Here is a 144,179-nt window from a genome sequence, read left to right on the forward strand (position 1 = left end):
GATTCAACGAGTTAATATAAGTAAAGCACTTAGAACATTGCCTGGCTCATAGTTAGCACTCATCGAAATGTTAACTATTACTCTTTACCTATTCTGGGAGGCAAAGAATCCTCTTGTATATCCACAGCACAACTAGATACCTTACCTGCTGCTTTCAAGGCCATTGCTATGTATCATATAGAGCAATGTGTGATGGCCTCAACTTAGAGCTATGCATTGCCCCGCCACACTAATAATAACAGACGTGACTTATTGAGCACTTACTAAGTTTCAGGCCCTGCCCTAAACACTCCACATACCTTATTTCCTTTAATGCTCACTAGAAACCTAAGAAGTGGATGCTGTCGTTTTCCTCACCTACCCCATCAAGGCACAGAGAGATTAAATAACTATGTAATGTAAAATATAAGTGAGCTTTGTGCAAGGGGTAATTGTCATGGGTTGGGACAATAAAGGAATGCTCTATGGAGGAGACAGAACGCTGATTTTGGATCACATAGATCCATAGCTCATTCAGCTAAGCAAAGGGGAAGAGGAGGGAGAAATCCAAGTAGAGGAAATCAAGGAAATGGAAGGTGGAAATGAGCCTGGCACGTGTAAAGGGAAAAGACTGTCCTGATTGGTCCAGAGGCCAATGATGGAGAAAGATAGGAACTCAGGCTGATAGCATTATCCTTCCCACCTCACAGATTGAGCAATTGAGCCTTGGTCCTGGAACAGCCACCAAAATCCAAAAGTAGCAATCTTTTGTTTTTCTGCCCTAGTCTATCCACTTTAGATGATCATGCTTTCTAAATCATCCCTCCGGGCTCCCCCCACCATGGGCTCCATGGCCACATGATAGACCCTCAGTTTCCAAGGACAAAATCGCACCCCCACTGAGATTTAGCAAGGTGTGTAGGCCAGGTCAGGAGAGTAAGCCTTGTGAAGTCTGAGCCAAAGTGGATCTATTCCCTACCTTAAAGTAGGGCTATCCGCTACCTTAGGATCCAAAAGCAATTCAAATCCATGCCAGAACCTTACCCCACCCCCATTCCTGCCCTCATTTAAATTCCTTGCTTTGCTGCTGACCATGACTCTTGGGTTTTGCCCCAGGTGGGGAGAGCCCTTAAGGAAACTAGTATTTATTTTTGCCACAAAAGCTTGTGAGTCTCTCAGCCATGTCAGACTGTTGGTGGAATCAGGAGAAAGGAGTAAGGAGAGTTGGATTTCTAAGGAAGCAGCTACAGCCAGAACAAATTTTTCCAGGCCAGGAAGGGTTAATGCAGCACAGTATTTTATATTGCAAGCAAAATACCAATGAAAAGAAAAGCTTCTCCTCTCCCTCCCTCCCTGCCTCCCTCCCTGCCTCCCTCCCTCCCTTTCTTCCTTTTCTTCCTTCCTTCCTTCCTTCCCTTCCTTCACCTTCAAAAATGAGGACATTGCAAACAGGAAGAAAAGAGAGTGTCCACCTTCTTATCACCCCACCCTGCCCTCCCCCACCCCTAACACTTGACAGTTGGAGGCCCATTCTCTTGGAGTGTCGAATCCCATCTTGACAAGAATGAGAGGCCAGGCAGTATGTGAGAATTCTATCTTCTCCCTTGAGCCTGAAATGCATGCCCAGATGTTGCTATGGTAACTCGCTAGTACTCAGACTCCCATCTACACAAGCATGATGCTTCTCTAGTGACCACCGGTTCCCTAGCTTTTATGTTTGTTTCACCTTTTCTGGACGTAAATAACATGCTGGAGCCTTAGTAGATCACAGGCTAGTCTGGGAAACAAATGTACCACCAGTAAACACAAAGGGAAAAAGAGTAGGCTAAAACTGGTCTGTAAGGTGGAAGACTGGGTTTTATGTGAAACTGCATTAGTGGGCTACGTAACTTAGCAAGATGCTTCACCTCTCATGACCTCATAGTCTCTTCCTAGTATGGGGGGGGGGACGTGGACTAGCTGATTTCCAAAGGCTTTTCTCTTCCCAAAATGATTCCGTGCATATCTTTAATATGCACAGAAATGTCAGTGGTAACTGTTTATAGAGCATCAGCTGGCATCCTGAGAATTTTTAAAAGAGGCTATTTAATGAGAGGCCTGTGAAAGGAGTGGGAGAAAGGAAGTAAATGGTGGGTTGGGGATGGCTGAGAGTAGGAGACAGATTGTAACTTTCTACCTCCCAGTTTGGTGGGAGAACACTCAGAGTCAAATACAAGTGGGAAATGGAGCCACCCTTTCACTCCTCTGTCCTTTGTACCTTCTGGGTAGGTGGTGTCCCTCACTTTACTCAATCTCCCAAATTTCTAGATTACAGGAACTCAGTCTCACTTTCTTGCCTTTATGTGGTCCGCTTTCCCCATCTGAACTCCATATAATCTCTACCAACCAAATCCTACATATATGCAAAGTTTAACTTAAGCTCCATCACCTCCATGAAGGCTCTCCATAGCTCTCTTAGGCTATAGAGATCACTCACGCTTCGGAATGTGTATGGCTCTTGGGATGTCACCTCCTAAATCTTATCATAGACTGCTCTCTCATTTTAGCTACCCTTATTTTTATAGTTTTAAATACGCTTCTGTTTTAAAATTTCATTACTTTCATATTGATTTTAAGTATGGAGAGATGCAAAGAAGAAAACAAGAATGAACCATAATCTTCCCCTTTCTAACACTGTTGACTTTTTTTTGTAAAAGTAATACCCATATAAAGGTTAGAAAATTCAAACTATGGAAAGGTACCAAATGAAAAGCAAAATTCTTTCCCAACCATCCCTAGTCTCTTTCCCCAAGTTAACTATAAAATATTACATATGGTATTGTCCATAAAAAAAAGAAAGCAACATATACCAGCATACATATGTATATCTATATTACAGAGCATAATCCTTTATCCTAAACCCTTGAGGCCAGAAGTATGTTGGAATTCAAAATTTTTAAGATTGTAACATGGTGAGATAGTGCTTGTGACATTTCACATGTCACTCCCACAGTGGGGTTTGGGAGAGCAAAGACAGATTAGACATGTTCAATATTAATCAAACACATTAAAATTTGTCACACTATTTTGAGATAAATGAAGATTACAAATAGCCACATGTCAGTTAATATCAGGTTTTTCCCCAAACGAATTTGTGCCAAGTTTTGGGGAAAAAAAAGTGTTCTGTTTTCAGAGGTTTTAGGATTAAGGAAGAGCAGATAAGGGATTGTCTTTGTATTCATAGTCTCTCTCTCTCTCCCTCTCTCTCTCTCCCTCTCTCTCTCTCCCTCTCTCTCTCTCCCTCTCTCTCTCTCCCTCTCTCTCTCTCCCTCTCTCTCTCTCTCTCTCTCTCTCTCTCTCTCTCTCTCTCTCTCTCTCTCTCACACACACACACACACACACACACACACAGAGGGTACTATATACATACTGTTCTGCCCTTGCTTCCCTTTCTCCTGAATAACTTATATTAGGGAATTTTTAACGTCAGCCGATACAGATCTAACTTTTTCTTTTCGCTATCCCCCAATATTCCAATGTATGGTTGCACCAATATTTACTTATCAAGTCCCCTACTGGTTGACATTTTGGTAATATCCAGGTTCTGGGTTTTGGTTTTGATTAGTTTTGTGTGGGTATTTCGGGTTTATCTATTTTATTTTTTTTTGCAATTACAAAGTTGCAGGGAATATCCTTCTTTATACTTTTTGGCGAACTTTTGCATTCTATCTGCTGTAGGCGATATCCTTACCAATAGAATTTGGTAAACTTTTATGTGTTTGGATCTTGTCTTTTTGGATAAGTTGCAAGCTCCAAAGAACAGAGTTTGTCTCTTTAAGTTCTTTGTTATCCACCTCAGAGCTTTGACATATAGTGCTAGTAAATGTTTGTTAAATGAGTAAAAATAATAAAGATAATGAAAAAAATAAGATTATGAAAACCCTTATGAAGGTCCTCATATAGATCTTAAAAATCAGACAAAAATATGTAGCAAGAGCTTAAAAATAGCATAACCATTCGACCCTGTAGTGCACCTCCTAGTTATATTTTTCCTAAGGAAAGAATTTTAAACGTATATATTTATGAATAAAAATATCAGTTGGAACAGTATTCATAATAGCAAAACCTTTGAGAATGTCTAAATGCTCAACCCTGCTGGTTTGCAAAATGCTTGTTTGCAAAATGATATAGAGAAAATTTTAATATCAAGTGGGGAAAAAAAGCAAGGTAGAAATTATATATACAATTCTCAATTATCTAGAGGTGTTTTAAAGGCACTGTAATAAAACTGAACTAAAGCATGAACAGTGGCTGCATCTAGACAGAGGAATAATCAGGAATGTTTTTCATCTGCTTTATAACACTTTTCTGTACCATGCTTGTTATATTTCTACAGTGAGCTTGTATTGTTTTGATAATTAGAACCAAGATTTTTTTTAAGTTAGCTAGAAGGAAAGTATCTTAGTCTATTTGGGCTGCTATAACAAAATACCATAGACTGGGTAGCTTTTAAACAACAGAAATGTATTTCTCACAGTTCTGGGCGCTGGGTAGTACAAGATTAAGGGGCTGGCAGATTCAGTGTCTGGTGAGGGTCTACTTTCAAGTTCAATAGACAGTGCCTTCTCTCTGTGTCTTTCTCCACATGGTGGAAGGGATGAGGGCTCTCTCTGAGGCCACTTTTATAAGGCACTAATCCTATTCATGAGTGCTCCACCCTCATGACCTTATCACTTCCCAAGGGCTTCACTTCCTAATACCATCACATTGGGGAGTTAGGATTTCAACATATGAATTTTGGGGGGACACACACATTCACTCTAAATCAGGAAGTATTCTCATTTTCATCTCCACATGGAAGTGAGGGGACATCTTTTGGTACTTGCTCATATGTTCCTCCACCTGGTACCCTAGTGAATTCTCACAGGGTCCCTAGGATGCATTGCTAGCCATAAGGTATGTTCTGTCATGTACCCATTTTATAAACTCCAGCCCAGGTTGAATCATGCCTTCCTCAGAAAGTCTTCTTCTCCCCATCCCTGGCTCCACACATACCTACCCTTTGGACTCATTCTAGTTCAAATTAGTTAGGTTGACTACTTAATCATTTTAACAGCTTTTCATTCTTGGTATATTTTTCATAAGGGTTGGCTGGTCTCTCTCTCTCTCACTCTCGCTCTCGCTCTCTCGGATGTTTGCCCACTTGAAGTCCCCTAAGATCTGGGGAAGAGTCATGCCATTTATCAGAAGGAGGAAAGCCAAAGAAGTTAACAAGAGAGGCTGCTTGATTCGGGTCGTTGTCTGGCTCCACCTTTCTTCTGCCTGATTGGTTTCAGATGGATATCTTTTTCTGGGTTCTTTATTCTTGCCTTACCTTTGGGACTTCACAGAGAGTGGAGTCTGTTTATAAAGCCAGGTCTGAGTAGTATCCCACCTCTATCCATCCAAAATTATGTTCCCAAGCCAGTCTTGCCTTTCTTATAGCCATGACCATATTTTCCCAGCTGATATGCATGATTACATGTTCTAACTGGGGAAAGGAGGCCTCTCATCTACATGCCACCTACCATGTGAAACACATTGATTCTTGGGACTTCCCTGTGGTCCAGTGGTTGACTCCGCGCTTCCACTTCAGGGGGCGCCGGTTCGATCCCTGGTCGGGAAACTAATATCCCACATGCCACCCCGTGGCCAAAGAAAAAAAAAAAAAAGATATCTGGCTCCACCACAGATGCTGCAGGGTTTGGGGGTGAGGACTGGACATGAAAATGAGGAGAGAAGTCTAGAATGCCCCTCTGCTGCCTTATCTATGTGACTTCTCTTGTGACCTTACACACCGGTGACCACTCTATTCTTGGAGCTCTCCACACTTTCTCCTCCATCTCTGGCCTGTTTTACTATTTCTTTCTGTGGCTCCTCTTGTGCTCTCGTCCATTATCTCTCTCCCATTAACCTGGGGTTCTCTCTCCTGTTGCCACTCTTTCAGGCATCTGGGTAGATAAAGGGGTCATTGAATTTACCCTTGGCTCTGTTGTTCTCGCAGCATCCTTCAGATTCTACCCAGAGAGGGATAGGTTCTAGAAGGAGTTGGAAGCCCTACTTAAGCCTCTGACCTAAGTTATGTACTCCAACCCAACTTTCCTAGAGAACCATGTATTGAATTTTCAGCTTTTCTATTAAAGTGATGTTTTGTCCTCCATTTGGCTACTGTTCTTTGAAAATCTTTCCCTTGGGAATCTCATAAGGGGAAAGGGATGATTGGCAGCGAAGAATTTCAACATTTCCATGTACTATAGACAAATACCACCTAAATGCAAGCAAAATTTCAGCCCAATTCCCAAGAGAAACCTTTTCTCTTGGTTCTCTTTTTTCCTCTCAGTCTGTTCTATCCCAGGCTCCATTACTAACCCTTCTTCTTGTGTCAACCCTTTACATGCTGCTGTGACCCCAGATTCTTTCTTTGTTCCTTTTCTCTTCACACTGTATACACTCTTCTTGATGAATCAAAAAATCTTTATCTCTAGTCTAGATTTCTCTCCTGAGCTTCAGACCCATATATTCATCTGCCTGCTGGTCATCTTAGCTTGGCTACCCCAAAGGCACCTCAAATCAACAGGTCCCAAAATAAATCAATTATCTCTACTCCCTCCCTTCAAACCTTCTTCTCTCCCTATGTACACTTACTGCATGGCACCTCTGTTCTCCAAGACACCCAGGTCAGGAACCTGGGAGTCATCTTAGATTCCTCCCACTATACCTCCCTCACCACATTCAATCACTCACTCTGTCCTATGAATGTCACCTCCTAATTATCTCTGAAATCCACCCCTCCTCTCCATTCTTATTTCTACTATTTGCCCTGGTTTAGGCACTCATTATTACTCATCAAAAAAGCAAAAAAAGCAACTATGGGAACAATCTGCTTCAAGTCTACCCCTTTCAATCCATCCACCAGACTGCCAGAGTGATTTTTCTAAATTGAAGAGCAGGTTGTGTCCCTTTCCTGCTTTAAAACCTATAACTCTGCAGAAAGTCAAGTCTAAATCCCTGTGTGGCATGTAAGACTCCGTATGATGTGACTTCTGCTTTGCACACTCTTCTTCAAATACATCCTGCCCTAGTTGTCTTGAGCACCTTTCATTCCTCAACTCCAAACACATCAAGCTATTTCTGACCTTCGTGCCTTTGCCTAGAATGCCCTTCCCCATACTACCCTCCCCCCAACAAATCCTGTAGCACAGCTTGTCAGAGCTTTGCTAGGTGACAAGCTAGCTAACATCTGATAGACATTCGCACTGAGATGGCTGGTGGCTACTTCTTGTCAAAAAATAATACTAGTAATAGACAATACTTATATAGTGCTTACCATGTGACAGGCATTCTTCTAAGTGTTTTCTTATATTAACACAGGTAATCTTCATGACGGCTCTATGAGATAGGTACTACAATAATCCTCATGTTCTAGATGAAAATACTATGGGTCTAAATCACAGTCACAACAGCTCGTGGGTGGTAGAGATTCAAACTCAGGCATTCTGGCTCCAGAGTGTGTGCTCTTGACCACAGCTCTCTTGGTGTCACATTTCCATAATTCTGTCACCACTTTGGGGAAGGCAGTATGGGCTCTTCAGCCAGAACTTGTTTCAAATCGAAGCTCTGCCACTTACTCGCCATTTGACCTTGAACAAGTGAATTAACCTCTCTGATTCTCAGCTTCCTCTCTGTAAAATAAGGATAGTTATTGTAAACGTTAAATGAGATAAGCAATATTTGCGAATGCGTAGAACAGAACTTGATACATATTAAGTCTTTAATAAATACTACCATTGTTGATTGTTATAGTGAATAAAAACAATGACTCTAATGGTGATTTCAGATATCAAAGAGAACGGAATATAGAAAAGTGGTTACGAAAAGGACTTTGACTTCTAGCTCTGCCTCTTGATAACTGAGTGATCTTAGGCAAAGTATGTAATCTTTCTGTGTCTCAGTTTCTTCATCTATTAAATGGGATAATAATAGTATCTATTTCTTAAAATTATTTTGAAGATGAAATGAGTTAATAGATGTAAAACTTTTAGAACAGTGCCTACATAACTGTTGGGTTATGATTCCCTTGAGGCCCTTGCCTCTTCTGACCATGTGTATGGACCACCCTATATGCATCTTTGTTTTGGTAACATCTGTGCCAGATGGCTACTGTTTTTTTAAAAATCATTAGTGTCCTTCGTAGAGAATGGACTTGAGGACACGGGGAGGGGGAAGGGTAAGATGGAACAAAGTGAGAGAGTGGCATGGACATATATACACTACCAAATGTAAAATAGATAGCTAGTGGGAAGCAGCCACATAGCACAGGGAGATCAGCTCTGTGCTTTGTGACCACCTAGAGGGGTGGGGGGAGAGTGGGAGGGAGATGCAAGAGGGAGGGGATATGGGGATATATGTATATGTATAGCTGATTCACTTTGTTATACAGCAGCAACTAACACAGCAATGTAAAGCAATTATACTCCAATAAAGATGTTAAAAAATCATTAGTGTCCTTAAAGGCAGAGAATTGACTTTTTCAATATATCCCCAAAGCCTGTATAGTCTCTGGAGCATGGTCTGATGAGTCAATGAATAAATGAATGAATGGGTCTGAAGAAAAATATGAATAAATAAACAAACAGAAAAATGAAAAATTGGGTTGACGTTCTGGGGCTGATATAATATCAGCAGGTTGGACCAATTTTTCTGACCAAACAGTAGAATGGAAAATTCCTTCTTGCCCACTCTGGGGACTTAATAAATATTTAATAAATGGCACTTAAATAGCAACATGCAAATGGCATATTCCATTTCATTTGGCTCAATGTGCTGCCTCATAGTCCTTCATTTGAAAGAAAACATGACAGATCATTCATTTTGCCTTACATATAAAGCATCAGAACGAAAAAGCTTCCTTTTTTCAAATCATGGCAGCCTGAGGGTCTGCAACTGATCTAGCTAAGGAAAGCTGAGGTTGGCTTTTGTGGATATGTCCACCTGTTAATTTTGGAGGCCCTCGAAGGCAAGGGTTTTCAATCCTGACTGTGCATCAGAGTAACTTGGGAGTTTATTAAATATGCAGATACCCAGGTCCTTTAACAGAACTACTCAATCATATCCTCCGGGAACAGAGGTCCAGGGCCTTGCACTTTTAAAAATCTGCCCTTACTCTAAAGCAGTGCCTTAAGGGTAGTCAAGATTGACCAGTAGATGTCACTGAATCCTTCCTAGGCTCTATCACCTACCTGTCCTGTTGTCTTAACTTTTACATACTTACTTGGAAAACTGTCTACAGCAAGTAGCTCTGACCATATCCCAGAGGCATCCATAGCTCAGGTCACATGGACCTTGAGAGAGAACAAGGGCCCTGTCATACATAGCATCTGGAAACCAAATGTTTTCCTGGGCAGCTTGGTAGAGCAAGCTTGGTGAAGCCTGTGCAGGAAGCAGTCCCCAAGCCTGTGGTTTTTCATTCCATCTTGATGCATTGACTGCTAAAGTGATATAGTCTGAAGGAGCCACTGTTCCTTTGGGTGCCTGGAAATAAATAGATCTGTTAAATGGAGCACAGAATCAGAAGCAGCAATTTTGTTTTCTTTAAAAATGAAAGAAAAAGAAAAAGAGTTTAATTTGTAAATCGACTTCAATTTTTAATATTTCTAGTTCTAAAGAAACAAGGGGGGGTGGAAAGCACAGCAAAAGAAGGTGCAGAAATAATCCCATCTGCTACAGAAGGCCTCTACAGAACTTGACCACTAAAAAAAGAAACAGACTGTTCCTTGCTTCAACAACTCAGCCTCTCAGGGTTCAGTTGAGACAATGGTACCACGAAAGGATTCAGGGATTTGCTCAGAAATGTGGCTTTAGTTTAAAACACAAACGACCCCCTGCTGGAAAACAGTTGTGGTGCTCCTTGTCTGGGAAGGCGGGCACCACTCATTCACACACCGCACACCACTGCTTCCCACGTTTAGGGGCCTCAGATCAGGGTGGAGTTTCCTCTTGATTTGTAGCCCTTCCCTCCATGGCCGCTGTGTGCACATCTGCATGTGCCTGAAGTGTGTTGGCAAGTATCTTCGTCAGCACGGACTACCAAATACCATAACAAATACCATAGACTGGGTGGCTTCAACAGCAGACATTTATTTTCTCACAGTTCTGGAGGCTGGGAAGTCCAAGAGCAAGGTTCAGCCGGGTTTAGTTTCTGGTGAGAGCTCTCTTCCTAGCTTGTGGACAGCCCCCTTGTCACTGTGTGCTCACATGGCCTCTCCTCAGTGTTCGCCCATGGGAAGAGACATTTCTCTCTCTTCCTCTTTTTGTAAAGCCACAAATTTGATCAGATTAGGATCCCATTCTTATGACCTCATTCAACTTGAATTGCTTCCGAAAAGTCCTATCGCCAGATATTGGGGGTTAGGGTTTTAACATATGAATTTGGGGATGGCGCGGGACACAATTCAGTCCATAGCAAGAAGGCAGTGTAGGAAAACTGCAAAGAGACACCTAGACCGGCCTGCAAGCACCTTCTGGAAAGGCTCAACCGGGAAAGAAAAGCACATATCAGATGAGGGAAGGAGCCCAAACTCAACTGACACCAAGCTGCTGGTCAGTCTGCACTCCCCAAATCCCACCCCCCCACGCACCACCCTGTGGCCATCCCTGACGGCCAGATGTGTACACTCTGCCAAGACGTATCGGCTTTAACCCCCATTTCAACAGGGACCCCAGAGCATTTATACTCTCTAAGGCTCAATTATTCTCCCTCTAAGGAGAAGGGGAAGTTGGATATATTGGGTACCAATTATCAGCATGATAAGTAAGAAAAATGAATACTAACTAGGTTTCACAAGAGCAGAGACATGAAAGGCTTGCATAATGATGATCATAATTGCATTTGTAGAGTGTGGTTTACTTTGACTAAGTACATTCTGGTACGTTACCTATTTGATCAAAGTAAGTCAGGAGTTATTAGTCCCATTTGACAGATGAGGAAACAAGTACAAATGACCTATGACAGTGTCCAAGGTCACAGACCAAGTTGAAACCGATACTGCACTCTTAAAGAATGTAAGCAGTCGTTGATAAGTTAACAGGGCCACACTGGCCCCCTGGGCACCAAAGTGCTGTTATGAGGACAGCACCACACAATTTAACACTGAATTTCTTTCCTATTCTTTCATATACATTTATCTGGTCTCCTTGAATTGTGAGTTTCTCAAAATCAGAGACCTAGGTTTGTATATTATCAAATTGCCCACAAGGCTTAGCATAGGGCTGGGCCAAGAGAATGAAATCATTGAAAATACTTAACTGTTGGTATAGCACTTTACAGTTTGCAAAGTGCTCTCACATATACTATTTTATTTCATCTTTATGACAACCACCAGAATATCACTTTAGGAAAAGTCATTTTGTCTTCTCATTCTCATGATGCTCATTTTAATGCATTCATTTTATGAAATATTCACTGAGAACTTACCATTATTTTTATCATGAATAACTAACACTGATTGAGCACCTACTGTGTAACAGGCGTTGAACCAGGCACTGGGCCTAATGCTGAGAATACAAAAATAAATCATGTGTCCCCACCCTGAAGGAGTCTCCTGAATAAATAAATAATGCCGTTTGATGAATGCCTGTTAGTGATCATTTGGCTTCTGAACTGTACTGCTCTAGTGATGAGGATCTAATTATCTTCTAAGTAGCTTATCTCATTTTATTTTCCAGATAGTTCTGGTACAAAGCTCTTCCTTACCTTGTATCTCCTTTGCTTGCACCCCTTTGCTCTTAGACCTAGCCCTGGGGCCACACAATATAAATTTTCCTTTTCACTTGACAAACTTCCAAATATTTGAAGGCACCTGGTATCATCAGCCACCCCATCCTAAGCTTCCCTGGCTCTGGCTCTGCCTGCCCTGGCTCTCCGACAGCTGGGCCCACTGATTTACCCCCCAAGGACTCAGCCCTTTCCCAGTTTCCAGAGCAACAGACGCTTGAGGCCAGAAGCACTCAAGTGGCCAGCCTCCTCCATTCCAAATTCCAATCACTGAGGCTCTGCATTAGGGCACTCTCCTCATTCTGTTAGTTTCTGAATCCCAGCTTCTTCCCCACCTGTGCCCTAGTTTGTAAAGCAAGAGATGAACCTGCAGCTTGAGCACTTTAATTAAAGGGGAGGAGGAACTGATAAGGGAAAAGAGGGGATTTCGTGGGTGGACCAAAGTGCTTGAGGAGATAAGGATGAAGTCCAGAGCAAAGGTGGAGATGATGGGATTGATCTTGATCTGGAAGAAGGATGCCTTATCCACAGAGACTAAAGGAAAATGGTGAGCTGAGCGGAGCTGTCGATAAGTCTGCTGTTGGAGAGGGCTGGGAGTTGAAATTGATCCTGAGGCTGATTTTGACCTGGTTAACACCAACATGGTGACATCACCTGTTAAAGCTGAAGTGCTTTCTGAGTGGGCAGGGGTAGTCCTTTACCTATTGTTATATATTTTCTTCCAGATTCAGTGAGATATAATTGACATACAGCACTGTGTAAGTTTAAGGTGTACAACATAATGATTTCACTTACATACATCATGAAACGATTACCACAATAGGTTTAGTGAACATCCATCTTTTCATACAGATACAACATTAAAGAAATAGAAAAAATAGTTTTCCTTGTGATGAGAACTCTTTGGATTTCCTCTCTTAACAACTTTCATATATAACACACAGCAGTGTTCATTATCTTTATCAGGTTGCACAATACATCCCTATACCTATTGTTATATATTTTTAATAATAACCTTGGGTTCCCAAATGAAAACTCTGCTTTCACACTGAAGTGGGAGTTGAGGCTATCTGTGAGGGAGGGAGGCAGGCGTGTAATTGCAGGCTTCGGGAGAAGAGTGCTATGTGTGGAATACTTCCTGAGGGGAACAGGAAACTGGCCGAGGGCAAAAACAAGTTCTCAGCTGGAATTCGAGCCTCTGGCTGTGTAGTGGCACCAATTTTTCTTTATCTTTTCATTATCTTTCTTCAGCAACCACAACAGCTCAGTTACAGGAATGGAGAATGCAGTTTCATTCATTCATTCATTTATCCAAAAAAAAAATTTAGTGAGCACCTACTTTATATCAGGCAGTATTCTAGGCTCTGAGGATATAATAATGAACAAAAATAGGGTCATTTACAGTATCAATATGTCTGCATAGGTCAGCATTTTCCCTTTCACTTCCTGGAAATTATGCAAGAACAACAAGGAGAATGGAAAAAAACTCTCCAAGCTCCACTTATCTACCAAGACAGATATAATCTCCAGACTCCAAACTGCAGCTGCCGAAAGTATTTGAGATAGGGGAGGAATGGGAAGAAGGCATGGGAAGTGAAGAAGCACTGAGAGTGTAGAAAGAACACAGAAGATCTTAGGAAGCTTCAACAAAAGTATACTTCCTGAAGGTGACCGGTACATCCTGAGGTATGAAAGCTAATTCCCTAGTTGGCAACAACAGGTCCAAGGACTAGGATGAGTACAGCAGGGGCAGATATCCTCCTAGACTACGTTTGACTCAGAGAAGCTGACAAAATGAGACTAGAGAAAGAACCTCACAGAGGAGCCATATTTGCTGTAAGATATCCATCTCTTTGCCTGCAGGGGATAGAGCTTTGGGGTAGTGAAACATGGAAGGCTACTCTGGCCCATTTTCCATCCCTGGAATCTCCTGCAAATAGCTGAGACAGGATAATCCAAATCATTCAAGGATGGATAATAAAAAGGGAACTGACATAGTATTGATAAAAGTATATTATCTGGGCTTCCCTGGTGGCACAGTGGTTAAGAATCCGCCTGCCAATGCAGGGGACATGGGTTCGAGCCCTGGTCTGGGAAGATCCCACATGCCGTGGAGCAACTAAGCCTGTGCGCCACAACTACTGAGCCTGTGTTCTAGAGCCCGCGTGCCACAACTACTGAGCCCGTGTGCCACAACTACTGAAACCCACGTGCCTAGAGCCCATGCTTCACAACAAGAGAAGCCACCGCAATGAGAAGGCCACACACCGCAATGAAGAGTATCCCCCACTTGACTCAACTAAAGCCTGCATGCAGCAATTAAGACCCAATGCAGCCAAAAATAAATAAATTTAGTTTTAAAAAAGTATATTGTCAATATTATGACATAGTATGAGTGTGTTTCATGTTTGGTAATTGCAATCATTGTTGCTTTTGTTGTGGTCATCCATGGACAATGCTTGGTGTCAGTCTATTTATCTCTTGTAAAAATAAAATACAGTGTGTGTGTGTGAAAAAAAATAAAAAATAAAAAAAAAATAAAATAAAATCTAACTGGTGGCTACACTAAAAAAAAAAAAAAGTATATTATCTTTTAAAAGGTGGAAATGTGCAACAAAAACAAAACACCATAAACAATTTTGCCACTGAGTAGATGAAAATTGTTTCCAAAAATTCCTCCATATATTTAAAAAACAATGAGGTAACCAACTCTCTGAATGAAGAACACAAAACAGAGATGAACAAATTCTGGAAGAGATAGTGATATAACAGAAGGTGAAACTAGCAGAACTCAAGGGAAGTGATCAGATTCTGGGTATATTTTGAAGATGGAACTGATGGGATTTACTGATGGCTTGGATGTGGGATATGAATTCCAATGCCCTAGGAGAGTTCCTAGCAATGGGTTCACATGGTAGTGTGTTTCTATAATATTTACAAACATAGGAGAGCTTAACCTTTTGGTTAAAATTGGTTAAGACTGCTATGATTGTCAATTTTATGTGCCAACTTGCCTATGGTGGCCAGTTGTTTGGTCAAACACCAGTCTAGATGTTTCTATGAAGATATTTTTTTAGATGTGATTAACACTGAAATCAGTAGACTGTGTAAAGCAGGTTGCCCTTCATTATACGGGGAGTTCCCACCAATCAGTTGAAGGCCTTAAGAGCAAAGACTGAAGTTTCCCAGAGTAAAAGCAGCTCTGCCTCAATATTTCAAACTTGTTAACTTCTCAGTCTTTCTCTTTCTCTTTCTCTTTCTCTTTCTCTCTCTCTCTCTCTCCCCCTCCCTCCCTCTCTCCCCTCCCTTGTATTTTACTTTTTTGGAGAACCCTGACTTGTATAACTGCTATCTCATTCCACTCTCATTTCCCTCCCTTACACTTTCTCTCATGTTTGAGATCCAGCAAAGGGGAAGTTCAGCGGGAGATATATTTAGTTTGTGTTCAGTGACATATTTATGTGGTTTGCAGTCAGTCCTGTGTATAGATAAATCATTGCTAAACCACCCTGGTAAAGGAATGACTTCCAGAAATACCTCCAGCGCTCACTCTGCTGACTTATCCAGCATGGTAATGCAAAGGTGCAAAGCCAGAGGTCTTATCACTTACGGTCCTTGGCACTGAAAGTGTGTGGGTACTGAAATAAGGTTTGAAATGTATGGATTCAGAAGCTAATCTGAGGAAAATTTCTTCAATCCCCTGGTGTGCAAAATGGTATGCAGAGTATTCGGTTCTCACTAATGCCTGAAAACAGAGGAAGTTTTCTTCTGTCAGAAATGTACTCAATAATACAATGTATACAACTATGCACAGTACTTTTATTTATTCTGCAATGGGAGTTGCATAAAATATAATTTATCAGAATTCTTCTGTGTATAGAGCACAAACCTGAATCAGTTCTACAAGTATCAGTTCTACTTCAAGTGTGTGAAGTTGCATGCTTCAGCTTTCCAACTATCAATAATAATACATTTTGATCAACTATGCTAGTGGAAAGAGTAAATTATCTTCCTATTCTCTAGATAGGAAACGATATTACAAAACCACTGTTATATGAAGAAGCCAACAAAAATATAAAGCCAAGAGTGTCGGAAAAAAGTATTATAGAGGTGTGTTGGGCAGTTAATGCATAAAAAAAATATTGCGTTGGTTTTCTTTTTTATTGTTATGTATGTGGTATTTGTCAGCTTTTAAAATTTTGTAGTTAGTTGTGATTTCTCATTCTAAATAAGTACTTTAATATCTGGTTGTGTATTTATAATTAAAAAAAAAATTCTCTTTCGTAAAGAGGGCCTCCAAGCTGTCTAAGTTTCACAATTCACAAGATGTGGATTAGCCCCTGGGTGTGAGAGAAAGAAAAGAGTTTTAAAAGATACATTTGTTTTTGCTTTTTGGATCTTTTAACTTTGCTTGTTGGGAAGAATACATATGTTACATTTTTGTCACAGAACTAGTTTTTAACACCTAGCAGGTTACAAAAATTTTATTTCCCTTTCCCCTTTTCCTAGCTCTAGTTAGTTCCATGGGTATCACGGTGGCTCAGCAAATGCCATCCTTCTCTTGGCCATCTACAGCAACATGACACACGCCTTGATTACTTCCCCTTTTACCCTCTCTTGTTTGTGTGACTCAGCCCCCTACAACTGGATAAATGTGAATTACCATAGACTCATGGCTTGAAAGAAATGTAAACTATCCTTCCTTCCCTCTGTTTTGCTCTTCTCAGATTTTTCTGGGAAATTTATTTTTGTGGATGTGTCTTCTTTGGAAAATGACATGTATAGTAGGAGAACGAAGTAGGTATAGCCAAGATGGGGGAATAAAATGTCAAGTGTGGGCAGAACCAGTGGGAAAAAAAAATTGAAGTTTGATTAACAGATTTTAGGCCTGTAGAATATTTTCAATATATTTAGAATTTAAAGTCTTTTATCTGTGCCACATAGCCAATTTTGGATCCATGTGAGAGAATTTATAACCTGGGAGGTAGTATTTAGTCTTACGGAATCAAGGAATAGAAGAATCAAAAGGGACACTAGAGATCGTAATCCAGTGACTTTATATTATAGAATAGTCATTGGAGCTAAATGTGCTAACCAAGATCATAAATATGTTGGTGGTTGTCTCAAGGACTAGAAACCATGTAAACCAATAACAAAAGCAACCAACATGTCTTGTTTGATCAGAGCAGTGAATCCAACCACTTAAGAGTTATATCTGGGGAGAATAGGCAGCTATTTCACCATAGGTACTAAGGGTGAATGAAGAAAATAAAATGGCTGCCTACTGAAGTAAGGATGTGTGTGATAGCTAATGTTCAAACTGGACTTTGAGGAACTGAAGAGGGGAAGGGAAGTAAGATAAATGCCAGGAAATCTTCAGCCAATGTTTCTCAAAGTTCTGTAGTCTCAGGACAGACTACATCAAAGTCTCCTGGGAAGCTTGTTAAATTGCAAATTCCTGCGTCTTATGCTAGAACTACAGGGTCAGTTCTCTGGGGGCAAAGCCAGGGAGTGTGCATTGAATAAACGCCTGCCTGAGGTGATTCTGATACAGATTGTTTGGAGAGGACTTCAGGAAGTACTCTTCTAGATTAGTATCAGAGAAAATAATGATGCCATAGCAGTAGTGTCCTATAAGCATAAGAAAAAGAAGGTACTCAGAATAAAGCATGATAATCATTCTACTGGAATAAGAGTCCAAGATAGCTGCGTTTTAGTTTCACAACCATCAACTGTAAAATTTGGGGTTAGTTGTTTAACTCTCACGGTCTCATTTTATTCACTTTGCAATGGAAGCTTTTGAAAGATTTTAAGCAGGGGAGTGACATGAATTATATTTGTTGCTGAAAAAATATAAATATTTGTGCTAAACAGATAAGAGAGTAGAACAAGAGCAGGCATGGCAGATCAGTTAATATGCTATTGAAATAGTCTAGGGAAAGATAATGATAGCTTAAAATAGGTTGCTGACAGTAGAGTTGGAGAGCAGTGAATGGGTTTTGTTATTTATTTTGTTAGGATCAGTGATGGATCGTATGTCAGCTATGAAGGAGAGGGAGGTGTCAAGGATGACTCATGAGTTCCTGGCTTGTGATGAATGATTGACATTTTAAGGGGTATGAATGATTTGAGGGTTCAGGTGATCGAGCGTGAGGTTCAGATCAGGTAGGTCAAGGCTAAAAGCCTACGAGGAAATGGGGACGTCAGAGGCCTTTGAAGTCTCTCAGAAGTCAAAGGGCAGATAGAGTAGGAGTAGGAGAACTGGGAGGGTGGGAGACTGTGGCCAGAGAGTGGGGTACTGGTGTCTGTGATTTCTACGGTGGAGCGGTTCTGCGTGATGCCAAGGTCTGTGTTAGCCATGGGCACAGAGGACTCAGGTGGAATGGATGTGGGGGGTCTGTGGAGCTGGAGAGGGCAACGAGCTAACGGGCCAGGGCACTAACTGGGCCTTTGAGCCTGGAGAGGACAACTGTGATTGGGGGCCAAAATCATCATCGCACTTAGGATAGTGACCAAATTGTTAGATGAGAGTAAACAAGGACCAGCTGGATGACAGGGACTTTAAAGGAGCCGGAGCTTTTTATACGAGTGGCAGAGAAATAACAGCTTAGAACCTGCACTGGGGAGCCTTTAAAGAAAATACCTTCCCCTTTGATATGTGAATTGTGGGAAAATGAACTCCTCCATTTTTGAGACTTTAAGTTGCAGTTTAAGGCAGGAGTTGTGGTATCAAACAAACAAGTTTTGCAAGCAACGAAGCACAAATGTGATATCATTTTGTTTGGTTGGTGAGTTCTACGTTTTGGTTCCAGGAGTAGCACTTTAAATTTTTCACTATTAAAAATTTCATCTTTACGCATACAAAAATATTTTTGGAAGAAATGCTATGATGTCTGGGATGTGCTTCAAAATAACATAGGATGGATGGGTGGGAGCTAAAAATGAAGCAAGATTTGGCCTGTGTTGAGAATTGCTGAAGCCCAGTAATGGTGACATGGAAGTGCCTTGCACTGTTCTGTTTTGTGCAAGTTTGAATTTTTCTTTGATAAAAGTTAAATAAACCACTTCATCTTTATAGATCCAGCCTATCGTTTTGACTTGCATTTTTTTATATTCTCACTTTGTGAAGCTCTCTTATCCCCTCTCCATGAGGTTCACAGGGATAACTATTTATCCCCATTTTACTGATAAACTTCTCTGATCCTGTTAAGGGATTTGTCCAAAGGTAAACATCTGTTAAGCGGCAGATTTAGGACTAGAACTCCATGTTCTTTTGACGTCTGGACCAGTATGTTCTACCACCTACTTGAGTGAGTTTTTAAGTTCCCATTAAGAGGTTGTTAAAATTTAGAGTAGTTATCTAGGGACTTTGATCTTGTAAACAGTCTTCATTTGGTTGCAGGTCTGACAAAGTGAGATTGCCTTTGCACATGCTATTTCTTTTGCATGGAATGTTTGTTCCCATCCCCTAGTTCACCAGCTTAACACCTGTGCATCCTTCAAAGCTCAATTTAGTTTTTCCCACACACATACACTCTCTGTTCCATTCCAACACTCATTCCCTCCTTTGCCTCGTACATAATGGCAACATCTAATATGGAGTTATTCAACAACTCCCACCAACTAAAACCATTGATAGAGGCAATAGGCTAATGAAAAAACATGAGAGCCAAAATAAATACCCTGGACTTGGCCAGATTGTGTATCTGAGGAGTGAGTACTTGGATGTGGTATGAAATTTTGGTGCTCTGGAGAACATTTCTCTTTTTGGAAACTAAGTCCTGTCATTCAGGTGTCTTCACTCATATACCACAGTGATTGCCAGTCAATGTGGAAGCTATTCTAAGACCAAATGACTTACACTTTTTTCCTCCAATAAAACCTTCCTTCAGGATCAGATGGAGGTGGAGAAGGTGAGAAGCAAGAGGTGTTTTTTCCTGCAATGTGTAACTCATACAGACTGAGCAGATGGCTTATCATGGCAGGGGAGGCCCACAGGATGGGAGGTGCAGTACCACAGAGATAAGAAGATTGGTTATAACACTGGATAATATATAGAAATGCTCCTACGATGTGATCTTTGTCACTTTTGAAGGAATGCTTGCTTTTTCTCTCCACAAGTGACTGCTCATTAAGAACTAGGTACAATATATTTCTGAAAGAAATGCTTCACAAAGCTTTGTAAGAAGGTGTGGTTAACTTAATGCTGTCTTCTTTGTCCTGAAAAACAGGAGTGGGCTTTCACACGTACAGTTTTCAAAGCACTCATCATAAATATGGAGGGAATTTAGCCCAATTTAATAAAAAAAATCAAATTTAGAATGGAATGAATTCTATACCCTCTCCCTATCCATTCTGCAACACCCATCAAGCCCAATTTCACTGTGAAAAGTGTCATTTCAAAGCCTGTGGGGATCTTATCCTCCCGGGTCAGGCTGGGACTCAGTGGTAAACAGGAGGCACAGAGAGGGCAGTGTAAAGGCAGCTTTAACATTTTCAGTGAAAAGAGCCAACTTGTTTGTGGTTTTGATTTGCTTTTAATAACAAGCTCCCTCAACCAAAACTGATGAATTGGCATAAGAACAAGGGTACAAAAGGAACATCAAGGGGCCTTCCAAAATGCTAACCAAAGGATGAATTCTCTGCTTTGGGTGGCCATCATTTTATCCCTTGGAACCAGGAGATAAAAAGATGCAAAGCTTTTAATATATGCTGCCCGAGTATATAAAGGAACTGATTAGACCATGTGGCCCGTGGTGGTGTTGTCTTAATACTTTATAATCACATTCCATACTTTAAGCAAATGCAAATTCTGCCACATGCTGCCCTTGAAAGGCCATTTCACTGCATACTGAATTGAAAGTAATCACTGACACAGCGTAAATAAAGCCTCTGTTGGGTAAACACCAAAGCATTTTCCACACAGTATTGCATTTTAAAATAGCTAAGTTTATTGTCAGTGAAAAGATAGGCACAAAGTGGATTCAAACCTGCTTAACTTTATTGGAACTAGCTCAGTCAATTACAGAATGGGGTCTCAATCATTATGGGGCCACATACATTTTAAACCAAAGGTGATCCCTGTCTAGCCATCTGCCAACCCCAGCTATCCATTTTACAAACACATGCCATCAATCACAAGGGAGGCCAGAAGGAGGTTTGATGGCTCCATCGTTGCTACCGGAAAAAAATAAACAAACTCCCAACACTTGTCCAACTGATGATGGATGGTACTTGGAAGCTATATTTCCAAGGATCATGGCGGGCTAAAATTGGTGGCAATTAGCCCATAGCTGATGCCTTCCTTTGAAAACATGTTCAGTAAGAATGCACACATTTTAAGTAACACATTCCATATGTGAATGAGCAATTGAGATAACAGGAGATGGTATGGCTAACAGACGTGAGAATATCATTTATAAAAGTTAGTGCATATGTATACACTTGAAGCTGCCGCATTATGAGTGTTTAGGCTCTTCATAAAAAGTAGTCTGCACAATCAGTTTGTTCCATTTTCCAATTGGTGTCCCCAACCCAACTGTGTAACAAGAAAAAGAATGCACGACGGGGCTCTCGGTGTGTTTCCTATGGCAGATGACGGCAGATATTTCAGGTTCCTGCTATCCTGTCATCCTGAAGCTCAAAAGCAGCATTGAGAATAAATCCTTCATTAAAACAGCAATCAAGATACATGATCTTAAAAGACAGCTCAAGCTAGTTTTATTTAATAAAAAAAAAATTAATAGGAATTTTATATCAAGTAAAGTTTGTTCTAATGAAGTTTTTCTGTACATGGGACATTGGTGTACAACTGACTTAGAAGGTCCCCAGAGACCACCAGGCAGTACAAGTTAAGACAACAAGGTCACCCTCCTGTCCTGAGGTGCCAGTAAAATGCATAGATAGATGGGAGTCCAGAAAGATCCCCCAAATGTTATTACATCCACACAATCATGATAAGGTGGCTAACTTGAGATTTCTCCCAGAAACCTGAATTTTTTAAATGACACCTATTAGAGATTTTCTGAAAAGGCTGGATCTATCCTCCTCGTAAACATAATACACTGACATGGACTTCTTCCACCTCTTAGATGTTCCATATTATTTTAGCAAATTACCTGCGATAAAAAATTGAGCCAAAAGGAACTGCCTCTGGTGTGAGGGGGCAGAGAAGTTGTGGAAAGTTCAAAATAGTAGTTGGCCGAGAACTTCCTCCTTTCCCCAAAATATATGAGTCTAAAGAGATGGCTGCCCCACAGTGTGGAATGTATGACATTTGTCACCTTACAGAATGTGATTAAAACGATGGCTCCCAGAGCTAGCAGAAATTCTGGCAATGTGTCATAACCATGAAAGGAGTAGATGAAAGGTTTCTTTTTATTTATGTTTTATTTATTTGAATAGAAAGTAGCAGTCCTGAAGTTTGCTACTTGTTGCTCCTACTATCTGAAGGATTTTTTTTCCCCTGTGACTATAGGGTAGTATGAGTATTAGCACAACTGCACTTTTAATTTCTATTTGGGATTCACTTGATGACTGAGGACTCGTGTAGGATGATCACTTCATTCTTTGAAAATGTCAAGACTGGCTGAAAAATCACATCACCTTCCCTCCTGTCTCTCCCTCACCACATACAAAATAATTCCTTTTAGGAATGACCAAAAAAATATTGGTAAATATACCATTCCTACACTCGCAGAGGAACCCTGTAAGATGATCCGAGATAGCCAATCCCATAGCAAGAAAAGTGAGGTTGATTTCTTAGGGGGATGTTTGCTTCATGTGACTCAGTGTTGAAATAAGGATCAGGAAAGGGAAAACCTTGCAAAAGGCACTGCAGGAGAGGCAAGATAGGAATTCAAAACCTTGGACAAATTACTCAAGCCAGGGACATTTTCCAAAATGCATGTGCCCTGGGCCGTGTCAGTGTCTTTTCTTAAAATGGGGCTTTTTGTATATAAGCGTTTCCCAAATTAAGCACGGTAATCGGCAGAGTGGAAAGCTGTGTTGTGTGATCTTGAAAAAGTCACTTAACCTCTCCAGGTCTCAGATTCCTCATTACTAAAATGAGGGGGTATGGCTATATTGCTAAAGTTCCTTCCAGCCACTATGCCTCACAATGTAATATATCAGGCCTACTCTTCTATGAATTTGGTTTCTAACTAACACATCCCCAAACCTCTACCCCCCCACCCTTACCTAATACCCCCCACTCCCCTCACCCCCCCAATACCCCTGAAAACTGATCTTAATGACATTGTCTATGGATTTGTCACCTTAATGAAGGGCAGAGAGGCGACACAGGGCAGAGACCTGTGGCAATAGGCAGCCCTTCTGTGTCCCTGGAGGCAGACCTAAGTCAAAGCTTGGAGCCATGGCCTCCTTGGTCCCTGCCCACATGTGCGTTTCCTGCTGCTCTCCAAAGGTATTCCAAGATGGAGTCACTGGCAGTGAGAAGAGGTAGCTGAGGGTACTGCTGCAGCCCCCCTCTCCCCTGACTGCAGCATAGTACTTTGGGCTTCTGATGCTATTCCCTTGGAGGTGATAGTTATATATGCCTTTTAAGACGTATGCTAAGAATTTGGGAAAACAACATGAGTTATTTCAAAGTAGTCACCAGAAATTCAAAGCATTCAACCTGTCAACAAAAACGCTTCCTCATTTTGCAAATGATTGGCAATTTGAGACTGGTGACACAGCCAGTGAGTTTGTGCTGGAGAAGAAATAAACACCAAGCAGGTTGGTCTCGGGAAAGGCAAGCGAGCTATGTTCCTGGCTACACACAGACCACACAAGTCTGCATACAGCACCTCATGCAACTCTCCATCAAGGCCTCGGATGGTCTAACTCCCTACGAGAGAAGAAGTTGTACATCACTCAGCTAATTTACTCTCCTAGCATCTGAAAGCAATATATTAATTATCCAAATGCATAAATTACTCCACAGTATATATATGAATGTATGAACCTCCACGAGGGAACCAAAAGAATCCACTTCCAAAGCACCACTGAAATAAAGATAAACACAATCTCCTGGCCCAGGGTGGCTGGGAAATTGGGAGGGAAAATTAGCTCCAGCACCCTTCCACACCCCAATACTCCCTACCTTTTCTCCAGTTTACATAGCTCTTAAAACTATTCCCTTTCATGCGCCCGAGGCGAGAGCTCTCTCTGGATGCTGCCTAGATGGAAACTATACAAAACAGCACACACCCAAATCCTCTCTGGCTTCGACTTCTGAACTACATGTTACACACTGTCTTCCAAACATACTGTGCTCTTCGGTAAAAGAATGATCCAGAATATGGAAATGCTAAACAAGTTTCAGCACATTGAAAACATTGATGTATATCCAGCTATTAACAGTCCCAGAATTTGTATAAATCCAAACAATAAACTTTAGAGCACATTCTGATTGATCTGGCTTTAGAGGTACTCTCTAAGTGTACCAGAACAGACTGGAGTTCATATGGGATTACCTAAGTACTATGTTGTTTCAATAAAAAGTCCCTTTAAAAAACATCCCCCCACCCAACCCTTGTCCTCACCCTCAAAATAAGAACAAACAAAAGGGAAAAATGATTAAAAGCATTCTTGCTGATAAACTGCAGCTGTTGGTTAGGCCATTTAGATGAGATATTCCACCATCTCTGCATCAGGCTCTTGTCCCAGGATCTGAATGGGAGCTTTTCTTTCCAGAGTACTGGAGTGGAAAACAGGGCCATCTAAATGGAAATAAGGGGTTAGAAAACACTTAGGGACAAGGCGAGAACTCAAATTTTAGAAGTGGCTTTAGAGCCCCCATTAAGCCCATGGCAAAGTGACATTGGCCCACTACACTCCCCATCTTGTTCACCTGAGCATTTACTTTTACTGGGAAATTGACCTTGACTCATCCCCGTTCTATCCTGGAGAAGTCATTTGCAGACTCTCTGCCCTTATCTCCTCTGATTAATCCGCTTTAGAACTTGAAAAGCCCTGCCCATATGACCAGCTGTGCCTAAACAGCAGGCCAACCACCCAACCTGTCACTGAGGGCAGAACCCAGGGCTACCTGATCCAGAGAATTATTATTACCTGTCTTATCTGGATTGCAGCTCAAACTTGGTATAGACAAACGACGTGGTCCAGACCCGGAAGCTGGACTTGCAGGAGCCTCAGCCTGAGCCAAAGCTGGAGTTGGAGCTGGAGCTGGAGGAGCAGCTGCAGCCGGAGCTGGAGCTGGTGCCTGAGTCTGAGCTGGAGCAGAAGCCTGAGCCGCTGCTGAAGCCGGAACTGGAGTTGGAGCCGGAGCTGGAACCGGAGCCGGGGCAGCTGGAGCAAGCTGAACCGCAGCAGCAGCAGGAGCAACAACAGCAGCAGCAACAGCAGCGGCAGCAGCTGGAGAAACAGCGGCAGCAAGAGCAGCAGCAGCGGTCGCCGGAGACGGGGCGGCGGCGGCGGTGGCGGCGGTGGGCGCGGCAGCAGCGACAGCCACTGGAGCAGCAGCTACCATGGTGGTGGTGTTGGTGGCAGCGGTGGCGGTGTTGGTGGCGGCGGTGGCAGTGATGGCGGCAGCAGTGGCGGCAGCGGCAACTGGAGCAGGAACAGAGATGGGAGCGACGGCTGCGGTTTTGTTGGGTTCCGTTCCCCGTTCTGTTTGTGTGCTGCAGTCCCGGCTGCCTGTCTTGGAGTGAGCTGACAGTAGCGGAGTCGAGGGCGGCACAGGCGAGGGGGTGGAAGGGACAGACTCGGCACGGTAGTCTCCACCCAGGAGGATACCTACAAAGGAGAGAGGGAAGGAGCTTAGAAAACTACAGGCTATTCCAATATAGACATCTGATTACCTCTTCTTCCTTGCAGGAGGTTCAGGAGGAAAAGGGATGGTCCCAAATTCTCTACTTTTGCCTCCAGTGAACCCAGGAATCAGTTTGTCAGGCACCTCCCACCGTGGCTAAAAGCTTCTTTCAGACTTGGCAGATCCCTTCTGGTTCTCATTCTCTAATCCCCCAGCGAAACGTATTAAACCTTTAAGTGTCCTGGGTATCCGTTCTGATTTATTTTTCCAATGGTGATTGATTTCCAACGAGCTGTCAGAATGCTTCTACTTGGTTCCACTTATAACCAACACCAGCCATTACCAAACAGCTGGAAAGGATCAGGAAAAGAAGTCTGTGGTCGCAGAGGAGTGTGATAGTAATTGTGTGATCTAAGGTTCTAACCATGACCAGGGTCCCCCAAATACCTACTCTAACCAAAGGACACTGCAAGTGTCAGAGGACCAAGAAAGGTATTAGAAGCAACAAAGAGAGCTAAAATACAAATATATATAGCTTGTTTCCTCAGGCTCCAAAAATGTGCCTCGTGGTATCCACAATACTTCTGGGGTTTTGATTAGAGGGGAAGGAATGGACAGGAATGGAATGAAAAAGTACATTCTGTTCTCATCTCAGAATATTCTGGTAACAGAAACCTGCCACCCAGCTCCATTTAGCTTAACTAGAACTCTGCGTCCTCCTATTATATGGGAGGAAAGAACACAGAAAAAGCTGGAATTTTGAAATTTTCAATGACACGAAAGCCACATGGGCTTTGGACAAAGACAAAACGTTCCGCAGGGCAAAGGCCAAAGCTGAGAATTTTTAAGAGGAAATTGAAGTTATCTTCTTTCCCACCCAGACAGAACTCAGGATTCTTATCGTCTAGGGCTGTGGCTTCAACCAGTGTTCTCTCAGTGAGACTTCATGGCGTCTCCTAAATATGCAGTCAGCCTCTCAGGAGGACAAAACCCAACCCGGTATATCTTCCTCTCTAGAAGTGGGACCATTACTCCTTCTCATTGCCACGTGGGCACGTATCCAAGTCAGGGCTCTCTTTAAACGTGTCACTTTAATCTTCCTTATTTACTGTCATTACCTAGGCTCCCCTTCCAGCTCTTGTCATCCCGCTTCTCTTCCATGATGGGGGTGCCAGTCAGGGTGGAAGAATGGGAGAGTAAGCCTGACCCAGCATTGGAAATGGACATCAGAGACTTCGCCGGCCGCATGGATGACAGCTGCTCTGTCTTACTTGGCTCCTTCCGGGAACGCTGCTGGAGTACCTTGATCATGGCATCCTTCTCAATAATCTGGGCATGGAGGGTCTTAATCCTAGGAGCCAAAGACAGAGAACATATAAAACATTGTTGCCACCTCCAGGTTCTGGTCTCACTACCTGCATGGACTTGAGCTTCCGTTATCTTTCTGACTAGGGGGCGGTCTGCTTATTTCTGAGTTGTAAGACAAGAGACAGTGTGCAACAGTTTTTAATGCACACCCATATGGGCACAGAGGAACATCCAGGAGTTGTCACTTAAACCTTAGGAAGCCAAAGAAAAGTATCTGTGAAAAGAAGGGCTGTACATGAGAGAGTAAACTGATGTAGTGGGGACCTTAGTGAAGAATCTGAGTCAATGGAAACGATGAGTCAGTCAGTGAGAAGATGAGAACTTCTAAGAATGGGCTACTTCGGCTAATAAGTAAATGATCATGTGCTTGTAAGAGACATCAGATGCCCTGTCTCCGAGTTTGAGTGGATGTTCTTTTACCAAGCACTCTGCTGTACCACAGAGTTGAGGTGCAATGCTAGAAAGAATACCTCAGAGTGCAAATACCAACAATTCAGTTCTGGCAGAGGGCATATGGAAGCAATTTACCAAGGACAATGGGGAAAGCAATGTTACTTGGAATTCCAGAGTTAGTGGGAATGGTCAAGGTAAAGGTCATTGCATCTCAAATCCTAAATAACAGGCTGGCCGGGGTGCAGGGGTCGGGGGAGGCTGCATTATCAGGTTCCCCTGTTGTGAATGAAGATGCTTGCCCTTCCCTACTGACCTATCTGGTCTCCATACCAACTTCTCAGATCCACCAGAGTCCAGATCAACATTTTACCTGCCCTCCATGTCAAGGCAACGCTTGTTGGCCATCAAGATTTCTTCTTCCTCCTTCTGGATGCGAGCTTCTAGAGCTGTGTCATAGCTGGTGTTAGGAGAGTGGCTGATGACTGTTGTGTCCCTGGGAAGGAAAATGGCAGTGATAATGATGGGAGGGCAACAAAATCTCTGTCCTAAGTCAAAAGCCTTAGGCTGAAAGGCCCTACACTGAAATCAAACTTATTAGGAATGGTTGGTTTCTGGGTGACTTACTGATAAGAATCTCCAAGATGGGAAGGTTCAGCTTTCAGAGCTAGAAGAGGTTATTGACAGACATAACTGCAAAAGTCAGTGATGGATTCTATGAGAAGTGCACAGGCTTGCCTTCAGAACTAGAGAGACACCCTCCCAAAACCTCTGGCAGAAAGTCCCTTCAAGTTTGTAGATCATGACCAGGCAATAGGAAGATATTCATATTTCCACTTTATATGATTATTTATATTACATGTGAGATATGCCCACTTTATTCTCATGACAGTCATGAAGGGGAAAAGGCTAGACTTTGAAGGAAGTCAGAGAAAGTACCAAAGAGGTACTGCTACATTCAACAGCAGTAACCCCACCTGAGTGTTTGCTAGAAATGAACTCTAGACATGTCAACAGCCAAGTTCAGGTAGGGCATGGGAGCTGAGTGAGAAGCAGGGCCTTTGAGTCCGTGCCCCTTGATTCCTATCCAAGCTATATCTGAAACATTCAAGTGCCGAATCAATGAGTCTCCCACAACTAAGTGACTAATCTCTTGCCAGAGTCCCAGCTGCATGAGGGACCATCATGTTCCATCTGAAAGTGTCTCAGGCCATTAACTCAAGGGGTAATTAATAAGCAGAAAAGTGTGTGTGTGTGTGTATGTATGTGTGTGAGAGAGAGAGAGAGAGAGAAGAGAAGTGAGGAAAGGAGAGGAGAGGAGAGGAGGGGAAAGGATGTAACCCACGGGCAAGGCTGATGTTTAAACAGCACAAGTCAAAGACATAATGGGAATCCTATACCCTCCTGATAAGTGATGTCATGCATCTTTCTTTAGTTCATTTAGAACTAGTGGTAGAGAAAAGAGGGAAGGGAAGAAAGAAAACTGGATCGTATTTGAGTAACTTGGAGGGAAAGAAAACGAGTTTCGGAAGAATGTTGATGTAATTATATTGGTCTTAAAGAAAACCAGACTATAGGCTGAGGAAACAATGAACTGGCACTGCTGCGTTATACTTCCTCTGAGAATGAGGGTCTGTGGGAGAACTCCAGGCATCTTTTCTGCTGGCAGCTGGTTATGTCCTGTTAGCATAGAGATTGTGACCAGTGCAGATGGCTGTGAAGGAGCAGGGGAATGAAGAGGCAGAAAGCTGGTATTAAAGTTGGGGAATTTTGGTGAGCTTCTGCAAAACTACTGTTCCCCAAAATGCTTGCACCTTATATGCGAGGCGGAAACAATTCATTTGAATGGTGAAATAATTGGAGAACAAGAAGGGAAAGGACCACAGTGGCTTTCATCATTTGCTAAGTTCAAAATATTTTAGTATCTCGGAATTCTACACTTGCTCTAGTGCAGTTCACTTGCTTGTAGTCCTACTGGGAATGGCCCCTGTGTTCCAAAGTACCCAAGAGGAAGCAGCATTGTGTAGTGTTGAGAGCACAGGCCCTGACTATAGGCCACGCCAGGGTCAAGTTCCACTTTCCCTAGTCCTCTGCCACTAACAAACTCTATGAGCTCAGGAATTGGGTTAACTGCTCTAAGCCTCAGGCTCCTTGTTTGCAAAACTGAGATAATAATTATATTTATATCTCATGGGATTTTGGGGGGGATGAAATGAAAGTGTGCATGTAAAACATGCAGTGCCAGGCACAGTAAAAACACTCAACAAGTTATTATTAAGAGAGAAAAGTGTAGGTAGAAAGAGAATAACATGCAAGAGAGTATGAGTTGAATGAATTCCAGCTCTTGGTATGATCCTGGAGGCGATCCCCGAAGTGCAGAGTTCCAATGTGATGGCAGAGGCTTCAGAGCCGGGCCTCTTTTAAAAGTGCATAGTGTCTATGGACACTGGGGACTTGAACGTACGGTTTGTCCCTGGGGGAGCCACTTTCATTGCATAAAAGACCATTCTGGGGACACAGAGCCCTGCCAGCTAATTGATATGGACACTGTGAACTCCTCAGGAATGGAGCCTGAAAATGTGGGGCACTTAGTGAATTCCTACAGAGCTGCCAGGACGGCCTTCGACATCAATCTTCCTTCTAGAAGACTGGGGCTACTGAGCAATGGCTTAAGCAAAAGCAAGCAGGCACAGCATTGGAGGGAGCAACTTGACCTGCTAACTTCCAATACTCTGAGCCTACCCTTAAGCACATCCGTAGAGAGATGCTGGGCTTGAAATGACAACCTACAGACCCCAAACCGCATATCCCTGAATTACTATCCTGCACCTCAAATTCTTAAGGAAATGGTTTCTGGCAACTATTCCTCCAGTCATCTTCTCTCTCCTTCCTCTGATGAAGTTATCCCCGTCACATTACTTACATTGCTTTCTAGAATGTCACCCATGACCTCCTCCTAATTAAAACATCTAGCGGCCTTTTAAACTTCAAGGCCATCTTTTTCCTATCGGTAGCACCCTTTTGTTTATTTAAAATGGGAACTCAACCATGAGTGGAGCACTGCGTTTGAAGTTCCTGGGAGGCTGGAGAGTGGATGGACGTGGGTAAGACTAGTCCCCGACTGTAGGGAACTTGCAAGGGGAGGGGAAAAAAGTAAATAATTAACTATTACGGAAATGAGTTTGGACTTTATTCCAATAGGCACTGAAGCTTATTAGAGCTTTTCAAAGGGAATGAAATGATCCAAGCTGTGGTTCAGGAAGACAGCATTATCTCTGCTGAAATGTAATGGACCAGTCAGAAAGGTTATAATCCCAGCAAGAGATATTGAAAACAGGACCCGGCGAAGTGGCAAGGGAAATGGAAACAGGCTACAGGAAGCAGAATTGCTAGAACTTGGAGACTATTGAAATGTGGGTGTTAGGGAGAGGGAAGAATGAATGAGGACTTTGTTGTTTCTAATTCAAATGACTAGAAAAGATGGCATACTGCTCGTTTTCTGTGATAGGAAACCAAGGAGAACTTTTTTTCTTTTTGGAAAATGCCTATAATGGGTTTTGATTTTAGTTACAGTGGACTTAAAGTGTCTTATGAATAGCCATATAACAATATCCATCCAACAAGTTGCTGAAAATTCTAACTTTAATCTTTAATCTAGAGATGTCAGAGGTACTATTTGAAGCTATAGTAGAGAACAAGATAACTAAGACAGAAGGTAGAATGAGAAGAAAGCAGAGAACGGAACCTGAGAAAGGCCTCCACAACGCAAGACTAGGTAGACGTGTCACATGTGTGACCAGTCTCTACCTTCTGCTTTCCCTTCCTTTACTTCCTCCTTTGCCAGATTTACTTTGTCCCAAGTAAAAGTGAAACATTGCACATTCAGAGAAAGGTAACAACAACCTGATTCAGTAAGTGCAAAGAAATAAATTACTGGTTGATCGGGTGCGTTATCTTTTTATCTTTTTGCTGCTATTCAGAAATAAATCACCATTTGTGAGCTGAAACTAAAAATCTGCACTGCCAAATCAGTTCTTCTGAGGTGAACTCCTACTTGGTAGCAATTTCCCTCATCTACATTAAGCATCTGGAGAGGAATCTCTAGGAACACAATAATATGAAGTTATAATATAGGCCATGTTTTTGTGATTATTTATAATAGTCTAAGAAACTAAATAATAAGCCTCAAATAGTAACTCTTGAACAGGTAATACTCCCTATCTCACCATCTTTGAAATCATCCTATCTGGGAGGCAGCAGAGTATATATAGCACTTAAGGTGTCAAAAATGTAGATTTAAGAAGTCCTGGTTCTTCTGCCTCTTAGTAGCTGTGTGATCTTAGGGGAATTATTTAATCTGTCTGTGCCTCAGTTTCCTCATCTGTAGAATGGATACCAGTACTTCTCTCAAAGAATTATTGTGAAGATAAGCAATAATTGTAAAGCGCTTAGAAGCGTACCTTATATAGTAAACACTACATGTGATTTCTTGCATTGACAGCTTTCCCTTTGACAAGAGATGCTTCACAGAATCAAAATGCCAGAATGGGTATAAAACAGATAACCCAATATGTTTTCTCACCTGAGAAAAGACAGATGTCTATTCTTATATTAAAAATCTATATTTTATTATTCACAGTGGCCAAACACTGGAAAAAATCCGAATATCCATCATCAAGTGAATGCATAAACTGTGGTACATCCATGCTATGGAGCACTACTCAGCAATAAAAAGGAATAAACGATTGATATACGCATTAACTTAGAGCAAGCTCAAAGTAACCATGCTGAGTGAAAGAAATCAAACAAAAAAAGTACATATTATACGGCTCTTTTTATACGACATTCTAGAAAAGGCAAAATTACAATGACAACAGATGTTGTCTGGGGTCAGGCACGGGAGGAAGGGATCAAGTTAAAGGGGCATAAGGGCACTTTAGAATGTGTCCTCTATCTTGATGGTAGTAGTGGCTACATTATTATATACAATTACCAACATTCACCAAACCAGACACTTAAAATAAGTGTTTTTTAAATATGTGAATAATACTTCAATTGAAAAAATTCTACAACTACCATTGTATGACCCCAGCAACATTTCCTAATTGCGCAACTTATTATTTATGTATGAGCTATTATTTTACAAATATATTAAGTTTGAGATACTTAATATCTCATAAGCAGAATACACAGAAACCGAGCAGGCTGGTACAACGTGGCACTAGATTTAAGGATTTAAGTTGTATAGAGTTAGAAAGCATTTCCTTTCTTCTTTTACTTCTTCCTTTCTCCCTCTTTCTTTTTTCTCCTTTTTTTTCCTTCCTTCATTACTCAAACATATGTTGAGCACTTTCCATCTGCAGCCAATATCCTAGGCACTTAAAAATTATTTTGGGGGGCTTCCCTGGTGGCGCAGTGGTTAAGAATCCGCCTGCCAATGCAGGGGACACGGGTTCGAGCCCTGGTCTGGGAAGATCCCACATGCCGCGGAGCAGCTGGGCCCGTGAGCCACAATTACTGAGCCTGCGCGTCTGGAGCCTGTGCTCCGCAACAAGAGAGGCCGCGATAGTGAGAGGCCCGCGCACTGCGATGAAGAGTGGCCCCCGCTTGCCACAACTGGAGAAGGCCCTCGCACAGGAACTAAGACCCAACACAGCCATAAATAAAAATAAATAAATAAAAAAATAAAAATTAAAAAAAAATTATTTTGGAAGAAAATAGAATATAAAGCCTTTACTACAGAAAGGGGTGAAGAGCAGAACCTTGGTCAGTACATTTAGGGTTGGGAGGAGGGAAAGTGAAATCACTGGACAGAAAAGAAATGGCAAGAAGAGATGTTGGAAGGGAAGGCAGAAGAGCCCACAGGTTCTGAAACAAAGTTTTCTGAATGTTACTTTCCAAATTTGAAATCTCATAAAGAAAGAAAGAAAGGAGGAGAAGGAAACTAATCTCCGTGGCAGAGCATAAGAAGCAAATCTTTGGAAAAATAGTATAATCTTAGCAATAGAAGGGTCTGGAGCAATCACCTAGTCCAATTCTCTCATTTTACAGGAATTCAAATACAATCTCTCAGTCTCTTCTGTGGGTTGTATTAATAGGCATGCAAAAGGTACACAGTCCAGATATGGAATGTTTGTCCGGGGAACTATTACAAAGTGTTCCTATTAGGTGGGAACTGGCCGCTTTTTACCATATTAAGTGATAAGCATGCACATTTTACTGAAAACAGTGATTGCATGGAAACTTTCTACCTGGTGATTTAAAGGAATTCAATTTAAATTAAATCTGTTTTATGGGTGCCAACAGATTCTGGAAAGAAATCCATCTGAAAGGGGATTCTCCCAATATTCAAAACTTTCCAGGGAGGAAGGAAAGGGGTAGTTTCTTTATACAAGCCCCCAAATGACAACCTCCTAGCTTTCCTGCATTTTGACCTGGAGTCTATTCTGAAGTCAGTTTCAACAGTGAACTTCCCAGCACCGAGAACCCTGGCTTTCCAACATTTTCTCACACCGCACACCTTCATGAGCTGTATCTTTCTAAGTTTCTGCCCAAAGATGACAGGAATGCCCTGCACCTCTCTGTCAGTGTTAGGGTTTCCTGAATAACCTCTGAACAAGCACTGGGCGCAGGTGTTTTCTTGGGAACCAGCAGCTAAAATTACACTTCATTCTGCTTCTAAGCTGCCTACAAACTTCTCAACCATCTTCCAGCTCAGCTGGGGCTTCTCTGCACTCTATTACTACACTGGCATGGACCGAGCACACCATTCTCAGACAAAAAAAAAAAAAAGACAGGTAAGCTTAAGCCCATGAGGACCTCAAAATCAAGGCACAGGCAATTTCGATCTGTTTAAGGTTTATAGGGGGTATCTGGAGACGGACAGAGCATGTTAGAGAAACGTAAGATGTCTTCCTGAAGAACTGGGAATAGGTTTACAAACCACCAGTCCAGCTTTTAAGCATTGACCTCCCTCTGATTTGGCATGAGAAGGACTCGAGAATAAATGTATCCACTGCCCCCTCCACACACATATTCCAACCCAAAGTCTGGCAAGTGCTGCCAGACTCTGCTGGCTCACCACATTTAGGAGAATGCTAAAAACAACGCCATGATTTTTAATAACTTTCTGGATAGAGACCTATCTGGGTGCAATATGCTATAGCCTGCCTTAGATACCCAACTCCAGACCATGGCTCTGTCTGTATCTCCAACAATCCACATCATCTCCTGATTTGAATTTAGTTTTTGTTTCTTTCCCAACTGATGATTACAAACAGCAGCGAGACAAACTGGATAAGAGCACTGTGTCCTCCAAAGAGCAATAATAAATGTTTATAATGAGAAAAGGGGAACACATAAAGGGCAAAAAATGAAAACGCCTCCTGCCACTTTCTCTCCCTTACCAAATGGAATGTGACTGCTTACACGTGATGAACTTGGAGGCACAGAGAATGTGGGCTTCAAATATAGACCTTCTCAAAGGGCAGGGATGGATTTATGTTCAGCACAGCCTTTGGCATACCTTGGACAAGCCAGAGCTATCAAATGGCAGTTGCCACTCCTGAGTGACATTTAGTTTCTGAGTGGAATTTCTCTGGAGAAGCTTTCATTCCAGTCCTGGGGCTAAACAAAGAAACCTACACATGTGGCTGAAAGAACCTGAGGCTTTTGGGGAAGGAGGTGTGCGGACGTTCAGTTGATCCCATCTGCAACTGTTCTGGCTCCTGAAGAAAGCTGAACTATGATTCCAGTAAGTTCGTCAGTAATTTTAATTTACAAATCCCAGACCCTCTGCCCCACAGTTGTTCAGTCTCTGCATAACGAGATTGAAAAAAACAAAAACCACACACTTAAGCAGAAACTGAGAAAAAAGAAACAGAATGTGATGGGAAAAAAAAACCACTGGAAAATCTATTAATCAGTCACTTTTCTGTTCTCCACACCACCCCTGCCCTTCATTCAGGGCCTCTACCAGCCAGCTACTTACCTCTGAGCAGCTACGGTGGCGGCAGCATCCAGAGCAAAATGTCTCATCACATTCTCTTCTAAATACTTCTGCTCCCACTTAGTCATGTCAGCTTCCAGGGCCAGGATTCTCTCCTCCTTCTCACGAAGGAGCTCCATCAGTGCAGCGGCATTGTATTCTGAAACATTGGTGGGCTGAGAGTTGCCCTGGCGCTGTTGGAAGAGATACCGAGACCCCTGATGTTAATGAGTTAGGACCATAGTGGCTGAGCCAAGTCACTTCAGTTTGGAGTCCGATTCAGAAGCAAGGGGAATTCATAGGCTCTCTACCTCGGGCTTGAGTATGAGACTCTCGATCACGAAAGGAGCCTGCCATGTCAAATGGTCATGCTGCTCAGAAAGTGGATCAATGGTTTAAAAATCACTAGCCCTGCCGGCCAGCATGGTTCTCCGTAGAAATGGAAATGAAAAATCTAGGATTTGGTCTCTGCCTTGCCCCTAAACTTGTTGTGTGACCTTAAGGGAGTCATGCCACCTTTCCTGGGTCTTGATTTTCTCTCATCTAAAAGTGAGGAGATGTATGGCCAAATGATTCTAAAGACCATTTCCAACCCTAGGATGTCCAGGAGTCTATTTGTATAGCGTCTTCACTTCTTATAGGGCCTACTGTTTCTGGGGTTCACATGAAAACAAAAAGTGCAAGATAATAGGCATTAAGGATTTTGCTGCGATAGGAAGCTAAGGAAGCCAACTTCGTCTTTACAATTGGGAGGCGCTCTGCAGTAAGATCAGTTGGGGCAAAAAACCTGAAGATGAGCAAGAGTGTGGTTTTTTGATTCTCATGTCAGACACTGTCTGACAAATAAGCAATCAGGAGCAATCTCATTTTCTTGAAGTTCTCTATACCTGCTGGATTCGGAGGGATTCCAGTTCTCTCTCCAGTCGTGTCCGGAGACGGTGCTCCAGCTGCTCTCGTTTTTCACATGCTGCCTGGAGCTGTACAAGAGCTTGCTGCATCTTTTCCACCTTATCTACGTACACTTGCTTCTTTTTCAGCTGAAAATCCAGGTTGGGAGAATTACAAGATAGAAGGAAAGAGAACAACAGGGTCAGTTATACAGCCCCCAAATCCAGCCCTGTGTTTAGATCTCTTCCTGTCCAGCTCCAGAAAAGCATGAATGGCAAGAAGGTCCTTCATGAGTATCGGGCTGCCTTGTATTTACCATACAGAGAATGTCTCAAGGGATAGGAATTAGGAGCTCCTTTTTCATCTCTCCCTCCTTCCCCCTCTCTATGTTTTCCCCAAGTCTATTTCTATCAGTAGAGTCTGTCTTAGATGGCAAGCTCTTAAGATTCCCATTTATGGATGTCCTCACCTCTGCTCTTCTTCACTCTAAACTGTAACATTCTGGGGGAGGGTGTATCTTACTTTGGTCATTATAGTAGGGGAATGCTAAAACAATAAAAGGGGGGCTCTCCAGGGAGAAGAGTTTAATTCGGAATGGAGAGGAAGCCTACCCACTTTATATAGCTGTCTCCTCTCCAAGTGAGAGAAAAAGGGTGGTCAACTGCTGCACGTAGAGGGAGGCCAGAATTGTCTTTCTGAACTCTACAGTCCTGGTAATTACTCCATGTAATCATCACTGCTCTCGTGGAATGTTTCTGCTCCTCAAAAGTGAAGCTGCTGGGACTCCCCTGGTGGTCCAGTGGTTAAGACTCTGCGCTCCCAATGCGGGGGGCACGGGTTCGATCCCTGGTCAGGGAACTAGATCCCACACGCCGCAACTAATGATCCCGCGTGCCGCAATGAAGATCCCACATGCCGCAACTAAGACCCGGTATAGCCAAAAAAAAAAAAAAAAAAAAGAAAGTGAAGCTGCCATGCAATGGTTCATCTTTAGTCTCTTCATTGACCAGCACTGCCCCCACCTCAGTTCTTTATTAAAAGAACACAGGTCACTTGCGATTTCTGCCTCACTCATGAGCCTGAGTTGATAACATTGGACCGTAATCTCTCAACTATCACTCTGGGACCTTTAAAGATATCTAAAGATGCAAACTAATGAATCAAATCTAAGACTAAATGAGATCAAATATGATTCTTCCTCTTTGCAAGCTTATGAACCATAACCAAAAACAAAGGTAGAAGCAGGTTGGGACTAAGAGTTTGAGTTCTTTGTACCCTTGTAACTTCCAAGGCAAATCCCATCATGGTAAATCCCTGACTCCGTTGAAATGAAGGAATGAAGAGAATTTCAGAGCTTTTTAAAGAAGGCGTACATACCCTCAACACCTAAGAAGATAGGGGAAAGTGCAGCCTTCCCAAATTGTTAGGAATGAGCAGATGGTGCGTCTTCATACCTATAGTACTTGTGCGGGTGCCTCTCTTGCTAATAAAATCAACGCATGGACTCTTTCTAAAGTAGAAGTTCTTCCAAGCTGGTCACATCTGTTATTATTATTTTCGTGAAACCTGTGGTTAGGGATACTCTCATTATTAAGATTTAAATGTGAAAATATTATTGATAACATGGTCCAAAGGAAATTCAAGAATTCAGCTCAACTCTAACTTTCCAACAAATTCCCAAGCCCTTGAGATACCTAGACAGACAGTTGCAATGTAAGAGGTTACCCACTTTACCAGCACTGCCCACAGCCATTTAGCTGGGGCCAGACCAGCAGAACCAACCTGACACCCTCATTGCAGAAACCAGGTAAGACCTTCGTGGTAATGTGTCCAAATCACTGCTCTCTAGAATGTCCAGTCAGACAGCAATGGCATGTGCTAATGGGGAAACTCTCCTTGTCTTATAACTGCTCTCTCTCCAAATTAGAATTGCTGAACTTTCTCTAGGTGGAAGAAAACTTGTATTTTCCTACCAGACTTGCATTATGCCTTGCCTAGGTGACAGGGAAAACTTTAAAAATTCGTGCTACACTTCTTGACATTTCCTTTCATTCCAAGGCCTAGTTCAATCTAGCCTTGTAAACCAGTTGAGATGAGTTATAAGTCTAAATGTTTTTATCCATTAGACCTTTCCCTAGGAAATAAAAGAAACAAAAATTGCCATTCTCATCCTCTCCATAAGCTTAAACCTTTCTTTCCTGGGATATGCGACTATTTGTAATAACACTGACTAGGGCAGTCAAGACCTTTAGGCCATGGATGCCACTGCCTTCCTATTTGCTAAGCTTCTGAATAATTGGAGAGCAGGAAATATCCTCTATCCTTTGCCTTTTGGGTTCTATAATCCTGATGAGCTATTTAAAGTTGAATGCATTTATTTGTGAATCGCTCTGAAAACCCTAGGGGAGCAGTGCAATGTTAATGCAGAGAGTGTTAACTATAATTACTGAGGCTTACAGCAGTTATACTTAAAGGCAATTAAAGTTAGATAGTATGCAGTTCTTGCCTTGATGGTAAAGTACTGCAATGTAAGCTCAGAGAACTGAAAAATGAGCAGTCAGGACTAGGTGTATTTCTCTATGCCCTGCCTTTCTTGAGAAAGGAATCCTCAATGTCTTAGCTAAGGAATCCCCAGCAGTGGAAGTCACTGAGCCAACCGTCTGGAAGGGAAAAGCAATAAAGGCCCAGAGAGTTTTCTGAGTTGGCTGAAGAGAGTCACACAAGTCAGACAACTTCCACAAACCAGGCCAAGGAAAATCCCATTATGCTTTGCCACTGGGATGATTTTCCACAAGGTACCAGGACCTCTATTGTTGGCATAGTTCTTCTACTTCCTTTTTTTTTTGCATATCTTTTTTTGTTTATTGTGCAAAGTGCCAATCTATTATGTCAGCAGATCCAAATAACAATCTAGTAATATGGAAAATCAAGGACATTTGCAGATATTAAAACCAAGAGTCACAGACATTAAAGTCCCCAAAATAACTATTTTAATAAGAGAGAAAGTTTTACAACATAATATCTAAATCCCCAGGAATTTTTCCAGATAATTTCAAAATTCTCCAAACCCTTTGCCTATCATAGTTTTCTCTGAGGAAAACTTTTACATCTTCCCTAACGAATCTCTTAACTTTACGACCAATTATGAAATCACAATACCCATATACAGGACCAAGAAAAAGTACAGCTCAGCCATAAACACCAAGATCACCTAGTAAATGCTTAATACCTAGGTAATTTAGGGTACAAAAGGACAACTGTTGGATGCTACCAGTGCAAGACCCTATAAAGATGCAATCCACAAAGTCAGCTATCTTCTAAGTTACATATTCTATGTTTTCTAGATCTCATCTATATATAGAAAGGAACAAAGGTCTATGCGGCTTATTAACTCCTCTACTATCCTGAACTTTATATGCTTTACTTTTTCCTTCATTATGGTAAATCCCCTTTTCTGCCTCTCTTCTATAAACTTATCTCCTGTGCTAAGCTCCTCAAATGTTACCTCAGTAATTAAGACATCCTAGATCCCCAACTTCACCTTTCAATGCCATCAGAAATGTCAATGGTTCCTTCTAGGTAAAGAGAGAGGCCATACAGTAAAATGGTTAAGGTCATGAGCTCTGGCCTCAGGCTACCCCAGTCCAAATGTTGGCTCTCCCACTTACTAGGTATGCAACCTGAGGAAAGCTACTTAATCTCCCTGAACTTCCCTTCACTCATTCATACATAACATAGAGATGATGATAATTTGATATACCTCTAAAAGGAGCAAATGAGATAACAAATGAAGTGCTTAGTAGAGTGTCCGGCACAAAAAGTACACAGAGTTGTTTTTCTTTTTTAAAGAAAAAGTTAATCCCAATTCACACATATTCTAGTCCTCTCAACTTTGAACATTCATTCCAGATAGCCTTGACGTGGTTCTCATTATCTCAATAACTCTAATTAACACATCAATCAAGACATTAAAAACACAGCCATTTTTCCCCAGGAAGACATATAACACTAGGCCTCAAACCCTTCATGCAACAGAGCTTCAGATATCTTTATAGGGCAAGGCCTTTCACTGGAGATACAATTAGAAGAGAGTACTGAGTAGCTGCAAGGACACCATATTCTCTCAAAATGACACGATTTAGAGGGCACCTCCACTTTGTGAGAGATACTTTACCTATAGTCAAAGGTACTGTTTAACTAAAGACACTTAGGCAGAGCTCATTCCCTGCCACACACACGCACACACATGCATGCACACACCAGGAATTTCTATTTGACAGCAGATTGAAAGGTAAAGGAACAAGGTGGCAATCAGGAGACTTGGGTTCTAGGCCTAGCTCTGTTTTTAATAGTAATTTGCTTCCCTGTTCTCAGCCTCAGAGTCCCCATTTGTAAAAAAAAATGAGGGGGGTTTTGGGGGGTCAGCAAACCAAGATGGTCAGCAGTGGGCCGAATCCAGCCATGCCCATTCATGTACGTATTGGCTAGGGCTGCCTTCCTGCCATAATGGCAGAGTTGAGCAGTTGCAGTTGCAAAAGAAACTCTACGGTCCACAAAACCGAAAATATGTACTATCCGGTCCTTTAATAGATAAGGTGCCAGCCCTTGGAGTGATTTTCAAACTGTGTTCCACAGTCCTAGTGTTCTAAGGAGTGCTTCAGAAGCCACTACAATGGGTGAGTTGTATCAAGTGGCTCCTCTTTTATGTGTTTTACAATGAGGGTTCTACATAAAACTTAATTTCAAAAAAAAGACTGTTACATCTTTGAAGATACATATGAATATCCAGTTGACCCTTGAACAGCATGGGGGTTAGGGGTGCTGACCCTCCCTGAAGTCGAAAATCCATGTATAACTTTATAGTCAGCCCTCCATATATGCGGTTCCTCCATATCCACAGTTCCATATCCAGGGATTCAACCAATGGCAGATCGTGTAGTACTATAGTATTTACTACTGAAAATGTCTGCATATAAGTGGATTCACACAGTTCAAACCAGTGTTGTTCAAGGGTCCACTGTATATATGTTCTTGTGCTTTGTCTGTTTGCCCTAAAGAATGGGCTTCCTATCTTACCTCACTCCATCATCTTTTCACACTTGACACTTCAGCATGGTTAAATAACTTCAGGTTCCCGAGGACCCCCTCGTATTTTAGCCCTCATTGCCTTTGGATATGGCATTCTCTCTCTTAGGAACGCCTTGCCCACTAGGCTTTAAGAAGTTTAAAAAAAAAAAAACAGCAACAGTAGAATAGACAGATGTCCATCTAATAGTCTTTCAATTCACAAATATTTTATGAATCTAAGCTTCCCCTTTTCATCTTCAACACTGACCAGTAACTAAGGGAACTGGACAAAATGGGATCCTAGAAATCTGTATAGGCATATTCTTGGAGGTAAAAAAACCCATAAAAGTCCTGCCTTCGTTTGTGTGTATGTACATGTAAGAGACAGATCATATAAGGTGTGTACTCTCCATAGGCTCCTAGATGATTTATTTTTCTATGTCTTTAGTGTTCAAGGAAGTGAAAGTTCACTTGAAAAGTTTCTAAAGCCAAGGTAGTGGTTCTGGTGTAGAGACAAGTACCCACAGATCTCCAGAAGAAGCCAGAACCAAATTCCCTCTAGATACTCAGTGAATGGGGGAACTCATTCCATCCATTTAAATTTTCTTACCAAATGCCAATTTTCAAAAACCTGTCAAAACCCCCCTTCCCTAGCTTTCCCTAAACCTGTCTTCTCCTAACATCGTTCCTTAAATCATTCTTACTTTCTGTCTTGATCTTTTAGACCCACCTTCCCTTCCAATTTCATCCCCATCTCCTGCTATACCCCCAAGGTCCAATCTATGGTAGTTTACTCTTTTACCTCTATACTGATGGTTCTTAACTGGGGGTGATTTTACCCCCAGAGAACATTTAGCAATGTGTGGAGACATTTTTGGTTGTTACATCTGGGGGTAGGTTGCTATTGGCATCTTGTGACTGGAAGCCAGGGGTACTGCTCAACACCCCACCGTGCACAGGGCAGCCTCCTCCATCACTATCACCAAAGAATTATCTGGCCCCAAATGTCAATAATGCTGAGGTTGAGAAACCTTGCTCTCCACTTCAGCACTACTGGAGATTTCCTTCATGCCACAATTCTCACAACTGCTTATATTCATATTTTAATGTTATTATGCTCTCTTTAGTCACAGACCCCTAGCTGAGGGCAAGATTTCTCACTCTGACACAATGTGCCCCAGACTGCTTTCATCTTTATCCAAAATGATATCCCTTCAATAGTTCAGCCATTATAAACATTTATCCTGTTTTTCCAGTCTCCAAATCTTGGAATTATCGTCCTTTCTTCCCTCTTTCCTTTGACCACCATATCCAATCTGTCACTATATCTTAATTTTAAATAACATCTCTCATATTCTTTCATTTCCTTATATTTTCATAGCCTACATAGTTTAAGTCCTTATTTCACAACTAAATAATTAGAATAGTAACCTAATAGATCTTCTTACTTTGTTGCGCTCTCCCATCTACACACAAGCACATATGCACAGATGAATACACACACACACACACACACGCACAATCAGTCCATCTGACATACAATTGCTATAACAGACTTGCTCAAGTAGAACATTATGGCACTGCCTTATTTAAGAACAAGAGCAATCTACTGCTAGCACATCCATTGAACTACTGTTGATTAGGTACCTACTATATATCGAAGGCAACTTTACACCTCCTCTCACTTCTTTAGACCACAGCTATTCTTTCTCATCCATATTTTAAACCACTTGGTATTTTTCAATTCACCCCCCGATCTACTGTCTCATTGTCCCCTGTCCGTCCTAGATATGCCTCTTAGAAATGCCTTTATCAATGTTCTAAGCTCCTACTGCCTTACAATTCTACCAGGCCTACTATGCAAATGATCAACCTTTGTATTAGTCTGATCATTTCTTCATCCTTCCTCACCATATCAGTAAACTCTCTAGGAGTTCTTCCTGAATAATCTTACCTGACCTTGATCGCTGCTTTTCCCTAGAGCCTCTTATAACGTGCACTCTATTAGCAGTCATTTTATAAGATTTTGTTCAAGTGTGGATTCATTCATTCATTCATTCAACAGATACTTACTGAATGTTTATCACACACCAGGCCCTATTCTACATCTGAGAGCAGTAGTGATGCAATGGGAGGCAAGACAAAGTCTCTGCCCCATTGGAGGGCAGTATCCCATAGCCACTTAAGGGTAGGGCCCTCTATTTTCCTTCATATCTCTCTTAGGTTCTAGATCTAGTTCATTTTTCACTACACTCTTGATGACCAGTTAATATTAAATAACTGTCAAATACAAAAACAAAGATGAGCAAAGCATAGCTTAGCTATAACACTGAAAATATAAAAATAATAAACACACACATTCATAAACGTATTCACTTTGCTTGGAAAGTCAAGATAAGGGTTTCAGATCATTCCTATTAAGAGATAAGTTTTTAAAGGGGAGTCATAAAATTGGGAGGAAGAACAGCAGGAAGGCAACCTATTGAAGAATAGAGCAAATACTCTTGAGCTCAATCAATCATGTTTTTCCGTTGCACTTCTGCAATAATTTGAACCCATTCCCAAGCATTTGGCAGATCTCTTAACCCCCTTCTGACTCAGGAAAATCTGATCCCTGCAAATGAATACCACGTGATGGCATCTCTTCCCTCCTTCCAACAACTGCAGATGTCTTTCAAATTTATTTTTTCAAGGATGGCTATATACAAAATTACCTCTAGGGCCCCTAAAGCTACCCATTTGTCTCAGCCATTTGTAAGGAAGTGATTTAATCATCAACCTTCTCCATTTATTCACTGGTGGACAAAGCATAGTATGGGATATTTTGGAATTAAGAGATCTGGGTTTTCTTCTAGATGTATTACTAACTGTATAAACTGTCTGCACTTTAATTTCCTACTCTACTGAAACTTCCAAGCTTTATAGTGGGGATGTAGTAAGTATTTGGAAATATTTTTGAAAGGTTAAAAATACATGGTAGGAATGAATAGGCAGAACACAGAGGATTTTTAGCACAGTGAAAATATTCTGTATGATACCATAATGATGGATACATATAATTACATACATTTACCAAACCCACAGAATGTATACTACCAAGAGTGAACCCTAATATGCACTACAGACTTCGGGTGATTATGTGTCAATGTAGGTTCATCAGCTGTAACAAATGTAACCCTCTGGTGGGGGAAGGTGATAACAGGGGAGCATGGGTAATGCTGTACATATGTGGCAGCAATGAGTATATAGGGAAGTCTCTGTACCTGTCCCTCAATTTTGCTGTGAACATAAAACTGCCCTAAAAAAGTAAAGTCTTAATAAATAATAAAAAATATAATATGGATAGAGGGGGTGGGCTACTGTTATTAGGTAGATGAACACCAATATATACACACACTCTGATGACTAAAGGACATTGAGACTAATAATACAGAACTAAGTCCAGTGTCACAGAGGCCATCCTTCATTATGTCTGATTTTCATCTTCCCTTCTATCACCCAGAACTCCAAACACTCATGGTGTCACAAATGTCACAACCGAAGTGTACTTTCTTTGCTCCTCTCCTTCATACAACTAAGTTATATGTTACTCCATGAGCCTTCAGTGATTTCCATTTGATCTTATTTAGCCTTGCCCAGGAGCCCATGGCTCCAAGTAAGAGTTCCCTCTGAAGCAATTTGGTAACACTACCCTGGTATTAGCAAGTTGCCTGTGTCCATTGCCAAGAAGCTGTGGTCCACTGGTAGATATTAAAAGAATTGAAGAGTAAAAAAAAAACCACGCCTAGAAACTTGCTACCAAGGGAATGGAGTTCATTCTCTTAAGGAGGCTAAAGAAAAATACACAAGACTTTCAATTTGGGAATTTCAAAAGCCAAAATCATAGGAAAAACTGAGAAAATCAAGCTTTGAGAAGTAGCTCCACCTCTGTTGGGGGTGGGGAACATAATTTCTTATACTGAGTGGAGCAATACCTACTTCAAAGAAAATATGCTGCCATAAATATGGGAAAAGTCATCCTTAGATGAAATGCCCTTCAAATAAGTCAACAGAACACTCTGGAAGATTCCTGGGTAGATATGTATTTTATCTGAATTCCTATCAATACTCTCAATGCACACATAATTCATACCGTCAGATCTTCTATCACATTTATAATCCATCATAACTATTGTATGAGTTTTACCTATACCAACAAAATCCTACTGTTTGAGGATTATTTTGGATTAGACATATAAATGTCTATGCCTAGGACATCTTCCTCTAATATTGGGAAAGAAGGAGACTAGTTACGGTGCTGTGTGGATAGGTGTGATAGCAGAAAATGATGTATCTCTAAAACCAAAGAGACAAATCAAATAAATGGCAAGAGATCTAGAAATAAGAGAAAGTATGAATCATGAAGAATAATGGTGGAAATGAAGAGAAACAATATGAATTTAGTTTTGGAGAATTGAGAGGAGTGGCAAAATGACTCTGGAAAATGCACCTCCACTAAGAGTTTTCACTGCAATGTCTAAATGTCTGCACCAGACATTGCAGTTGAGAAAAGGTTAACACTTGGGTCCTTTTTTTCCCCTGAATCTCTGTGGCTGTCAATCTAGCCTAAAGCCAAAGAACAAGGCTCGCTGGCTCTTTCTGCCAGCCCTCCCACATTCCGCTCTATCCCCTCCTATGCACTCTGCTCAGTAAGCAGCCCACCCGCAGCATCTTCCCTCTTTGATCTTGCCAGGGCCTTTTTCCCACCATCCCTGAAACAATTACCCAAGCAGTGGCTCGGCTCTGGATCATCATAAGACAGCAGCCGGCCAGAAGCCTGGGCTGCCTTGAGCCTTGTGAGTGGATATGCCAGGCATCTGTCAAAACTCTCCAGTGAGGTCAAATTAGTGGGGGGCAGAGGGAGGTCTCTTTGAATGGGAGAATACCATGGTTGCTGTAGGACACAGAATTCTTTTGACTTGGAGTTTAATGAACCTCCACTTCAACAGGACCTACGTGTCCCGAAAGATAAGGGCAGGGATGGAAAGGCACCATTTACGCCAGCCAGCTGCCTGCTGCATAAGCTGTAGATTGGTGGCAAGACCTGGATTATAGTGAATCACCAAAAAACAGGTCTGCTCTTTAGAGTGCTATCCCCTTCCCGGCAAGATACCGTATCCCTCGATGTCAGCAGAGCAGGGTCCGTGAGAGAATCTGTGCTGAACTTGGAAGAGGAAGGAAGTTGTGATTGCAGGAGAAAGTTCTCTGTAAGCCTGAGGCACCATTTCTGTATAGAGCTTAGAGCACAGTGCATGTTGAGTGTCATGGGCAAAAGACTTAATAAGATTAGAAAGATGGAATGGATTTTAGGGAAAGTATCTAAATGAGGACGTTGTAAACAGAAAGACATAAATATATGCAAGAGTCTTCAGACCATTAAAGTAGTCATAATCGTTCCATAACCATCTTTTTTTTTAAATTGAGATATAAATGACTTGTAACATTACATGAGTTTCGGGTGTACAACATAATGAGTCAATATATGTGTCAACCTGACCATCTTGACGCAACGCAAAATAGTTAAACCTGAGTGGCCTTGCACTTAGTAGGCTAAGAAAATACTCCCTAGAAAAAAGGCTTAATTTGGGAAAGTTCCCCTAATTCTCATTTGCTAAGTAGACTAGAGACGTTTTCCCTAGAAGAACTTCTAAGGAAAATGCATGGTGCCATTTGTAAGCCATAACTAAATTATCTGTTTCTATGAGACATAGGCAGGCATCTGACATATCGCTCTGCCTTCCAACATGACCTGACTTGAGCCATCTCCAACAGATAGAGGGATATATTTTCTATTTGTGAATACTCTTATTGATTTAGAAATGCTCACTAATTTTGTGAAGGAATCACAATGAAGAATCCTTACTAGATTAGTTCCAGGGCTATCTACTCACCTTAAGTACCTCCTAAATGTTCTGTACTTAAAAATTTTACCCCAGGAAAAATGAGACCTAGTGGGGGTTGAGTCACAGCAAAAAAGCAAAACTTCAGTTATCAATTCCTGTCTTTGAAGATAAGGGAAAGGAATGTTTTCCTTTGAATATTATGGAGGAGATAGGACAAATACCACCCAGGAGCAGACTCAGCTCTGATAGGCTACTAAAATGAAAAGGAAAATAGGAATCTGTGGATTTTCCCTGAGATGTGGTTTCAAGCCCCTATATGTGCTAGAGGCGATCTGGCTTGAGAGTCTGGAAGGCATTACATGGCCTCTGCCTCTGATTCCACCGGGTAGAAGCTTGCTCTCCCCATCAAAGGTTCCGCCTCCTTTAGCAACAGCAGCTCAGAATTTCCCAACAACTAGACTCCGTGCAAAAGAAAAGGTTGGATGAGGACTAAAAAATTAACAATAATTGATGAGTTCATGTGAGATATCTCTGACCACTAGATGCCATCATTCAATCCTAGCCCAATATTTAGAGCTTCTTCTTTAAATTGTAAATCTACATATTTTGGAGCAGGGCCTTGGAAAATGACTAAAAATCTCTGGAACAAATTCCCAGAAAAGCCTCAGAAGTCTGAAGCCAGAAATATATGTCAGGCAACTGTTTCAGTGAGGGCTGCCCGGTGGGAACTACAGACTAACTGGTTGTTAATCATGGAAATAGTATACCACTGAGCCCTCAGACACTGCAAACCAAGATGGTTGCAGAATCTTTGTATCCATTTATCTCCAACTGGATGGGCACCCTTCCAGGAGGGGCAGTGGGGCTGTATATATACCCCAATCTCAAAGCAGTCCAGACAAGCTTCTCATAGTCTGTTGAAAAACAGGGGTCCAATGGGTAAAGCAATTTCTTTTCAAATTAAAAGATGCAGAGGTTACTAAATCTGAACAGGCGCCCACATTTTCTTTTTGGGAGTGGAACCAAAGGATGATTCAGACGGGGAGACAGGCAGCAGGGTCTAGGGAATGAAGAGTCATGAGATTCCAGTTTTATTCCTGGCTCTGCCCAAGACTTGCCATGTGACCACCAGCAAACTACTTCTCAGCGGGTCTCTCAGTTTTCCCTTCTCTAAAAGAATACAGTCTTATCCCCAGTCCTGTAATTTACTCTGTCATTTCCTTGCAAAAAGGGAAAAGAAGGGAATATATGAGGTATGGCGAAGGGCTGGCTAAAGGGTGTGCTAAGCTCTTAAGACCTGGACACCAAGCATGTACAAGTATCCCTCACTTTCAATAAAGCAACTTGGCAGTATTTCTGATCTAGACAACTGATGAAGCAGAACATCAGTGTGACTTTATACAACCTGAAGTTTAACAATTAAGCAATTCAGGTTAAAGGACATCATAGGTTAGATGGCATCACCTACTAGAAAAGCATGAGCCCACAATATAGCTCCAACAACTGTGTTAACACCCACAAAAGAAATCAAAGGATATCTGTAAGTCAGGAGATCTTTAAGAACTAGACATTCTTACTAAGGGAGAGGAAACAGGCAATGAGTGAAAGTAGGAAAGATACCTCACCTGCAATAGCCAGAATGCTCAAGGTTTGGTCACTAAACGCTTTTTTAATCTCAAGTTTATAAAGATTTCAGCATCTTATAATGGAGGCTATTTTTTTTCTTTTAAAACAATTCCAATTTTAGAATAGACAAGTCAGTGAGATGTGAAATTTTCTTTACCAAGTTACATTTTAGCATCATTTTTTTGCTGGAATATACCCATTCCCTGAAGTGCAAAACATCTAAAACCTAGTAGTACTCCAATACAATGACAACTGACATCCAAGATTAATGAATGACAGGCCAGCAGCAAAGTTCCCTCTATTTCATATAAACACAGCTTAGTGTTGCAATTGAGTAACATCTACATTGAGAGTAATCAGATACATATTAATCAGATGCTTAGTAGTCTGGGGGCCCTTGCATTTGTCAAGGAAAGGCTCCATCCTTGCACACAAATAACTGAGAACTTCACCCTACCACATACCTACATTCCAGAACCTAGCCAGTAAGAGCCAGGGCAGAGCTCTTGGCCTACCATAAACTGTAAATGGTCCTTGGATCCCATCTTGTCCCAGGCACCCCAAGATTGCTTCTATTCAAAAATCAATCTGCAAAATAAATCCAACAACAACAGGCATAGCCCTCAAGATTCATTTTTTTGCCTGAGAGGACCAACTTCCCACTGAGCATGGGGAGACAAGGACCATTCTGATTTCAACATCCTTGGAGTACCTTAAAATATCCAGAATCATTTTCTAGCCCTTCCAAAATAAAGCTTTAAAGCCCTGTAAGAGCAGGACTATATATACATACATATATATATATATGTGTGTGTGTGTGTATGTGTGTGTGTGTGTATATACATACACACACGTGTACATATACATATGTAAGTGTATATATATATATATATAAAATCTGTCATAGGCTTAATTTAAGGCAGGGCTAGGTACACAGTCAGAACTTAGGGAAGGCGGGTGGTTAGCTTATTATATGAATGAGCAAATGAAAATTTATCCTTGACCTTGGTGACTTTCTAATCTGGAGCAAAAGGAAGATACTTGAAGAGAAGAAAAAAGAAATCAAAGTCTACTCACATCAGCACGGTTATAACTAGAAGTAGCAGATGGCACCTTCCTGTTGGGGGATGATGCAGCTGACAGTTCGCCAAAGTGGGGGGGCCCCCAGTGCCCTTGGTTCCCCAGCTCTTCTACCCTCAGGCTCATACGCTACCCGAGGAAACTACACATACCTCTTCCTCCAGCTTTACCACCTTGGCCTGGGCGTTGCTCAGGGCCTGGTCTCGGATTTCGATGTGTCGCCTTTGGTCCTCGTTGGTAGAACGGGCAGTGGCCAGCTCCGCTTCCAGTTTCTCCTTCTCCCGCTGGCTCTCCTTATCTATCAGGACATGAAATATCAATACTGCCATTCCAGAGCTAGCTCAAAACCTTACCTGAGCAAAACTGACAATCATACCCATTACTAGACGTTCTAAGTGTTCTCACACACAGCCGCAAGAACCAGGACACCAAGATCTGGACTCTTATCACTGGCTCTACCACTAACTTGCTGTGTAAATTCAGAAGTCACTTAACAATGGTGGTTGTGCAGAAGCAGTGAGAAAGTAGATGTAAAAAGTGTTGTGGAAAGTATTATACAAAGAAGAATATACACACATACACATACACACACACATATGTCAGAAGAACAGGTAGGCTTGTCTCCTCAATTTTCTTTCTTCAAACAGTCTTGTCTTGGCCAATGAGCAGTTGAGCCTCCACAAATTTTCCCCATTGTTTCCTCATGACAGTATATTACATCAATATAAAAATGGTATTTCATAAAATGCATAAAACCGCAAATCCCACCCTTTACTCACTAACATGATTTTCTAACTGAGGTCAATCCACGATCACATTGTAGCTACAGATGACCATGACACATGTAGTTATGCCTCATGCCTTTCTAGGTCCCTCCCCTTTTAACTAGGACAGACCTCATACCAGAAACTCAAATGAGCGGTTTTGATTCTCATTGGGAGGTAGAGTGCCCTTCCTCTCAAAACACTGATACATAAGTTTGTAGGAAAGACTTTAATAGGACAGCCTCACCTTCCTTCCCACTCTGACTTTACATATCTATCCAGATGTACCTTGGGAAGAAATAAACATCTGTTGAATACTTATTGCATACCGAGTATTGTACTAACTTAATCCTCAGAACAGCCATACATGGCAGGTGTTGTATTATTCTCTTCTCCATCGTGCATATGAGAAAACAGAGCCTCTGAGGGCTTGAGTAACTTGCACCAGATCCCACAATTGGAGAGTAAGTAGTGGAGCCCACACTTAAGGCCAGGTTGTTCTAAGCTTTTTGTACTGTACCACACCGCCTTCTCCTAGGATTGCGTTGGTCTCTAGGGGGCCTTTTCAAGAGGGCTTTCTTGGCTCCTGACATACTTCCAACCATGTGGCGCCCTGTTGACGCCCAAAGGCAAAAGAAATTAAAGTCATGTCCTCTCCCCTGCCTACTAGGTAGAGTTCACTTTTCCCTTCTAGAACCATTTGACAGTCTTTCACCCTGCTGTGAATACAATTTGACCTACTAAATTACCACATTTTATAAAGTAGCAGCAGAACTCCTAGGACACCTGAAATGCCATCTCCATGCAGGGTAACTGTGACACTGGCAACTTCACAACAATTTACACTAAGCACTGATGACACCAGAAAAACTACATTCCTTTCTCTAAGACATACTGACAAAGGAACAGGAGGCTCAGGGAAATGAGGAAGAAAAAAAAAAAAAAAAGCCCTAGTTCTAAAGCCAAAGCACAAGAGAGCAACCCAGGAAGGGAGGGAGATATTGTTAAGTGAAGATCAAACAACTTGTAAAAGCTGACTGGAAGCCGCATGGAATGACTTGAAAGGGTCATGTGGAGGCCCAGCAAAGATGGGGCCTGACAAGTCCCCATCAAGCGCTCCTCCTGCTGGGAACCGCACTGGTGGAGGCCAGGGGTAGGGGAAACCAACTATGGGCATCTGCAGGAGTCAGGGTAGATCATCTGTTTCCCCCGAAATTCACTCTCCCTATGGACTCAATCCACTGTGTAGTTTTTATTGCTGGTTTTACTGTGGCAATTGGAAAGAATGAGGCATTGTCTAGCTGGGTGGAGTCCATTAGGGACCCAATAAAGAAGAGGATTAATTCATTGTCAGGGTCCTAAGAGTATTTCCAGACAAAGGAAACACTATTTAGGAGGAAGACATAGCTCTGCCCTCCCCCACACCCTCCAACTCCACACCAGAGTCACTAGTTGAGGCCTTAGCAGTGGTCTCCGTCCAGCTACCCTTGTAATCCCCCAACATGGGGGAGCCAACACATGGAGCCTTCAATGATAAATCCCTTCAATATTAAGGGACCCCAAGTTTATCAAGGTCCTTTTCAGCTAGCATGACAAAAAGCAGGGATTCCAAGGGGCTTCTCTGTTTCAATACAGAAGGAGTTATGTTGATGTGACTAGATGTTGCAGCAAGCAGCCTTCTTGGCCGGAAGGAAAAGAACACAATCTCCCAACTTCATGCTTGAACAGGAAAAAGAATCCTTAGATGACATTCACTCTGCCCTGGCTGTTCTAGAAGGCTAAATAGAACTGTGTAACCTTTTCATACACCTCACTCCCACCCACATATTAATACCTGCTGCTGAAGCTTTCAGACTTACTTTTTGCAAAGAGCTGAGAGATGGTTTTTCTGGTATCTTCTGACCCCTCATATTCCTTCTCTGCAAGCTGCTTGTTGGCCGTCTCTAGACGCTCTGTGGAATTTGGAGACAATCAACAGGGCCCTAAGGACAAACTTCCAAGCACATGCTATTTGCCCTCTAAACAGTGATCTTGGGCAAAACAAGCATGTCTCTTCTTGTTACACAAGAAGGGGTGACACAGATATAGGTTTGCAAATGTGGATCCCAAAACAATACTAGACCATGACGGGGAAGGAGGAGGTGAGTACTTTAATACTTTCACTCCTCACTGAGAAAACCTTAGTGCAGATTTCTAAATTCCAACCAAGGAATCCATCCCTGAATATATGATAGCTTTCATTCACCAGGAAAAATAAAAGCATCAAAGTTATTACAAAATCTTTAAACCTGGAAAGGAAGAGAGGTAACACAGACTATGGGGACAGGCCAAGTGGGTCCAGGAGACCCGGGAGGGATACTGTCTGATTCACACATCAGTTCATCCCACTTTGATTAAGAAAGCTTAGGACCACACACTATTGTAGTCACAAAAACCTAGCCTGGTCTATGCTCTGCAATTTGCTGACTATCCTAGTGGGCTGGACAAGACCTAGAAGCCTCGCCATGTGCTCCTTAGCTTAGCCCTTCCCTTCCCCATCCTTTTTTTTAAAATTGCAGTATAGTTGATTTACAATGTTGTGTTAATTTCTGCTGCACAGCAAAGTGATTCAGTTATACATATTTATATATATACATTCTTTTTTTATATTCTTTTCCATTACGGTTTATCACAGGATATTGAATATACTTCTCTATGCTATACAGTAGGACCTTGTTGTTTACAGTAGGACCTTATTGGTCCCTTCACCATCTTGACTGATGCTTCAGAAGTGATTCCCTCACCTCTCAGATCCCTGTTGAAGTCATGCATCCTCCGAATCTCGCCCTCAAGCTTGTTTCTCATGGCTTTCTCCAGGGCCTCTCTTTTGGAGGATGACTTCACAAGGTTCTCATATGCCTCTGACACACGCTGGATTTCTGTCTCCACCTGAACAACAACAAAAATGAAAGATAGTGATGATGATAGGAAGTTGATGGGGAAGACGATCTGAAAACATATATGTAAATCCTTAATGAGAACTTCTCCCAGGGCTTTACAGATGGCCAGGAGGCAAGCATAACACAGTCAGATGAGAAAAGTTTCCTGGAAGAATTTCTAAGTTCAACTTTGAGCTCAGTAATTAACTCACCGGGTCACGAGATTTCCTCAGGTTAAAAACAAATACATGTTTCTGCCTTCAGAGAAGGTGGTAGGAGAGGATAAATTTCATAAGTTTAGTTATAAATGATTTTCCTTTCCAAATAAGAATTTCTTAATTTTGAAAATATTAATAATAATGTATATAGTTATTGCAGAGCGTTCGAAGGGCTTTCATATGTTTATTTCAATCCAGGATGATATTGGCCTACACAAGGGTACCTCTCCCCATTTTAGCAGAGAGAAGACTTCAATGGCCTTTTCTAGAGCAAGTCAGTGGCAGAGGTGAACCCTAAAAACCCTAAGCCTCAGCCTCATGTAGTTAGTTCAGTTCAATTGAACAAACATTTACCAGGGGCCAAGTATTACAAGAACTCTTTAAAGCACTGTAGGGTGTGTAAATATGAATGAGGACATTATAACTGCCCTCAAGAAGCTTTCAGTCTAATCAAGTAAAAGAATATTGGGAAAGATACATTATTAAGAAAAGTAGGAGTAAAGTTATAAAGTGTAGGGGAGGAAGAGGTTATTCCTGCTTGGGGGTGAAGTGAGAGGAGAAGAATTTCAGGGAGGAGGTGGCATTTAGAGTCGGATCCTGAAAGCTGGGTCAGATTTCAATGAGCAGAGGTGAGGGGAAGGGTATTCTATTCTGAGTGAGCGAATGCATTCCCAGAATGACCAGTAGTCTCGTTTGGCTGGACACTGTGGGGGTACACAGGGGGAAGCTGGTGAGATCTGGCTGCAAAGACAGATTGGAGTCAGATCATAAAAGGGCTTTAATGCCAGGCATTTGGACTTTATCCCGTAGTCAGTGGGAAACCAGAACAGATTTTTTAACAGAAACTCACGATCAGAGTTGTTAACAGAAACTCATGATCAGAGTTGTGTTTTACGACACCCCAGCAAATCTTGTAAAAGAGAAAAACACACACACACACACACACACACACACAAAACCTCAAAGAGAAAGGGTCCTGCCCTGAATCAGCCCAAATCAGGAAGAAAATAAGAAATTAGACTCCAGAGTCTTTCTGGAACCAGTAGAGTTTCATTGCACATATCACAACCACAGAGATATTTGCATATGATTTGTATAAGACAAGTAAACCTCATGGCCTATTAAGCAATTTTCAAATAAAATTTGACTCCTGCAACCATTCTGCATTCCTTCTCAGCTTTCCACTATCCTCCTTAACAAAGCTCAGGGTACTTCATGGGGAGAAATATCAGGCCCCCCGTGGGAGACTCGGAGAAAGGTGGGGTTACCAAACAACTTAGATTCCACCTGTCCCAGCTCCAAAATGATGCCTGAGGCAGGACTGCCTGCAAACAAATGAGGATTACAACACAGAAAAGAGCAGACTTGAGAGTGTTTTTCTCCTTGCAGATGGCACCAAGATAGCAGCACAGAAGGTGAAAACTGGTGAATGGCATTTAGAGACAAGATCTGCAAGGCCTGAGCCTGATAAAGCTTTTGCATGAAATTCAAGTGCTCAGTAGAGAAAATACACATTTCCATTTGAAAGAGCAGGCTTGGTATTGGTCTGCTCTGGGCAGCCTTTAGGGTACAAGGCTTTCCAGTGCCCCACAGAATGCCACACCTGGAAGGCAGTCCCCATTTTTTGTTTGTTTGTTTGTTTATGGTTTTTTATTGAAGTATATTTGATGTACAATATTATATGTTACAGATGTACAATATAGTGATTCCCAATTTTTAAAGGTTATACTCCATTTATAGTTACTATAAAATATTGGCTATATTCCCTGTGGTGTACAATATATCCTTGTAGCTTTATTTATTTATTTATTTATTTAATTTATTTTTGGCTGCACTGGGTCTTCGTTGCTATGCGTGGCTTTCTCTAGTTGTGGCGAGCAGGGGCTACTCTTCTTTGCGGTGCGTGGGCTTCTCACTGCGGTGGCTTCTCTTGTTGCAGAGCACGGGCTCTAGGCACGCAGGCTTCAGTAGTTATGGCTTGCGGGCTCTAGAGTGCAGGCTCAGTAGTTGTGGTGCATGGGCTTAGTTGCTCCGCGGCATGTGGGATCTTCCCGGACCAGGGCTCGAACCCGTGTCCCCTGCGGTAGCAGGCAGATTCTTAACCACTGCACCACCAGGGAAGCCCTGTAGCTTATTTTATACACAATAGTTTGTACCTCCTAATCCCCTACCTCTATCTCTCCGCTCCCCCTTCCCCTCTCCCCACTCTTAACCCTAGTTTGTTCTCTTTGAGTCTGCTTCTTTTTTGTTATATTCACTAGTTTGTTTTGCTTTTAGATTCCACATATAAGTGATAATGTACAGTATTTGTCTTTCTCTGTCTGACTGATTTCACTAAGCATAAAGCCCTCCAAGTCCATCCATGTTGCTGCAAATGGTAAAGTTTCATTCTTTTTTATGGCTGAGTAGTATTCCAGTGTGTGTGTGTGTGTGTGTGTGTGTGTGTGTGTGTGTGTATACATACCACATCTTCTTTATCCATTCATCTGTTGATGGACAGTTAGGTGGCCTCCATATCTTGGCCATTGTAAACAATCTTGCTATGAACATTGGGATGCATGTATCTTTTTGAATTCATGTTTTTGTTTCTTTCGGCTATGTACCGAGGAGCGGAGTTGCTGGGTCATATGGTAGTTCTAGTTTTAGTTTTTGAGAAACCTCCATGCTGTTTTCCACAGTAGCTACACCAATTTACATTCCCACTAATAGTGCACAAGGGTCCCCTTTTCTCCTCATCCTCGTGGAAGGCTGTCCCTTTACTCAAGCTGTTCAGAGGACTCTTTCAAGATGTTGTACCGATCCTTTCCCTACCCTTTTTGTAGATACTGTTCCCTCCAAAAGGGCAAGTTGTACATCTGTCAACAGGACCTTCCAGGAAAAGAAGTCACAGAAGGGCGTATCCATTGGTTTGGTCTGCGGGCAGGGGAGAGGGAGGATGGTGGTGGGTTTCCAGACTTATTCTGTCTACTTATTCCCCTCATGAGCCTCGGACCTTCTTCTTTTTTCTAGCACCAGCTGATATCTACCTTATTCTCCCCACTTTCCTTGTCCTCTTCTCCCCCACCTGTGCCTCTAATGCACTGCAGCACTGGGTCGGCCTTCACTTCTCCCAGCACTCAAGCTGTCCCGATTACACCTGGTTGAGGCATCTTTCCCCATACTGGGGAACAAAACAACAACCCAAATCCTATTCTGCTCCACTTCCCTGCCACCCACCCTCCCCCTCAAAAAAAAATTCACCATCCTCTGGCAAAGAGAGCCTGCAGAAGATCTGGGTCCATCCTTTGTTTACTGCATCAAAGATGGGGCCAGGGCCACCATGAATAGAGAGTTTAGGGAGCGGTGTCAACTGTTAAACCTAATCAGCCAAAGGGCCAGTCTGCTTCTAGTGTGTGAGTATGATTAATTTATTGTACCAATGTGATGGGGGTCAGGTATGAGAGGAGGGAGAAAATTTTAAATTGTGGGCAAAGCTGGGAAGAAACATTTCTTATCCAACAACCCCCATCCAGAATTGGGAACATTGGGTAGGTGGTAAGCATTTTTTGCTACATAAAAATACTTAGCTGATAGTAAGCCCCCCTCTTCATTAGGACCCAGATCTGGTGCTTACATATTGTCAGCTTCATTCAGGCCCCTGAAATTTCCACTCCTGGGTGTCTCCTAAGGACAGAGTTGCTGAACAATACCAGGCAACATTCCTTCCCTCCTCCACCTTCACCCTCACCTCCCTGAACAGTCTGCATTGTAGGGAGATCAAACCACAGGAGCTCCACAATGACAAAAGCTGTAAAGAGGCTGCCAAAGGCATAACCCCATTCACCAACAGCCACTGGAAGCCAAGAGCTAAGGTTCCTAGCTTAGGGCACTCAAGAGCTAAAGTCCCAGCTGCAGTAGACTCAGGAGGGGCCCAGGAAAGAATGTGAACTTGGGACATACACTCCTTTTGCTACTTCCTCAGCCTAGGGCTGTCACCTGTCACCCAGCTGTGGTGCTAAGCCCCTCCTGCCCCACACACACACCAGAGAAAGAGAGCAGATGTTGAATTTGATCTGCAGGGAAGGACCAAAGCAAGAAGAGGGAAAAGGAAAGGGTGTTGAAAAAGGGTTACTGTGAGAACTGCCACTCGGAAAAGTACTCTAAGCCCTTTCCAGAACAAGGCAGGGCAGGATCTAACTTCAGTGGTGAGATTTTTCTGGGAACTATGGGTTTATATTGAACATTCAAAATCAGTATTTGGGAAAATATAATCAAAAGGAAAAGTCTTTATGCTGGCAGGTCCTTCACCTACACAGACCTCTCCAGTGTTCTTGACCTTCTGAAGCAGTTTCTCTGCCTTTTGTAATTCTCAAACACTCAATTAAGCTTTCTTGAGGGCTATGGTGTCTGTGAAATGTGACTTCTGCTAGAAAGACAGGCAGAAGGCTTGTCCAAAGTTTGCTCCATCTATAACCTTGAAATGTAAGAATCCTGAAGACGCGCCCATAAGTCACGCAGGGACCCACAAGTGGAGACTTTTACATCGATATTAAACCAATAAGATTTCAAAAAGACTCAAATATCCCCATAGGGGGGGCCTCACCTTCTGCAGTCTCGCCACCTTCTCGTAGCATCCTTCCAACTCCTGCCGCAAGTTCCGGTTCTCATCTGAGAGAATCTCAACCATCTGCTGGGCTCTGGAAACAATGGCAAAAGGGTCGGCTGGCATTGGCGGATACGAAGCAGACGACTGCTGAGCCCGAGGCATAGCTGAATAGGCTTCTCCTGGCTGCTGCTGCTGGTGATGGTGGTGATGGTGTGGCGGCGGCGGCGGCTGCGGCTGCTGCTGACTCAGGCCAGGCTGGGGGAGACGGTAATGATCCCCCTGGTGAGCCTGGTTAGCGAGGAAATGCTGCTGCGGCCTAGGCAGGTGAGCTGAGTGGTCTCCTTGGTTTGGGACCAAGGGGTGTTGGGCAGGAGACAATCTAGTGGACGGTGGAGACTGCAGCAAGGGTAAGGAACCCCCAGACGTGAGGGAAGAAGTAGGGCTGTGTGGCTGAGAGTTCCGGGCTGACAACGGCAATGAGATGTCCTGCGTTGGCCTGGAAAACACGGAGGGTGTGCTCAGGTTAAGCTCCCTCTAAAGGCACTGGGGAGAGGGGCACAAGAAAGGGAGACGAGGAGGCTCCCAGGGCCCCCAGGCAGCTGAGAAATGAGGAGCAGGAAGGGTCAGACTACGGGGTCCTGTGAATACCTGACCGACAGAGGTGTGATCCCGTGCAGGATGGAACCAGATGATCTCAAAGGTTGCTTGGTGAAAATCTAAGTGATGCATCCTTGTACACTGGTTATTCAAGGGTAAGCATTTCAAATTCGTCTTCAACTAGGTAACTGTCACCTCAGGATTTTAAACTAACCCTTTGCTGGCATTCTATATGTGGCCCAGCACACAGAAAGAGTCACAGTTAGAAAGTTCGTTGCACTTGCGCAGAAGGAAACGGCAAACCGTCGTCAAAACAACCCTTCATCGTATTATCTGCAACTCTCTTGGATAATTCATACAGTCACAAAAAATTACTTGAGGATATATAGATACTTATTACATTAGGGATACCAAATAATTATTGTTGATTACAGTTAATAATTGAATGATGCCTTTTAGCAGCAATAATCCCAAGATTTGGAGGGGATTACAGGCAACACTACCATACTATTTTTGACTTAACTGAATCACAAAACATAAGGACTGGAAAGGCCTTAAAGAAATCCTTTAGTCCAACTCTGTCATTGGACAGAGGGAGAAACTGAGGTACAGAGAGGGGAAGTGATCTGCCAAATATTACAGAGTGAGTTAGTGGCAGTTCCAGGGTAGAACCTAAGTCCCATTTTCTGGTTCTTTCCACTACTATAATGCATTGATTTCCACCGATGTTCAGATTCCCAGCCTATTGCTTATAGAAAGTTCTAGAAAGAGAACTTTGGTACATGGTTTAATGTGACTCTTCCATTTTTGTACCTAATACTGGACTATCAGCCATTAAGGGAAACAATCAGACTATGCAGATGGATCACTTCTACCATCACCACGACCAGGAAGAATATGTCGGTATACACTGAAAACAAACAAACTTGTTCACCCCCCAGCCCATGCCCAGCTACCCTCATATACTCCCACATCCTGTGGATGCCTGTCCTACAGTTGATATTTCTCAATCCAGGGAAGACAGATGGCTAAGAGCACAGGATTTGGATACCAACAGAGTTTGGAGACCTTTCCTACTGCTTACTAGCTGTGTAACCTTGCTCAAGTTACTTCATCTGCATGAACCTATTTTGTTCCCGAGGTCACAAATGAATTACAAAAATACTGGACTCTTCTCAGTTTTGATCTCCATAGGAATTACAAAGAGTCTCATATCTACCTCCCAATGAGAATGGTTGACCCTGTTAGTGATTTTACTTATGGGATATCCACTTAATCTTTGCACTAAATTGCATAAAATTTGTGGTGAAACTGGGACGAATCACCAGGAGCAATTAACTTTTAACAGGCATTCCAGATGCTAAAGCACATCCCTCCCACACATACTCCAGTTGTCATTACTGTTCATTTATCTCTCTCTACAAGAGATCCTCACTATGAGGGATTTTTACAGCTACAAAACCATTCCAAACACTTGCTCACAGATATCCAATAACCCAGATGTTCGCCAGAGCCCTCAAACCTGCTCAAGCCGAAGGTTGTCTCTCAGCCCCATCAATGCGTCTGGTGTACCCACATTCTTCCAATTTCACACATCTGTCACTATAAATAATTGTTGAATATTGAAGAGGGAAAAGTTTTTGTAGACAGAAGAATTTACATGGTTTTTATGATTACAACTGGAAAGTTGCTACCATACATAACCGTTATGTCGAGGAGCTCAAAGCACTCATTCAATCAAAAGCCTGGGAGCTGTTTATAAACTTATTTGGGGGAGAGTCTTCCTGCATTTTTCATGCTGTGGATCTTCAGTTTCCTCAGAAGTAAAATGGACTATGTGCTCTCCTTCCACTTCTAGTAAGAGCTATTATAATTTATATATATCCCTAGAGTTAAAGCATGATGTCCTGGGATTTGTTGGGGCTTTTGTATATCTTGCGCAGAAAAGAGGGGCTTAAATTTCATGTTCTTCAATCCAGCTTTCAAATTTTAAGGGGTAAATGACCATATTAACCTTCATCCTCAGTGCCACGATTTGGAAACCCAAGGCCCGGGAGGTGTTCTCTTTTAAAGACTGAATGCCCAGTTGTGAACTGGGCCTCCTTCCCACAGCTCCCCTGGGTCCCATCAGCAACCCAGACCTCTCTCTCAAACAGACTGGCCACTGGCCTCCCTCCTGCCCTGGCCTCCCTCCTGAAAGGCCCCTCCATGCCCTGGACAGAACATGGCCTCCCAGGGGCCTCGGGAAAGGAGAGACCACAAGGTCTCTGGGAGGAGGTCTCCAGAGTAGGATAAGCCCAGGATGGCAGTGGCCCCGGCCACGACTCTGGGCTCTGCCTAAAGATAAGTGGAGAAAAGGCAGCTGCCCCTTGGGTTCCCCAGGCTGGAAAAGGGAGCAGACTTCAGTGCACCGTGATGTTGGGAAAACCAACGCAGTCCGCCCCTGGCAGGTTTGCAAACACGAAGCAAGGTTTGGGCCGTCGCAAAAGGAGAGAAAGCCCTCCAGCCAACGAACTCCATCTGGACTCCGGCATCCGCCCACCATGAAAAAGTAGGACAGTATTAACACTCCTGTGAATTCCCCCCTGAGAGAAGGGGGCTGAGGAATGACGGGAGTGGGAGCGAGCTGGGGGAATGTCAGAGGAAGCAAAACTACACTCAAGATTAAAAAATAATCAGAGTAACAGTAATAATAAAGGTGGCAGCTGGGTGAGCGGCACACTCCCCAGGTCCTTCCACTGCACAGCAGCAGGAATCTCTCCCCACTGACACATTAACCAGGAACAACAAGCCGCCTGTAGACAACACAATCACATGATCCCATGGACGCCCTGACCTGCCTCCCTGCCCCTTCCCTCCCTTCATCCTTCTCCTTCCTAAGACAACCTGGGCCCCAGGTGCTCTGCGGAAAAGGAGACCTGACATACACGCAGGACAGAGGCCAGTGACCAAAATCAGCATCTCCTCAAAGCTGGGGGAAATCTCTCCCAGAGACAGCTTGTGAGGACACAAAGGGAAAGCAAAAACAGATACATTGAGCTGACACAGCAACTTCCACCCTGCGACCTCTCTGACTGGAGCCCCTGCCCTTCCCAGACACACAGCCCCCCACACACACCCCCAACGCACACTATACACTCCTGGCCTACACGTGTGCAAGCCCGCACATGCACACTCTCACCAGAGCAGGTGCCAACAGCCTGGAACCCAATTTATTCTCCCCACAGAAACTGTGCCTTTCCCAGGCTCTGTGATGGTTACTCTCTGAATCCTGGAGAGGGCTGCAAATTCCTGATTGTTTCTCTTGCACAACCAGCTCCGCTCTGAACTACAGAGTTAGGTCACCCTTAGATTCCACTAAAAAAGGATTTCAAGAAACCTCAGATCTGGGCACGATTTCAACAATTGAAAGGAGGTGGCTGCTTTACAAACAGAAAGGATTTAATTTTTAAAAGCAGTTGATAAATGTATAAACCCCGGATGCAGAAAAGGCTCAGCACTTAGAAAGACAAAGATTCAGAAAAGTTTTAATTCTTCAGATGGCTTGGCCTTGTTTCCCATCTGGAGTTCTGGGCATTCAGGATATTTATTTTTTAAGTGGGGAGGAGGGCATAGGGAAGATGAAGTAATAAAAAAGTCTGTTTATAACGTTTTGTTCATTTTAACAGCAAATCTCTAGCATTTCACCGCACCTCTAAGGGCCAACAAAGGTTTTTTGAACAACAATTTGTTCAAAGAGCTTACTCTGAATCTTGATCTGTAATTTGTGGATTAAGAACTAAGGATTTTGTCTTCTAATCGTTTGGTGCTAGCGGCAGTTACTTGGAAAGGTACTCACAAACTGTCCAGCTAGTTGGTTAAAGGAAATAAAGGAGGAAAAATGTGCCACCACCTAAAAGTGGTATAATTACGGAAAGCAATTCAAGGACCTCCCCTTGCCAGTAATTTGTCAATAGGTGCCACACCCTCACCCCAGGCTCTGCAAAAATTTTATTGCCAGAGTTTGTCTGCTGCAGACCCAAAGCTCACAAAGAGCATCTTCTGGTTAGGATTGTCTTAGGCTTGATTATTCTTTGAGCATATCAAGCACCCTATTCCTCTCCCATAGAGGAAAAAAAAAAAAACTGTTCCAGCAAACCTGTGTATTAAAATACCGCTCAAGAGAGGGTAATCAGCGTGGAATCTACCGCTTTGGGGAACAGAGCGAGAGAGCCACAGATAACATAGGAGGGAGGAGAAAATACAAATACCTTCCGGTTAAATATATGCAGCTAAGTTTCTCTGGTGGTTTAATCAGTATGGGGAGGAAAAAAAAATCTCTCTTTGGGCTCCTTAATATTTATTTAGGCAGATCAAAGGGCTTTTCTATCTAGCTTCAAACACTGTGGGAGTCATTTCAGATCACAAACAATGCTGGTGAATGAGTTCTGAAAATAGCTTTCCTGGGAAGGCGGGCCATGTGTTGAGCGGGGCTTGGATTCTGCTCCACACCCCAGCCAACACTCTCCCCTCCCACGAGGCAATACACTTACAGCCCACTCACATACAGGAGGGACGCCCACACACTCTTCCATGCTGATGAGAAGAGCAAAATAAAACCCCCCAGCTTCACTGCCATGTTGCTGGTTTGGATGGGTTTCCATTAAGCTAAGCAGTCCAATGGACCAACCCCTCCCTGGGTCTTCCGTTTCGTTGGGCAGATGGGAATTGGGTTCTTGCTCATTTAAACCGGAAGGGCCCTGTCCATTACCCCATTTCCTGTTTCAAGCCACTTATCAGACGTTAGGCTCCTGCCCTTTGAAAGCTGCACAGAGGAGGTTGAAAAAGGTTAGGAAATCAGCCTGGGTTAAGGAATTAAAAAAATCCTAAACTGGCAAAGTTAGGGGTGGAGCCCAAAGTGAATTGCCTCTGGCTAAAAAACAGGACCTAGAGGTGAAAAAAATGAAATACCAGGAAATGCCAGGTGCATTCTCTTACCTTCACCCTACTCCACCCCCTGACTGCCTTCTTTCTTGAGTCACCCACTATACTTCAAGCCAAGAGACTCTTTCCCAAATGAGTAAGAGGGGACAGGAGGCAAAAAGGTAGGCATCAAAGAGATCACAGGCCTCGTCTAGGGGCTGCCTATAGAAAAAAGCCACCCATAACTACCCATGGTAACAAGGCAGGAAAACCACACATAACTGCCATCATTTTTGCCCAAGGTTGAAACCTTCCCTCTGTCCCATATGCTTAAATACTCCTGACTGGAGACATGGCCCCAACAGGACCAATAGGAACAATGAACAGAATCATAGAATCATAAGGTCTGGTTGATACAGCAATGAGTCAATGGGTCCCTGAATAATTCAGAAGTACATTTAGGAATTAATGAATATACAAAACAGTCCTCCTGAACTAATGGCAAGTTGTACAGAAGCCATGGGAATATTTTACCTTCCGCATTTTAGCATCTATATGATATGAGGTGAATTTAACTTAGATGTTTGAAAACGTCACCGGCAGCTAGCAAACTCTCTACAGAAGAAAGATGAAGCAGTCCAGACTTCATGAACTGCAAGGAAGTACAAGGCAAGTCACATTCTGAACCTGCACATATATAGTTCTCCCAACAATAATATCTGGATGTTTGTTTAGTGTCTGAGAAAATCATACAAATTCTGCAGAAAGATTTGTTTGCAAAAATTAGTGAGGAGAGCTTTTGTGGAGGAGAATAAATGAAAGTGATGGGATATTCCAGACTCAAGCACAAGATAATTTACTTCCCCTCAAAGAAGGGCTTAATAACTCACAAGAAGAGGAACACTGACTCTTCCTTCAATATCTGAGGAGACGGGACAGCGAAAAGCTGCTGAAATCAAGACTTGTGCTCCTGTTCAGCCACTAGGCAGTTGGGGCCATGCTCAACCTATAAAGTCAAGGGTATGTTAATACAGGGCTAGTGACGGCTGAAGAGGCTAGAAATTCAGGTTGGCAGGAAATTTGCTAAGCCAGGGGCCAGCCATGCACTGCAGAGTTTGTTATACCAAACACCTGCCCATTCCTTCCCTTAAGATTCCCAACACACAGCAGAAGCTGGTTGGGGATGAGGTCAGGGAATGACAGAAAGGGAACTCTCTTACCTGGCTGCTCCATACTCAGGGGGATGCTGATACCTCATCAGTTGCCCCTCTGTTCTCCCTGGCTGGTTCAGACGATGCTCACTATAGACGTGCCCTGGCTCTTGGGGCTTGCACACTACAGATTGGGGTGGCATGCCCTTGAAGGGATACTCTGGTGGGGGGCCTCGGTGTTCCATGCCCTTCAGGCTATGCTGGCTGGGAGGTGGCCCTTGGGCCTTGTAGAATTCACTGGAACTTGTGGGATTCTTGTAGAGGTCATTGGGTTGTGGTGGGGAGAGGGGAGCGCTGGTAACAGGCGGATGGGCCTTAACTCCACTGGTGGCCAGTGACATCTGCATTAGTCGTTCACTCAAGGAGCGAACATGTCCTTGCTTAAGGTCTCTGAGTCCTTCATCCTGATGCATCTTTCCAGGATTGAGCCGCTGAACTGACGGGCGTCCCTCAGTCCTCATCTTCTGGTTGGTCACTCCAGTGACATAGAAGGCAGCTCCGACACTGGCATGCTGTTGGCCCCGAAAGTACTGGGACTGGACCTTGGCCTCCTCATAGGTCGGGAGTTCCTCATTATTCTGCATTCGAGGGGAAAGCTGCTTCTCCATGATGATGTTTTCTGACTGGATTTCCTGCCCCTGGGGTTCTTGTCGAGCAGCATGAGCCACAAGCTGTTGGTGGTGGTCTTGGGGACTCAACACATCATTCTGAGGGCCTGGGTTCCCACTGCCACTGGGGAAAGGAGGGCCGTTCCCTGTGGCTTGCTGGTGTATGGCAAGCAGGTTGCGATTCTCATTAGGATTGCCATAGCGGAGCTGCTCTTGTAGCAGACGCTGCAATACTGTGGTTCCTCCACTTGGCTGTTCTTCAGAATTTCTCATCTCTATTGCTGGTGGTGCCTTGTGAAGAGAGAGAGAAATTGGGCACCTGGGCTGCCCTTGACCTGGGAAGGGGAAACAGGAAGCTTAACATCCAGGTGATGGATAAATCAGTCCTCTAAAGGGGAAGAAAATGAGTATTTGGGGGTGAGGTTTCCACTGCAGAGACAAAGTAGAGAACTGAATCTAGAATTAATCGGTTAATTGTTGGCGGCTTCTGGCTCTAACATTGACATGACGAGGAACTTGGAGGCATAAGAGCCCTCTGTTTCCTCTTTTACTTTTAGCCTGGGTTAAGTATTCAATCTTGACTTAACTCTTAAAAGCACTGGGGAAACGTGAAGCAGCCAAGTAGGGTGATCAGAGAGGGCAATTTTCCTAGGTCCTTACAAAGTTCATCTCTCTGTATTCTACTGAAATGAAAAATCCAACTCTTATGGTTGTGGCAGCGGGGGAAGGACCGTGAGGGAAATTACCCCATAGGCAGGATCTGTAAAGCTGTTCAGCATGTGGAGGGAGCTACAAAATGCCAAATAATAACTCAAATAAATAAAAAGTGAAGAGAGCTTGGCTTGCACCAGATAGAAATGATCTCTGCTTGATGCAAATCTTTTTCTCTGATCTCATAAAACTCTGAAACATATTTTTTTTAAATCCTTTTGGTATTGTCCATTTTGGATACTCCTTGGCTTAGTAAGAGAAGGGCTTGGGATAATTGTTATTGACAAAGTTTCTCTTTCAGCCATCCAGAAATAGTCATTGAGAATTTGTTGTTGTTGTTGGGTAGGAGGAGCTTAAAGGGGAAGCCCTCTTTATTTGAAGTGTGCCACTGACAGCATTTAGAAATTGAAAAACTAAAAGGTCATCCTTCTGGAAAGGGTATGATTACCATATCCCTTCCCCCACCCCAATTCTTCTTAGGGAAATAATATGGGCTGAGTGAAATGGATATCAGTAGTAAAGACAACTTAAGACTCAAATTCTAATCATGCTATGGGTTTACAGGTTAACCTAAGCAATTGATTCCTCTCTTCTTGTCTTCCGTTTTCCCACCTGAAAAATGGTAGTAGGCGACCTCTCTCTTCTCTCTCTCTCTGCACAGCATAGTCTACGCAAATTCATTAGAGGCTCATAAAATCTTTGGACAGAATCTGTCTGTCATGTTAAGTCCTGCAATTCAATACTAATATTCAATAGTGAAACTTTTCACTTCAAGGATCTTAAGTAGTGTTGGAGAATGGACATGATGTCACACAAAAAGTCACAATTAGGTCAACCTAACCAGCCTCGGGTTCCTAGATGAGAACTTTGGAGTCCTGGCTCCCAGGCCCTGACTTCTATGATTTGAAATAGTCTCCAGTCTCTCTGGAAACATGACCCCCTTTCCTTTAGTCTTGCAGGGATTGACCCAGAAGATGCGTGTGGTAGATGGAAAAAGGTCATCCCCCCTCCTTTTGCACTTCTTGCATGATTACTGCTACCTGGTTTCTAATTGTTCTATTGAGCAGTTTCACCCCACAGTTAACCTTCCAAAGGCCCCTTTTAAATCCCATTCATCATATTTTGGGGGGAAGTACGCACCAAGGGGCTGAGCAACCTGCCCTTAAGTCCACTTTCCCTCTCTCGCAGTGACCCTCTGGGACTCCTGTACTTAAACTGTCAGATTGCAATTTTCTATTAGGCTGACAGGTATAACATATAAATTTCTGCTGGTGCCTGAAACTGGAAAGATGACTAGAAAACTACTTCTCTTCTCTCCAAAAAATAGAAATGGGAGCATGCATGGTTCAAACAAAATCACTTAGAAAGCCTTCCTGAAAGGCAGGGAAATACAGACTCTGAAGAGCGCGCCACCCCCTCCCACCCCACACCCGCCCCGCCCTGCACACACCCGGGCTTGCACGCACACACCGGCACCCACTCACACCGATGGTCCATACCTATTTCTGCTTTCTTTTAGGCTTAAAGCCTTGCTCAGGATAGGGAATTCTTGCTTATGAGCAGCTCCAGAAACCGCAACGGCAGATTCCCTCTCCCCTAACACTCAGGTTCAGGGTAAGCGCCGCCAAGAGTCCAACCACTGGTCACTCTGAAATGGTCAGGAGGGGGAGGGAGGGAGAAATAAAAACGTCGTTTCTATTTTGCCACCAATGGCCAACAGTTAACCAAACCAGTCCTTCCAAGGGGATGACTTTACCTCCCGTGTGCTTGCCTTTTACGTGAGTGACAGAGTCCATTTCCACAAGGACAAAAAGAAACCTCACTCTCCAGCGGCTGTGTTCAGGGGGTCGTCCAGTCTCCAGGGGATGGAAATGTTCAGGATTGCTCTGCTCTAGCCTCACAGCCCCCAGGAGCAGCTGCTTCCATTCTGACTTGGAATGGTAGGTGACGACAAAAGCTATAACCACTGTCACCTTTTGGGTGCAACATTTAAACTGCTATCAGTAGCAGGAAAGGTGAGTGAGGCTCACTGGCCCACATCCCAGAAGGGAAGGCAGTCATCAAAAGGTAGATTTTAGCCAAAAAAAGAACACTCAGTGAAGCTCCTGATTTAACTGCTACGGCCTCAGAGGGGCAGAAGAAAACCCAAGCTTCTTTTCAACCAAGTCATTAAGTACTTCTTGCATCCTGGCTATTCCACACATTTGCCAGCCCTGTGCTAAACACAATGAGGGATACAAAGGACGCACAACACATAGTTCCTGCCCTCACAGAGCTTACAATCTGATCAATGGCCCATCCATTCTTACTGGAGTAGCAAAAGTGATTGCCCTTCTCCACACATAGCAGCAACTCTTCTCCAAGAAGATGCCTCAACTTGCTTTCTCAGCACTTCCACTGCCCCGGTATCTCCACAAAAGGAAACTACTGGACTCACGTTATAGAGACTAGATGCAAACGCCCACCAGATATAGATCTGACATAGTCCTCATTTCGAATTACTCCTTTGACCCTCAGAAAAGCCCTGCAGGTCCAACCAAAATGGTTATGAAACTGAAGGGTTTGTGTTTAGGTGAGAGGCACATGTTCTACATTCCTATTTTCTGCCCTGGCCTAGCCATGACTCACTCATATCGCTTAAAGGAAAGCCTTTAATCCGCACCAGGGACACCATTTGAGGAGCAAAGCAATGCAAAGGAAGCACACAAGCGTCCCTGTATTTTGGGAGCATGTCCAAAACATCCAAGTTTAAAAAAAAAAATCCACAAAACCACACAGTGATTAATTTAACATTATTTCCTTGCAATGTTGCCAAAAATAAAATGAACAGATATACAGTGAACAAACATGGAAATTTGTCTTTCCATCTTGTTTTGGTCCAATGTATAATCACAAGCAAAAAGCAAAATCATCTCCAATATGCAAGGTAATTATTTTTGGGTGTCTCCCCTAATTTCAAAACAGAGGAACAACTTCTAATTGGAATCAAAGCTGGGCTATTAACAGAGCTATGGTAAATAACCACCGTGCTTCTATTGTCCAATTTTGAACAAAACAGTTGTCTTTTTTTTTTCTTCAACTGAAACACGCAGAAAACAGCCCAAGGCTTTTAAACTTGAGCCCCTGGTGAGAAACCACTACAATTCTTCTCCAGTACTATTTAGATTCTTCAAGCTGATTTTGACTGGCTTGCTCCTGACACCCAGCTCCTCACCAAGAAAACTTTACATATCCAAAATCTTACTCTCTTCCTTTAATTTTGTCCCCTCTCCTCCATATCCTTTTCAAAACCCAAACCACTTTATGTCAACCGGACACAGATTGTCCCTCCCCACCACCCCGCCCCCTGGCCTTTTTTGTTTCTGTTTAAAAGAGGAAAAGAAATCCGTCTAAGAAAAAAGCTTTGCTGATTCCTCTCCAGTTTACTGATTTTTTTTCCTTAAAGAACTTATGTTCATCTACATGATAAGAGTCACATAAGAAGGGGAACACTACTCCATTTATTTACTAGAGAAAGGAAAGGAAAAGATTCCTTGTCTCATGCGCAAGAATTAAAATAGTTATGAACTCTGCAACCTTTAATCTGCCCACAGCTTTAATCATGCCACTGCCAGGGGTCTGACATCATCTTCAATCAATAAAATAACCTTGTTTCCCCTGGACAAACAGACTGTCCCTGAGGATACTTGATAGGGGAAGAAAGGATATCCATGGTTCTCTCTTTAAAAATGCAATTTGAATCTATATATTCAACTCTTTTGTAACAACAACAGGGCAGCAAGGCCAAGCTAAATTCTTACTCCATTTGCAGTCATCGGCCACTCCCAGTATACCTGAGGGGCTGAGCCAAAATGAAACACATTAGTGAGAGCCCAGATATTTCCCAAGCCAAGACCCAGAAAATCAACATTACAAGGTGGGCAGGGCAGACCGAATTCCTACCCTTCAATTAATTTTGAAATCTGCCTATAAGATCTTCTTTCTATCCCTTCTACCTCCTCCTCCTATTCTGCCCCCACCCCTCACTCCACCAACCAGGATAAAGAATCTAAGTCTAGGAAACCTGTTTCTCTGCTAAATCTTGGTCAACTTGTTTCATACCATTTTACTTCCAGCGAAATGGAAAGAAGCCAGTTCAAAGTTTCCCCTATACCTACGTGCATGTATTTGTGCATAAAACACACACACAGCCTCCACCCACCCACACACACCCACACACACCCCCCCACACACACAACCTCCCACACAAAGATGCAAAACAGCCCACTGAATTCTCTCATGTCCTCTCATGTTGGTCCATATTGTGGCCTGAAGTGTCCTAGAGAACAGCTTTCCCAAGAGTCCTGCAATGCAAGATACTAATTGCTTCCTTTGGGAGGTAAGAAACAATGGTCCCTTTGCAGGTTATCCCTAAACTTTCACTGGGTAATGGGCAGGCAGTATAAATACCATGGTTAAAAGCCTGGGTCTAGAGTCACACTGCCCAAGTCCAAATCCTGGATCTATGACTTACTAACTGACTTCATACATGTCTCTTGATCTCCCTAAGTCTCAATTTCATCATCTGCAAAATAGGGCTAACGGTGCTCATACCTCAAAGGGTTGTTATAAAGATTAAGGGAAGTAATCTACGTAAAGTGCTAAGCTCAGAGCCTGGTACATAGTAAAGGCTCAATAAACATTATCTATGAATCTTATTATTTCAAAGGGGTCTTCTTCTAGAAGGGTACAGCAATTTTATGAAGTAAGGGTTTTTTCTTTTTAACCCTTTATTTGCAACTCAGTCTTTTGTGCAGGTGTCCTTAGATAAGTGAAGGCTAGAAGTAGAAAGACTCTTGGGAGACCACCTAGTGCTTCAACCCTCTCTTTCTATAGATGAAGCCGCCAGAGCTTAAAAGTGGTCAGAGCCAGGACCAGAGTGCAGGTTTTATTACTCCTAGGGTAATAGCACTTCCACTACAATATATTATCTAGCATATTAGCTCGTACATAGAAGATGCTTAATAAATATTAATTAAATTGAATCGACTCTGGTTTTAACAGATTATAAACCTGGCTTAATGCTACATTCAATTTTCCAATTCCATTGTAAGTAAAATGTTAATGGCAGGAGGGAAAATTCAAAGACGTAAGAGGAAGGCGTTTAGCCAGAAGTATGGCAGAAGGACCCTGCAAAATCTCTCCTCTTTAGGCCACGATATGCAGGTAGGTTGGAGAGCAACAGGAATCTCCACTGATCAATGTTTCCAGGACCCTGTTCTAGGTCTTGTCAACATCATACCAACTTGGCACTTGCTGTTATTTAAGTTCAGCGCTAGCTTAAGAACAGGCTTTGAGTCGGCCCCACCTCTTTGCTCCTATCTCTACTTCTATCTAGATTAGGTTGGAAAATTATTTTAAGAACCACAATAAGTCCTTGGCATTTCCAAATCTTGGATCAGTGTCAGTTATCTGTTTCGCAGATGATAACTCAAGGCGTGGTCAATTTGGTAGTTTTACTCTTCTGAACTCTAAAACAATTAGCTTGAACATGGTAATAGGCAACAAAGGTGATTAACCCTAAAGTGTACATGAGCAGTGAAACACTGAGTAACAAGGAGAATCCTGTTGCCACCACCCCTCCACCTCCCTCCACGCACACCCATTCCAAGGGAGGAACAGATCACACCATCATGTCCTATTTCTTCTTGCCTCAGAAAAAGTATAAACAGTCCATGAAATCAGATTGAGCATAAACTGAGAAAAGTTTAAGAATATACCTACAAGCTGCCTGCTTTACCAATCTCCTGTCTTCACTGGCATACTACCCACTTTTATTTTTACTTTGTTTTACAAGTAATATAAGCACAACATGCAAATATTGAAAACAAAGAGAAAAAAACCACTCATAATCCCAGCACCTCAACCCAAGCATTGTTAGCATTATAGAATATTTCCTTTAGTTTTTTTCCTATGTGTTTTTGTATTCTTACAAAGCAGTGGAATATTAATGTACATATCAGTTTGGGTCCTACATTTCACTTGGTCATCAGCACTTTCTCCATGCTGTGGCATAGACTTCTTAACAAACATTGTGTGTAATAGTCCATTAAACCAGTGTATCAAGATTCACCGACCCATTCTCCAATTATTAAGAGGTTTAAATTGCTTTTCATTTTCTGCTAGTCTAAATCATATTACAAAAACATCTTTGTGATTTAGCCTTTTTTTCAATATTTTGGATTGTTTCCTAATGATAGTATCCCGGAAGTGAAATTAATGGGTCAAGGAACATGAATGTTTTCAGACAACCCACTAAAAAAAAAAATAAATAAAACTAACAAAACACCAAAGCCCCAGGAAATCTCTCCATTTAATGAAAAGTTCTCCTGCTCCCATTTTTCCACCAGGGCAGAGCAGGACTCCTGGGAGGGAAAGAAGCCAAGAGGAGCAGTGTAGTATCCCAGTGGCTTGCGAAATGGCAGAGTGGAATGTGGGCTCCCCTGTGAATCCAGCTTGCATGCACTTGCCCCAAATTGCCACCCAGCCAAGAAGCTAATTAGTAAAAGCATCAGGTGGGTGAGAACAGGTTCATGGCCTGTAATGGCTGATATCATGTTTCATTTTTGCCCTTGGAAAGATCTGACAGTCAGCTCAAAGACATTCAGTTCTAGTGACCCAATGTGCTACATTCTGAGACTTAAATCTGTTAATTTTCAGAACCAATCTTCAATATATTTTAAAGGGTATTTTGCTGTATAGAACTAAGCATACATGACCCATGAGCCTGTGTGTGTACCTCTATTTTCAACCACGGTTAAAGAGGCACATTTAAGGTCAGCCTTGTTTAATATTATATGACTAAGTGGCACCTGTCTTACATGGTCAATGTGTTATAGACAGAGGTTTATTTGCAGATCCGACCATAAAAGTCATCCAGTCCTAAGGCAGGGGAGGCAACTGGCCAGAGATGCCCCCGGCTTAGCAAGAGCAGACACAACAAGCACTTCTTTCCTGGGCTGCTTTGTCAGAACTCTCAGAAAAGGGCAGTTCCGCTCTCCACCTTCTCCTTGAAGACTTTTCCCTAGTCCTTCTCCATCTTCCCCCTGCCCCCAGCTCTGCTCAATATGGAAATTTAATTCTCTCTTCTCAGTCTTCCTACGGGACTTTGGACACACATCTCTATCACAACATTTATCACCATATTTTCCACAAACTTTACTGAGCACTTACTATAGCCAGGTACTGTATAGGCCCTAGGATGGATAAAAAGGAGAAATAAAAAAGAGTCCAGTCCTCAAGGAGCTCCCAGTCAAGCAGAGGGGTCACAATCCAATGGGAAACCAGAGGTACGAGCAGATAGCTCAGGCAATGCAGAGGACCCTGCAAAAAAACTCTGGGCCACCTGAACAAAACTTCCTAGAGGAAAAAACTCATGAGCTGAGTAGGAGACATAGAATCTGATAACCAATGTTGGGGAAGCTGAAAGGGGAGGAGTCAAAGATAGGTTGATATACATCTTGGAGAGTTATTAGCATATGGATAACAGGTAAGGTCAAAGAGTGGGCTGGATCATACATATAGAGTAGGAGCAGAACAGAACCAAGGATGAAGCTTAGGATAGACGCCTGAAAAAAAGTGATCATTCAAGGGTCAGGTACTTTGCAAATGTGGGAGTGAGAGAGAAATTCCTTTATTTACACTGCACGGGTTTTCCCCCACATACCTTCAATCTAGACCTTGTAGTACACCGCTCCAGGGACAGAAGTCCCCAGTTACAATGCAGAGAGAAAAAATGAAGTTAATTCTTGTCTTTTATGCTTCTAAGTACCCAGGTAGAAACCATTATAATAGGCTGAGCCAGAAATGGAAATTGCAATCTCAGAGGGCATGGACCGGGTGCATGATTTTCCTCTGTATCCTTCCCAACACCTAAAATATCAACTGGTACATAAAGCATGCTTAATAATTGCCTATAACTTTCCAAAGACTTTGTTAGAGGCAACAGAAAGAGAAGAAAAGGAATGAAAGACATAGAATAGCAATAACAATAATACTCTTACCTTAAGTTTCTCAGCCTTTCTTCTAAGGAGACAAGAGCTCTTTCACTTCTGTTATCTTATTTGTCCTTCTCCGCAGCTCTGTGAGGAAATAAAGGCCGATGTGATTAATTCCATTTTACAACCGGAGAAGCTTAAGTCCAGGACAGATAGCTCATGATAATTAATTTGACCAAGGTTTCACTCTGGCTTACTGGTGAGGTCAGGATCAGAACCCAGATCTTGTGATTTCCTGCCCTGTGCTGGGTTACTAGACACAAACTTCTACAGAACTGGCTCTCCAGTTATTAAGAGGACAGTTCACAGGAGAAATTAATTAGGAAAGCAAATTCCCTAGGGACTCCAACAGTCAGCCTCTCTCTCTCTCTCTCTCTCTCTCTTGAGCAAGCCAGTGCACTGCACCTGTAAGAAAATATCTAAGACATTTCCCCATACCAACACTAGAACGGCTGGATGTAATCGTTCACAGTCGTGCTCCACTAACATAATTGGGAGCTCCCCGTTTTGTTGTACCCCTTTTGAAGGGAGCTCCATCTGCCTTCAGTCTGGTTTTTGTGTCTGAGTGGGGCTCAGGTGCTGATTGCAGGTGTGGCATCCAGCAGGTGCACGGACAGAAGCCAGCATTTCATATCTTCATACCAAAGGGCCTGAGTCACTCCCCAAAGGCAGCTGCTCCTCCTCCCTCTGACTTGCAAGCCCCAGGAGCCTGTCTTGACTGAGTTGCCACTGCAAAACTAAATCTAGACCCTGACTTCTCAGGAAGGGGTAGGGTGAAATCAGTTAAACTACAAATTAGATAACTCAGCCAACTCCCCCACTTACTCTCCAGAACTAGTGCAGGCATATGCCGCAGGCATAGCATCAGGGAATATACGTACAGAATGACTGTCCCTTACTAGTTACGGGGGAAAGGAAGACTACAGCAGACCCATATTACATATATAGCTACAGAGCACTTATTCTATTGCAAATGGCCTTGAACCCTCAGGAGCAAGTATTCATTTCCCTAAATAAGATGGAGTACAGTAGAAAGAACATGCTAGAAATCCTGCACTCCAGTTCCCATCATAACCACTCTCCTTCAGGCTGCCAAGGGAGAACCACTCAGCGTAGTCACAAAAAGTACCAGGACAGAAAAGTCATCACGTTGTCCTAATGGAAGCCTAACTGAGAGCCTGAGGCAGACAGAATGTTCTAGGGGGTAAAGGGGGGGGGGTCATCAAATTTTTCTTAGCTCCAAAAATTTTTGTTTTAAAAAGAAAGCAGGGGCTTCCCTGGTGGCGCAGTGGTTAAGAATCCGCCTGCCAATGCAGGGGACAAGGATTCGATCCCTGGTCCCGGAAGATCCCACATGCCACGGAGCAACTAAACCCGTGAGCCACAACTACTGAAGCCCGCGCACCTAGAGCCCATGCTCTGCAGCAAGAGAAGCCACCGCAATGAGAAGCCTGTGCACTGCAACGAAGAGTAGCCCCCACTCGCCGCAACTAGAGAAAGCCCACGCGCAGCAACAAAGACCCAACGCAGCCAAAAATAATAAATAGATAAATTAATAATAAATAAATTTATTTTTAAAAAAAGCAATTTGCCTCCACCAAACACACACACACACACACACACACACACACACACACACACCCCAAAGAGAAACTAATTGTAGGAGGAAAAAAACCCCAAATGTTATTTTAATAGAATGGTTTATTGTCATTTGTCATATTTCTTCAATTCATATGGGAAACTCAAATTAACAAGCTTTGGTTTACAGCCCATGATCCAGAAAGTAAAACTGGCTACTAAACTAAAATGTGATCACTGTATATAAACAGAGTGAAAGAAAAATCTGAACTGAAAACCTAAATATAATAAAGAGGAGATTAGATTTCTTCAAAATAGGCAATCTAAATAATTTTCCCCATCTGTGATTTTTATCTTAGTTTGCTATCACATGGAAAAGAATGTCATTAATACAATGCAAATCCATGCCCCTTGAAAACAACCAAAATGAGTAAGTGATGTACTAATTAGCTTCCTAATGGGGAAGGTTTTAATTGAACCATTCTATAACAACCTTCATCAAAGTTTCCAGGGCAACTTCATAAAAGGATGTCAAACCTGGCCCATATTTTTATCCCCTTAAAAATAATTCTCAATGCACAGAAACACGGAAAGCTTATTTCTCTTCAATGCTGTTAACACTCAGGCCACTACATTTTCTGATGTCAGCAATCTCCTTCCCACAAATATTCCAAGTATGCACCACCGTCATTCTCCTTTCAATTATGTGGTTTCTCTGCTCCTTTACTGATTGAGTCCAGGCCTCTCGGATAATGAGAAGCATGTGCAGGGAAAATATGCTCTTAAAAAACACATACATCAGTTTCATCTGCATTATGAAAGGGGGGGGATCATTTGTCCATATCAAAAGGATCAAAATGTGAAGTTTGCTATGGGATATATAAAGGAAAAAAAAAAAAGATCAGCATCAATGCCTAAAGTTGGGGGGCAGTTATTGTGATCTGAAGCAACACCAAAAAGAATAAAGAGGACTCCCCCAGTCCACCCTTTCTAGCTTGGCCACATTTATACTTAATGTTATCTTAATGTTGCTTTGGGGGGTATTTAAGTTCTGACATACACATGGAAATGAGCCACGAATTGTACAGCAAGCATAAATATTCCATCATTAATAAAAACCAGCTGTGTATAAAACACTACAATGGCTGGGTTTCAGTTACTGGCTATCATCAGTATGTGTCACAAGCAAATGTTACTCAAAACTTTCCCCCTTGAAACACACACACACACACACACACACACACACACACACACACACACACACACAGATACATGCAGAATTTTTTTTTTTACTCTTTTTAATCTTTTGGAAGAGCTTTGAAGAACTCACTGATCTCTATGGCACATACCAACTAATGTCTCTTTTTGAAGCTATTTTTCATCACCCCAGCAGATGCTAGAGTCCTCTTATTAGAACTTCAACTTACCACATAGAATGACAATGCTTAATTTTTTATAAAAGCCAAGAGGGTCAATAATACAAATGTTGGGACAATCAATTATAGTCAGTAGGGCATTTGAGGCACCAAAGGGCACTGTATAAGAGAGCAAAGCTCATTAAAAGTGAACACCTGCTCAGAACCCTATAATAAGCCTGCTCCGCCATCATGCAGACACCTTTCATCCAATGACCTCAAAGCATGTGCCTAATATGAAGCATGCCTAAACACCTCTGTGAAATATTAATATCCTTGCTTCCCAGAAGGGTAACTGAAGCTCAGAGCATCTAATTCATTTACCCTTGGTCACATGTCAAGTCAGAAAGGGTTGGGCAGAGAAACCCAGAGCCTGGCTTCAAGTCACGCAGTCTAATGATATTTCATGGAGTTGGGGCAATAGTGAAAGTGACTTAACAAATGTCAAGGGCAGCCTATACAGTTAAAAAAAAGTAGATTTTCAAAAATCACCTTAGGAGATGTTAGCAAATATATCCATCTGCATTTTCCCCATGAACACATATCATAAAAAATGTTCCTGTACTTAACTTGGTACTTTCTAAGTACTAAAACCCATACTTTACTTTCCTATCCTGGCTAATGAAATTTAATCTAATTTATGAAGAGCCATTGGTTTCCAGGAATGAGTCCATCCAAAATTGGAGATCATATGTATACTATACCTTCATTATCAAAGGAAAATTAAAGGACCGTGTAACTGAACTTTCATTGTATGGTAAAGCCTCAAATGAAGAACCTCTTATGTGTGGGTCATCCTGCTACACCTACATGTCTTTTATTTAATTATCTAAAGCCCTTAGTTTCCTTACTATTATTTATTCTAATTTAAACATATTATTTTCAAAGCTATTAAAAATTTTTGTGCTTTCCCGCTTTTCCTTTCTCATTTGGGAGATTTCATAGTCTACCCAAATTTGTACTCTCTTGATGGGATATCATGATACAGTGATTTAAGAATCATTGCTAATGATTTAGACAAAGTAAACAGTGAATCCTAGTTTTCTTTCTGCTTAAAAAGAGTGGAGGAAGGGTAATGAGGTCAAGGGAGTAGAATTAAAAGCCTTGCTACATACATGAACACCCTAAATTACAGAAATGGTTTAGGGATTACTTACTAAATCTGTTAGTTTCTTCTGGCATTGGAGGAACAAACGTGTGTGATTCCTCATATGTACTCAGTCAGGTTCTGACTTCATTCCTCCACATAGGTTTACAAAGCTAAGTCTTAGGTGAGCTCTTTTTAAAATTTAAAAGCAGCATTGTACATTTCTATGACCTTCACTCTGTAAAATTCATACAAGTACAGAAACAAGGACTTGAAAGGAACTAGGAAAAATGAAAACAGGTGATCTGTTAGGATGATGGGATTCTTGATGAAGTTCTGGGCAGGGTCTTAGCTTTTTAATTTGATATGTTGTTAAAATACAAAACACAATGCATTTATATTGATATATTGATTATTGACATCTCCTTAGAGGTCTTTTTTGCTTGTTTTTTTGTGTTTTTTTTTTACATCCAGGTGACTACATGATTGCACTTCTAACAACCGCTGCACCTCATTCTAGTAGGAATCATTCACGTTCACACCAGAAATCGAGGCCTAAGAAGAGAACCATAAGCTTTTGATAACTGGTTCTCAAAATCACGCTGTCCAATCCCCCACAATTTACAGAGTAGGAAACTTGCTAAGGGTGGTAAACTGATTTAGAGTTGGGCCCAGAGCCAAGTCCCTCTCACCAATAGGCTCACTAGGAAAGCTTATTGTGGATTCTTTGATTAAAAATGGCATCAGTTGCTATTATTTTCGACAGCCTTGCTAGATACATGAACAGAATACCAGAAAAAATTTTCTGGATCCTTGGGTTATTCAAATACAACAATTAGAATTTAAATCTTTTACCTATATGGGATAGAGTCCCATCCTTAAGACTTACCAAAATCCATGAAGTCTGATATATTTCCAGAAAATCATACTAGCTCTCTTCTACAAGTAGATGTAGGCTGGGGCTAAACGTGGCCAGCATTATTACAAGCCAGAATGATTTAGACAATTAACTCCATGCCATGTAACTAAAAGATTTCAAAGGCCAAATAATGGCCTCACTTAATTCAAGAAATAATCATGACAACAAAATTCTAATGCCTTCCTTTATGCAATAAATATGTTTCGGAGCAGTCTCAGTTATAGTGAATTTTTATATATCAAGTCATAGTTCAAAGGCACTAACTAGGAAAGCTATTTCTTTCAAAGAAAACTGTAGTGAATTCTTTTATAAAGCAAATGACCTCCTATTTTCCTGCTTTTTTCCTTTTTTCTAGTTCAGATTTTGTGTGTTGTGTGTGGAAGGGGAGACATCCCTCCTTTCTCTGTTTTAAAAGGGGTCAGAAGCCCACCATGGAGGAGAGTAAAGCAGTATGGGCAGCTTGTTTAATGCCCCCTTAGTTCCTGAGACCAAATTCTAACCTTTGACTTGGGGGTGGGACCCTAGATTTTGGACCAAAGTCCACAAAAGGCAGCAAGAAACGAAGAAGTAAGCAAGACTAAAGACAACACATCATAGTAAACCACCAACGAAAATTCCTGGAGACAGGAAATCAATGGAGCACAATTCTAAACAAATTGGTTTAGTCCCAAGCTAATTAACTTGTCAAGCAGATCTCCAAACCCACTCAATCCATGGGGGAAAGAGGTGATGTAATAGGAGATTTGGGAACATTTACCCATTTACCATCCTAAAAGGCTCAGCCACGACCACACACACCTCTCTCCACTCCTTTCAGTGGGTTTAAGCTGGGCTTAATGGGTGCAAAGGACAATTTCTTCCAGACAGTCCCTAAGAATAGACTGTTCTCATGCATTCCAAATGCTCAGTCTCCATGGAGGAGGCTACCTGGTCACAAACATTTCTCAAGAAGGAATATATCCTCAACACTTCCTCATTGGTAACACCCCCTCACCCCAACAAAACACAATTTCTAACCATCCTGAGAACTTTGGGGCACTTTTGGGGGGAGAAAGGAAAAGAAACCTTAAGAGGAAAGTAGGAGAATGTGAGAAACTCCTCTTGTCTCCAAATGGAAAAAAGCCCTTAAAAAGTTGGATCAGAGGAAGAAAGGGGGATGGGGGAGAAGGACTGCTTAATTACAAAGACACCCTTTTAAAGAAGGCAGAGGCCCTGGGAGAGGGCTCTTAGGAGAGGCACAGAAGCCGATGTACCCACTTAGAATTCTGGCACTCAGTGGGACCTCAAGGTCATAGCATCCATCCCTCTGCTTTCTGAATAAACTGTTCTTAAGGCATTCTAGAAAGAGACTGATTCGTTCTTTACAAAACTTCAGAAAAAGCAACTCCACAAAACGCCTTACTAATGCATTAGTCTAATAAATCCTACTTCATAAACCAGAAATGAGATTTCAATTTCCAAATCCAAAACAGTATTGAATGTGAATTTTTAAATTCCCTTCTAAAATCTTTTAAATAGGTAAACAGATCCACAACTTTCACGTAAAAGTTACTCTACATATAAGCATGGTCAGAGGTTTACTTCATATCTAGACTATGAAGTAAGAAAAAGCACTTTCAATTTTACGGAGCCATAGACTTTTCCAAAGAAAGAAGTATCTTAAAATGAAGTATGATGTAGTGCCAGAAAGTGTCTGTAAATGACACCGGATAAACCCATACAGAATAGCTGGAACCTGAGTTATCATCTGTAAATAGATGCAACTACTCTACAACCACCTGGCTATTAAAATGTCCCAGGCCAGTTATAAAATGTAGTTTGGTCAGGCCAACTTTTCCTTTCCAGCTGATCTGAAATATGATAGCCTTTAAAATTGTCACCCTGTAGTGTTCCTTCTCTCCTTCCTGCTTTCTTTTCCTCCATTAAAACTAACTAATGAAATTAGGTAAAAATATAAGTAAATAATTTGTTCCCAAATAAGCAATGTGTTGGGGACATCTTTGTAACTGGTTTTTGAACACCACCATTCTTATAAGTTTGCCACACTTGCTCAATTGGAGGTAGGTGGGAGATGGGTGAAGATTTATCCCACAGCCAAAATGGTATTTCAAACTGTTCTTAGCTAGTAAATGAGGGTGCTGAAAGGTCTAACTGGGAAAGCTTCACAAAGACTGTCCTGAGAAAGGACTTTTCACACAGCCTAGTTCAAGGAGACTTACACACACTTAGCCCTCCATTATTGAAGATTATGGTGACTAATTATCTTCCTCTCTGAATGGGAGAAGAGGGTTATATTTTTAAAAGCTTTAATCTGCCTCCCGACTTCCACTCTTCATGGGGATGGGGGAGGACAGGGAGGATGAAGGAAAACTAAATTAGATACTTGATACACAAGGTGTCAGAAAATTCTAAAATACATGCTAGAGATTGGAAATGCCGTTTTTCACAAACTGCCCTTTCCTCTCTCATTTAATTGTACTTAGTCCCTTGCTGCAAATTACTATTGATATTATATTATTATTAGTGGCAATTTACCAGGGATTGCTCAGTCTACAAAGACTGTCACTTTCCCTCTCACTTTTCCTTCTCTTCATTTGCATATACTGATAAGTCCATCTTGCTGTTGAAGCACCTACGTACAGTGACCCAGGCTTGGGACCCTCAACACACCTGCATGATCAGGCAAAACTAGTTACTAACATCCATAAAGCAAATAAGGGGCAACCCTCTCCTCACGACCACACACACACACACATATACCTAAAAGAGTGTAGCACTGCAGATCACTCCAGGCTAAGGCTTCAAGAATTCACAGCCCCTGGCGGAGGCGAGTGTAAGCCCCCACCCCAACCCCAAGCATTAGGAGTAACGCATCTAACAATCTGAGATAAGCGCGTACATTCCAGATGAGCTAAACGTAGCTCAAGTTTCCTTTGGTCTTTAATTCCTTTTGTGCTTAATGACCTAGAGACCTACAAGGACCCCAGGAGGCAAGAAAGTAAAAGTACCATCTAGTAGTGGTACCCATTAGCATCTCTGTAGGACGGGGAAAGGTGCGCAGACTCTTTAACCTATTTAACTTGCTGCACATCCCGGAAAACTCTCGGCCAGCAAAGTAGAACACAGGCATCCCCACACGCATCTAGATTGACTCACTCACGCCGAGGTTACGATCAAGTTCATGCCACCATGGATTCCTGCCCCAGTTCCCCGCGAAAAGTAACCACGCGTCTCCTACCCCTGAAGGCAACGAAGACAAGGTGACGACTCTGCTCGCTCAAGTGGCTTCGGTCCCGGGCCAGAGGCCAGGGATAGGCAGGAGGGAAGCCCCAACTCCCGGCTGCTCCCCTCCTCGCTGCTCCGTCCGGGCTCTCCTTGGTGGCAGTGCACAGGCAGGATACCGGGCCGGAGGGTGGAGCAGCGGATGGTCCGAGGCGAGACAAACTGGAGGTGGGGGTGGAGGGGGCTGTGAGAACTAAGAGAAGATGAGGCGAAAGGGAGCGGAGATGGAGGAATAAATCAGGGGGTCTACCAGCTTAGGCAGCCAGAAAGCTCCTCGGAAGGAAGGGGCGTGACTGCGATGAAGGCAGCTCCTGGGCAAAGGATTGGAGGTAGGGGAAGGGGGACGAACGGGTGGCTTTTCTTCTTGCGGTGAGCGGCTAGGACCGCCCAGGAGCCGGGGGGCGGTGGATTGGGGAGTGGGGCGGAGAAGAGGGCGGGGAAAGAAGGGAGGGAGTCGGCCTGTACCCTTGGGGCGGGGGGGGGGGGCGGAAGAGAGGCGGGGCTAGGGGGCGGGGAAGTTCAAACAATTGAACGGCGGGGTCCGGCCGCTCTGGCGAAAGCGTGGGGGTGCCCTCACTCTGGTCCTCCCACTAAAGTGGTACGACTCGGTTACAGTAGCCCTGAGAGTCTAAGCAAGGACTGGCTGGGAGGAACGAAAGGGTTTTGCAAAGACTCCAATAATAGTGTACGGCAACAGCGGAGCGGAGTCGCGTGGGAGAGCTAGTGCAGCTCCCCGCCCCACAGCGGGAGGAAGAAAAACAAATAATAGAAATGCTGAAAAGTAGCTTCTCTCAAAGGTTGCTTAAAATAATTCAGGAAGGAGCAGCGATCCTTCGTTTTCCTTCCCCTCTTGCTTCCTATGACCAGCAAGCCCCCACCCAGGTCGCAACTCGGCGAGACACCCTCCTTTCTTCCTCCACTCCCTCTAGCCACCCTCTTCCTCCCCCGCGCCACCCTGCGTCCCGGCCCCCCTCCCGTTGGCAGGCCGCGCTGGCGGCAGGGATGGCGTGGGCGGAGCCCTGCCAAGCCTCCACCTCTGGGGCGGACTGAGAGGGCCGGCCTGGGCGGAGCCAGCCCTGAGGAGTAAGTCCCGCCCACCATTCTTTGGCAGCTGTCGGTTGGCGAATCCTGGCCTAGGGTTCCTTTGCGATTGGTCACTTGAGTCGTCGATCCGATTCTTTTGTCCCACCCGCCCTCAAAATTAATAAAACTAAACAAGAGGCTATTGTCTAGCTCTCGGTTCTCCCCCAGCTACTGCTGAGAAAAGAAAGATGAGACGCTTGGTTTCTCAGTCTCCTAAGAGAGTGCGGCAGTGTGTCGGCCGGCTCTAGTACACCTTTATGGCACTGCCCGGCCCTCTGGGAACAGGTAACTTTTCTTCCCCCTTAATTCATTAGGCCAAGAGGGGGGGAAAGTATGAGAAGTGTCAGTGTGGTGTTCACATTTCCCGGCTGCGAAAAAAATGATATTGCTTGAAGAACACAGAGGGTTGAGAACAGCCTCCTGGGACACTGAAAATCAACCATTTTACAACCGGGAAACGAAAGCACAAAGAAATAGCAGAATAAGATGGAATTTGGAACTAAAGGAAGAACTCGTTTCAGACTCAAGCACTTACCAGCTAGTTGTGCGACTTTGGTTAAGTCCCTTAACTTCTCTGAGACTTCATTTTCCTATCTGTAAATAAAGGCTGTAAAACATATCCTATTAACTTACTGGCACTGGTATATGAAAATAAAATGAATTGTTTGTGAAAACTCTGTAAACCACAAAGCACTCCACACGTGTATGTGTTCCTACTTGTGTCTGTCACATGGTGGAGATTCTCACATGTGTTTGGGAATCCAATATTCTTCTCATCTGTTTTAAGCATTGATAGCCAAGGTGTGTAGGTTTTGTGGCTTTATTTTAAAAAGTCAACTCTTTCTTTTCCTACAGATTTCAGGGCGGATATGAATGTGGCTCCCTGCAGTTAGAATAATAAATTACTCCTTTTCTATCCAAGGTAGGTGAGATTTCTTTTTTAAACTGTTCTGCAGTGGCGCCACGACCTAAGTCTATTGTGGTGCTGGTACTGAAAGAGGAAATCATACTGTGTATCTCTGAAGAGAACTTAAGAAAACAAATATGAGGGAACATTTACCATGGAAACCACCATTCTCTACAGATCCGTATTTCCTAGAAAATACTACAAGGAGGAAGCGAGTCTGTATGTAAGGCCTTGACAATGCAGAACTATTATAATGAACTCATGCCAATGAGAAAATGACACCCAATTCAAGCCTGCCTACTGGGAGCTTCTGAGGGGCCATGGACCAAAGCATGCAAGAGGAAATGTGCTCAAAGGAAATACCATCTCACTGTGAACAGGGTCCCAGAATATAACCAGGTACAGGAAAAGTAGTGGGGTAGCCTCAATGTGCAGAGGGCTCTGCTAGAGCTGCTGCAAGAATTCAGAAGCCAGAGCATGGACAACAATGGATTCTTGATATGATTCAGTTTATGTGTGAGATGAAGTTATTTGGGTGATTTTTCCTGGAGAAAGTGAGGTTTTGAGTGTTAAAGACATGGAGACACCTAGTTTGTGAAACAAAGGAAGATTATTCCAGCTTTGTTTGGAGGGATGGACAGCAGAGCTGGATAGGATGGGTATATGCTGCAGACACTACTGATCAGAATGACAATAGGATACTTGCTAAAATTAACACTGCTATTAAAGTGGGAAAAATAAAATATGCGGGCTTCCCTGGTGGTGCAGTGGATAAGAATCTGCCTGCCAATGCAGGGGATACAGGTTCAATCCCTGGTCCAGGAAGATCCCACATGCTGCGGAGCAACTAAGCCCGTGCGCCATAACTACTGAGCCCACGTGCCACAACTACTGAAGCCCACGCGCCTAGAGCCCGTGCTCTGCAACAAGAGAAGCCACGCAATGAGAAGCCCGCGCACCGCAACGAAGAGTAGCCCCCGCTTGCCGCAACTAGAGAAAGTCCGCGCACAGCAACGAAGACCCAACATAGCCAAAAATATATAAATAAATAAATATTTAAAAACTAAAAATAAAATATGCACATGGTAAACTGAAAACAGTACTGAAAGTAGAACCATAAAGAGTTCCTCTCCACCACTCTGTTCTCATAGTCCCTTTCTCCCTTTCTCTCAATACCTGTGTATAATCTTCAAAATATATTATTTGCATACACGCACACACTTTGCATTTCTTTACTCAGCAATGTCTCTTAAATATCCTTCCATCTCAGGATAACTTCCTTTGCCTCATTCTTTTTCATGATAGTTCTGTGTTCCAATGCATACATGTGCCAAAATTCTTTTACTCATTTCCCCATTGAGAGGTGATTCAGGCCATTACAGAAGATGCTGGGAAACAAACCTTGGTAGCAAAGATCTGGTGGCTCTGTTTGCAGAATGCCTGTCCCCAGCCTTGAAGTTGCCCTCCCAAGACTTTTCCAAACCTGCCTTCCCCACAGCTACTGGGGCCTTCCTACAATGGAAACCCCTAAAACACTTAATTCTTTTAATACCCCCCTCCTCAAATCCTGCCTTGGGCATTATTGATCTCCTCCAATTTTGAATTTTGTTGGGGTAGAGCAGAGCACAGCACTGAATTTCATGGTGGATCAGGCCCCGTGTGAGTCACTTTCTTAGCCTGTGGCTAATAACAGGTTTTTTAATACCTCGTCTTTGCCCAGGTCTTCTAAGCGTCTTAGGTGTTTCTTCTCTTCTGCCACGCAAGACTTCCTTCTGTTTTTACCCTGAAAACCCTTCAGTTTGTTTAAACTGAGTCTGAATGTAAAGCTATGCTTTGCCAGCTCTACTTAAAAGGAAGGGGGAGGGGGGGCCAACATCAGCAAACATTGATGGAGCTGCTATTATGGACAAGACTGAAAAAACAAAGAGGGATGAGACTTGGCTCCTGCCTTCAAGGGTATATACAGAAAAAGACAACTAACAAGCATATGCTAAGTGCTAAATGAATGGGATTGACAGTAAAAGCTGTGGAAGTTGAGAGCAGGGAGCGAAAACTAGTTCCAGAGAGTGAGTTTATACAGGGAAGTATGCCACACACATTTAACTAATCCCCAGACCATCCCTGTGTCTTCATATCCTGACTGTAAAATATAGAGAAGCCTCTGGGGGATACCAGGAGCATTAACCACTAACTGTAAAACACCTGTGTAAAGATGCAGGGTTACCTAAGTACATTAAGAACCTCCACATATCGACCATGGATGTAATGATCATTTAAAGAAGTCAAGAATCTTCATCCCAAACTATCTGTCCTATTTGACTTTTTTCTTTTTTCAATGAAATGCAACTCCTCCTTTAAAATGCAAGAAAAAGCGGGAGTGGTTAGGACTCGGTGCTTTCACTGCCGTGGCCTGGGTTCAATCCCTGGTTGGGGAAGTAAGATCCCTCAAGCCGAGGGGCGTGGCCAAAAAATGCAATAAAATTCAATGTCTATGCGCTGAAAAAAAGGCAATTAAAAAATCAAGGTCTCCCTTAAAAATATTATGCTAAGTGAAAGAAGCCAGACACAGAAGAACAAATATTGTGTGATTCCACTTATCTGAGTTACCTAGAATAGGCACGTTCACAGACGCAGAAAGTAGCAAAGTGGTTATCAGGGCTTGAGGGGAGGGGGGAATGGGGAGTTATTGTCTAATGAGCGCAGTTTCTGTTTGTGATGAAAAAATTCTGGAACAAGATAGTGATGATGGTTGTACAACATTTTGAATGTATTTAATGCCACTGAATTGTATGATTAACATGGCAAATTTTATGTTATGTATATTTTACCAAAATAAAAAAAAATTTAAGATACCAACCCTCAGGTTCAGTGTCAAGAGACAAGGCCAATTATGGAGGCTGCTAAGAAGGCAGGACCCCTCTAAAGGGGGCAGCTTGGTCAACACCACAGGAAATGCAGGCCCAATGTAGCCAGGACTTCTGATTTTTCAAGGGAAACCAGAAGTCAAATGTTTTAGTGTAAAACCTCCTGGATTTTTATTTCGGCCACTAATCAATATTTTAATTAAAAAATCTGCCCTTTGCATGCAATATTTTCCCCAATGTACAGGAAAAGTACAAAGGAGAACGTGGTTTATAGTTTATTCCTTGATCCCTGGCTAGATTTTTCTAGAAGGAAAGACCACAAAACCATAGTGCTTTGTATGGAATGACATTCTTCCCCACCCACCAAGTCAACTGGGAGTGTGAAATGAGCACATCTTCCTCTAATTGCCTGGTGAACAACTCAATCATTTAAATGTATTTAGAAACAAAAGCGGAGGCAAGCACATACACCAGGGAAAATAAATCCTAAGGATTTATGGGTCCACATAACTCTCCCTCTTGCCCCCAACTCCAGAAAAAAAAAACACCCTTCAAATATATTCGACAAACACTGAAAAGCAGCCTTCTCCAGGACACCTCTTAAAGTCAGTCTCTTATTTCTTCACAAGGATACTAGCCGTTGCACATACAGAAGCCAGCTGATTAGAAAATAGCAGCTTTATCTGAACAGGAAAGGATCAAAGGGATACATATGCAATACAAGCATTGAGTTAAATTCTCTTCCTTTTGGGTTCCCCTCCTCCCCCCTTCCACCCTTCCCAAGCATATAAACACACACACAAACGTGCGCGCACACACAGTCCAGACACAGGAAGCTTGAAGCCTGATCCATGCGTGGAAAACAGCAATGTGGGAATTCAGGAAACAACACCAGAACTGTGCTCCAAGGCCAAGACCTGCTCCAGCATTTGGGAGCCAAGTTACTCCTGGGGTACTTGTGGGCCCCAGCATTTTGGAAGTAAATCGGCTGTAGAAAAATAAAGCTGCCTGCAAGTCTATTCCCCAAGCACCTCCTAGGGTCCTGTTTGAGTAACCTGGGTTCGCCTCTTTATGACTTATGCAGGGCTTCACTTCAGCTTAACTAAATATCATATCTCCTTCAGCAGCTTGAGTTTCTGGAAAGGCCCAGACTGTCCATACTTCTCAGTAGGGTTTGTTTGCAAAGTCCTAGGTTAGCTGGTGCAAGAGGGAGGTAGGGAGACCGAGGAACACACATCAAAGTCTGCACTCTAAAAGGTGGTGTGGGATGAGAGGAAGAAGACGATTTAGTCAATGATAAAGAATAAATCGCTGAAAGCAAGTCAGAGGCAAATCACATTCCTGAGCCAGTAAGCTGTTTAACTGTACAAAGTTAGCAGGATTTAAAGGAAGTTCATCCTCTGACATTACACTTTGCAAATAAACTCTTGATTGATTCGGCGCTTTCTCTGTTTCTGTAGTTGCCAGAGTGTCTGAGAGTTGTTATCCCAGTTGGAGAAGACGGCTGTGACTGGAGTAGAGATTTATCTTCTCTGGCATGCTGCCCCACTTCAGTAACTACAGGGAGAGGGTAGGTCAATGCCATTCCGGTGTGATTTAAGGCAGGCTCACCTTGAAGCCCCCAATTAGCCTTCTATTCACGTTCGCCACGGTCCCGTGAGATTCGCACAGGAAAGACCCCTGTTAAAGTGCAAATATGTAACCTGGGAAGGGTTAAATATTAAGCCATCTTTGGTGTGCTCTGATGGAAAGGGTGTAGGCTTTTGGAGTGACTCCAGCCTGGATTTCGGTCACAGCTCAAATACTCACCAATGAGGTAAATTACTTAACCATGCTGGGCCGCGGCTCCCTCATCTGTAAAGTAGGGCTAATAATTTCTCCACCATGATGGGGTTGCTGTAAGGATTAAATGAAATAACATATTTAGGGGCCTTATCATGATTCCTGGCTTTTAGTAGTCACTTAACACCGTTTCTTTATGCCCCTCTGTTCAATCTTCTTAGGGAATTCCAGGGGTTAGGACAATGGGTTCGTTTAGTGGCCTACAGGGATTAAGGCTCTGGTAATCACTCTTCCCTACTAACCCTGCTCAGTGGGGCAGTGTCGTACTAAGCATATGGGTTTTAGCACCAAATGGACCTAGTGTCACAGTCTTTGTTCTGTCACTCACTAGCTATGTGACTTTGGGCCCATTGGGAGCCTGTTTCCTCATTTGTAAAAGAGTAATAACAGCACCTATTTCACTGGGGGAGTGATGAGGATAAAATGACAGCCATATGCAAATATTAGCTAATATTTTGTGCAATGGCTGACTAGAGTTTACTTTTATACCAAGCAGTTACTAGTGAATGGTTTTAGCAAGGGTGTTGAAAATCCTTAAGCAATAACAGCGATGTGTTCCTGGTTTCCTGGTTTTGGCTAAGGAATTTGGGGTGCCGCTGGAGTAGCTACAGACATCTCAGTTCCAGGCAATTGGACCTTCTCCCCTCTCCCAAGATTTTCACAGTGTTTTGGCAGGATATGAACGAAACAGGGACTCCTAGGAGGTGTTGCAGGAGATTCTGGGATAATAGAGTATTCTTGTTGTGGAGTGTGGGCCTGGGACACTCAGGCCTCCAGCTCTTTGAATCCCACACTTTTCCCTGCCTTAGAACCCTTGCCCATACTATTCTTTCTGACAAGAACCCTACACATACCTCTCTCCACTCCGTTCTTCACCTCGCTGACTCAATCTTATTTCTCAGGCCTCAACTTAAATGTCACTTCTTCAGGGAAATATTCCCTAAGCAGTAACCTCTACCCTTGTCTCCTGTTTAAACATTCGTGTGAATTGCACATTCTATGTGATAAACTATTTCAGAAGTGGTTTTAGTATACAAATAATACTTAAATTATTCAATAGGTAAATTATTTAATTTTGTCTTCCACTCTAGAAAATCATTGGTCCAGGAAGAAGCTTCAGGCGTATCCTATAGCTTTGTGTATGGCCTGGCACCCTCTTGCTTACTTCCTTAGGGATACACATGGGCTGGCCTGAGTTGGTCATTTGTTAGAGTTCTTCCTGTACTAGGTGGGCACATTGAACTAGATGATCTTTAGGGTTCCTTGCAACTCTTGACTGCTGACAGTTGTCAGATGCTGACAAGTTTGCCGAATGCTGGAGTGGGAAGCTATGTCAAAAGTGTCATCCATATCCTCCTGCCTCCCAGTTCCTTGATCTTGGTGTATAACGGGGAGTTTTGAAGTATGGCAAGGAAATGTGGGTGTGAACTGTTTAAGCACAAGGTGGTATATTTATTTGGTAGCTAGCAAATGAGTGCTGTGAGATCAGAGGGAAGACAGTGTAAGTATGAGCGCTAGGGAGTACATTCATTAGAGTGTGACTGGCTGGCTGAAGGCCTTTGATGGCAAGAAGATTGTTCCAGATGACTTTATGGATGGTGTCGCTTCCTGTATTCCCATCAGAACTGTCAACCAGGAATAGTTTTACCAAAAGGCAGCCTAGTATAGTGGGAGAAACAAAGCAGTTTTTCATTCAGACCGAACTGGGTAAAGATCCCCACATTCAAGTGGCTATATGACCTTGGATAAATCACTTAACCTCTCAAGTCTGAATTATAATTTGTTGGTTGGACAAATATGTACTGAGTATCCACTATGTGTTCAACAGTGTTCTAACCACTTGGAATGCATTGGTGAACAAAACAGGCAAAATCCCTGCCCTTACGGAGCTTACATTTTGGAGGGATGTGGGAATGGTGAGTAGATATTTAAAGATCTGTGAGGATCCACAATGTTGTCCACACAGTCCCGGAACATGGTAGGTACTCAATAAATAATAGTAGTTATTATTATTATGTTTTTAGTAAAGCAATCAACATCTGTGAAGCCAGGTAATTTCTATACAAACTCAAATGTCTATACAAAGGGTTGTTAAAAAGAAACAAGGAAATAAACTCAGGTGAAGCCAGGTAATTTCTACATAAGAGATAATAGATGGCTTGAACAAAGTACTTGAGATTCATGTAATTAGTAGTAACAGGTGGCTTGTGTGAGTTTTTCCATCCTAAGTGGCAATATTTTTTCCTACTATTTAGTAGCAGTTCCCTCTGTGGCAAAATTTAACCCAGGGTGACCCTAAGCCACAGGTTTAACCTCCATTTGGATAAACTTTCCTCTTCGTTATCTCCAGGAGATCAAAGATCATAAATCTGGGATCATGACATTCCCCCTCCAACCACTCCTGGCATGCTCCTCCCCAGGTGACATTAACCAACCAAACTTTTTACAGAAGTTTGATGTCCTATGCCTCTAGTCCCATAGCCCCCTTTCTAGAAGCATAGCGTCGGGGGTGGGGGAGGAAAGAAGGGAAGGCTGCTCATAGTTTTTCACAGTTCATGGTTTCTAGTTTGATAAAAAAAAAAAATTTCAGTTTTTACCTCATTGCAGAACAATAGAACCACAACTTTTGTTTCACCGTTTATGTAGTTCATTTCACAAGGTGTCACGTTTCATGTACTATAGGGTTTCCAACATTTCAATTACCACTCCCCTCCCTCGGGAGTGGGACAGGCATTGAGTCAGGGTGTGCTGTGGGCTAGCAGCACCTCGTCCCTAGCTCCCTCCCTCTTTCCCTAGGCTCCAGTTCCCTTCCTAGTTCCTCTCTCTATCAGATTACTTTTCATACTGTCTTGTAGCTATTTATTCTCTTGATTCCCAACTAGACTTTAGGTTCCCCCAAGGTCATGGACAGTGTCTTAATCACTGCTGTATCCCCAACAGTTAGCACACGCTGTATCTGGCCCATAGTGGGTACCTAGGAAATATTTGTCCTGTCAAGGAAACATATTTCATGACAGATTTTTCTGTGTAAATGAGTCATTTATAATCCTTTCCAATTCCCCATCTCACTTTGTGTTTAAAACCAAAATCAAAGCTATTTTTCTCAGCATCTGTGATGAACCGAGCAGGCAAAGTCATTGCTCCGGTGTACCCCTCTGCCCCAGGTAAAAAACCCCTGAAGCCATTCCAACCCTATCTTGGTGGCTTTCCTGGGATACCCTCAATATTTTAAAAACTCATCTCCCTGTTTCCTTGGAATGCAGAATCTGGATTCAGAACTATTTCAATGTAAAAACCTTTTCAATTCCCAGCCTTCTGAAAGCCTGGAGTTTTTTCACAGCTCTACCATCCTGACTTTTTTTTTTTTTTTTATAAATTATTACTTTTGGCTGCGTTGGGTCTTCGTTGCTATGCATGGGCTTTCTCTAGTTGTGACGAGCGGGGGCGACTCTTCATTGCAGTGCGCGGGCTTCTTATTGCGGTGGCTTCTCTTGTTGTAGAGCACGGGTTCTAGGCACGCAGGCTTCAGTAGTTGTGGCTCACGGGCTCTAGAGCGTAGGCTCAGTAGTTGTGGCGCCTGGGCTTAGTTGCTCCGTGGCATGTGGGATCTTCCCAGACCAGGGCTCGAGCCCTGCATTGGCAGGCGGATTCTTAGCCACTGCACCACCAGAGAAGTCCCTACCATTCTGACCTTCTAACTTCATTTCTGTCCCCACCCTCTCCAGCTCCCAAGTGGGTCACCTCTCCCCGTGGATGTACTTCTTTGCCGGCCATTTCCCACCTTGGTGTTTTGTCACTAAGAACACTGGCAGTAGTGTAAAAGTAGCACTGGATATGAACTCTTGAGAGATTTGAGTGTGGCACTGCTATTTACAAGCTGTGAGAACTTGGGCAAGTAGCTCAACCCTTTTGAGCCTCAATTTCCTCATCTGTAAAACTTGGGAGAATAATCTCTGTCACGTTTTAGGACCACACTGGCTTGTTGTGAGCTTCAGATCAAACAATGGGGGTGAAAACACCTTGGAAACTGAAATATATGGTTATTTTCAGGACACCTGTGGTTAGTGTGGTTACCACCCACACTAACCCTTCCTCCTCGCAATTAGGCACCAAGCATTTATTTAGTCTTAAATGCTCTAGCCCCCGGCTATAGCTGGGTGGGGGAAGCATTGTTCTTCCTATCTTCTTGACAAGTTGATCTCAGCTTAAGACTTGTTGCCCTCAGGTCTTTTCAGTCAGCATCTGGGGGGAGCCCCTCCCTTGGTTTCTCAAAAGCATATTTGTCAGGTGTTCTTTAGATACTCTGTACTTTCTACCTTCAGGCCTGCTTTGTCCTCCCTAGTGAAAAGTGGTTCCTGTGGGGGAATGGGAAGGGAACATTTCTAACCTCTTCCTCTCCTGCACCAGAACTCCCAGGGTCCCCAGACTCCAATTTTTCAGGCATAATTTCTTTATATCCATCAGGGTCTACCCCATAAGGTATTTTAGACTGATCCCAGGCAGGTGAGTTACATTTTGCAGAGATTTTACTTATTCCCAAAGTGCAGCCTCAGCTGCTTGGTAATTACAAAGCCCAGGACTTCCCCTGCTTTGTGGTCAAAAAACACCCTGAGCATTTGCCTCTCCTTGACCCCAGCTTCCAGACTACGTTTGGGTCTGCTCTGAAAGCTCCTGGGGGAGTTCCCCAGCTTTAATTTGGCCAGATGCTCAGTGTCCTGCTGAAATCACACTCACCGATTTTTTTTCCACTTTGAACAGCTTTTGCACAGACCGTTAGATTCACTCAAATCTGGCTCCCTCCTCCAGCTAGTTCTTCGTGCTGGGAGTGTTGCCCTATGTGGGGTCTGAGGATCACTGGGTAGTTAGCCTTGAGTTTAGTCTTTCCCTCATTCAGAATCCTCTTCACCATAAGCATTCTTCAAGCTAAAATGGAATTGAAATGTACACACACACCACCTTCTAGAGCAAGGGTGGACAAACTGCTACTAAGAATTCTTTTAAAAGCATTTTTAAAGAGTTGTTAAAAGAAACAAAGGAGAATGTGCTGCAACCAAGACTATATAGGTCTATAGCTTGCAAAGCCTAAAATATTTACTAGCTGGCCCTTTACACAAAAGTTTGCTGACTCTTAGACTTTTCCTCAATATCCAAAAACAGAGTTTGAAGCCGTTTTGACCCTATCACCTTCTCTTCCAAGGCTACAGGAAATTTCTGACTTATTTATTGCCACATTTAACCATCTCCTCTCTCTCTTGCATTCAATTTCTAGCCTGGCCATGAAGAGTTTAAAAGGTTTCTCTTCTACCTCCTGAACTCACATTTCATTTCTTTCCCAGGGAATAAATGAACTTCCTTTGGTGAGGCCAGCTCCCTGCTCCCTCCCCTCCTGCCTCTAATTAATATTCCTTTGACTTTGGTGGACATTTTGGAAAGTGAGAGCTCCTTGCTCATTTTCACAGAATCTTAGAAAAATGCCTAAGGTAATTTGAAGACGGAGCAGATGTTAAATATGGGGAGATTTCTGTGGAGGACTAAACCATGGAGACACTTAAAATCCCCCTGCTATGGAGACTAACTCTGTTTCACCCACAAGGTGATTTATTTCCATTGCTCTTTGGAAGAAGACAGGATCAGTTTACTAAGGCTCAGCTTACTCAGCAGAAGGGCTAATCTCCTCTGTTAAAATGTATTTTTCTGCTGAATTTAATCTTCCTTTCATTGGTTTTCCCTGTGCACTACCTTCCTAGTTATTGAGGGTGGGCCACACCTAAAGAATGTTACCAGACTCAAACAAAGAACATCAGTACTTAGTCCAAACACAAATACTTACCGAACAATGAACAACTATTAGATACCTAGCATGTGATTGGTGCCATGTGGGGTACAAAGAAGTCTAAACTTGGACTCAGCCTCCAGAAACTCCAGTGTAGCTAGAAAGATAAAATGCTAAGATAAATATGTGAAGGGTTCTCTGATATAATTCAGATGAATGAATATCCTTAATTTTAGATAATCTCTCCTGATTGTCTCATAACACAAATTTATTTGTCAGACTGTCATTTTATCCTGAATATATGGTTGCTGTAACCATGCTTGCTATATAATAAGGAAGAGAAGGGAGAGAGCTGTATGAACTTTGAATGGCAAAGAAGGTATATTGGATGTGTTCAATGAAGATTCCTTGAATGACTGTAGCTACGTAGAGAAGTTAGTAGAGGGCATTTCAAGCTCATGGAATAACTATTTAACTCTTGCATTAGAAGAGTTTACAATTTGAAAAACTCTGGTTTGTTTTCAGTACAAGTGAGTTGTCGGTTTGTGTAGAGGCTAGGAAAACTTCAGTTCAGATGTGTAAGGTTGGACCAGATTTTTCAGGAACTTGAATGACAACTAGAACAATTGGAACTTGTTCTTTTGGAGGTTTGGGAGACTAATGAAAGTGCTATTTTATGAAGAGTAACCTGGTGGTGGTACAGAATGGTTTAGAAGGTCTGTAAACTGGGGTCAGGGAGACTTTACAGAGCATGAAGAACAATAAAGGCCAAAAGCAGGAGTATACAACCTCTTGTTCATTCTGTCAAGTTCTTCTTGATGCATAAGTGCTATTTAGTGAGGGACCAAGACTGACAGGTAGCAAGTTTGATTTTCTTGGGTCATTTACCACCCTTTGAAGAATACATTAATTACTGCGTACATCACATTTCACAACCAAAGTCCACACACCTATCCACCTATCCTGGGTCAAGAGCAGATTGAGTTGGGCCGGCGGTGGGGGCGGGGTGCACAAGGGCAACCGGTGGCCAAGATCATAAAAGTATTTCAAAGATACCTGCAAGTTTCTCCCCCCTTAACAATGTCTCTTCCACCTGCTATTGAGCCTTCAAAAGTCAGACTTTTTATGATTTCACAGAACAACAAGGGGACATGTTGACTGATTCCAAAATCAATACCATCTGTCATATCTCTTATAAGACCCAGCTATCAAACTGCATGCTGAAATCCCCTGAATGTCTCATAAGCATCTCAAAATTAACACATGTAAAGCCAAACATATCATCTGCCTCCATCCCTACACGTAATTCTCATTTGCCTCTTCCTATATTACCCATCTCCTTGAATGACACCACCATCTACCTTATTGCCTAATTACCCAAGACAGAATCAGAGGAGACCTACAAAAATCTCTCTCTCTCTCTCTCTCTCTCTCGTTCTCTCTCTTGCCAGAAATTATTACCTCCCTGAGGAACGCTCCCTCAATTCTCCTAGTGTATGTTAGATGTTCCTCTGTGGCCTCTGCAGTATTCTGGTTATAGTTTGAATATAAAATAATGACATTCAACTCTATTGTAATGGTCTGTTTGTCTTTCCCACTAGAAAATGAGTTTCTTGAAGGAAAATGTCCATGAATTTTTTCTATCAATGATGTCTTCACATAGTACATCCTTCAAAGTATTTATTATTGGAATGGATGAATAAATGAATTTGACCATATTCACAGTGATATGTAAAGGTTCAATACCTGATCCCTCTGGAGAGCAGTTTTGATAGGTAGAGCAGGGAAATCGTGATGGTGACAGAGGATTGAAAATATGGGGGGAATGTTGGTATGTGGAGTATTAGGGGATGCTATGAGCAGAGAAAAAAATCATACTGAACGGTCCATAGAAACTGCCCATCATTGGAGAGGGCAAGCCTTGGCAATCGAGGAATTTCTGTTACAACAGAGAGAGAGTGCAGCCTAGTTAGGAGAGCCAGCTGACTTCCTGGGAGATTGAGCAGGAGGCTATAGAAGGAAGAAGACTTTCAGATTTTGGTCACAAGAAAGCATCTGAATGAATGCATCATCAACCACCTCCCCCTTCTCCCCCACCCCTGAGTGATTCTCTAGAATGAGAGTTCCTTAGACCTGTGTAAGACAATCCATGAGATATTCAAGGGATGCCAGGACTGGCCTTGAGGCACTGACTACATGATATGATTTGAAGGGCATAGGCATGCTCTACTCGTTTCTGCCTCATCCCATAAGGCTCGAGGCAGAGTCTTGAACATAAGGAGGTATTCTTTCAATTTATAACATGTTTAATGAGGCAGTGGGGTATAGAAGAAAGAGTATCAGTTAGTACCTTAGTGGGCAAAATTACCAAAGCCAGGCAAAGCAAGAACGTGACAGGGACACAAGTAAGGGCACCTTCCTGGGGGTAGGCAGAGGGGAGAAGGTGGAGCATGATTAAAAAAATGGAGGTCTCTAACTATGTATATGGGAGTGAAATAAAGACAAATACTGCCTATTTCATCAATTTGTCAAAGGCTTGCCATGGAGGCAGCAAGGTCTGGCTTGGGCTCTATTACTGAGGGTGACATTTAATTGGCCTTAGGTTTGCACCATAAACCCTGAGGTGAAGGCCTCATAGTGTGCACTAAATGAACTGTGTATTTTATTAAATTTTGGGAATGAAACAGTGCCACAGTGTGGTCCCTGCATAGTGTTTCATAAAATGTGTGAGAAGTTCCTCATTTTAGAGCAGGAGATAGAGCATTGGGAATATGGATTCATTGGGAAAGATATGGGCAGAAAACCAAATGTAAAGCTGTCCTAGAACCTTCCCCCTTTCCACTTCCCTACTCTCCTCCCATGGCCACTTCAGAGGGACAGAGAGCTATGTGAATGTGTCATTGGATAAATGGAATAGTCAGAAATGGCAGGAGAAATCTAGTCTTTAGAGCACCTATGTACCCTCTACATATGAGCAAATAAGACAAAAAATATGTGTTTGCCAGGTCACAGGGTAGGGAAAAGCACCTGCGGGGCCCTGGAAATATCCTAATCCATCACAGAAGACAAGTCTGCTTTAAAGCAAGAATAGGACCTGTCTTATCTTTGTCTTTCTCCGGTTCCTAGCATAGTGCCTGGCACAGAGTAAATTCAGTAAATGTCTCATGGATACCCAAATAAGGGTGTGCTTTAGTTTCCTAAGGCTACTGTAGCAAAGTGCCACAAATTAAATGGCTTAAAAGAACAGAAATTTATTCTCTCACAGTTCTGGAGACCAGAAGTCCAAAATCAAGGTGTTGACAGGGCCATATTCCCTCTGAAGCTTCTAGGGGAGGATCTTTTCTTGCCTCTTCTAGCTTCTGGCATTCTTTCACGTCTGGCAGCACAACTCCAATCTCTGCCGTTGTGTTCACATGGCCATCTTCCTTCTGTGTGTCACTGTGTCTCTACACAGTATTTTCCTCTCTGTCTCTTCTCCTCTTCTTATAAAAATACCAGTCATGTTGGATTAGGACCCACCCTAATGACCTCATCTTAACTTGATTATATCTGCAAAGACCCTATTTCTAAGGTCATATTCACAAGTACTTGGGGTCAGGATTTCAACATATCTTTTTGGGAACATAATTCATGTCACAACAGGGCCCAAATGAACCCAGGTCCCTGACTGCATTTCCTGGTTATTAAGTTTGGAGAGCACAATCTTTCTCTGAACCTAGCTTCAGGCTTGATCTCTACTACAGTCAAGCTCTCACTTCCTCTCCCAAAGATTTTTTTAAGGGGAAAAAATATAGGTACAATCTTTTTTGAATGGCCACGTTTTTAATATCTTAATTCACTTGGACAAATGGTACGTCCATCCCCATTGTGTTAGGTTTGTTTACTTTTTTTTTAAGTGCTCTTTGTTCAAATTCTTTCAGTGTGACAATGTGTTTATTTTCTCTGGTTTGCAAATATTGGGGTGGGGAAAGGAGGGCTCTTGAGGAAGCAGGAAGTATCGAGATGCTGATGAAATACACAGAAAAAGTTCCTGTCCTACCCTTTGATTTGCTAGGCCTGGTTAGCATGGTTGTCCCATATATTCTTCCATATCCTATCTCATGTCAGGGCCTTCGGGTTGCTGTAATCAGCCCTCCCTCCTCCTAGTTGAATACCTAGCTTGGGGCTTACCTGAGTCCCTGGTTCCTGATCAGTAAATGAGAAAGGAGGATACGAGCAGGGTTTCTCAATCTGGGGTTCACGGACTAACTAAAATCTGCAAGATTGTGAGTGAATATGTGCGTTTCTACTAGTTTCCTGTGGCTGATGTAACAAATTACCACAAACTTGGTGACTTAAAATTACAGAAATTTATTCTCTCACAGTTCTGGAGGCCAGAAATCCAAAATCAAGGTGTCAACAGGGCCGTGCTCCCTCCAAAGGCTCTAGGGGAGATTCCGTTCCTTGCCGCTTCCAGTTTCTGCTGATTGCCAGCATTCCCTGACTTCTGGCCACATCTCTGCCTCCATCTTCACATTGCTTCCTCCTCTTCTGTCTCCTCTGTGCATTTCTTATAAGAATACTTGTCAATGGATTTAGGGCCCACCTGTATAATCCAGGATAAATTCCTCATCTCAAAATCCTTAATTTAATTGTATCTACAAAGACTCTTTTTCAAAATAAGGTCACGTTCACAGGTTCTGGAGATTAGGACATGAATATACCTTTTAGGGAGGCACCATTCAACCCACTACAGCGTTGTTGTTGTTGTTTGGGGGGCAGTTCCAAAAAACTTACCAGATTCTCAAGTGCCTGTGATACAGAGAAACCTTAAGAACCAGTGATCTTTGGGCTTCCCTGGTGGCACAGTGGATGAGAATCCGCCTGCCAGTGTGGGGGACATGGGTTCGAGCCCTGGTCTGGGAAGATCCCACATGCTGCAGAGCAACTAAGCCCGTGCACCACAACTACTGAGCCCGCGCTCTAGAGCCCGTGAGCCACAACTACTGAGCCCATGCGCCGTAACTACTGAAGCCCACGCACCTAGAGCCCATGCTCCACAACAAGAGAAACCACCGCAATGAGAAGCCCACGCACTGCAACCAAGAGTAGCCCCCACTCGCCGCAACTAGAGAAAGCCCGCGCCTGCATGCAGCCAAAAATAAATAAATAAAATAAATAAATTTATTAAAAAAAAAAGCACCAATGCTCTTTAAAGCCTTTTGAAGCCCAACATTCTGCTGTTCTGTAACTGATGAGATAAATGTTACCTGGCCTTAGAAAAAGACCTTACTTGTAAGAGATGCTCAGTAAATTTTTGTACATTTGATTTGACATTGGAGTTATAGAAATATTGATGTATATAACATTATCGAGCACTTACCATGTACTAGGTGCCATGTACTAGGTGCTATTCTAAGTGTTATATGTGTATCAACTCATTTAATCCTCACAACAACCTTATGAAGTACCATACTCAACCCTATTTTTCATATGAGGAAGCTGAGACACAGAGACATTAAGTAACTTGCTTAAGGTTGCACAGTTAATTGTTGGCAGACCTCAGACTCTATTTTAGCCAGTCTGGCTTCAGAGCCTATGTTTTTAACTACTATATTTTGTGAAAGAACCCTGTTTACATTTTAAGATTTATGGAGCATCCAATGTCATAAAAGATAAAGAACAGCTGTGGAAATATTCCAGATTAAATGAGGCCAGAAAGGCATGGCAGCTAATTTAAATACCCTACCTAGACTGGGTCCTGTATGTGAGGGGGACAGTATGCTACAGAGGACATTATTAGGCCAATTGACAAAACTAGAAAACAGATGGTAGATTGGATAAAATATCGTACCAATGTTAATATCACTGAAGTTGTTAACTGTACCGTGGTGTGTAAGAGAATATCCTTATACCTAGGAAATATACACCAAAGCATTTAGGGGCAAAGGGTCACGATGCATGCAACTTACTCTCAAATGGTTCAGGAATATAGTTAGATTAGATAGATAGGTAGATAAAATAAAATGCGGTAAAATGCTAACAACAGGTGCATCTGGATGAAGGGTATGTGGATATTCTTTGTGCCTTTTTTTTTTTTTTTGGCTGTGCGGCATGGCTTGCAGGATCTTAGTTCCCTGACCAAGGATCGAACCCAAGCCACATCAGAGAAAGTGCAGTGTCCTAACAACTGGACCGCCAGGGAATTCCCTGTGCCATTTTATTCTTGCAACTTTTCTAAGTTTGAAATTATTTCTAAATAAAAAGCTATTTTTTTTAACGTATGGAACATTTATGTATAGAACATAATGTATGGGGAACTGGATGGCTCCCCTTTGTTAAAATATTTGCATTTTGTGCTAAATAAATAACATATTTTAGGTTTATAATTCAAACATGCTAACATTATTGAGTGCCTACTATGTGCTAGGAACAGTTACATATATTATCTTATTTAATGATTCCCCCAAACACTATGCTATTTATTTCTAATCCCATTTTACTGATGAAGAAACTAAGATCAATAGAGGCCCAGTCAAAGGGGACAGACAGGCATGCGTGTGTTAGTGAGAGCCGCCCAAGGCTGCTCAGACTGGGTTAGGGTTCAGATGGGGAGTTTATTCAAGAAGCAGCAGGGGCTGCAGCAGAGTAAGTTCCTAAAGTATTCTCATATCATTGCAAACATGGATGGGCATGCAATCTGATGGGCAGAGTCAGAAGAGACATGAATAAGGTTTCTGCCCTCTTCAGGATAATGCTGTCTAGAGGAACCTTCTACCAAGATGGAATGTTCTATAATCCTTGCTATCCAACCTGATACTGTTAGCCACATGAAATGTGACTCATGCAACTGAGGAACTGAATTTATAATTTAATTAATTAATGCCCCCCCAACTTTACTGATGCATAATTGACAAGTAAAATTGTATGGTATTTAAAGTGCAAAAAAAAAAAAAAATAGAGGGCCAGTGAGTTGCTTAAAGTTCAGGACAATTATGTGACAGAGCTGTCATTTGAAGTCAGCTTCTCTGACCCCAGGTCTAGTGCTTTTTACACTATGCTACAACTACCTCCAATTACAAACGGCCGATTGCAGCATTTCTGAACATAGACATCTTTAACTATTTTCAGCCTGACTTTCTGATCCAGTGGTCAGAAGGTCATTGGGAGGGTTTTCTCCCTTCTCTGGCTGCTAGTGATTATAGCCTTGAGCCCTGAGGAGCCAAAAAGGGAGGATCAGTCTAAAGGAACAATGTTTCTGTCCTTGTTTGATAAATGGAATTGGCATTCCCACACGAACAGGAAATGTTGAATTGTTAATAGCCTCCCTTGGGTTTATTATATATATAGTATATCTATATCTACATGCCTTAGCTATACCCAGGAGGTATTCAAGACAAGTACTGCCACCTGAAAGTAATGCTGTCCTGTTTTCTGTCAGTCTACTGACAAGAATAGAGGTTAAACATACTGATTAATTTTCTAATATTACAACATGGCACAAACATATAAAGTTAGTTACAGGTTGATTGAAACCTCCTTTATGATGGGATGGACGTAAACCAATCAACATATTTATTGAATGCCTACAATATTCATGGCACTGAACTAAGTACAGTGGGGAATGTATGGTAGATATAGACTATGTCCCCAGGACTTAGAAACTAATTAGGAAAATGAGACATGGAAACAGAAATGATTACAATACAAGGCAATGCTTAGGTAACTGACTACATAGGTCAAAAGTGCTACAGGTGCCCCAAGGGTAGATAATCACTATGGTCTGAATTCCTTAGGGAAAGCTTCTTGGATGAACTGGAGCTTGAAGGATGAGTAAGATTTGGACAGGCAGAAGAAAGGCATTTCAGCATATGGTCATGGAGGTGGGAGGGCCTAGGTTTCATGAGATAGAATTGGGTCAGATTTTAAGGAGCCTTGAAGTTGGTCACTGGAGGCTTATTAAAGGTTTTGAGCCAGTAAATTACATAATGAGAGCAGTGCTTGCATTATATAAGTCCTGGCAGTAGTGAGTAGAATGGAATAAGCATTGGTTCGCAACCTTGGATGTACAGTAAAATTAACTGGGGGCTTTACAAAATACTGATGCCTCGATCCTAACCCCGAAATTCTGATTTAATGGTATGGGATGTAGCCTGGGCCTTAGGATTTTTGAAAGATCTCCAGGTATTCCTAATATGCAGCAGAGTCTGGGAACACTGTAATGGAGGAAGGAGAGATACGAGCAAGGAGACCAGATAGAAGGCTATTATAAGGCAAGCTTAAGATCATGAGTTCTGGGCTGCTAAAGTGCGTGACAAAGAGAAAAGAGAAGAAGGTTTGGATATGGGCGACATTTCAAAGGAAAAGCTTACTTAGCTTCGGGATAGACTGAAGACAGAGAAAAAGAACGAAGATTTAAAGATGCCAGCACGATTTCTGGGCTCAATGTCTTCTTCGTGGTAAGCATCCAATTAATATTTGTTGAAATGAACTTAATAGAGTAGTTTGGAGACTCCTGCTCCATTAGCAGAAATCAGGGAGGAAAAAGTCAGATTGGGAGGAAGGAGGGGATTTTGTTCCTCGGCCAAGTATGAGATGGGAATAAGTTATCAAAGTCATCAGTCACTTTTGAGAGGTAAGACTGGGATTCTGGGGCAAAATCACAGCTGGAGACCGCCACTTAGAAACCATCTTCATACTTGATAGTTGAAATCCTGAGAGTGATGGTATCACCTAGGGAAAATAATAGAGTAAGAAGAAAAACAGTTTGGTGATAAAAGTTGAGGGAAGGCAGAATCATGTCTCTATTGTTGTTTTTAACAGTCAGAAGGTCCTGTGCATGTAAGTAAGCGAAGAAGAGCAAGTTAAAACATCTAGCTGGAGCAGGGAGCGAAGAGATGCCCAGCATTCTATAGCTATCCTGAGAAGTAGAAGTCAAGGTCCCTCTCTTCGGGTAGATTATAATCCAGTTGTATAGACAAGCCACAGTGCTGGCTGTATTAGTCAGTAGAGCTGTCCATACCAAATGTGACAATAAGTGCTTGAAATGATCACAGAAAAGGCAGGAAGACTGAGCTTGAACAATGACTGGTGCACTGTGGTTTTGAGATTGGCAGGAAAGATGAAAAGATGAATTCGTAGATTAAAGTAGAGGTAGACAGGAGAAGTTTACCTCTTAAATAGCAGGGCCCGCGGCCCATATCTTCTCTGTCGTCTTCCCTGAACACTTCAGCCCATTGCCTACATCTTCTACCCTCCACAGGCCCCACCCTTAATGTATCGCTGCCTCGCAATCCAGCTGTGCCCTGAGTCACTAGACAACTGGAGCAATCCCCTTCATTTGCCTTAGCCTAAGATGTCCCCGGGGGGAACATTTAAGAAAATACTGCATGGGTGACTTTAGTCCATTTCAGAACGGCATGAGTTTTTCCTTAAGGTTCATTCATTTTAAGTATTTAGTGAATGAATGTGTTCTGCGTGTTCAGGATGGTTTATCAAGACGAAACGTGGGAGGGTGGCCCAGACGATTCCCCAACTTCACAGTGTTGCCGTGGGGCAGGCTTGACTGTGCCTCTCAGAATAATTTCAAGTTGCCAGCCTACAGTGTAGGCACGACCTGAGATGCTCCCCAGGTTACTGAATCAGCTTATTATTTGTTCAGTGCCCTACCATTTGTTTGACATTATGTAGACACAAGGCTCTATTGAATGAGGCGAGTGTGCTCGTTGGTAGGGTCATAACTGGGGCCTTGGAATTACAATCCAAACAACCTGTCACACATTTCAGTCACACATAAGCAGCAATATAATTCTGTTGCTTTGGAAAGAGTTAAAAGCTAGTTTTACAATAAGAAGACAAGCTCTTGAAAACAGGGAGGGGCAGGGTTGGGGTGTGATTGACAGACTGTCATTAGTATTTGACAGATATCCATGATTGTTTTTTCTAACAGGAAAATGGTGATTTTAAAAGCAGTTTTAGATTCCTGCTTCTGTTTTCTTATAAAGAAGAAAACCTCAACTTTTCTGTGTAGTGTCAGTAAATGAACAGTTTCCTCTCAAATCATGCATGTTGCCTTGCAGCCTTCAACTGTGTAGTAATATATCACAAACATTTGGATGTGGGCAGGGGAATGGCCAGAAATAACCATTTAGGTCATATGGGCTTTCAAATGCATCTGTTTACACACAGAGGGTCCCTTCAGAAGACTTTTATTTCAGGGAATATTTTACCCTGATGACAAACTGTAAGTCAATGAGTCATTTTCATGGTCTGACATTTTGCTGTAAAAGTGCTTGAGAGAGGGTACATCACTTTTACAGGCTTGCTTGTGTCCTGAAGCAAAGTTGCAGGCATTGTGCATGAAACACATAGGTTATATTGGATGGAGGACCTTTATGAGACTGGGTTAAAATGGAAACTTGTATTTTTCAACTTTATTTCAATTACTTTGTTATTGAATATAATACTAGTTGCAATAATGGGTAATTTGAGAACTACAGAATAGGACTGGTATAATCTAATCACAATACCTATAATGTTACAGTTTAATTTGGCCATGATCATTTTCTCCCTGATTAAGACTCTTCATTTTCATATATCTCTAGATTCCCATTGATACACTCACTGTACTTCCAAAAAGAATTCAGGAAGTCCCAAAGTTAAGTTCCAAAGGTTTGTTTTTTTGAACTCAGAAACAATTTTCCCATATGAACAACGTTATAAATTATGGGCGTATTCCCAAACCAGTCTACCCGAAGCTACTTAACCCATAATGTGCTTGAAGTAAAGTAGTGTGTATATCATATATAATAGCATTTCTATGAAAAAAAAAGTTCAGTTCCAACATGAGAAGACCAGAATAAATTTACCTTTTCTTCAGTGACCCCCCCTCCCCCCATCTAGTGCTGCCTCCGACCCCAACTCTGAATCCTTTATCAGTCAGGCCAAGTGAAGGGGAAACATCCTTGGCTCCAAGACTGATATGATTTCCTTAGCGGCAGGAAAGAAAAAGGAAGGCAGAGACTTTTAAGCAATTGAGGCTCACCACCCCCTTTCTTTTCCATCATCAGGTATTGGACTGCCTGCTGCCCTGACAACACAGTCTCTTTAAGAATTTTTTTTTTAGGACTTTTATTTTTTTAATTCAAAATTTTTTTATGTGTATAGCAAAGTGAATCAGTTATACATGTACATATAGGACTTTTATTGATAATAGTGGTGGAAACAGGGATCAAAATGAACACATCTGTGCTTCCCCTTCTCTATATTCATTCACTCACTCAACAATGCATTAATCAATTCCTAGGTAGCTTTCCACTTCAATCTAAACCCTGGGGATACAAACATGAATGAGCCCTTGAGGTTCCCCCAGTCTAGTAAGGGACACAGACCAATAAACAAACCATTGCCATGCAGCATGCTACCTGCAGTGATAGAGGGCTATACTAGGTAGGGTGGTGGGACAAAAGAGGCAGTGTTCTGCTTGGCCTGAGGAGTGGGGAAGGTTGTCAAAGAAAGCTCCACAGGGCAAACACTAAGGCTAGTCTTGAAGGATGAGGTGGTCATCAGGCAGATAAGGGACTCTGAGAACGCATTTTAAGCAGAGACAAGAAGTCATGTTACTTCTCCCCATGTTTGGAAAAGTAAGAGCAACCTGGTATGGTTTGACCAGAGATAAAAAATAGGGCAGCATTAGGAGATGGGACTAGGCAGAGGCTTCAGGTGAAGAGCCTTACATGTCAGGCTGAAAACTGCATTTTATCCTATAGTGGTTAATGGGGAGTGTTGTAGTCAGATTCTCCATTCTAGTGACAATATGGAAAATAGATTGAATGGGAGATAAAGGGAGACAGAGGCCTTTTAAGAAGGACAAGAGGAAGGGAGAGAAACATTTTCATTTAGCTATTTTAATTTTTAAAAATTTTAATGAAAATATTTTTAAAGTGTGGTAAAATACACGTAATACAAAATTTACAATCTTAACCATTTTTAAGTATACAGTTCAGTGACATTAAGTACATTTACGTGGTGGTGCAACTGTCAACACCATTGATCTCCAGAAATCTTTTGTCTTCTGAAACTGAAGCTCCTTACCCATTAAACAGTAACTCCTCATTCCCCTTCTCCCCCCATCCCCTGGAAATCACCATTCTACTTTCTGTCTGTGAATTTGACTACTCCAGGGACCTCATATAAGTGGAATCATAAAATCTTGGTCCTTTTGTAACTGGCTTATTTAGTTATTTTAATTTTAAAATAAGGGAAATGCATGTTTGTGTTTAAAAAAATTCCAAATAACATCAAAATGTGCAAAATGAAAAGTAAAAGCATGGAATGGCTGGTAGATTTTGTTAAGGAGATTTTCAATGCCCATTTGGGAACTAACATTTGCCGAGTGTATGCCATATGACACTATGTTGAATGCTTTACATATGTAATTTAAGTTGCCTCTTAAGACATACGTGATTTCATTTACTCATCGTACTTTATCATTTCATCATCTTCAGTCCCTAGGGAGAGGGGGTCTGACAGGACCTAGGCAAGCAGTCAGTGTTAGTGCCATAAAGACTAGAATGCAGAGAAGAACTTTTGTGCCAGTAAGAGCACTAGAATATACTCTGGGAACCAAGGAAGCCCAGCCTTCAACACTGAACAGGGCAGAGCAAGGCAGGAGGAGGTTATTTGCCCAGGTGGGCCTGGAGTTCACAGGACCCTCCTCAGACACACTGGTTCCTGAGCTTGAAAGACTTGTCAGACATGCTCCCTGGTGGGGTTGATGTTCTTATCAAGCTTTCTCTGGGTTGACTTAAGAACTTTTAGCTTGGCTGCCAGAAACTTCTGACAGTGTCTTGGTCCTCCAGTATAGATATCAATTAATGTATGTCATACCTATTGCTATACTAGCCTAGACTAGCATTCTTTAAAGTGTATTTCATGGAAACGTACTGGTTTTGCTAAGATGTTAATATATAGTTATCAAAAAGAAACAAACAAAAAAACCCTAGTCAAATACATTTGGAAAACAGTTCATACTAGATGCTTCTCCTAAAGAGTGATAGCACATATGAGCTTATTAAGACCTCTGGGAAGTCCTATAATAAATAATAGATCTGTTAAACTTTTAAACCACTCTTTTCCAAACATTTTGACCACCATGCTTTTTTCTTCTTTTCTCCTTAGCAGCATAAATATACATTTGGTGTGACACTAGTATTCTATGGAGCCCGGAAGCACAGTAATTAGGTAGCATCTCGGCTAGGTTATATCAACCATCCAGGAATTGACAAAGGCTGCCCTGAGGCAGCATCCTAGATGTACAGGATTCAGAACTGGGCTCAATAAGCAAAAAGTCAAGGAGATGTCCCCAACTTCAAATGTGATTAGACTACCTCCAAAATGCCTAGGGTGATGATTTCTTCCAAAAGGTTTAACTAAATTTCAAATCCATAAGTTCAAGTTCTTTAAACCTCTTACACAGAGGCAGCCTACCACTTCCTACTTCCCACTCCAATTCCATAACTGTAGCTGTCAATAATCCATGACTTCCTAGGCTACATTTTCTCTTACCTAGGTCTCTGAAAGGCATACAAATTGATACAAATTTGGAAGGAAGATGAAGGGAAAACCACCTTCCAACTGAATACAGTCAATGTGAATACCAGCTCACTTTCCTCTGTGTAACAGCTCTGAATTTTCCCAGAAATTTATGAACATTGTATTTCATCAAGGACTAGAACAGTGTGGGATTATCAGTCTACTTTAGCAAAAATGTGATCTACCCTAATGTCCTTGCTTGAGTGACTAGAATACCTCGTTCAGGACAGACTTAATGACAGCATGAATTCTACTTAAAAAACTCCGGAAATGTCAATTCAACCCTCTAAGCATCAGGTTTCTCATCCTATAAGGAATGAAGATACTACCTACCAAGGTCCACATCATTCTCCAAGTATCAAAAATATACCATAAATTGCCTATTCTTTTCAGGTTTCATGGTAGATCACCAGCATTCCATGGGAAATCTATGGCATAATGGTAAGAACACAAACCTTGGAGTTGGATAAACTAGATTTAAATACCAACTCTGAAAATGAATACTTCTGTTATCTTAAGCAATTATTTAAAATAGAATAGCAATACCTATCTCAATAGGGCTATTGCCACATAATGTATATAAAATACCTGGCATAATGCCATGCACATAGTAATAATAATAATAGAACCATTGACTGAATACTTAATATGGGCTCATTGTACTAAGTACTTTATATGCATTGCATAAATTAATATATCCAATACCATTTTGTTCATGGTCCTTCATAATTCTGGGTTTGAACATGGATGTATCACAACTTTGGAGCTGTGATGCCATTCATTGTTTTGAAACTGGATTCTCTGAAAAATATCCACAAATACATGCACCCTTAGGCAAATATCCTGCTCCCTGTCTTTCCTTGACTATTAAAACTCCAACTGAAACCTGAATTCATCTCCTGGATCTTGGTTGCCTGGAGGGTTCATCTCTGACTGACTGACTTACTGATTACATTACACTTCTCTCCTGTACATTATCCCCAGATCTTTGAGCAATGACTCCATTTCTATACCTGTTATAGCAAAATATACAAGGTAGTAAGGTTGCCTTACTACCTTCACTGGACTTCTCATAAGATTACATATTTCATAGATTACATATCTATCAAGAATACTCTATTCTATACCAGATGTGGTTTTCACCTTTGTATCTTCCAAACCATGCCCACTGCTGTCTTCGTTAGACGTGACTAACTGACAAAGATTCTAACAGCACAAATATTCTTCAGCAAGCAGCATCCTAGGACAAACAGTCCCAATCTGCGTCAGATTCCTGGAGAGCATCTGAACAGAGGTCTGAATCTGGACTCTTTTGCTCAGAAAATTAGATTTTAAGTGATTGGACGCTGTCGTGGTTTTATCTTAGTTTTTCTGTTCCTTTGAGGAACCGCTCCTCCTCCTCTCCAATCACGTGACTTTTGTGACGGAGCTTCTAAGCATAGTGCCCTATCTCACTGGCCCCAAGGTTAGCTTCTGATCCAGGCCCTTCCAAACAAAACTCCATTCCTCTAACCATCTAGTCAAGAAATTGCTCTTCAACGTCAGGGTAATGTGAAGTAGGAGCAAATAGTGTCTACAATGAAACAGTGATGCATCCTAATAGAGAACATATTACGATAATGAGGAAATTCAGACATGGGCAATACTCAGAACATGAAGATAAGAAGTTAAAGTTGAGAGAAATGTGATTTTCAGGTTTTTTTGTGTCCTCTAGTTATTCTAGCTATCTCTAGTTAACTATTTACCTAATTACTCTGGTTGTATCTAGTAACCCATAGTTATTCAAATGAGAAATTAGAATTAAGTGGAATGTGTATTTCTGATCCCTTTGGCTCACTCTAGTTATTCTGGTTGTCTGTAGTATGTAGCTATTAGTTAGCTTGTTACTAGTTAACTAATTATATAATATTTCTATTTGTCTCTAGTTTTCTAAAGTTCTCACTCACTGTTCTAACAAGAAATAAAAAGTTAGATTGAAGAGGAATGAGTTTTTGAGCTTCTTGGTTTACTCTAGTTACTCTAGTTATTGCTAATCAACACTAGTTACTTCTAGTTACCAATAGTTATTCCAGCAAGAAATGAGAATTTAGCGTTGAGAGAATAAAGTATCATTCTGAGCCTCTTGGCTTACTCCAGTTATTCTGGTTATCTAGTTATTAATTATCTAGTTATTGGCTAATTTTCTCCTCTATTTTTTCTAGTTTTCTATAGTTCTCACTTATTCTAGTAAGAAATAAGACATTAGATTTGAGAGGGTTTTTTTTTCTTAGTTTCTTGTTTTCATCTATCTCTAGCTACCTCTAGCTAACAAGTTACCAAGTTGCCACTAGTTACATTTACTTATCAATATTTGTTCACCAAGCTTGTTTACTTTTCTTAGGGACACAGCTGAACTATCTTTCCCAGTCTTCCTTTGTCTAAATGGAGCCCCCTGACTGGTTCTCCCCCATGCAATGTGGGCAGAAGTAATGTTTTTTCTGGGCAGAAGTGCTAAGAGTGGATGTGTTTTCTCCACACTTTCTTTTCCCTCCATGATGATCTTAGAGACCATGTGTTGAAGATGACGGTGTTATAAGCTTGAAGGAATCTAGGTCCCTGAATGACTGGTTGGAGTAGAGACCCCTCTGCCTCTTCCTGATCACATTGGACTTTGACTTGAATGAACAAAAAAACTTTACTGAGTTAAGCCACTGATACGTTGAGGTTTGTTACAGTATTTAGCCTACGCTGACAAATTCATCCTATCATAGTACTTATCATATTCTAGTATAAATTGCCTGTTTTGTTTCTCTGTCTCCTCCATTAAGACTGTGAGTTCCTTGAGGTCAGGGCCGGTGTCTGTTTATTCATTATTTTATCCCTAGTATTTAGTGCAGTGTTAATAATTACAGCAATGGATATTATTGTAAGGATATAATAAACAAATGTATATGCACTGACAGCATCCCCTTTATTGTCTCACTAATAAGGATCACTCTTAATTAAAGAGGAGATGCTAATTCTTTACTAACGTAGACTCAGTGCTTCTCCCTTAAGTTTTGATTGTAGGTAGGTAGTGCAGGTAGATAGAAGAGATTTGTGAAGATTTCGATCTAAGTGATGGGGTTCAAAGATCAACCAGTTGATTACTCACAGTGGACTTGGAGACCCTTATTCTACATAGTTGAGTCACAATTTCAGTTGCCTGTAAGCAGCCAACAGAATTTTTCTAAATAGCTGAATTTCTTTTATGGAGTCCATAGATGTCAGTATAACATAAAACAAATATACTGAAAACTGGCTTCATGGAGTATAAAGTGTATGTAGCAAAGCTATTTTGAAATTCATGTATATGGGGGTCTATGAAATTGCACTTGTGATTAGTCATTCTGGATAAAAATCCAACCAACCAAACAAACAAGCACAATTAGCCTAACTAATATTTGGCAACATGCAACCAAAAAGAAATCTGGTTATTTGAGAGACTTTTTCACTTTTACAAGTTGAGCAATCATATATAGAAAATGAGCTCAGTGTTTTTAAAATGAGTGTTTATAGTCTTCAAGCAAATTTAACTAAAATCTCATCAATCTCTAGCACATGTTTTGAAATGTGCCAGGCATTTTCTAAGCTGGTAGGAAAGAGAAATTTGCAGTGTTAGGCGGAAACGTTTTTCGTTGAGTGTTACAAAAAGTCACTGAAAAGATTTCTGAGAAACTTCTAGAACATTCAGGCTATGCCACTTCCTGAATCGGTATGTCCAGTTGAAAAGGAAACTGAACCCAAAAGAAACAAAACGAAACAAAACTGGGGGTTATCTCAAGGTCTACTTCATGCCAAATAAACATTTTGCTTTTACTTTTCAACTATCCTTTTGGCTTTGTTCGATGCAACCTGAGTATGTGAGGGATTACAGGGCTACAGGGCACTGTTTGACTCGGCTATAATTCAATATACTGGGTATACTTGTTTTTACAGTTCTGAACATATTCTTATAACAGATCTTCTAAGGAAAGTGCAGAGTGACAGGCAGCTATTGTGCTACTAAAAGACAATGAAGATAAGGTTGCAGTTTTCCAAATGAAAGTTTTTAGTTATAATTGCATATGTAGCACATTCCTTAACCCACTTGCATAGAAGACATTACCAATTACTTCTGAGAGTCAAAAAGGAACAATTAGGTCCATATTCATACACTAATAAGCATTGCATTATTTAAACCCGTTCTTCTTTTTAATCTATGAAAATGAGAATGAGCAGTGGCAATGGAAACATATACAAGTAGTAACTACCTTCCTCAAAGTGCAGCTTTTCACATAAACGCATTTCAGCTGGCAGGTTTAGTGACTGTTTTTCAACAATAAAATTTGGTAAATAAGCCTCATTTTCTCTTGTAGAAATAGCCTTTAAAATACAGAATATCACGTTACCTTAAAAATATCTCTAAGGAAAGAGAAGTTTGCTACAAATGCTGCAAACTCCCCATTTCTTATTTTTAAAAGCTTGCATTCGTAGAATATGCTAGAACCTCCATTTCATTTTTTTTTCCTTTTTAGAAAAAAATTCAGCAGGGAGAGGAGCAGGAGGTATCCCTGTATTTTCGTTAACTGGCATTTGTTGTGAGACTCCAGAGAGATTGGGGAACATGGCTATTTTAGGTGTTGGAAATTAGTCCCAAAAGATCTCACAGAGTATCTCAGTTTTGACATGTGTCTCTCAGAGTGAGTATTCAACAACAGGCTAATGTTTGACATTTGTTAGATGGGTTGGCTGATGGTTAATAAAAATCAAGCCATAAGAAAATTACTCCCTGACATGCTTGAGGGGTAGATTTTAATTTACCAAGTTTATCGGTAAATAAACAATCATGAAATCCAAACGAAGTCACACCTTAATCAGGGTGTTTCGTGGTGTTTAGGTCACACTGCACATGGATTATTTCGCACATAATATTGAGCACTAGCTCATTATTGAACATGAGCTGTCACATCTGCATCATGCCAGTTTCACTGAGCGACCTGCCTGTCTGCTGCTTCTGCACAATGTTTAACATACTGAAAACACTAGTCGAAATAAAGATGAGCATGGCACACACTGCTGTGAGATTTTCTTCACAATCAGGCCTCTTAGGGGATAGAATTATGAGTTCTTCAGATACCTCCATTCCTCATTTACCTTGCACAAAAGGCAACTCATTCTTATGCATACCAACTCACAGTGCAACCTTGGGTAAGTCACTTAACCTTTTTGTGCCTGAATCTTTATCTTTCAAAAGCCTATATTAATGAACACCTGTCCCACAGGGTTGGCGTGAATATCAAAAGAGAGAATGGTCATAAAAGGGCTCTGTAAATCGTAAAGTGTTGTGAAAGTGCAATGTTTTAATAATAATCATCTGTTAAAAAATGGATGTGGCTTTTGTTTCTGCTGCTGCCTTTGTGCCTTAGAGAAGCTAGACGTTTGCCTTCTTGCCCTTTAAAAAATCAGAAATTCTGAATCAATCTATCCGCCTACTCTGTTTATGAAGTTGTTCCGAGGTGAATTGCGGTTTAGCAAATTGCACAAGCTGCAACCTCCAGTTCAAACCAGAAATAAGCTAGAAGGTGTGCTCTGCGGCATTTGAAGTCTGGTAAAAGTTTTTTTTGTGCACGGGACGGGATAATGTGGTCAGAGCAGAACTGCATATAAAGATTCTGCTCAATATGCCATATAAGCAGGAAAACCAAAGAAACAATCACATTTTGAACCTAATAAGTGCGAGTGAATGAAAAAGGGTTACTTGTCACCTTTGCTTTTCCCCATGAAATAATCCTAGATATTTATCAATTGCATAGTGAAACCCACATATCCTGTCAATGGGATAATGAAAAATATAGATTGTGTTATATAAAAAACACGTAAGACTTTGTAACCCGTGAAATCTCAATGTGCAACATATTGTTAGGTCTGCATGAAAATATTCCTTTGGAAAGCTGATCTTACTGCTTACCCAGATGCTATGATTTCCCAGGTGCCAAGTGAGTCTGCTGCCCTTAGAAATGTGTCTGTCCACTAGTTGACCAAAAATCTGCATGTTCCCTTTTAGTTGGCGCTTCATTCCAGGACCTTAAGAATTTTACTCTTCTAATAAATTTTCCTTATTAATGTATTCCAAGTACTTGTGTCTTATTCAAGATTATAAAAAACGGAACTGTTATTTACAACTGAAAATTAAAAAAAAAAAAAAAGATGATCTCCTGACAGTATAAAAGGAGTGATCCTCTAGACTAAGAGGCTGTAGATCCTTTTGTGAGAGCGGGGTTGGATCATGAAAAAGCATTTGGGGAAAGAGAGCCTGAGGTTACTTCACCCACGGAAGGGGTGAAATTTGGGAACTAAAGAGGCCTCACCTACTTCAGCATTTTCCCCTTGTAGACACTTGCAAGAGACATTTTATGGTTGCCGTGACCTTGGAAAGACAGGATTGCACAATTACACACACCTGTTACAATAGCAGTCGTCAGAAGTTTGCTTCTATCAGGCATCTGGCCAGCTTGAAAGAATTTTAATCGAGAAGAGGTTTACGATGTAACATTGCTTGTACTCTCCTCTCTGAAGCCCTTTTGATACCAAGCAAAAGTTTGTTCGGTTGATCAGTTGCTTATCGGGCCTATCTTAATTATACCTTGGAAATCAGTATGCAAGTTAAATTGTCGTTAAGCTGTTACTACACTGTCTTAGAAAGTGTGCACTCTGTTCATTTCTTTTTTTAAGTAAATTTATCTTTTTAAAAAAATATTTATTTATCTATTTGCCTGCACTGGATCTTAGTTGCGGCACATGGGATCTAGTTCCCTGACCAAGGATTGAACCTGGGCCTCCTGCATTGGGAGCACAGAGTCTTGACCACTGGACCACCAGGGAAGTCCCTGTCTATTCATTTCTGAAAGGAGATTTTCTTCCTCTTGAGCGTCACAGCTGGAGCATGACTAAAACCTAACACTAGCCAGGAAACCTCCTGCTGTGTACAGTTTCTTAGCTTTCAGCATAATTATGCAAATCCATCTTTGACATTAGAGAAAGGCCAATGACAATGTCAGGCAAATGTTTATCCAGTTTTCACTTAGCCTTATTTTAGGTATTCACAGAGCTGATGTTCAAGCGCTAAAATATTAACATCATTTAAATGTCTAAGGGAGTTGCAGTTTGGTTCCTGCTACAGGGGTGGATCAGTTAAAAGAAGAAACTCATCTGCGCAGAGGCCTCTCCACTTCTAGCTCGTCAACCAGCAATGGTGCTTTCAGTTTACTGGTATTCCTGTAACACTCCCAAGCGGCCGTTTCCATGACACTGACCACTGCAAACTCTGCTCTTCTGGAATTCAGTTGTGTCTGAATGAAAAACAGAAGCACCTGCAGCCAACATTTTATCCTGTTTTGTTTTGTTTGTTTGTTTTTATGTATCTCTACCCAGCACAGCCACAACGGTCTAGGAAACCATAGCCGTCATGGGGCTTTTCAAATGGAATGAAATGGTTACAGAAATTCTTATTGATTACAGAGGCTACAGAAATAGATTTGTGGACATGATGAGCTGGAAACAACCATAGTACGACCTCGAATGGCCTCTACATTCTGCATGTGAGTTACCAGAAGCCTGAAGCAAAGGACTTGTCCAAAGTCTCTAAGTAAATCAGTGGCATAGCTAGGAGGAGAACCCAGATTTTCTGCCATCCAATCTGTATCCATTCTACTACATTACACTGTTTCCAGGAGATGTTTGAGCACTAGGGTCCCCAACATTTCAGAGAGGCAATAAGGGCATCTTCTTATGCCATGAAATTTGGAAGGTTTTCAAAACCTCTTGGAGGGGGCCAGAATCCAAAGCCTTACTTCTACAGATTCAGGAAGCTTGGATATTTGCCCAACTACAATGGTGACCATGAAGAGCAAATGATCCAGATGATGGTGTTTTCAGGAAAGCTGATTACAGAAGAAGATTCCTACATTCCAGAGAAGATCAGTTGGCTTTGAGAGACTGATGACTTCACTGAATTAGGTTTCTTTGGTTGGGCAAGCTGGATTCCATCATAGCTATGTTAGCCTTGGGTTCCAGGAAGTCTGAAAAATATACACAGTCCGTTAAGAAATGTGTTATGGGTTTTCAGGCCTTTTCATAGCGTGACTTGGGAGATTACCAGGGTTTTAAAGGGTTCAGGCCAGAGGACAAAGAGGGTGAGGCAAGAAGGATGGAAGGGGAAAACGAGACCAATATGGATGAGAGGATAATAAAGCAAAAGAGAGATGTAAGAGGAGGAATTCAAAGAAAGGAGGCAGGGATCCTATCTTAGTTTCAATAATGGGTTTGCAGAGCGGTTGAACTTTTACTGCTGAGGTAGAAATAGCAAAGCCAGATTGGCAGATTCTATGAATACTATAGACAGGATACAGGATACCAAGACTGGATGTGGTGTAAAAGTAGAGCTGCTGATGAGCCAAGCTCTGATACCCAAGTCAAGAAACTGTCTCCAAGTCTGAGCAAAAACAAACAGAAACCAGAGTTGGAAGGGACAAATCTGATAAGAACCAATAAAGTGGAGCCAGTTCACTGGCCAATTTGTAGTGTTCTGTGTTGGTGGTAGAGCAAGCCCCAAGTAAGGAAAGTACTGTATGTTTCTGCAAACAATTTTATTTCCAACATCTATCATAGTGCCTGGCACAAAGTAGGAATTTGATAAACGTTTGTTGAATGAATGAATTATTGAAACAGGTTCTCTCTTAAAGACTTATTCTTCTGAAGTGGGTGATTGTCCGTAGGGACAGAAAAAAAAAAATCCAAAGCATACGTCGAATGAGAAGAACATAGCAGAAGGGTGTGAGGGTAGAGTTTGAGGGTGTAACTTGGGGGGCCTGGACAGATGCCTAAAAGATAGACTTACTAGAGATTCTTATTTTGCTGAAGGCAGACTTCGGATTTTCTTTTATATAAAATGAGATGATGTCCCTTTGTGAGCATACTTTGAAGTTTGCAGTGTCAATGTAACTATTAATTATTATCATCATTGTGCACCTTAGCTGAGTCAAGATATGTTTGTTCTTTCTGATCCATTCCCTTGGGGCTTTTGTGAGTACAGAATGGGTGTGGGATATATACATAGATTTGATAAATCTCAATGTATTTCTTCTCCTCCTTGTATGAAAAGGGCTAAATATGAAGACATTTCTTGTTAGGCTCATATGTCACTACTTGTATTGACATAAAAAGGGAGTCTTTAATGCCCTTATGATCAAAGGGTACAAGCAGAGTCACTGAGTTACCATGCCAAAGTATTTATTGGTCATGAAAATTCAAAAGCACCCTGTTCATAAAAGTGTCTCCCACATCCTCAATTGTTTGCTTCTCCACGTTTTCATGGCAAATTGCAAATTGACTTCAAATTCTAGTTTAATTTAGGCTCAGCGGAGCTACTTAACAAATGTGTAGTAAATAAACGAATGAACGGATGAACTCAGAGGCAATTATATCGTACAATAAAGGAGATGTTTGAATGCCTCACTGGTACCCATTAAAGAAAGAAAACAGTATCATAACCTTCCTTTCTCCAGTCAACTTCTTATAACCCCAGCTGCTAGGTCATGATGTCCTTGGCATTCAAACTGGTCCTTAATAGTTTAGCCTGTGTTTGAGCTTGTAGTCTGCCTACGCCTGTTACTTGCTATTAACTTTGTGCAAGTTATTTAATCTCTAATCTCTCAGTTTCCTTCTCTGTAAAATTATGATAACAGTATCTATTCTGTAGGGTTATTATGAGGTATTATGATGTTAAGTGTAAATCATTTTGTAATAGTGCTTGGAACACAGAAAACACTCAATAAATGTTTTCTGTTATTATTTTCCCGTTATTATTATCTTAAAGATTTTATCAGCAGATAGATGGAAGTCTCAAAGAAGAGCTGCTGGTTTGTCAGGAAAGATGTGGGTCTGTTTTTGGCAGATTGAGTTTAATGTGCTGCTCAGATATTCTGTAGTGCCATCCAGCAATTTGTTTTAAATATACAATGGTGTCTTAGGATAGTAATGGAATTGTTGAGAAATAGACTAAGGAGAAAGCTGTACGGAGGTGAGAGCTGAACCTAAAAGAGGAAAGAGAATACCCTGGGGGAAAGTGTAGAAAGAGAAAAGGACCTCAGGCCTCAACCTTGGAGGAAACTCACATTTATGGAATCAGAGAAGGAGCTAGCAAAGCCAATAGAAGTACAGCTGGAATACCTCCACAAAACTCAAGGGAAGAGATATTTTTTAGAAGGGATAGTCAAGAGTTTCAAATACTTCTGCAGAGAAATCAAGGATGATTAGGTTGAGAATTCTATTCATTTTTGTTAGATTGCTTTTCGATAGCAAGTACTGAGTTTTATTGATATTTACATTCATTTCCCCAGCATACTGCCTGGCTCGTGGCAGGTGGTCAATGTATACTTGTTAAATGAGTCAGTGAAAGGGACATCCAAAGGAGGAATTGCCATGGAGTTTTCATGACAGAAATCAGATTGCAAAAGGTAAAGGGTAAATTGGATGATGAGAAGATGAGAGGTGCCAGTTGAGAAAATGGTTATAACACAGGTTGGAGATTAGGATGGTAACTGAAAGAAGTCACAGGGTAAACAAAAGGCCTTTTAAAAAATGTGGAGGTGATGGGGGAACGGGGCATGTTTTTAGGTGGAGAGATGAAAGAGAAAGAGATTGAATCGGCCCCAGGAGAAGGGGTGAATGATGGAACAAGGATGGATGGAGAAATAAGATGAAAGAAGAGAGTACAATTGAGGCACCTCATCCTCTAGTGGGAGGAAGAGAGGATGGGTGGCCATATACAAATACTGTGATTTAGGAAAATGTGGCAAAGGTGAGATGTGAAGATAGAAAAGAGGAGACATAAGAGATATCACTTCAGGTGGTTTAAGTATCCTTGGTGTTGGAGAAGATGGGTGGGCCTAGGGATTTGAACAGGAAAGATTGAAAACAGCTCTACAGAACATTCCATCTCTCATCTACGGGGTGAAGGAGTAGGCCGATTGGCCTTAGCCTTTGGTTAAGGGTTTCATGTATTCCTTGGGTTCTGACATTATTTCCTAAAAAATTTTGTACACTCGTAATAATTTAGTTTAAGTCACTAATGCTAAAGCTTGAAGAAATATAGATAAGTCTTTTAAGAACCAAGCAGCACTTTTTAAAAAATGGCGTACCATGATGTCGGGTTCTAAGAATTTTGTTATTGTCAATAGCCACCTTGGCAGAGTGTAATTCATTTTATTTCATGTACTTTCTAAACACTAAGACAATAGCATTTTAAATCTAGCAGAGAGATGGTTTAGTGTTTTCATGAAATAATTCAAATGTGTAAATTACTGTTTTATAGCCACACACCTTGCAAATGTCACTATCACATTTGTAGCCCTATGGATTCCAGGGTTTGAGTGTAATCAGCCTTTTGTTAAACAGTTTTTTGGTAACTTTTGTTTTGTTTTGTTTTTGTGCTTTCACTTTTTTGCCTCATCATTTTTTTTGTTTGTTTGTTTCAGAAGAAAAGGATTTACTATATGCTTGCATAGGAGCAACAGGACTGAATCTGAGCCAAATATTTCAACTTGATTTGGTCCATTTTCCTTAGAGTTTTGGGATTTTTATAATAGCTGAGCTGATTTCAGTAATTGAACTCTACTACAGCTAAGAACCGCTCAATCATGTATTCCCCATCTCCTCTATCATGCAAATAAATTATACTAGGCTTCTAAAATATGCAACCTGACAACAGCAAGGGTGTATGTGTGTGGGATGGGGAGGAGGAGTACAAGGATGGAGGAGGATGTTTATTACAAGAGGTTGTTACAAGAATTTCTAGTTGTTTCTACTTCTGCAGCTGTAGCAGCCACATGAGAAATATGACTTTCTTTTCTTTGTGGCTTCGGAGGGTTTTCAGGAAGTGTAATAGAGAGTTCAATGGCTTTTAACATCTATATTTCATCCTCAGGACCTCTTTCCTTTTACTTCTCTTTCCTTTGGAGCGATTTTTGTGAGTCCTGCCATTTTAGGTCTGGATCAAATTTAATAGTTGGTTCCTCTTTCCATTCTGGGTTGGTGTGTAGCTTTTGTACTGGTCAGTTTATAACAAAAGCTAATATTTTCCCCTTGCAGTTCCTCGTGATTTTTCCCTTACATTCTGTTCTTTGGCAGCAGTAGAATTCTTTAAAAACTTCAATGTGTGGTTAAAAATCTGAACTTCGATTGCTGAGATTTTCAAGGCGTTTTGCTTTTTGTTTTTTTAAGGCAAGATGCTTTGATTTTTGAGAATTCATTCATCAACTATCAAGCTTATTTTTCATGGATTTTAAATTTCTTTTTAATGTATTTGTCCTTTGTGTTCAGTACATTTAGGATGGACATTATTATTATAACCCTTTGGGTATGAATTCCTGAAGCTCAGATGCTACCACATTTTATTCGTGTAAAGATACGATTTTAACCTTCAAGCTCATAGATGCAAAGGCTGCAATCAGATAATTATATCCTGTGAGTTTTATAACTGACCAAGTTTCCTTCTTCACTTTAGCCAGTAGGTAGCTTAAAACCAAATTTGAAGCTCACTTTCAGTAACTACATATGACTGTAGGTATACTTTCCTGGTGGCTGATCTTCCCCTTGGTTTTTATTATTTTTCCATTTTCCCTGTTTCTTTAAACTATTTGTGTTTTTTCTCCTTCTTTTATACATGCTTATGACTTCACATCCTTGGCAGAAGGAGGTGGGTGATAAGTAAATACATACAAATGGTGTCTATAGCATGGACTTCCTTTAACCTCCCAGTTTTCTGGAGGACACTTTAGGAAATTTGTTATCACCTCCTATAACCAGCACTTCTCAGGATACGAATGTTTTCCTACTCACTTCCTAAGAGGTTTCTGTACCACCCCCTTACTGTTACAGGTGCAAGCATCTCTCTGGAGGAGCCACACTACATATATCTGGGGAAGCTTCCAGCCACGTTGACTCTATTATTATTTTACTCCTGAAGGGTCAATAGCCTTGGAGACTGGTTATTTGAAACCTAGCTGTGGAAGGTATCTTAACAAGTTAGAGGCATGCCATCTTACACTCATGGCCGCTGCAAGTATTGCAGTATTCAGAGGTGTCTTGCTGTGAACTCTCTGAATATGCTCCAACTTCTGTCTCTTGTCATCTTGAAGCATAAATGCTTACCTGGAGTAAGGGAATGTGAGATTATGTGATACTGCTAAGACATTTTAAAAATGGATTTTGAATGGCAAACTCCAAGAATGGTCCATCCTCTTTGAGAGTCTGCACTCTATAACCTTGAGTCAGTAAGCACAGTGTGAATATAATTCTCCAGAGCCAGAATGAAGGTTAGTATATCTGAAATGACTTGTAGATTTTGGGGGACAGCTGCCACCTGTGTTATGTTGACTCAGTTGGTCAGAACTCTCTGTTTGCATATTTTGAGCAGGATTAATATTGGTAACTACCTTTTTGATTTAGGAGACATTTAGCAATGCTGTTTCACTGTCTAGATGCTTTTTCTGGGCCATTACAAATGTCAAATTGAATCTAGTCCAAAGTTTCACTATGTCCTCCATATACAAGGTGATTCCACAGAATATTATTTAAGAAATCATTAAGCAATATTGAATCAGATGGTGCAACTGGGGTTGTAAGCACTGAGAGCTGTTTATTAGGATTTTGATATGTACATTTCTGAACTCAGGGTGGAAATATGATTCCTTAGTACTTTGAGAATTTTACACAATATACTGATCTCAGGTGAAGTTAGTAAGGTGAAAGGTATTAAAATGGCATATGTTTGCGATCTAGCAATGGTCAAGGACACTGCATTTTAAAGCTCTATTTCATGGTAAAATAGAATATCTTGGCACACGTGACTTCACTGAGTGTGCAAAGAGACAATACTAACCAGAGTGCCTTCCCTTCCCCCCAACACACACACCTCATAGGAAACATCAACTTGCTTCCTGGAAGAGGAAATTTAGTAGCCTCTGAAGGGTACAAGCTGAAACTTTCTATTTATCTGGCAGTCTAGATTTGAGATGTTATTAAGGCTCAAGAAGAGAAGTAGGCTGATGGGGCAACAAGTAGTTAAATTGACTTAGGCTCATAAAGAATAGGTGCTGGGTATCAGCATAGCTGAACTTTCTACTGGGGACAGTTTTAGCCTGTACTTCTGACCTCCCTTGTTCTTTTTTGATTGAGTAAATTTGACATATAACTGTGTAAATTCAAAGCGTACAACAGGTTACTTTGATACATTTATATATTGTAATATGATTGCCATTGTAGCAATATTTATTACATTACATAATTATAGTTCAGTATTGTTGTCTGTATTCATTATGCTGTGCATTAGATCTCTATGGCTTATTTACTACTCATTGCAAGTATGTACTCTTAAACAACATCAATCTTATCCCCCACCACCCCCCATCCCCTGGTAACCACCATTATACTCTGTTTTTTAGGGGTTTAAATTTTTAGATTTCACATGTAAGTGATATTATACGGTACTTGTCTTTCTCTGTATGACTTATCTCACTTAGCATAATGTGCTCAAGGTCCATCAGTGTTGTCGCAGATGGCAGCATATCCTTTATCATGGCTTAATAATATTCCACTGCATATATTTACATCTTTTTCATGCATTCATCAGTTGATAGACATACAATAATCCTATTAAAAAATGGGAGGAAGAACTAAGTAGATGCTTTTCCAAAAAGGACATCAAAATATCCAACAGGTTCTTGAAAAGATGCTCAATACCACTAATTATCAGGGAAATGCAACTCAAAACCACAGTGAGATATCACCTCACACCTGTTAGAATGGCTATCATCAAGAAGACAGGAGACAACAGGTACAGGTGGGGCTGTGGAGAAGAGGGAACCCTTTACACTGTTGGTGGGAATGTAACTTGGCCCCGCCACCATGGAAAACAATATGGAGCTTCCTCAAAAAATTAAAAATAGATCTGCCATACGATTCAGCGATTCCACTTCTGGGTATATACCCAAAGGAAATGAAAACAAGATTTTGAAGCGATATCTGCCCTCCCTTGTTCGTGCCCTATAAATAGTAATCAAACTCTGAGTTCCTGTGTCCCTGACACTTTCACCTCTGGAAAACTATAACTCTACCTTCTAATCTCCATTTTTAATACCCAGGCATGATACAATAATTTCACCCCCACTGCCTGCCTGTTTTTTCCCCTCATGGTTTCATTTCTCTACTTGATCCCTGACCACCTCCAAACTCTGATAAACCCAGTCACTGTTACTCAGAAGCAAGGGCCCGGGTCCTAAACACTCTATGAAAGCGTGTTTGAAGTAAAAAATATATAATTCTCTATGCTATGGCATTCTGTTGCTAGGAGAGATATTCAAAATATTTAGCAACCAGAACACAATGAACACCAACAGTCAAAGGTGACCCTGCACTGAAAACTTTTAAGGCCGTAACTGTGCACATCAACTAAATATCAGCCTTAGCTATACATTTCCACCAGATGAATCCTGAAGAATTTTACACACTTAAAGTCAGTCTTTCATTCATTCAATAAATATTTTTTGCAAGCCTACTATTGCCACACACTGTGTAAAGTACTGGTTAAAATAAGACCTGTGAGCTAAAGGAATTTACAAGCTAGTCCTATAATTATATGAGCGCTGGAAACTACCTTAAATTTCCTCTTAAATCTAGAAAGTTAAGTACTCTGGGCTGATGGGAAACTCTGATCCTACTGATTTGGACAATATAAAAATAATAAGCCTTGGCTTTACCTTTTTATAAGATCAGTAGGAGAAGGATTTAGGATTTTTTTCTCCTTCCTGGAGCCCCAAAGAGCTGTACAGGAAGAGTTGAATTAACTAAACCCTTAAGAGTAATGCCTAGAAAGAGGAGAGAATATCATTTGCATCACCATAAAGAAAAGTAACTCATATCACTTCTGGGTTTTTGTATTTTTCTTAAATTAAAGATAGCTTATTTCAAGCAGCACTATCCTAAATTTCTTCAGATGGTTTGGTAGTTGGTGAGCAGCTGAAACTACGGATAGTAGATGAGACAGAAGGGAGAAAAGACATTCAAGGTGAGCACTGAGGAGAGTTTGCATGCCTAATGATCAAGAATTAGGCAGAAAAAAAAAAGAATTATGCAGAATCCTGTGTTGGGGGCTCCCACCAGGCTGGGGCCAATTATCCAGATGTTGTGGCTGGGCTGAATGGTGTGGGAGGATTTGCTCTACAGGAAATGAACTTGATGAATGTTCCTTTTCTTCAACTTGTGGTACACTGAGCACATATTCCTCTCAGGATTGTATTTTTACAGCAAAGCCAAAAAGAGATATGAGTCTAATGCTTTTTTTTCAAATTAGCACTTACTTTGGATATCTTCTGAGTAAGTAAAACATGAACTAAAGTATCAGGCATCAAGAAACTCCTGTGAAAGAAATACCTCTTAGAACTTTCTGGATATCAGAAGGGTTTTGAATATCTTAGAGAACGTGACATTTTTTGGACACTGACTTATCTTTAAACCATCTCGAGATCCCAGTTTAAAATGGCAGGTAAATAGTAAGCAGCTCATTAAATGATGCTGGCTGCATGAGTGGACATATAGATGGATTGAAGGGGATGCAAAAAGCACATGGGTATGGATATGGATGGTGTGACTTTGTTTTTGCTTGAAGAACTGTTTTACTATGTTTTGCTTGTTTTTTCTTGAAGAATGAGAAAATTTGAGAACTGTTATATTTAACAGAACTTTCTGGCATAGATATTGACATCCCTGAAGACTCCATACATTTAATGAAGGGAGTCATCAATTGTTTATCAAAGGTATAAGCAATTTTGATCCTTATTTCTTTTTCTCATAAAATTCTCTTCCCTCACAATTTCTTTTCCCCAGTGATGAGTAAAAATATATGAATTAATTTGTCTGGTTTACCTCCTGGGTAGGTGCCATTGAAGGTTTGGTCAGAGCAGTTGAGAAGATATAAACAACTCTGCTGAATGCAAAAGGAAGATAACTTAATAATTATTTAAACCTTGCCTTGATCATGCTTCTAAAAATTTATCTATGGAGCAAATTATACTTCTAGGAGTAGTAGTGGTTTCACAATTCCCCTTCACAGTCTCCTCTATCATGGGTAAAATGCATCCTCAAAGGGGGAAATTTTTAAGTAAATATGGTAATCATGAATCTCTGTGCTAAGTTTGCTGATAAAAAATGTCCTTTCAGACACTTCATCCAGAATAGTAAAATACATTTAGACATGTTTCATTTTTAAAACCACATTAATAATTTTTTTGTACTTAACCAATGGTACTAAATTATTTACTTTAGTAACATACATCTAAATACCATGTATTTGTAAAAACATGACTGTCCTAGAAAGATAGAAAGGAAGTTATAACACTTCAGTTCTTTTCAATTCAGATCATGTCTACATAATGATTTTTTTTTTAATGTATAAGGACGTTCATTCTATTCTTTAAAAATAAATGTATTTATTTATTTATTTTTGGCTACGTTGGGTCTTCATTGCTGTGCGCGGGCTTTCTCTAGTTGCGTTGAGCAGGGGCTACTCTTCATTGTGGTGCGTGGGCTTCTCATCGCAGTGGCTTCTCTTGTTGCGGAGTATGGGCTGTAGGCGCATGGGTTTCAGTAGTTGTGGCACGTGGGCTCAGTAGTTGTGGCTCGCGGGCTCTAGAGCGCAGGCTCAGTAGTTGTGGTGCATGGGCTTAGTTGCTCCGTGGCATGTGGGATCTTCCCAGACCAGGGATCCAACCCGTGTCTCCTGCGTTGGCAGGCGTATTCTTAATCACTGCACCACCAGGGAAGTCCCCATGTCTACATAATGTTGACCTTAATTAACAAATTACATGCTTTGGTCCTTGATGAATCTCTCTGAGGAAACTAAAGAGTATCCCCATTTACATACTCAAACTGTTATATTGTTCAGGAATCACTCATTCCATCCTTACCATCCTTACAAGTTGTAGCCTCCACAAAGTCTTCAGAATGACTGCATCTTGAGAGAGAGCCTAGCTATTCTTTGTTGAACAAGTATCCAGTTGTAAGTGCATTGGGACATATTTTTCAAGCTTGGGAAATCAAAGTGGCTACACTTTCTCGATTGCAAATCTTCAGGGAAAGGGCTCAAATTAAGTTAATCTTTTTTTTTTGGGGGGGCACCGACTAAACGTTCAGTTAATTATACCAGGTACTGCGTCTGGAGAGGGAGATAAATGAAGTAGAATGCAACCATGCTTATTTAGAGCTCAGATATTTGGCACCTGCAAATGGCCAGAATATTTGCAAACTGAAATAAACAAAGAAGCCTCCAAAATGCAACCATTCTTTCCCAAAATGGCTTAGAAGATGCAACGTGTTTGGCTAATTTTCCAAGCAGAATAAAGGACTGTTCTGTTTGACTAGTAATGATGGCTGTGCAAGTCAAACCTTGATAGTGACAACGTATTCCAATTTTCATGAAATGGAAACAAAAATATAAAAATAAAGTTTATTTTCACCAAACTGTACCAAAACTTGGGCAAAACTTGTAGTTTCACACTGTATTTAGAACAAAATGCTTAAAAGGCTGAAATAGGGCTTCCCTGGTGGCGCAGTGGTTGAGAATCTGCCTGCCAATGCAGGGGACACGGGTTCGAGCCCTGGTCTGGGAAGATCCCGCATGCCGCGGAGCAACTAGGCCCCTGAGCCACAATTACTGAGCCTGCGCGTCTGGAGCCTGTGCTCCGCAACAAGAGAGGCCGCGATGGTGAGAGGCCCGCGCACCGCGATGAAGAGTGGCCTCCACTTGCCACAACTAGAGAAAGCCCTCGCACAGAAACAAAGACCCAACACAGCCATAAAATAAATAAATAAATAATTTAAAAAAAAAAGGCTGAAATAGTCAAGGACCAATTTTCCAAGGACTTCTCTTAAACCTTTGATATTCAAACCATTTTCTCTTGCTGTGTCTACCTTGGTATTATCCTCGTTATTTTTCTTTTCTTTATTTGTTCACTGGTTTTGCTCTACCAGATCTTCAGTTGTCAATGGCATTGCATGTGATCAGAGTACTTCTTCAGCATCACTTTCATCAACTGCATGCAATCCTGAACATTTTGCAAGATTTGCAATTTCACTTTGAAACTGGTTTGCATTGTATTGTCTGACAATATCAGAAAATCCGCCACATACTGATCAACATAGGCTCATATTAAGCAGGAAGAGATGTTTGAGTAGAGAATAATTTTATAAGGAGTCAGTTCCTTAGTGAATAATTTGCATTTTGCTTTCATTCATATCCTCCTAACTTTGGGGACATGGATAATGGAGACTCAGATAATGAAGACCACGTGTTAAATCAGCATAAACTCAAACCCAATTAACACGTAAGCGATTTGATAGGTTGTGTGAGAAGATGGATCCCAGCAATACCAATCAAATTATGTGGTTGACTTAAAGAGCCAAATGATCTTTCTGAAAAAAATAACTCAACAAAAACTGAAATAGTGGGCTCAGTCTGGGGATTTTTAGTTAATGCATCCTCAACATGAGCTGAAAGATGCTAGGATGCCAAGTCAATTATACCCTCCCCGACACCTGATACTGGAAATTCACCCTAAGGGATTTTATTTCTTTATTCTAAGGTTTTACCTCTGACATTAAAAAACAAAACAAAGCAAAACAAAACGAATGTAGGAGTGAGGTAGCATAAGATGGTAGGTGAGCTAATAGGTCTCCAGTTGGAGTGCCTGTGTTCTAATATAAGCCCTGCCACTTACTGAGTGACACCGGCTAAGTTGCTTTCCCTATCTCAGCTTCTCTTTCTCAATTGTAAAATGTGAGATTATAATTACACCTATCTCATAAGGTATTAAATAAGATAATGTGTACGAAGCACTCAGAATAGTACCTGGCCCATGAAAATCACTCAATAAATATTATTATCAGTCATTGATTTCTTGCCATAGGCAAGTTTCAGACTGTTTCCTGAGCTAGGATTGTAGGGATAGTGTAGGACAGTGTAGGGTGTGTGGTAGAGTTGGGGGTCAGAAAATGGTGAGGGACAAAATTTACTTTCTGAGGATTAGATCTGTCTCATGGCATTCCAATTCAATCTTAACTTTTTCTTTTCCACAGTTTGGACAAATCTCATTCCAGACGATGTTTATTATACTATATCTATATGTCATGTTACACTATAAAATTAGCTCTCTTGGCTGCACTGGAGAGGAAAATATTCTTAATATGTTAATTATAATATTTATGCAAGTGATGGCTCCTAGTAAATTATTTTGTCTCTTAGAACAGAGCACTTGATATGGCGACTGCAAAAGAATACTGTTAAGGGTGTCAGAGCTCCATTTTCCAAGAAATTGCTATCAGAAGAGAAGCAATCACTTAGCAGAAAGAGAGCCTTTCTCAAGGCTGGCATATTTCTTGTCTCTTGGAAAAGTTGCTGGGGTGGAGGCTTGGGTATATAGGCTGAGAGGCAGAATTAGTCACTTTCCAGGTGCTGAATGTATTATTTTAATGCTGTCCTTGATATTTGGGTTTCTCAGGCCACCCAGCAGTGCTTCTGACTCATGACTTTTAATTTGTTTGTTTTGTCACTCAAGTGTACACTTGATATACTGTAGGTCACCGTGTCAAATCTCCTGTTTGATTTTGTTATGATTGTAGGATTGGGGAGGTAAGGGATGGTTAAGAGAAGAGGCAAATCTCCCAAGGCACACAGCCTCAACCCTCCATCCTCGGCCTGGAACCTACATTAGCTTTTACCATTCCCATGTCTTATACGCTTTTCCTTGTCCCATGTCTGTGTAAAATGCTCCATGCTTTCTTACCCCTGTGTCTTTGCTTATTAATTAAGTCATTTCACAAATATTTATTGAACACCTGCTGTGTGCTGCGAACTGTGCTAGGAATTAGAATTACAGTGGTGAATAAAACAAATGTGATTCTGGCTTGAAATACATTTTTCTTCCTCTTTATCTTTAAAAATATCCACCATCCTTCAAGACCCACCTCCAAGTCATCCTATTATATGTACCTCTCCCTGATAAACTCAGCCTACAGGAGCTCTTCTTGCTCTCAACTAGCATTTAATTGGTACATCATTCATTTGACTCTTATCATATACTCTATAGCAATTGTTTAAAATGCTTTGGGCTGCAAATAATAGAATACCTAATTAACAGAAGCTGAACCACAAGGCAGTCAGGAAGAAGGTGGCCCTAGAGTTGATCTGGCATCTTATAACAATGTCATTCAGGAGCCAAGCTGCTTTGATCCTTCCACTCTGCTTTCCTCAGTGAGTCAGTGATATTTTCCCTCATGGTTTAAAAATGGCTGCTGTAGCTCCAAGTATTACATCATTGCATTACAAGCAGGATGCAAGAGGGCAACAGTGGCACTGAAAAAGCTTCCTCCTTTTTCAGGAGACCCAGACAATTTTTTGTCACTGGCAAAGGGCAACAGGATTTCCATTGCTGGCTTAAATTATTTAGGATTCAGCCCCTAGGTCTGGACACATTGCTGCCAGAACAATACTGGGAATCTGTTAGGAGAGAAAGAGTGAGAAATTGCTGTTGGCTAGGAAACCAACCTCATATACCAGAGTTTTTATGATTTTGATTTGTACATTTATTAGCTGTGTTACCTTGGACAAATTAGCTAACCTTTCTAATGCTCAGTTAATGCATCTGCAAAATTGGGCATAGTAATACCTATCTCACAGGGTGGCTATGGGCATCAAATGAAATGCTGCTTGTAAAAATGCCTCACACGTTTCTTAAGCACATAGTAGGTGCTTAAGAAATGTTTCCTGTATAAACAGATTAGGCATGGCTCTAGAACAGGAGACCTGTAACCATGCTTCTGGATTCTGATCTGTAGTCTTTGTCCCAGCTTATACAAATACTTATAGTGGAGCTTTGCAATGTTGGTTATATGTATGAGCTGAGTAAGTGATTGCCTATGATTGTAATACATTGAGTGTGGAAACAGGCTCCCAAGTCTAAAAATACCCTCTTCACAATTCCTGTTGCTCATTTCTCCTGTTATATTTCAATGACCCTTACAAACTATTAGGCAGTAGTGTCTTGGTGTGAATTATGTGATCAGAGCTTTTCCAATGATAACTTAGAGTAAGTTGAAGGATAAGGTATAGGTCTAGAGCACCAAATAGAATATAAATGACTCATTTTCTTCCTTCAGGTTCCAGAGCTCAGGATATAATAATTTAGTTCATACTAAGGTGTTAATATCTAACTCCAATCTAATGTGTTAAATAGCCTAGTCATATGTAGACTTTCACATCTAGGCAGACTGTGGAATCAGACAGATTTGAGTTTGAATCCCATCTCTCACTTAGTGTGTGATTGTTACCAAATTATGTAGCCTCTCTGGGCCGGTTATCCACCTGTAAACTAATTGAAAATAGTAACAATAATCTCATAGAATTGAAAGCATTAAATGAGACTATATCAAAGGGTTTAGCACTTGTCTGGCACATGCTAAGTTTGCCCAAATGTTCACTATTATTACTGTTATTTATTGAGATAAATATTATCATCAAAATCATCTTATGGTATAGAAATAGCCATGAAGATGATTCTTACCTTGCCTTTGAAGAAATGGGTACATGGAGTTTAATCGATTTGTCTTACATCTCCCAGGAAGGTAATGGTAGAGCCAGGACTAGAATCTAGGCCTCCAGCACAGAGCCAGAGGTTCTTCTGCCTGGATTAAAGAGTCTCTCAAAGACGTCTGTGCTCTTCTTGACCAAGGCTGATTCCTAATGACACAGCTAATTTGTGGCAGCTATTTATTAAAGGAACAGGGTTAAAAACGCTGTTTTTTATTAACAAGCAATGTATGATGCAGACACACCTGGCACTTATTCCAACCACCACCTCATCCTTGTCACCCAGGCTCATGGGCTGGGAATCAGAAGTGTGGCGATATGGTCTGGGTCCAGACACAACCTTATTAGTCTTGTTCACTATTATATGTACGTCCAGCACTTAGAACAAAACCTGTCACATGGTAGGGGCTCAATAAATACCTGCAAAATGCATGAGTTGTTTGGTAATGTTTAAGAGGTGAAAATTTAATGGTTAGGGTTTTTTCTTTCTTTTATTTTTAGTCTCATGAACCTACCTGATTTTTACAGTTGGATCATTTTGAGCAGCACACATCTTGTTCTAAAGACAGAACATAAAAATGAACCAGCCAGGCTGGGGTTTTTAATTTTCCCAGCACAGACCTGGACTTCGGACAAGCTTTCATTTCATACAGGATTTGACTTTAACGTTAGTCTTCTCTCAAACTGCTCACAAATCACTTCCTGCAGTGAGAGCTAATTTTCTAAAGGAGCAGCAAAGCTCAAGCCTTGCGGGCAAACTCAGCTAGCTCTTTCTGGCTTCTTGAGAAATGAAACAGTTACACAATGGTTTAACTTTAAAAAAAAAAATCAAACAGCACAGATGTAGTTCCTTGAAAAATAAATGGATGAAGCAACCCTGAATTAGGAAAAGATAACAGTCTCCTCCATGCCTATTTCCAGGAAATGATTTCTTTTCAGTCCTTTAGACATAATGGTGAATATAAAATTGCTCATTCATTAATTCATTCCTTTGTCATTTTGTTTAGTGTGTGTTTGCTTTCTGTCAGACACTGGTAAAAATCCTGAGGGGTCAGAGATGAGCGAGGCATATTCACTGCCTTCAAGGAATTCACAACCTCGTGGGCATAGACAGACATGCAAACAGATGAATTATAAAGTAACATAGTTAAGTGCTATTACCAAGATATGAGCCAAATGCTGTGGGAGCCCAGTTCTCTTTCCCAAGAGTATCTGATTTATCATCTTTATCTCTAATTTTGAAACAGAAAGCAAAGTCCTCATTAAATGATTTTAAGCCTCAGAGAACAGACTGGAGAGATATTTTTGGCAAAGGACACCTTCCTGTTGTCCCTGAAATAGCACTGAGAGGCTGCCTACCCCATCTCTGTGTAAGGCCAGTCTTGCTAATAATAGTATGTCTTCTAACAAATTAATAATACAGCATCTGGCTCAAAAGGAAGTGCTCCCATGAGTTAGCTGGGAAAAAAAAAAAGAAAAAACATGTCTGCTGTGATGCATCTGAAGCAATTCTGGGGATGAAGGTAGAACGACATGGAGGGTTACTTATTTTCTGGGACTGCCTCTGAAAGCAATCACCTCATCTGGCATGGCAAGTTTAATGGAAACTAAGCAACTGAAAGAACCTAAAGTAAAACAGTTTCTGTAAGTGCTCAGACATAAAAATTGTTGAGTCTTTTACCAGTCCAAATGGGCCATTCAGAAGTAGTTTTTTTCAGTTTGCAAAGGGATACTGCCATTCCACTGCTCAAAAGTGGGGAAAGGCCCGTAAGATCTGGCCCTCTGCCTCTGAGTTTGAGATGTTTCACACATGACCTACCTAGCAGTGGAAAAACTTAGGCAATGTTGCCTATTAAGAAAATAACAAAACAAAAGAAAACAACAACCAAAAAAGTATCTCTGCTTCAGAAAGTGTTGGGGAACCTACACATGATGAATGTTGAGTTTGTCACGGAATTGTAGGATATTTACTTTTAAGTGATTTTTCATTTTGTCTTTCTTGAAACCTGGAACTACTGATGACATTGTTTTCTTGTGGATGTTGATATCATGTGTGGACACATCCTTTGCCAAACTATCGCTCTCTCAGTAATAGTGTGAGGAAAGAGTAGCGCGCTCTCTAAATTGGAATATCATTTATTTTAAGGCCTATTTACAAGTGTGATGAAAAATTCAGAATGTCTGGTGCTATACACTGAATATTTTATGCCTCAAAATTCAAATGTTGAAACTTAGTTCCCAATACAATGGTATTAGATCATTCAACAAGCAAATTTGATCATGTAACACTGAAGATAAAAGAATTTTTTTCTTTTTAAAAAAAGTTTATTAAAGTATAATTGATTTAAAATGTATCAATTTCTGCTGTATAGCAAAGTGATTCAGTTATACATATATATATTCTTTTTTCATATTCTTTTCCATTATGGTTTATCACAGGACACTGAATATAGTTCCCTACGCTATACAATAGGACCTTGTTGTTTATCTATCCTATATATTATAGTTTGCATCTGCTAATCCCAAAATCCCAATACTTCCCTCCCCCACGCCCCCTCCCCCTTGGCAACCACAAGTCTGTTCTCTATGTCTGTGAGTCTGTTTCCGTTTAGTAGATATGTTAATTTGTGTCGTATTTTAGATTCCACATATAGGTGATATCATATGGTATTTTTCTCTTTCTGACTTATTTTGTTTAGTGTGACAATCTCTAGGTCCATCCGTGTTGCTGCAAATGGCATTATTTCATTCTGTTTTATGGCTGAGTAATATTCCATCGTGTGTGTGTGTGTGTGTGTGTGTGTGTGTGTGTGTGTGTGTGTATGCCACATCTTCTTTATCCATTCACCTGTCGATGGACATTCAGGTTGTTTCCATGTCTTGGCTATTGTAAATAGTGCTGTGAAGCTAAAAGAATTTTAATGGCACATTGTTAGTTATGTTTGTGTTGAAAGAAAGAAATATAGCCAGGAATCCAATTCTCTATTCCAATTATTTACTATGAAGTAGAGTATTAGTAGTAACATCTATTCATTGACCATTTGTTATATGCCAGATACTAGGCTAAGTGATTTACATATATTGTCTCATTGAATCCTTACAACCTTTCAAGTAGGTGTTATTATATCCATTTCGTAGATGAGAAAACTGGAGATAGAGAGGTCAGATAACACAGGAAAGAAGTATGATGCTAAGACTGGGGCCCAGTACTCTTTATCCCTTCATTACACTTCCTCAGGTGAATGTTGGGCAGTAGGGTAGAAGAAGAGCCTGGGTTAATGTTGGGAGTGAAGCAGGGCTTCCTTTGAAAGACTCAATTTCTTACCAGGATCTTCTACTTTGTCTGAACAAAAATATGCTATTAACCATTCTTAGGCTCAAATTGTTCACTCTAGGGTTACAATAGGTTTCAAAAAAGTGATGGATCTCAGATGGAATATGTTCAACCTTAACTGGGGAACCTAGCTAAGTTGGAGGTAAGAAGATCTGAAAAAACAGACTGTATTTTCAACCCAGTGACTAGAGATGAGGGCTTCAGCATCTCTTACTGCAGTTAGGTTTTAACAGCTGGAGAGTAAGGAGCACTTTATAGGGAAATTCTAGTTTGGATCTACTTTTCTGATTTTGGGTGAATTCTGGTCTGTGAAGTCTGTTTGTCTTAAGTTAAATATGTTGGGAAATGGATGCTCACCACAGAAGCTGATTATTTCCTTTGAGACAGTGGTTCACAAAACGTGATCTTGGAACCAGGAAGAGCAGCGTCATCTGAGAACTTGTTAGATATGCAGATTCTTGGGCTTCAGTCTGAGAATCAAAGACTCTGGATGTGGAGCCCAGCAGTCTGTTTTAACAAGCCCTCCAGGTGACTTTTGATGCACACTACAGTTTGAGAGCCACTGGTAGAGCTATCCTTGGGACAAGGGTTTATGTGTTCTCTCCCTAGTCTGCTTATGAGGACAGCTGTATTGTGTTAGTGAATTGTCAATAGACAATTTGTAGTGTGTAATTGGGAGATACAGCAGTCCTCAGAAGAGAAAGAGTCTATTCTCTCAATTTCACAGCCCTGCTCTCAAGAAACTTATAAATCTTCCTCCCAGGACTGAATGAGAAGACAGTTATGTGGTATAACCCTGATATATACTAAAATTTGAGAATCACTATTGTAAGACTTTAGCTAACTATTCCAGTAGCTGTGATGGTGGTAGATTAGGTTTATAGGTTTGGTACAATTGTGAAGTTTACCCAGACAGAACTAACTTAAAACAGAAAAAAATGTAGGAATTTAGGTTCCTTTGCTTACTCTACAAAACCATGAATGTTTCTAAAATTAATGTGCAGATATGGAAAGATACCAATTACGTGGGGAAAAAAAGCAAATTGCAGAAAATCTGTATCGTATGGCTACATTAAAAATAAAAAAAAATTCTTGTGTATGTATGTTTGCATATGCATAGGAAAAAGAATTCACAGCAAACCCTTAACAGTGGCTACCTGGGGATAGTTGGGTAGGGTATGGTAGCTACTTTTAAATTTCACTTTATACACGTTTCTATTTTTGAATTTGTCACAATGAATATATATTATTTTTAAAATATATTTTAAAATGGACCCGTTTTTTATTTTTAAAAAAAATTTTTAACATCTTTATTGGAGTATAATTGCTTTACAATGGTGTGTTAGTTTCTGCTTTATAACGAAGTTAATCAGCTATACATATACATATATCCCCATATCTCCTCCCTCTTGCATCTCCCTCCCATGGACCCATTTTTTAAATTGAAAAATAATACCCATGTGTTAATTCAAATAGTATATAAGTGTAGGCAATGTTAATAAATGTTCTTAAACTTTTAAAGTTAAATATTTTAAAATGCCTATTTCTTTTACAAGTGACAATAGTTCATATACAGAGTGAGAGAATGCTTCTAAATACCACTATGTTTTATGGAAATATATCTTAAGTTAGAATGAATAAAGATCTTGTACACAAGAAGGGAAAAAAAGCAGGGTAAACATTTAACACTCATGTATAAACTGAGATATATAATAAGTATGAAATAAAAAGAAATGCTGGGGCTTCCCTGGTGGTGCAGTGGTTAAGAATCCACCTGCCAATGCAGGGGACACAGGTTTGAGCCCTGGTCTAGGAAGATCCCACATGCCGCGGAGCAACTAAGCCTGTGTGCCACAACTACTGAGCCCACGTGCCACAACTACTGAAGCCTGTGCACCTAGAGCCTCTGTTCCGCAACAAGAGAAGCCACCACAATGAGAACCCCTGCACAGCAACAAAGACCCGATGCAGCCAAAAATAAATAAATAAATTTATTTATTTATTTAATAAAAACAAAAACAAAAAGAAATGCTACCACTACTTAGGCTGGCTTCTTCTTTCACCAACCTCAACTGCTGTTAAATAAAGCTTGGTGTTTCTGTCCACGTTCAAGGAAACCTTTCACAATTCTCAGCTACAGTGCTTCCAGGCATTGAAAAGTTCCGGCACTCTGTATTTTCACAGCATCCTGACAAGGGCTGGCAGTTTTCTTAAGCTAGTATTCTAACAATCCTCAAACTAACAATGGTCAAATCTCCAAGCTCTGCCCCACTCTCTGTCCTACAGGTGTCAAAAGCTGGCAACTATCTTTTCTATCCTTTCTGGAAACAATTCACTTTTTTAGTGCTGCTAATTAGATTTGGAGTGCAATGGCAGTTCTTTGCCTTCTTTTCTTTAATATTCATGGCAAAAAAGGTTTTCTGGTTCTCTCCCATTTGTGTTTATTTTCCTCCTAAATGTCTTGCCTCTAATCAGAGTAAAGCTCCCTGTGGAAACCAAGTTACCAACTCATTCGATTGACTTCCCCTTCTTCTAGATGAATGGCTTATGTCCATAAAAAGAGGGTTCATTATCATAATGCTTCAGGTTTACTATTTCCCAATCTGCTATAGACCTTCACTAGCCCTATGTTTAATGAAGACTGCTTTTAAACCATGCTTTGACCTTTCCCCTCAAAATGTTTTAAAAGATATTTAAATATGACAGGCCAGATTTATTTAAAGAGTAAAACAGTTCTCTCTTATGCCACACATGTGCTAAATTTGGAAAAAATCTGGAGAAGATTAGAAGAGGAAGGATGACGTCAATTTACAAAGGCTATCATATATTTTCCTTACTGGGATGGTAAATATCCATCTTAAATCAACAGGTAACATCATATGCAATGGTAAAACCACAGATATAGTCCTATTAAAATCAGAAACAAGATAAAAATAACTGCTATCACCATTATGATTTAAATTTTTAATTTCCGAGACTTTTTAAAGTCTTTATTGAATTTGTTACAATATTGCTTCTGTTCTATGTTTTGGTTTCTTGGCCGTGAGGCATGTGGATCTTAGCTCCCCAACCAGGGATCGAACCCACACCCCCTGCATTAGAAGGTGAAGTCCCAACCACCAGACCACCAGAGAAGTCCCTATTTTCATGTCTTTATGAAGTGACTCTAATTCCGTCCTAAAGAGTATATAGTCAAGAATAATAAGTACAGTTGACCCTTGAACAACACAGGTTTGAACAACTTACAAGCGGATTTTTTTCAATAGTACACACTACAGTGCTACATGATCTACGGTTGGTTGAATATGAGAAGGCCAAACAGTGGATACAGAGGAACACTGGATACAGAGGGCCAACTATAAATTATACATGAATATTTGACTGTGGGGAGAATGGGTGTCCCTAATGCCCTCTTTGTTCAAGGGTCAATTGTATATTCTGAAAAAGACTAATGAGGAGGACTTGCTCTGACAAATAATAGAAACTGGTTCAAAAACTACAATAATTAAAACAGTATGGTACTGGTACACAGATTTTTTTAAAAAACAACAAATAAATGTAACAGACTGTAGAGCCCCAAAAGAGTGAAATAAAGCTTAGTATGTTTCACCACAAGTTCAGGTATGTGTTATTTTGGACCTGTTTTAACACAGTGATGAAAGGATTTGTGTTGTGGCAGCTGTTGCTTTCATGTTGGGCTCCTGGATTATTTTGAAAGGAACACTGCCAGAAAGTCAGAGTCCTTGACAGTCTGTAAGCTCTTAGGGGAAGTTAGTGGGCATAGTTTTCATGGTCAAGGATTTCTTCTAATGCTTCCTTCTCCTTCTTTAGTGAATGTATATGCAACAAGGGTTGAATTGCTTATTTTGGCAGACAGCCTTAAATATTTAGAAGGTTAGCACTACCTCTTGATTTTTTTGTAGGTTTCAGGTTAAAACAGAAGTATTTCACATTCCTACCCTCTGATCTAATCTTTTAAAGTGTAATTTTAAGATTCTATTTCCTTGGATTAGTTACCCCAATCAGCACAATGTAGCATCATAGTCATCTTTTGGCAGGCTTCATTTTAGAAGTAAAGTACACAAATGGATCCCAATTTCAGATCCTTTGCTTTAATCTACAATGTGTATAGAACCAAATATGTGCCTTTGAAAAAAATTGATTAACAATATATGAAATTATGTCCGTATAAGAAAAGGCAATTATTCCCGACTAATAAGCACTAAATTGAAGACAAAGCATTTTAAAAAGCCTTACGTTATATTTCTTTTTGTAAATGAAATGTATCAAGAAATATTTGATGCTGATGCTATCTAAAATTATATTTGTTTTTTTTTTCAAAAACATTCTACAGTTGTACTCAAGTTTATAACTATGGATGAATCAGGTCCTTACTTTATGCTGGATAATTTTGTCTGATTTTTCCTATGTAAAGAAAACTATAATTTGGCAACAAATTATCTGCTTATTATTTATTTAATGGAGAAATATTTATTGCTTGAATTTGCTAGGTTTTATACAAGATATTACATTGTTACAACAAAATAGACACATTCTCTGCCCTCATGAAGTTTTCAGTCTAGGGGAGACAGACAATAGGCGTTTAAATGGCCAGATAGATATATAACTACAAATGTTAATAAATTCTATGACAGAAACAAACAGAGTACACAAAGAGAGAAAATAGCTGGAGTTACATACTTTAATTTTGTTATTTAGTTTGCGCATAAGGGAAGCTCTCTCTGAGGAGGCAATATTTAAGCTGAGATCTGAAGAATGAGAAGTACCCAGTCATGGAGAAGGTGGGTGGAAGAGTGTTCTATGAATAAAGAACATCTTTTTGAAGGTGTAAAGCATGCTGAAGCATCTGAAAGGTCAGTGTGGCTGAAGCTTGAAGAGAGAGCAGGACAGTAGCACGAGGTGAGTTGAGAATGGTAGGCAGGGACCAGATTGTGCAGGGCTGTATTGTAGAACTTGCATTTTATTGTAAATTCAAAGGAAAGCCATTAAAGGTTTTTAGAGGAGTAATATGATCAGATTTACATTTTTTAAATGATCATTCTGAGTTTAGTGTGAATAGTGGATGGAGCTGGGGAAGAATGGATATTGGGAGAAGTTGGCTAATAATTTCTGGCTTGTGAGAAGTATGCCCAAATAACTAAATTAATCCTTGAAAGGCAAAAAAAAAAAATTGCTCTCAAACTACCATATTTTGTTGTATTTTACCTACACTACACTCATAGTCATTCTCTTTGAAGACTTTGTGTACATGTTTTTATAGTATTACACAAGTTAATGAACGGTGACAACATGCTTCTTATTTTTGCCTATGAAACATGTTAAACATAATACTCTACTGAAAGTTGTATTTCTTAACTATCTAGCTTCTATTTTGAAGGATAAGTTCACATATTATTAATATTTTGGTTATGCATATTTGTAAATAAGTACTTTTTTTTTTAACCAATTCATTCTGGATTCAGTTCTGTAGAGCTTATTCAAGGAAAGGATGGATCAAAGAGTTTAGAAGGAATTTCTGTGATTCCCCAACCAGAGTAACCAACTCTCTCTTGGTGGATTTTCTCCACCAGCTTCTTTTTGCAATCCAGCTATTTATGTGTTATCAAAACAGTTTGAATGAACAAATGCTTAGGTGACTTCTTATTTCAGTAGAATGAAAAATATAGTCACGAAGAAACATTCGCTTTGTCAGGAATTGTTATATTTAATGAGTGCGGGAAGAATTTATGTCATTATAAAATTGTGGTCATAGTTTCTGGAAAATTGCCCCCGGGGACATGGAGAAACCAGTTAACCTGGAATGTCCTGACCATCTACTGGGCCAAGGGCACGGCAGTGATCTCTACTCTGCAAATGAGTTGAGGACAAATGGAATTTGGTGGGTATTCCTGAAAAGAGCACAGAGCTCCATCCAAAAAAAAGGAGGTAAATAGTATCTGATAATTTGAAGGAGGTACCACAACTAGACCATTAAGAGAGGAAGTCAAGTGGTTGATGAGTCCATCTTAAATGAAGAGAAATGAGTCAGAAAACTATAGACAGAGAGCTCTCTAAAGAGCTCTGTGAAAGAGGTCACTGTAAGATCAATGATTGACAACATGCAGCTGAAGAAGAAATCTTTGAGACCTAATATGAATTCACTTTCCTTTGAAGAGCACCAAGAACTAGGTAAGGCCTGAGTGAGGTAGGTCTCAAAAGAGTTCGGACATCTGCCAAGTGGAAGTCTAGCATGAGCAAGGGTCAGAGTCGATGAGGGGACTACTGTCCAGAAAGGAATGGGATATAAATCCTAAGAGAAACCAAGGATCCTGCTCATCTGACAGTGGTGTCAACTCAAATCTACTCCAGATTAAAAGTCTGAATAGTTTATTCCAGCATACTCGTTTTTTTCCTAGAGTGAGGTGAAAGAAAGTGAGATTTTTTTTTAAAAATTGCGCTAGCCAAACTATGCTGAAGTGGACTTTAAGTTAAAATAACATGTTTGCTCTGAGATATTATTTCTTGCTCTATTTCTGATTTTGCTCTATTTTCCTTCAGTTTTCCTTATAAAGGCTTTGATTACAATGAGTCAATCTTATCTGGACTGAATCAAAGTAAAAGGATTTTCCAGACATCAGGAGTATAGATGGGAAGAGAACTAAGCACCCTGCATGACACGTACAAGTAGCAGAAACCATCCAGAATGAAGTAGTGGAGCTGGGATAGATGGAGATCATAGAATTAACAAAAACTCTCCGACAACTGTGGATGTGAATACCCTCCTGGGTCCTCTGTCATCTTGCTTCAAAACCAAACAGACTTAAAGCAGAAAATCAACGCTGCTTTAAAAAATGAAAGAAAAGAACCCAGAGCAGAAGGGTCACAAACTTCTCTTAGGCTGCTTAAAAACAAATCTCAAGAAAAGATAGTTCAGCTTCCAGAGGAAAGTAATTCCTGTGGTTGTGAAACTCCAGAACACAGGTCAAGCAAGTGTCATTCAGAAGGAAGACATGAGAGTAGCGGCAAAGGCAAAATCAGTCAAATCGATTCTGTGTCTTAAGAGACCACTATTATATGGTCATGGCAAGGGAAAAAAATCTCTCTGGATTTGATCTATTGCCACGTTTTATGAACAGAGTCTGAAATGAAACAATGAGATTGTTTTGGTCATTAAGATGCCCTAAGGCCAACCTATTCATTTTTTTCTCTTGAAACAAAGGTACTTAATGCAAGACTCTGGGGTTTGCTATAAATAAAAACTATAAACTTCACAGCTAGTCACACTTATATTTTTACATGGTTCAGAGCTTAGTATCACCAAATATTTTGGTAATATTTTTTTCTACGAAGACAATTAAGTTCCTAAAAAGCATCTATTTTATGCATACCCAACAAAGGCAATGTTTCAGTTTACACATCATAGATACTTTCTGAAAATGCCACAGAATGTCAGCTTATATGCTAATCAAAAAACAGCAAGAATATTTTTTCCTGAGAGCTTGCATTGGATCAGGTAACCAATTTAGCCAGGACATAAAAACAAATACTGTAGCAAATGTCTTATACTTAACACTGACTATAGTTGGTTTCTATCACTGTTTGAACACTTCTTTGAAATAAATATCACTATACTCAATATCTTGTAATAACTGATAATGAAAAAGTATCTTAAAAAGAATATATATACACACACATATATCCATACACACATATACATATATATACGTTTATATAACTGAATCACTTTGCTGTATACTTGAAACTAACACAACATTGTAAATTAACTCTACTTCAATAAAAAAAGAAATAAACATCACTTACATTTATGTATAATCTATATTCCTAAATATTTTATTAGAGTAAAACTTTTCTGATTTGCTAAAGCTGCTCAGTAAATTAGAGATAGCAATGCCAAGTGCTCATTTGAGGAAACTAACAGGGCCACATGACATGAGGCAGGTGATGTATTGCTGGGAATTTTGTATAGGCTTGGAAGTCAGGATAATTGGGAAAAATCTGGATTAGCACTAACTTACCACAGGAGATCTTGGGCAGTATAATTTGGGGCTTGGAGATGTCATTATCCAAAGGTAGGGTGAAGAGTCCTGGAATTCCTTAGGGCTGATGACTGCAGTGGTTATGGGAAATGAGAGGGGAGTTCTAGACCACCACTGCCATCGAAATAGGTCTTTTTGACTTGTTCAACAACATATCAAACTACTGTGTAAGATTCAGTTTGAAGCTAGGCTATCATGGCCAAAAAAAAAAAAAAAAATCACTGGATGAAGTACCCCTTCAGCAAGATCCCTTCAGGATTTACCATTTTTTTGACACTAATTCAACTGGTTTTCATGCCTTTCATTTGAACTGCAATCATGAGGCAAGTGAAATATTTTCACCCTTATCTCTTTCGATCAGGATCGTGTCAGCCATCTGTGTGACAGTGAGCAGTTAAGGTGCATCTTGCTTGTTCATCATGCAGTGATTTAACTCCTACCATCTTCACCATAATCATCTTTCCCTCTCCTTTCCTGTCACTCTGAGTGACATGCCAGCTGACAGTGTTATGAATAGGAAGGTTTGGGCAGAGTGACTGTCAGAAATATTTTTACCGTGTGAAAGGACATTTGTGGAATCTTATGGCATCGTTGCCTCCTGCCCCTTAGAGAATGTGGCATTGACTATTGGGCTCTTGCCACTGTACCCAGCATACCAAAGTGAGTTCCTGGCCTCATCATACATTGCAAAATATTTAAATAATATCCCTACCTTATATATCCAAATGTATTGATTTTCATGTTCTTCCTTATGCCCTAACTTAGATTTTATACTTTGACTTAGATATGATTTAGTTGAAGTCCGTAGAACACTTTGGTAAATGCTACTACCAGAATTAGAACATGCCCCCTGAGTTGCAGTGAGATTTGTGCTAAAGTTCACAATGCAAATTTGATAGCTCTAAACATGAGATATGTACTTGCTGCGTTTACTGAAAGCCCTCAGTCCCCTATCACTTTCCTTAGATTTCAAAGTTATGGAATTGTCCAGTATGTTTGCTCAGAATGACCTGATATGACTCAAGTGTTATTCTGGGCATGATTCTGTGGCCAGTTACCTTGGTCTACATGTTTATGTGATTTGCGTTACTAATATAAATGAGTTGATTGCGTACAATTCCTTTGTATCTTCTATTGTAATAACATTATATGTCTTTTCAGACATTTTATTGTCCTAGACTACAATATAGCATCTTGATATAAGGCAATTTTAAGTGGACTTGATCATCTGTCAGTGCTTTCATCCTAAACATATCGGATTTTAAATTTGAAGCATGTTTTAGTGGCAAATTCATTAACCTTTAACATCTCTTGGATCATGTTTACAATTATTTCAAGGCTTACCCCAAGCCAGAACAACCATGTGATAATCTGAAAAACAATTC

General features: G+C 41.3%; 1 protein-coding gene across 3 annotated transcripts; it reads right to left on the reverse strand.

The window, feature by feature from the left end:
* Window positions 1-20,698: 20,698 nt before the first annotated feature.
* Window positions 20,699-83,057, reverse strand: AMOT (angiomotin). Of its 3 annotated transcripts, none has more exons than XM_082446124.1 (14): window positions 82,623-83,057; window positions 74,392-74,469; window positions 67,849-67,997; window positions 65,040-65,973; window positions 58,318-58,816; window positions 53,383-53,527; window positions 52,459-52,551; window positions 49,988-50,133; window positions 36,180-36,329; window positions 35,296-35,486; window positions 27,679-27,801; window positions 26,666-26,898; window positions 24,848-25,531; window positions 20,699-24,495 (listed from the first exon to the last, which is right to left on the reverse strand). In XM_082446124.1, the coding sequence occupies exons 4-14, from the start codon at window positions 65,909-65,911 to the stop codon at window positions 24,398-24,400; spliced, it is 3,234 nt and encodes a 1,077-aa protein (XP_082302250.1). In that variant the 5' UTR covers window positions 65,912-65,973; window positions 67,849-67,997; window positions 74,392-74,469; window positions 82,623-83,057; the 3' UTR covers window positions 20,699-24,397. The 3 variants fall into 3 exon arrangements, with proteins under 3 accessions (XP_082302250.1, XP_082302251.1, XP_082302252.1); XM_082446125.1 differs by lacking the exon at window positions 82,623-83,057 and adding an exon at window positions 82,541-82,563; XM_082446126.1 differs by lacking the exon at window positions 67,849-67,997.
* Between the last annotated feature and the right edge of the window lie 61,122 nt (window positions 83,058-144,179).

The sequence above is a fragment of the Balaenoptera physalus genome (assembly GCF_965194825.1).
Source record: "Balaenoptera physalus genome assembly, chromosome: X".
Lineage (NCBI taxonomy): Eukaryota > Metazoa > Chordata > Mammalia > Artiodactyla > Balaenopteridae > Balaenoptera > Balaenoptera physalus.

What these genes read in the sequence shown, in the direction of transcription:
- AMOT (XM_082446126.1), bottom strand. Translation starts at nt 65,911, where the DNA reads ATGAGAAATTCTGAAGAACAGCCAAGTGGAGGAACCACAGTATTGCAG. An exon ending in AATCCCTCCGAATCCAGCAG is followed by an intron (nt 35,487 to 36,179) that starts GTATAGAGAACT and finishes CTCTTCCAACAG; the next exon opens with CGCCAGGGCAACTCTCAGCC. An exon ending in GAGCTGGAAGGGGAGCCTAG is followed by an intron (nt 25,532 to 26,665) that starts GTAATGACAGTA and finishes TCTCCTTTGTAG; the next exon opens with GTATCCTCCTGGGTGGAGAC.